Source organism: Rhineura floridana, chromosome 2 (assembly GCF_030035675.1).
Source record: "Rhineura floridana isolate rRhiFlo1 chromosome 2, rRhiFlo1.hap2, whole genome shotgun sequence".
Lineage (NCBI taxonomy): Eukaryota > Metazoa > Chordata > Lepidosauria > Squamata > Rhineuridae > Rhineura > Rhineura floridana.
In genome coordinates this window covers 239,283,800-239,427,177 of record NC_084481.1, presented here as the reverse complement: position 1 = coordinate 239,427,177, position 143,378 = coordinate 239,283,800, and the positions used below count along the sequence as shown (strand labels likewise).

General features: G+C 48.3%; 1 protein-coding gene across 4 annotated transcripts; it reads left to right on the top strand.

Moving 5' to 3' along the window:
- Positions 1 to 31,795: 31,795 nt before the first annotated feature.
- On the top strand, positions 31,796 to 132,770 carry LRFN5 (leucine rich repeat and fibronectin type III domain containing 5). Of its 4 annotated transcripts, none has more exons than XM_061612664.1 (4): positions 31,796 to 32,552; positions 117,356 to 118,763; positions 123,748 to 124,493; positions 132,320 to 132,770. In XM_061612664.1, the coding sequence occupies exons 2-4, from the start codon at positions 117,376 to 117,378 to the stop codon at positions 132,439 to 132,441; spliced, it is 2,256 nt and encodes a 751-aa protein (XP_061468648.1). In that variant the 5' UTR covers positions 31,796 to 32,552; positions 117,356 to 117,375; the 3' UTR covers positions 132,442 to 132,770. The 4 variants fall into 4 exon arrangements, with proteins under 4 accessions (XP_061468648.1, XP_061468649.1, XP_061468647.1 ...); XM_061612665.1 differs by having other exon boundaries at positions 123,748 to 124,021; positions 132,320 to 132,419; XM_061612663.1 differs by having other exon boundaries at positions 123,748 to 124,734; positions 132,320 to 132,407.
- The last annotated feature ends 10,608 nt before the right edge of the window (positions 132,771 to 143,378 follow it).

Sequence of the window (143,378 nt, the reverse complement as noted above, 5' to 3'; positions counted from 1 at the left end):
TAGAGTTTCTTGGTTTGATCAACTTTGTCTCTGACGAAGTTAGGAATGTATGAATGGACCTGGAGCCTCCTTCATGCAAACAGGTGCTCTGCCCACTGAGCTGCAAATCTTCCCCTTGAGTTCCCAGCGCAGTGTGTCCATAAGTTCTTAAATTAAATGGTTTTGAAATAAATATTGTTTTAAAAAATAATGTCTTGATTTGTAGCTTTAACAAAAAATTTTATGCCATGTATACAGTAAATGGCATAGCAGGAGCCAACATTGGCTTGTGGATTTTTTCACTGCTGCATTTAGAAGATCGTGTTTTATCACTTAGGGTGTGTTTGACGTTTGTCGGGTCCACACTTGGCAGCAAGCACCATCGAAATCAATAGGGCAAATCAGTCAGCCACTAAAAGTATTTGGTGTCCTGTTATATTGTAACCCTCTCACAGAGCAGCCTTATTTTTCCATGAATGTACAGCATCTAGTACTTATTAGGTACCTCACTTCATGAATAAAAGTTACTGCTAGTGGAGATTATCACTGAGGTCACACACTGTCTTCTAAGGTCCTCGGACAAGGGCTACCTGCCACAACAGGAGTCCAAGGGGGCATGCATGTCCAAAGGAGGCCTGTCTCTGGGTGCCGGGGTCTGTTGAGAAAGTGCAGGGCCAGGAATCTCTCTCTCGCGATCCTGCTTGCAAACTTTCCTGGGGCACTCAGCTGCTGCTGCCGCCTCCTCCTCATGCTCTCAGCAGACAGGAGGCTGAGAGACGGGCCAAGGGGGGGTTTCCTGGTTTGTTTCTAGGCTTCATCCATGTTGTTGTTGTTATGTGCCTTCAAGTCGATTATGACTTATGGCGACCCTCTGAATCAGCGACCTCCAAGAGCATCTGTCGTGAACCACCCTGTTCAGCTCTTGTAAGTTCAGGTCTGTGGCTTCCTTGATGGAATCAATCCATCTCTTGTTTGGCCTTCCTCTTTTTCTACTCCCTTCTGTTTTTCCCAGCATCATTGTCTTTTCTAGTGAATCATGTCTTCTCGTGATGTCCAAAGTATGAACCTCAGTTTCATCATTTTAGCTTCTAGTCTGGTTTAATTTGTTCTAACACCCAATTATTTGTCATTTTTGTGGTCCATGGTGTGCGCAAAGCTCTCCTCCACCACCACATTTCAATTGAGTTGATTTTTCTCTTATCCGCCTTTTTCACTGTCCAACTTTCACATCCATACATAGAGACTGAGAATACCATGGTCTGAATGATACTGACTTTGGTGTTCAGTGATACATATTTGCATTTGAGGACCTTTTCTAGTTCTCTCACAGCTACCCTACCCAGTCCTAGTCTTCTTCTGATTTCTTGACTAACAAACAATTCCTGTCACCTCTGCATACCCGGGACAACTTGAATTTGGCTTTGCTCTGAGTTGACTGGATGCAAAAAGTCTGATTGCGGTTCACATTCCGATGACATTTCATTAATGAAAACAGCAACCCACATCAAATGAAAAGAGAATTTAATATTTTCAATAACATTTTCAGGTTATATTTGCACAAATAGGAGGATAGGCCTCTGGTTTGATGCTGCCTGAGCTACATCTCCTGCTCAGGATCCTTCACCTGTATAGTTTTTGAAACAGCTCACTCAGGTGGGCTTCCCCAGGAAATTTTTCTCAAAGTCCTTCTGCCTTGAGGTTTTGCCCCTTGAACCTTGATTTGTCCACAGCCGCCTTCTTGTGTTCACCTGCAAGGACTGAAAGGGCTTATTTCTTTCCCTGCCCCCGTGCCAGAACGTCTGCTTCAGAGTGGTGGAGGGGAGGGGGCATCTGAAAGAAAACCTGCAGGGCACATGTGCAAAGTCAGTGTCTGTGGGATCCCAAGTCAAGTAATGGGGCTTCAGAAATGCCACTTCTGGCATAAGGATAAATGGGATCTGGATTTGCTAAGGTTGGGGGAGGGGATGGGGAGCTTGAGTTCGTCCTCAGTGCAGATGTCGTGGGCTAAGTAGGGCAGAAGAAGAGAAGGACCTGAGCGGTGGCTTGAAAGATGAGCTGCACAGGGAGACAGAGCCTGATGGGCTCTGCATGCCCCCATGCAAGACAATGGCCAGAGCAGGAGGGCTGCTCCCTGCTCCCCCTGCCCTGCCCCCTTTGGGGAAGCTGCTGTTTGCCTCTGGTTGCGTGGGTGAGCCCCTTTGGTTGCTGTCTTCTGCGCAAGCGAGCAGGATGACACGACAACCCCCAGCAGCTTAAGAGATATAGCTGCATAGCAATAACAACATAGAATCATAGAGTTGGAAGGGGCCTGTAAGGCCATCAAGTCCAACCCCCTGCTCAATGCAGGAATCCAAATCAAGGCATTCCCTATAGATGGCTGTCCAGCTGCCTCTTGTATGCCTCCAGTGTCAGAGAGCCCACTGCCTCTCTAGGTCATTGGCTCCATTGTCGTATGGCTCTAACAGTTAGGAAGTTTTTCCTGATGTCCAGTCGAAATCCGGCTTCCTGCAACTTGAGCCCGTTATTCTGTGTCCTGCACTCTGAGACGATCAAGAAGAGATCCCGGCCCTCTGTGTGACAACCTTTCATGTACTTGAAGAGTGCTATCATATCTCCCCTCAGTCTTCTCTTCTCCAGGCTATACATGCCCAATTCTTTCAGTCTCTCCTCATTTATTTATTTATTTATTTAGTTTCATTTATAAACCGCCCATAACCAATGGCTCCCTGGGCGGTGTACAACATACAATAGTACAATAATACAATAAATCAGCAAAATCACTCGATATAAAATACAGATGCACTAAACAATATTAAAAACAACAAGAGCAATTACCACATTGAAATACATAAAAATATATTAAATATATTTAAAATGTATTTAAAATGCATTTAAAATGCCTGGGAGAATAGGAAGGTTTTAGCCTGGCGCCGAAAGGATAACAATGTAGGCGCCAGGCGTACCTCCTCGGGGAGACTGTTCCACAATTCGGGGGCCACCACAGAGAAGGCCCTGGATCTTGTCATTACCCTCCGAGCTTCTCGATTACTTGGTACTCGGAGGAGGGCCTTAGATGTCGAACGAAGTGCACGGGTAGGTTCATAGCGGGAGAGGCGTTCCATCAGGTATTGCGGGCCCACACCGTGTAGGGCTTTGTAGGTCAATACCAGCACCTTGAATCTGGCCCGGAAACAAATTGGCAACCAGTGCAAACGGGCCAGAACAGGTGTAATATGTGAGGACCGACTGGTCCTTGTCAATAATCTGGCTGCTGCGTTTTGCACTAGCTGTAGCTTTAGAACCGTCTTCAAGGGCAGCCCCACGTAGAGTGCATTACAGTAGTCCAATCTAGAGGTCACTAGAGCACGAACAACTGAGGCGAGGTCGTCACCGCCAAGATAGGGGCGTAGTTGGGCTACCAAACGAAGATGGTAGAACGTATTCCGAGCCACCGAGGCTACCTGAGCCTCGAGTGACAAGGAAGGATCGAAAAAACCCCCAAACTACGAACCTGTTCCTTCAGGGGGAGTGTAACCCCATCCAGAACAGGATGAACATCCTCCATCTATTTCTATTGATGGCTCAGGTGGGCGCCCAGACCCTTCCTGTACAGGACATTACACTGAGCAGAAAGGTTTTCACAGGTGTTTCCGCATCTCTGTAGCCAGTTGGGCTGAAGCTGTTTGTGTGAGTCTGGCAGACCCCTCCAAGCCTCTTCCTAGCCCCCACCAGGGCTGGGCAGCCCACTTTACATGGCTTCATCAGCTGAGGATGAGGCAGGGCTGGAAGTGGAAGTTTCCACGTAAGAACATCCAAAAAGTCCTGCAGGTGTATCAGGCCCAAGGGGGCCCATCTAGTCCAGCATCCTTGTCTCATGGTGGCAACCAGATGCCCTGACAGGAACAGGACCTGAGGGCAACAACACCTCTCCTCAGCTGCTTCCCAGGGATGGAGAATCCCCCCAGTGCCTTCTAACGCCGTCCAATGGTGGAATCCCACAGGAGGACAGTCATGGCTGTCACCAAGGCATGTAACCCTCAAAATTACTAAAGAGAGTGGTGGGAAAATGGCCACCTGGTGCCTCATGGATATTTTGATCCCCTATTTCCCTACACAGCATTTTCAGATTCAAGAGTTGTCAGGGTCACCTGCGCGTGACATTTCTTTTTCTGTGCGCTGGAGTCACCCAAAGCTTCTAACTGCCACATTCATGGCAGGTCCATTCCTCGATCCAGACCAGGATTCCAGAATGCTCAGGCAGGCAAGTGTAAGGCAAGGGAGGGAGGAAGGAACGGCAAAAGAAACCTCTTCATCTAATCAGCACAGTCTGAATTCAGGTTCTCACTGCTCAGAGTCTCTGGTTTTGGAAGACATTCCCTTTCTCATCTTATATGGTGTGTGTTAAAGCATCTTTGTCATTACCATTTGCCCCCAAACACAAGTTGCTGTTGTTTTGAAACAAATGGTGCAAAATACAGTGGCTTTTTTTCTGACAGGATGAGATCTTTGCTCTTTACTGCTTGCATTTTAACAAGAACTCTTCCTTAGAGAGTCCTTCTTCGTGCCTTTTCCCAGCTATAAAACCCTTGTCCTTTGAGAGTCACCAAATCGGCATTCTGGGGACTGACTCATATGACCAAACAGCCATAATTAAGATCACAGATTTCTCACAGCATCAAAGACACCGCACTCCAGCAGCTTCCTGAATGGAACAATTGGATGGTGGCCAGAAGGTGACAATGCAGCAGCTGAGGGTATATTTCAATGCGTTTTAAATATCATCTTAAATTGTCTAAATATGCCAAGTATTTCTGTATTATGCTTCCTTTTGTTTTTTACAGGGTTTTTCTTTTGTGGGTTATAAACCGAGCATAAAACCAAAACCAATAAATAATGCAAGGAACTGATCTCTCTTGCTGAAGGTCCAGTGCCATCATTCCCTGAACTTTTAATCAAAATCTCTTCTTTTTCTAACACACACCACCAACCACCACCACCACAAACGAAGCTACCCTGGAGGGTATTTATATAAGAAGAGCCTAGGCTGGGATGATGCTTTAAGAATAAGGTTCATCCTCCTTGGCACTGGGCATGGAGATGGCCATGCAGCGCATTTTCTACCAGAGATGCCACCCCCCCCATCCCTTCCCTGCATTCCTCCCCCTGCTCAGATGACCCCCTGCAACTGCAATTCAAGCTCCACTCAATTCAAACTCTGGAATTTCCTTAACTCATTATACTCCGGTTCAGTTTTCAGACCACGGTGCCTAGTTTTATAAGCAAGGTGTCTTTCATCAAAGGCTTGGCTGCCATTCACTCATGCCAGCTTGCCACCACTCACTGATGCCAAAATTGCAATGAAAACAGCTTACACATCTGGCAAGTCTAAGTGGACAGACAGAGGACAGGTCAGTGGAAGGAGCAGCTGCCCTCATGTGGTGTGTTTCATTGTCCCAAGGGGGCTTGTGGAAAGAGGGTAAAGGCACCCTCCCTGTTCTGCCGCTTCCAGGGCACCTCCACCTCTCTCTTCTGAAAACGGGGGCACATGACACTAATCAACCACTCTCCTTTTTCCTGTAAAACCTGGTGGGAGCCCCGGAGTGCATTTTTTAAGCATTCTGCTTCAAAAAGATTTTGCAACAGATTGGCAAATCAACCTGCTGCCCCTCCAGGTGTGGCCAATGGAAGCTCTTTGCTGTAGGCGACTGGCATGCTCACAGCCTGAGTCAGCCAAGGGAGGGTTATTTCTTATGAAAAGTGTCTCATTTCATTCATGGGCCTCTCCAGCTGGACTTGCAAACAGTGACTCATTTCTCTGTGGAGTGTCTCTCTGGAAGCTTGACAGTACTAAAAAAGAAAAGCATTGCCTTTCAGGACTGCCAAAGAGCCAGAAAACATGCAAAGGATGGAGCCTGGCTGAATTTCATTGGGGAGCTTTGCAGTAGGAACAACAGCAGCAGGCCCCCCAGGGCCATCTTGACCATCGCCTCCTTGGTGCTCTCCATGCAGCAAGAGGATTTGTCATCTCAGGTGCTGAACCCTATTTCCAGTGCAGACACACTGCCTTCCCGTCAAGGATGCTCAGTTGTCTGCAATTGGTGCAGAGAGGAAAGTAATTTTCTGGTGGTTTATAAAACTGTCAGTTTGCACACAGAAACAGGCAGGAGTGTGCAGCATTCATCACAAAAATAGGCATGTGCAGGACACAGTGGGTAGTCATGCAAAAAGATGTCCCTGTGGGTATGGTGAAAGAGGCCAAATTTGTGTAAAGTCTGGAGAATGGTCTGGAGAGGTGACAAGCAGAAGAATGTAGTGCAACAATGAAGAGAGTGAGTTGAAGTGCAAACAGATCAAGGTGCTGGTGTAATCCCTTGCAGGTTCTTACGGGCCAAAAATGAAATGAATTTGCAAAGATTCCATGAATAACTTGTGAACTTTTTTTTTCATAAAGAAAACATAACATTAAATATAACACAGTTTTATATGGTTCTCAGCTTCCAAATACTTAAAAGATCCTTGTCCATGTGTCCTTTCTCTTTTTTTGGCAAAATATCTTTGCAATCAACTGAAAATTTCTTTTTCTTAATCTTCAGGAGATGAATTGCTTTATCCTACTGCGTGAACCACTGCAGCTTCAGCCAGGCCCGGAAAGTCCACAGATTCAGCAAGAGCCTATGATTAAAGAATACATATACAAATGACCAAGAGAGCCAGTGTGGTGTAGTGGTTAAGGTGTTGTACTACGACCTGGGAGTCCAGGGTTCGAATCCCCACACAGCCATGAAGCGCACTGGGTGACCTTGAGCCAGTCACTGCCTCTCAGCCTCATGAAAACCCTATTCAGAGGGTCGCCATAAGTCGGAATCGGCTTGAAGGCAGTACATTTATATTTACATACAAATAACCACCGTTCAAATATATATATACTCCTCATACTCTTCCCTACTTCTGTACAATACAGATATACATATGTACCTTAATCAAGGGGTTAAAGACCAGCTAAATATTAGCTTCCCTAGCAGCCACACCCAGGAGCAACTTTTCTGCTCCACACTAGCTTTCTTCTTCAAACAGGGTTTTTCTGCTATGAAGCCCCACCCACCAGACTGAACCAACTAAAACAAGGTTGTGGGGGTTACATTGGTGAAGGAGAACAATGGCTGGGATGCCAGGAGTTGCAAAATCTCTGCCCAAACACTCCTGAAGGGCCACCCTGTAAAGGAGGTCCTGTGTTCAGAGGCTGACATAGTCGGGCATCCACCCCTGGCTTCTCCATTTGGGTTGATTTGCCCATCAGTTGCAAAATCTCTTTGATGCTTAATTTAAAAAAACACCTATACTTGAGGTGCTCCCATCAGGTTTTACAGTAAAAAGGGGCGGGGCCTCGTATTGGGTGCCCTCGTTTTCAGAAGAGAGAGGTGGAGACGCCCTGGAACCGGTGGAACAGGGAGGGGTCTCTTCCCAGTGATTGGCCCAGTGCTTTGCTGTGGGCGGTCGTGGATTTCCGGAAGTCCTCAGTGGGGAAGGGAGGTGAGTCCAGCCGAGGGCAGAGTCGCTTCAGAATGCAGCCAGAAAAGCCATTCTCACTGCTTCTGGAGCGGCTAGAGTGCCCACAGCCCTCATCTGGGCAGAAGGAAGTTTTTACGAGGACGGAATTGAAGTCTTGGTAATATGCATGCTCTATTGGTAGATGTTTGGTTGATTATGCTCATTTCTTTTAGTTAATTAATCATGTGCAAATTGCTGTTATCTTTGTATCCCAAATGTATCTCCTTATCTTGTCTCACAGATTAATCTTCTGTTGTTTCTGTATTTACAGCTTCTTCTTTTCTTTTTCCAGTGAATCATTGCATGCATCTCAAGCTGTTCTTCTCCAGCTGTCTTATCTTTCGTTTTTTGCTGAGTGTGCATGTTTTCATCATTTGCCTACTGTGATTTAAATACACCTTCCCTAATTATTTTTCCTTTTAGACTGATTCTTAGTTCTTTCTGATCCCTGACACCAGGAGCTCACTGGGCAAAAGCTTCACAGAGCTAAAAATAGACTTGCTTCCATCAACCACCGGGGATCCCAGGGCAGCAGGCAGTATAAAAATTGGATATGATAATAAAGTCTAAAAACGCATACAAATAAAAACAATAATAAGGAATACTAGCAAGAGAGAGAGAGAAATCCCCAGAAGCAGGCACCCCCCCATCACCCCACTGCTTGAATGGTCAAAGCCCAAAGATGACAGAATCACTCGTGCAAGGAGGAATGAAAGCACCTCCCACTTGGCTGCTGCATGACCTCGAGGTAGGTGTTCAAGGTGGTGACCTCGGGTATGGAGAGCTTATCAGAGACAGGGAGCCACCACTGAGAAGCCACCCCCAGTGGCCACCTGCCATACCTCAGAAGGAGAGGGCATAAAAACATAAGAGCATTTATTTCATTTATTTATTACATTTATATCTCACCTTTCCTCCAGGGAGCTCAAGGTGGTGTACATGGTTCTCCTCCCTCTCCATTTTATCCCCACAACAACCTTGTGAGGTAGGTTAGGGTGAGAGGCAGTGACTGGCCCAAGGTCACCCAGTGAGCTCCACAGCTCTGTGGGGATTTGAATCCTGGTCTCTCAGGCCCTAGTCCAACACTCTGACCACTACACCACATTGCTGGATCAGGCCAGTAGCCCTTCTAGTCCAGTATCCTGTTCTCACAGTGGCCAACCAGATGCCCATGGGAAGCCCACAAGCAGGACCTGAGCGCAAGAGCACCACTCTCCCCTCCGGTGGTTTCCAGCAACTGGTATTCAGAAGCACACTGCCTCTGACTAGGGTGGCAGACCACAGCCATCATGGCTAGCAGCCCTTGATAGCCTTTTCCTCCATGAATTTGTCTAATCCCCCTTTAAAGCCATCCAGGTTGGTGGCTATCACTGCCTTCCCCTTGTGGGAGTGAATTCCATGTGCTGTGTGAAGAAGGACTTTCTTTTGCCAGTCCTGAACCTTCTAACATACAGTTTCATTGAATGTCCACAACTTCTAATGTTACAAGAGAGGGAGAAAACTTTTTTCTGTCCGCTTTCTCCACAACCTGCAAATTTTATACACTTCTATCATGCCACCTCTGACTTGCCTTTTCTCTAAACTAAAAATCCCCCAATGCTTCAACCTTTCCTCATAGGGAAGACGCTCCATCCCCCTGTTCATTCTGGTTGCTCTTTTCTGAACCTTTTCCAGCTCTGCAATATCCTCATTGAGGTGAAATGACCAGAACTGTACACAGTAATCCAAATGCAGCCGCATCATAGATTTATACAATGGCATTATGATATCAGCAGTTTTATTTTCAGTTTCTAATGATCCCTAGCATGGAATTTGCCTTTTTTGTAGCTGCCACACACTGGGTTGACATCTTCATCGAGCTATCCACTACGACCCCAAGGACTCATTCCAGGGCAGTCACCACCAGTGCAGACCCCATGAGCATATATGTGAAATTAAGATTTTTTTTCTCCAATATGCATAACTTTACACTTGTTTACATTTAATTTCATTTGCCATTTTATGGCCCATTCACTCAGTTTAGAGAGGTCCTTTTGGAGCTCTTCACATTCCCTTTTTGTTTGAACGATCCTGGACAGTTTAGTATCATCAACAAACTTGGCCACCTCACAGTGCTCACCCCTAACTCTAGATTGTTTATGAACAAGTTCAAAAGCACAGGTCCCAATCCTGATCCTTGGAGGACTCCACTTCCTACATTCTTTCATTGGGAGAACTGTCCATTTGTTCCTACTCTCTATTTACTGCTGCTAAATGAATTCTTGATCCACATGAGGAACTCTCCTCTTATTCCATGACTGTGAAGCTTACTCAAGTCTTTGGTGAAGTACCTTGTCAAAAACTATTTGAAAGTCTAAGTACACAATGTCCACTGGACCATCTCTACCTATATGTTAGTTGACACTCTCAAAGAATTCTAATGGGTTAATGATGCAGGAGTTTCCCTTGCAGAAGCCATGCTGGCTCTGCTTCAGCAAGACTTGTTTTTCTATATGTTTGATTATTTTTTGTCTTTAATAATACTTTCTAGCAGTTTTCCTGGGACAGATGTTAAGCTAATTGACCTATAATTTCTGGGATCTCCCCTGGATCCCTTTTTAAAGATTGTCGTTATATTGGCCACATATGGTGGCAGATGTTAGGAACAAGTTACACATTTTTGTTAGAAGATCAACAGTCTCACATGTGAGTTCTTGGAGAACTCTTGGGTGCATGCCACCCAGACCTGGCGATTTGTCAGTTTTTATTTTGTCTACTAAGCCTAGGACTTCATCTCTCATCACCACTATTTGTCTCAGTTCCTCAGACTCCTTTCCTGCGAACGGTAGTTCAGGTTCAGAGATCTGCCCTATATCCTTCACTATGAAGACAAATGCAAATAATTCATTTGGCTTCTCTGAAGTCTCTTTATCCTGCTTTAGCACACATTTGACTCCCTTGTCATCTAAGGGTCCAACCACCTCCCTAGATGGTCTCCTGCTTTGAAGGTATTTAAATAATTTGTTGGTTTTTATGTTTTAGGCATTGTGTTCCTCCAATTCCTTTTTAGTGTCCCTTATTGCATTTCTTTTGCCAGAGTTTGTGTTCCTTTTTATTCTCATTAGGACAAGACTTCAAGTTTTTGAAGGAAGCCTTCTTGACTCTAATAGCATCTTTGACTCTGCTCATTAACCACGCTGGCATCCTCTTGGCCCTGGTGGTACCTTTCCTGATCTGCTGTATAAACGCCAATTGAACTTCTATTATGTTTTTAAACAACTCCCAAGCATTTCGGAGTGATTTGACCTTCTGAACTTGCTTTCAACTTCCTTTTACCAATCCTCTAATTTGGGGGAAGTTTCCTGTTTTGAAGTCAAATGTGACCCTGTTGGATTTTCTTGGCAATTGGCCATTTATATGTATGCTTAATTTGGTCACTGCTCCCAATCGGTTCAACAACACTTAGGGTAGGGATCCACTTACTGTTGTGCCGGTTCCAGTACATCTCCACCTCTGTTTTCTGAAAACCGGGGGCATACAACGCTAGTCAGACTCCACCCCTTTTTTTCTCTGAAACATGGTCAGTTCAGATCAAGTGCTTTTAAAAAAAATTAGCTTGAGACAGATTTTGCAACTGATTGGTAGATCATCCCGTTGCTTCTCCAGGTGTGGCCAATGGAAACGTTTTGCTGCAGGCTCATGAAGGCAGCAGTGGGGAAGGGAGGTGTGGGCAGCCGAGGGCAGAGGCGCTTCAAAACAGACCCGAAAAACCATTCTTGCTGCTTTTGAAGTGGCTAGTGTGCCCACAGCACCAGGTCCTTGGCGCCACTTAAATTAGATCCAGGCTTACCACCCCTCTGGTTGGCTCCATGACCAACTGTCCTTGGGCACAGTGATTTAGGGTATTTAGAAATTTTACCTCTTTGTTGTGACGGGGACATACGTAGCCAGTCTACGTCACGAAATCACCCATTACTACAGCATTTCCTAGTTTGGATCCTTCCTGAATTTCATTTCTCATCCCAAGATCTCCCACAGCATTTGGGTCGGGGACGACAGCGTCCCCAGTACTAAATTATTCTTGGGGCCCAGTATCGCCACCCACAATGATTCTAGGGAGGAGTCTGCCTCTTTTGGGGTTTCTAGCTTGCTGGATTCAGTGCCCTCTTTCATGTAAAGAGCGACAGCACCCCCAATATCTCCTTCCAATATAATTTGTATATCCAGGGGTAACCGTGTCCCGCTGGTTTTCTCTGGTCTGCCATGCTTCCGTTATGTTCACTGTATCACTGCTGTCCTCAGACCAAGCACTCCATCTCGCCCATCTGGGCTCGGAGGCTTCTAGGCTTAGCGTATAAATGCTTACATACAGTGCCTCTCTGCAAGCGTCTTTGCCATGTTTGCTTTGGCCTGTGGTAGTTTTGCCTTTCTGAATTGCTATCCTGTGCCCTGCACTGTCAGTGCCTAGTTCAAAGTCTACCCCATATAAATTGCCATCATTTTTTTGGGTCTTTATCCCAGAGGGGAGATTTATTCCGAACTGGACCCTCCGGCTCCTGCCAGTGTTGCTCCCTCACCTACTTGGTGGAACGGTCCAGGAGAAGGTGGTCCAACAAATATCTGGCTCAGTCTGACATGCAGAGTGCAATGTTACTTTAAGTAAATAGCAGCCACAGGGCTCCCAGCCTAGATTGGGAGGGACCAGGACTTGGGGGTGGTGGTGGAGGATTTAATCCCTGCCCCCATCTCATAGCCCCAGTTTACTTCAAGGGTCCAGAAGCCACCCTTTCATCCAGTGGGAAGCTGCCATTGGTGTTGCCCTCGTACTCCACTTGTGGGGGTCCCAGAAGAGGCATCTGACTGGCCACACGTGGGGAACAGGACACTGACCCGGATGGGCCTCCTTGGTCCCAATCCGCAACAGGGGCAGCTGCAGTGGGGTTGTCCTGAGGTCCTTCTGGTGCCATCAGGAGCTTTCCTCCCACGGGGCTGCCGGGTGCCGAAGGGGCGTGTGTGTCTCAGTCCGGATCAGGGTCACAGCAGGAAGGGGCAAAGGGTCATTTCCCCTCCACACAGCTTGCTCTTCACCTAGATCCAGACTGCCCCCCCCAGGATGACTATCTGTTTATTTTTCAAATGACACACTTACTAATTGTGTGAATAACATCTGGTTTGACCCTTTGATAAATTAATGTTCCTTCTGATCCCAGCATGAGCTACTCTGACTGGCAGCAGCTCTTGGGGTGTGTGGGATCCCTGTAGCTGCGAGGTGGGAGGCTGCAGCTGGGGTCTTCTGCTTGCAAATGAGCGGCTCAGCTGTTGAAAGCCAGCTCCTCAGAGACCCCCACTGCATTGTCAAAACAACTTGTTGAGGGCAGGGAGGGCAGCTGAGGAAAACAGTGGCGGGGTTGGAAACCTCCCTGTGCTGCTTGGCGCTTCCCCCCTTGCCAGATTCCTCCATCTTGTCTGAGCGCAAGGAGCATTTATTCACAGATCTTGCACTTTCCTTTTTTATTGATGCCATCTCTTTGTCACACTCGGTCTCTGGAAAGGAAACAGCGAAGGGGCAGAAGTGGCTGAGATGTGAGGCTGGCTCCTCTGAAGAGTCTCGCGCGGTCAGAGAGGATCAGGTTTTGGCCCAGTCACGAGGGGCTAATGGGATGAGAGTGTCCGTGACTCTTTCAGCATTCGACAACAAAAGGTTAAACAGTTGCAATAACCCCTCCTTAATTATTCAAAATTCAGATAATTATGTGAGTCATTTACATGAAATTAACCCAAAAGATGTGCCACCATTCTCATTAATTGCTGAATATCTCCATTTTCCCTAATTAATGACTGTTACTCCTAGAACATCACAACCTAATCTCGTAAGAGAGATCTCTATTTTTAAAATAAATCCAATTCAGTGTTAATCTCTTGGGGAGGCAAGAAGGCATTCTTCAGAGGAGGAGTCAGTGAAAGAGGCTTGCAGTGCCTGATGCAGAACAAGAACAAAACCCTGAGGAGCGGAGACGCAGATACGTCTGTTTGTAATATCCCAATTTATATCCCACCCTTCATCACATGTGACCTCAGGGTGGGTCACAACAAATACTATAAGCCAGCCCTTCCCAACCAGTGGGCCTCCAGATGTTGTTGGACCACAACTCCCATCTTTCCTGGCCATTGGCAACGCTGCCTGATGCTGATGGGAGTTGTGGTCCAACAACACCTGGTGGCCCGCTAGTTGGGAAAGGCTGGTATAAGCAGATAAAACAAACACAGTTTACAACCAAAATCCATAAAATGTCATGGCCACTCGCTTCTACAGTGAAGGCTCTAACTAAAAGTCCTGGGAATGGTTCAGCTGTTTATGAACTATTCCTCCCAAAGTCCACAAGCAAGAACCATCATGGGGCGATGCAAGGGGCAAACGTTGGCAACTCTGCAGGTGCTTGAACCACTTGGCCTTTCTGAACTACAGGAAATGTCCTGATTTGCACCCCATTTGCAAATGTGTGGCTCGGAGTTTAGCAATCCAACTGATTTGGCACTTCACTCTGCCTCTTGGCTGGGCCAGTCCTGGATCCTGTGGTGATGTTACGCCAGACTTGGCTTGAATCAGTTTTAGGGTCTGATCTTGACATTGCGCACTTCTACAGTTGCTTTGCCTGAGCAGACAAACGTCAGGCGAAGCTTGGCTCGCTTGCCAGTTCACCATCTGAAATCATAGAATAGTATAGGGTTTTTACCTAAAAGACAATTACGTGACAACGTCAGGAATGTCTTGAATGTTTTGGAATATTTAGAACAATGAAATGATAAATAAGCAGCTTTGATTTTTTTAGATGCTGAAAAAGCATTTGATAATTTGAATTGGAAATTTATGTTTCAGGTTTTGGAGCAAATGGATTTTGGAGACAATTTTATAAAATGGATTAGATCGATTTATACATCTCAGAAGGCTCAGATAATTGTTAACGGAGATTTAACGGATTCATGTGAAATACAAAAGGGTACAAGACAGGGATGTCCTTTATCTCCCCCTTTTATTTATTCTGGTCTTAGAAGTGCTGCTTAGAGATATAAGGCAAGATAAAAGAATTTCGGGATTAAAGATAAAAAAAGAAGAATATAAATTGAGAGCATTAGCTGATGATTTGATAATTGTACTAGAAAATCCTTTGGAAGGAATTAATGTATTGATGGACAAATTAAAAGAATTTGGACCGTTAGCAGGATTTAAGATTAACAATCAAAAAACAAAGATGTTGGTGAAAAATTTAACTTTAAGGGAACAGAAAGTGTTAATGGACAAGACAGATTTTACAATAGAGAAAAAGTTGAAATATTTAGGTATCATTATGACAAATAAAAATTCAAAGTTGTTTCATAATAATTATGAAAAATTATGGACAGAGATTAAGAAAGACTTGCTAAGATGGGATAAACTACAACTGTCATTAATGGGTAGAATATCTGTGATAAAAATGAATGTATTACCGAGAATGATGTTTTTGTTTCAAACAATACCTGTAATATCCTCTGATTTACCTTTTAAACAATGGCAAAAAGATCTCTAAATTTGTATGGCAAGGAAAAAAACCAAGAGTTAAATTTAAACTACTACAAGATGCCAAAGAAAGAGGAGGACTGGGAATACCAAATCTGAGACTTTATTTTGCTGCCTGCTGTCTAGTCTGGATAAAGGAATGGATCTTATTGAGGAATAAAAGACTATTGGATTTGGAGGGTCATAATTTGAAGTGGGGATGGCATGGATATCTATGGTATGACAAAGTAAAAGTAAATGTAGACTTTAACAATCATTTTATAAGACGTCCTCTGTTGAAAATATGGAATAGATATAAACCAAGGTTTTATTCGAAAATACCATTATGTGTCTCAAGCCAAGAAACGTTTTATAGAAGAGAAATGGCTGGAAAAGAGAAATGGTTAACTTATCAAGAACTATTAGAAAATGTACATGGAGAATATATAATGAAAGAGAGAGAACAACTGACAAAGGAAGGATATAGTTTTCAATGGTTCGCTTATTTACAATTGTTAGAAAGATATAAAATGGACAAGAAAATGTATGGGTTTGAAATAAGTAAATCTGATTTTGAAATAGGATTGTGTACAAATGATGAAAATATAATTGCGAAAATGTATAAACTCTTATTGAAAATGGATATGGAGGAAGAACAAGTAAAAGAGTGTATGGTAAAGTGGGCAAAAAATTTTGGTTATAACATACAAATGGATCAATGGGAAAATATGTGGAAAAAAGGTTTGAAATTTACACTATGTTATAATCTTAAAGAAATTTTTTATAAAATGATGTACCGTTGGTACATGACTCCAGAAAAGTTGTCAAAAATGTATAGTAATGTTTCTAATGTTTGTTGGAAATGTAAACAACAAGAAGGATCATTTTATCATATGTGGTGGTTGTGTAAAAAGGCAAAATCATTTTGGGCACAGATAGGTAGGAAGATGCAAAAAATTCTAAAGATAAATATTCAGTCAAAACCAGAATTTTTTTTATTGGGTTTTATGGATAAACAAATAGAAAAGAAATATGGAAGAATAATATTGTATATGATTACGGCAGCAAGATTATTATATGCACAAAAGTGGAAAATGGAATCAACACCAACAATGGAAGAATGGCTATTGAAATTAATGGACTTAGTAGAAATGGATAAATTGACATGTTTACTTAGAGAAAAATCGACAGATACATTTCTTAAGGAATGGAAGCCTCTCTTAGACTTTTTGTTGAAAGATCAAAATAAAATGATGATACTGGGATGTGACGATTAATTAAGACAGCTTATGGAGAAAAGGGATTCTGTATGTATACATTAAGGGACAGGTTTGATGTATATTATATACTTATAGCTGATCTGCGACAAATCGGAAGTCAACTATTTTATTTTTATTTTTTGTTGTTGTATTGTTATGTCTTTTTGACTTTGTTTTGTTTGTTTTTGGAAAAATTTGAATAAAAATTATTAAAAAAAATGAAATCATAGAATAGTAGAGTTGGAAGGGGCCTCTAAGGCCATCCAGACCAACCCCATTCTAGGATTCTAAGGACCAGAGAAGTAGGCTTTGAAAGGGGTTTCCACTTGGGCTCATGCACAAACAGGTGCTGCAGATCCATCAAGCAGGAAGATCTGGGCAGATGCACCCCTTTGCTCCAGATGAAAAGGGGTACCAGGGCTCTGTTTCTCTTGAAGAGCAATGTCAGACTGCTCTGGTGAGTAGCACTTTAAAATGGTCATATGTATATATACATATGTAGGAACAAATGATACTGCCAAATGGAGCTATGAAGAAATTACATCAGACTATGAAGCTCTGGGAAGGAAACTCAAGGACTTTGGGGCCCAGATAGTTTTTTCATCCATCCTTCCAGTACTTAGAAGAGGAGTAGAAAGGGAAAGAAAAACACTCCGTGTGAATGAATGGCTACAAAGGGTGGTGCAGATGTGAGAGATTTGGATTCTGGAACCATGGGCTATGGTTCCTGGAAGATGGACTGCTGGCAAGTGATGGTTGCATTTCACAAGGACTGGGAAGAATGTGTTTGGCCACAGCATGGAAAAGTTCATCAGGAGAGCTTTAAATTGAATCCTAAAGGGGAGGGAGACGTAAACTTGGTGGTAACGACTGATGAAGGCTTATGCACAGTAGCGGGACCAGAGAGTTCGGCTCTAATAGGGCCCAGTAACAGTCCTCAGAAAAATGTAGTAAGGAAGCCAAGCCATAAATCACATGGTCTTCGATGTCTCTATACTAATGCGCAGAGCATGGGAAACAAGCAGGACCAACTTGAACTCTAAATACAGGAGGGCAATTATGACTTGATAGGTATAACTGAAGCTTGGTGGGACGACTCCCATGACTGGAATACAGCAATTGAAGGATATAACTTGTTCAAGAAGAACAGAAGGAATAAAAGGGGAGGTGGAGTTGCATTATATGTTAAAAATATATATCCCTGCACAGAAATACAGCGAGATGAGCTTGGTAGCTCCACCAAGAGTATCTGGATTAAAATTAATGGGGCAAGTAACAAAAGGAATGTGGTGCTTGGAGTCTACTACCAACCACCCAATCAAGGAGAAGATGAGAATGTAACTTTTGAAAAGCAAATTGCCAATGTTTTGAGAAGGCATGATGCAGTAAAATGGGGGACTTCAATTATCCCGATATCTGTTGGGAGACAAATTCTGCCAAACACGGCACCTCCAAGAAATTTCTGACGTGTTGGAGATAACTTTCTCCTACAGAAGGTGGAGGAAGCAACCAGAGGATCAGCTATCCTGGATTTGATTCTAACCAATAGAGATGATTTGGTGGATGAAGTGGCAGTTATGGGAACTCTGGGGGAAAGTGACCACACCATACTTGAATTCTTGATTTTAACAGAAGCAAAAGCTGAGAGTAGCCATATGCGCACCCTGAACTTCAGGAAAGCTGATTTCAATAAACTCAGAACAATTGTAAGTATGGTTCCATGGCAAGCGACCCTAGAACATAAGAACATAAGAAGAGCCTGCTGGATCAGGCCAGTGGCCCATCTAGTCCAGCATCCTGTTCTCACAGTGGCCAACCAGGTGCCTGGGGGAAGCCCGCAAGCAGGACCCGAGTGCAAGAACACTCTCCCCTCCTGAGGCTTCCGGCAACTGGTTTTCAGAAGCATGCTGCCTCTGACTAGGGTGGCACAGCACAGCCATCATGGCTAGTAGCCATTGATAGCCCTGTCCTCCATGAATTTGTCTAATCTTCTTTTAAAGCCATCCAAGCTGGTGGCCATTACTGCATCTTGTGGGAGCAAATTCCATAGTTTAACTATGCGCTGAGTAAAGAAGTACTTCCTTTTGTCTGTCCTGAATCTTCCAACAAAGGTCTACATTTCGGAAAAAGAAATCGAATGCAGAGTTATAAGATGGGGGATACTTGGCTCAGCAATATGACATCTTGGAATTGTCATTGATCACAAGCTAAATATGAGCCAACAGTGTGATGTGGCTGCAAAAAAGGCAAATGCTATATTAGACTGCATTAACAGAAGTATAGTTTCCAAATTGCGTGAAGTATTAGTTCCCCTCTATTCAGCACTGGTTAGGCCTCATCTTGAATACTGCATCCAGTTCTGGTCTCCACACATCAAGAAGGATGCAGACAAACTGGAACAAGTTCAGAGGAGGGCAGCAAGGTTGATCAGGGGACTGGAAACCAATCCCTATGAGGAGAGACTGAAAGAACTGGGCCTGTTTAGCCTGGAGAAGAGAAGACTGGGGGGAGATATGATGGCACTCTTCAAGTACATGAAAGGTTGTCATACAGAGGAGGGCTGGGATCTCTTCTCGATCGTCGCAGAGTGTAGGACATGAAATAATGGGCTTAATTTGCAGGAAGCCAGATTTCAACTGGACATCAGGAAAAACTTCCTGTTAGAGCCATATGACAATGGAGCCAATTACCTAGAGAGGTCGTGGGCTCCCTGTCACTGGAGGCATGCAAGAGGCAGCTGGACACCATCTGTCGGAAATGCTTTGATTTGGATTGAGCAGGGGGTTGGACTTGATGGCCTTATAGGCCCCTTCCAACTCTACTATTCTATGATTCTATGATACCTGTATGGCCAGCCACAGGATGTTATTGCATCAGAGACAAAAAGAAGTCTTGTTTGAAAATGCAGGAACATCAGTTGGGCCGTGTTGCCAGCATCCTTCTTCCCGAGGTCAGTCAGATGCCTCTAGGAAGCTCACAAGCCGGACCTGAGTGCCCCAGGGCTCTCCCCACTCACAGTGCCCAGCAACTAGTATGGAAAGAGTTGCTGCCTCTGGGAGTGGAGGCAGAACATCAGGAGAGCCTGCTGGATCAGGCCAATAGCCCATCTCAGCCAGCATCCTGTCCTCGCAGTGGTCAACCACATGCCCCAAAGGGAAGCCCACCAGCGGGATCTGAGGGCAAAGACCAACCTGCGGTTTCCAGCTACTGGTACTCAGAAGCAGACCACTTTCGACTGTCGAGGCAGAGCACAGCCATCATGGCTAGTAGCCACTGATAGCCTTTTCCTCCATGAATCTAATTCTCTTTTAAAGCCATCCAAGTTGGTGGCCATGAGTGCCTCTTGTGGCAGCGAATTCCATAGTTCACACTGTGCCTTTCCTGAATCTTCAGGCATTCAGCTTCATTGAATGTCCACAGGTTCTAGTGTTATGAGAGAGGGAGGAAAGCATTTACCCACTTTCTCAATGCCATGCACAATTTTATACACTTCTATCATGTCGCCTCTGGCTCTCCTTTCCTCTAAACTAAAAAGCCCCAAATTCTGCAACCTTTCCTCATAGGGGAGTCGCTCCATCCCCTTGATCATTCTGGCTGCCCCTTTCTGAACCTTTTTTGAGGAGAGGTGACCAGAACTGTCCATGGTATTCCAAATGTGGCTGCACCATAGACTGGTATAACGGCATTATGGTATCAGCAATTTTATTTTTAATACCTTTCTTAATAATCACCTAGCATGGGTGATTCATGGATTTTGCCTTTTTCACAGCTTCCATTCACTGGGTTGACATCTTCATGGAGTGTCCACAGTGACCCCAAGGCAGGGCCAGCTCCAAAGGGTGGCCAGGTGGGGCCCTGGGCAAGGGCCCCTGGGACTACAGGGGCCCCTCCACTCCCCTTCCATGATTTGCAGCAGGATCACTGCTGCGTATCGCAGGGCGGGAGCTTTGGAGCCCCCACCATTGCCTTGCTCAACCTACCTTTCTTGGCTGTGTTGTGTGGCTGCATGCGCAGCACATGCAGTGCTCCCCTTAACCAAGATGGCATGCGCCATCAGCCAAGACAGCGGCAGAGGCTTCAGCCCCTTAGGGAAACCTTGGTTGCCGTCTTGGTTAAGGGTGTCCCTGCGTGCGCAGCCGCATAACTCAGCCGAGACAGTTAGGTTGAGCGAGGCAATGGCGGGGGCTCCAAACCTCCCGCCCTGCGATATGTGGCAGCGATCCTGCCACAAATCATGGAAGGGGAGCGCTGGGGCCCAGGGCAGGCTTGTGCCCAAGGGCCCTGGCATGCCTGGGGCAGCCCTGCCCCGAGGTCTCCTTCCTTGTCAGATACTGCCAGTTCTGACCCTATGAGCGTATATGTGAAATTAAGACATTTTGCTCCAACATGCATCTCTTTACTTTTGTTTCCATTCAGTTGCAGTTGAAGAACATAGCCGTTGTGGCTCGTAAGCACTGATAGCCTCATCCTCCAGGAAGTGGAGCAATCGGTTTTTGTGTGTCCTCATGCGAACGCAACACTGAAGACTTTGTAGGAAGAATCCTCAAAGTGCCTGGATGAGGCTGCTTTAGTCCAGGTGATGCCTGTTCCCACTCCAGCCCCCACCCTCTGCTACCTGCCCCATAACCCCACCTGAGAGAGGAGGCTGGTCCCGCTCCCGCTCCCATAGGATTAGACTCTCATTGGTGGGTAAAGAAAGATGGCCCTTGATTATGAATACCCCCATAGATAGCATGGATTATGTAGCTAAAATTGCACCCAAACCGACTCAAGCTTTACAGAAACATGCGCCTGCTTGCCAGGTGAGCGAAAGTGTTTGTGGGCCCTCAGCCTTTTCATCTCTGGAATGCAGGTGAGGGGCTGGCTTGCACCCCTGACCTCCAGGGGCAGCCAGAAGCCATGAGAAGTCTTCCTGCCCCTGGGTGCCTGCAAAGTTCAGCATGGCAAGACTACTGAGTTGGCTTCCTTCAATCCACTTTGGCTACCAGCGCTCCACATCCATTTGGCTGACTTGTGAACAATACAAACTTTGGGAGAAAATATCTACATCTTCCATAGTCAATATGTTCAGGCAGGGTTAGAGATTTGGATAGTCTCTGCCCCAAAATGCTTACAGTATAATCCAGCTACTGGGCTTCAGGGAGACTTGTTGTTATGTGCCTTCGACTGTGACTTATGGCAACCCTATGAATCAGCGACCTCCAAAAGCATCTGTCATGAACCACCCTGTTCAGATCTTGTAAGTTCAGGTCTGTGGCTTCCTTTATGGAATCAATCCATCTCTTGTTTGGCCTTCCTCTTTTTCTGCTCCCTACTGTTTTTCCCAGCATTATTGTCTTTTCTAGTGAATCATGTCTTCTCATGATGAGTCCAAAGTATGATAACCTCAGTTTCATCATTTTAGCTTCTAGTGATGGTTCTGGTTTAATTTGTTCTAACACCCAATTATTTGTCTTTTTTGCAGTCCATGGTATGCACAAAGCTCTCCTCCAACACATTTCAAATGAGTTGATTTTTCTCTTATCCGCCTTTTTCACTGTCCAACTTTCACATCCATACGTAGAGATTGGGAATACCATGGTCTGAATGATCCTGACTTTAGTGTTCAGTGATACATCTTTGCATTTGAGGACCTTTTCTAGTTCTCTCACAGCTGCCCTCCCCACTCCTAGCCTTCTTCCGATTTTTGTCTCCATTTTGGTTAATGACGGGGGGTTAACTCAGTTAAGGAGGACTGACCCTGAGCTGGGCTTGCAGATGCGTCTCCTATGAGCCGAACATAAGAACATAAGAAGAGCCTGCTGGATCAGGCCAGTGGCCCATCTAGTCCAGCATCCTGTTCTCACAGTGGCCAACCAGGTGCCTGGGGGAAGCCCGCAAGCAGGACCCGAGTGCAAGAACACTCTCCCCTCCTGAGGCTTCCGGCAACTGGTTTTCAGAAGAATGCTGCCTCTGACTAGGGTGGCAGAGCACAGCCATCATGACTAGTAGCCATTGATAGCCCTGTCCTCCATGAATTTGTCTAATCTTCTTTTAAAGCCGTCCAAGCTGGTGGCCATTACTGCATCTTGTGGGAGCAAATTCCATAGTTTAACTATGCGCTGAGTAAAGAAGTACTTCCTTTTGTCTGTCCTGAATCTTCCAACATTCAGCTTCTTTGAATGTCCACGAGTTCTAGTATTATGAGAGAGGGAGAAGAACTTTTCTCTATCCACTTTCTCAATGCCATGCATAATTTTATACACTTCTATCATGTCTCCTCTGACCCGCCTTTTATTTTTAATCTGTTTACACAATTACAAATACAATTCTGGCCATAACAAAACAGAATATGTCACAAACTTCCCATAAAGCTCACAACATTGGTACAATCAGAAATTCTAAATGCGCATCCAGCCCAAAGATATAAGGGATGACTTACTGTTGATCTGTTGAAAGGTCTGTTTCATTCCATACATCTCCCAGTATTTATAGGCCTACAAAGACCTGCAGTTTCCATGAGGCTCCGTACCCATATCTACATCATATGCACACAGAGAAGCATTCAGAACTTCTGTGGTGAATAAAGGATGGCACAGTTCACCTTGGACCAGGCCAGTCTCCCACTTCCCAAGGCCCTAACCTATGATGTGCGACACACTAGTATGTTCAGATGCCTCTAGGCGCTGGTACATTCCAGTAAAGTATAATGCAGCAGCACCAGTTCTGAGTGGTGCAACAAGAAGAGATCATATAACATTGATCCCACACAAACTGGGCTGTTCATTTGTTACCAGGCCTAATTCCCAAGGTGTTGACTAACATATAAACCCCAAAATGACTTAGGGTCCAACTACTTGCTGAAGCAGAGCCAGCATGGCTTCTGCAAGGGAAAGTCCTGTCTCAGTAACCTATTAGAATTCTTTGAGAGTGTCAACAAGCATATAGATAGAGGTGATCCAGTGGACATAGTGTACTTAGACTTTCAAAAAGCGTTTGACAAGGTACCTCACCAAAGACTTCTGAGGAAGCTTAGCAGTCATGGAATAAGAGGAGAGGTCCTCTTGTGGATAAGGAATTGGTTAAGAAGCAGAAAGCAGAGAGTAGGAATAAATGGACAGTTCTCCCAATGGAGGGCTGTAGAAAGTGGAGTCCCTTAAGGATCAGTATTGGGACCTGTACTTTTCAACTTGTTCATTAATGGCCTAGAATTGGGAGTAAGCAGTGAAGTGGCCAAGTTTGCTGATGACACTAAATTGTTCAGGGTTGTTAAAATAAAAAGGGATTGTGAAGAGCTCCAAAAGGACCTCTCCAAACTGAGTGAATGGGCAGAAAAATGGCAAATGCAATTCAATATAAACAAGTGTAAAATTATGCATATTGGAGCAAAAAATCTTAATTTCACATATACGCTCATGGGGTCTGAACTGGCGGTGACCGACCAGGAGAGAGACCTCGGGGTTGTAGTGGACAGCACGATGAAAATGTCAACCCAGTGTGCGGCAGCTGTGAAAAAGGCAAATTCCATGCTAGCGATAATTAGGAAAGGTATTGAAAATAAAACAGCCGCTATAATGCCGTTGTATAAATCTATGGTGCTGCCACATTTGGAATACTGTGCACAGTTCTGGTCGCTTCATCTCAAAAAGGATATTATAGAGTTGGAGAAGGTTCAGAGGAGGGCAACCAGAATGATCAAGGGGATGGAGCGACTCCCTTATGAGGAAAGGTTGCAGCATTTGGGGCTCTTTAGTTTAGAGAAAAGGCGGGTCAGAGGAGACATGATAGAAGTGTATAAAATTATGCATGGCATTGAGAAAGTGGATAGAGAAAAGTTTTTCTCCCTTTTCTCATAATACTAGAACTTGTGGACATTCAAAGAAGCTGAATGTTGGAAGATTCAGGACAGACAAAAGGAAGTACTTCTTTACTCAGCGCATAGTTAAACTATGGAATTTGCTCCCACAAGATGCAGTAATTGCCACCAGCTTGGATGGCTTTAAAAGAAGATTAGACAAATTCATGGAGGACAGGGCTATCAGTGGCTACTAGCCATGATGGCTGTGCTCTGCCACCCTAGTCAGAGGCAGCATGCTTCTGAAAACCAGTTGCCGGAAGCCTCAGGAGGGGAGAGTGTTCTTGCACTCAGGTCCTGCTTGCGGGCTTCCCCCAGGCACCTGGTTGGCCACTGTGAGAACAGGATGCTGGACTAGATGGGCCACTGGCCTGATCCAGCCGGGTCTTCTTATGTTCTTATGTTCTTATGTTCTTTTCTCTAAACTAAAAAGCCCCAAATGCTGCAACCTTTCCTCGTAAGGGAGTCGCTCCATCCCCATGATCATTCTGGTTGCCCTCTTCTGAACCTTTTCCAACCCTAGAATATCCTTTTTGAGATGAGGCGACCAGAACTGTACACAGTATTCCAAATGCGGCCGCACCATAGATTTATACAACGGCATTATGATATCGGCTGTTTTATTTTCAATACCTTTCCTAATTATTGCTAGCATGGAATTTGCCTTTTTCACAGCTGCCGCACACTGGGTCGACATTTTCATCGTGCTGTCCACTACAACCCCAAGGTCTCTCTCCTGGTCGGTCACCGCCAGTTCAGACCCCATGAGCGTATATGTGAAATTCAGATTTTTTGCTCCAATATGCATAATTTTACACTTGTTTATATTGAATTGCATTTGCCATTTTTTGCTCCAATATGCATAATTTTACACTTGTTTATATTGAATTGGATTTGCCATTTTTCCGCCCATTCACTCAGTTTGGAGAGATCTTTTTGGAGCTCTTCACAATCCCTTTTTGTTTTAACAACCCTGAACAATTTAGTATCGTCAGCAAACTTGGCCACTTCACTGCTCACTCCTAATTCTAGGTCATTAATGAACAAGTTGAAAAGTACAGGTTGCTGAGGGCAAGCACACCTTGCCAACACAACACTTTTCTCAGAGCTGGCCTGAATACCACATGGCTGCTTGAGGGGTGGGCAGGGGAGAGGGAGAACATTTCAAATCACTGCCCACAGGATGGATGCTCACTGTCATCACAGGGGGCTGCTAGCATGTTCACCGCACAGATCTGTTGATCTTCTTTGTGCTCCCTCCATTCATCTATGTCTGCGGTGATGTGAAGGAAACTGTTTTGCGTGATGAGTCATGCTGTACATGACAGGAACAGCTCACCACAGAGAGGCAGGCAGCTGCCATCGGGCGCATTATGAGCCTTGGAAGATGCCTTTATAGGGAGTCAGACCTTTGGTTCATTTAACTCAGTAGTGTGGCTGCCCAGGATTTCAGGTGGGAGGGATCATTCCCACCCCTACCTGGGACCTTATGCATGAAAGCAGGTGCTATAGCATCAAGCAGGGAGTTTGGTACTGAAACAATTCTGCTCACCTTGTTGAATGACCTAATCCAGGGGAAGTGTGGAGACGTGGCCGTTAATTCTCTTGGATGCTTTCAATACTGGAGATCATGGCATCTGTCAGGACAGGCTGCCTGGGATGGAATGGGGTCAGAGGCGCTGTGTTGCTGTGGATCCACACCTGCCCATTTCCAGAAGGGGGTGCTTGCTGGGGGGCAATTGTCCTGGCCCATTGCAATTAACATTCTGGGCTCCTGCAAGCTCCCATTCTGTCCTCTGGCTGTTCCCACATCTGCATGGAATGGGCATTCTGGGATTTGGGGTGTGTGCTGATGAAACCCAAGTCCACCTTTTTTCATTTCATTTAATTCAGATGGAGTACTGAATTTAAGTCTAGAATCAGTATATGACTGGATGGAGGCCAGACGTTCAATCATGGTAAGGCTGAGTTATTGCCGCTTGGGCTGTTTGTCTGACCCGGGAAGTGGTGCTCAGCTCATTTTGGAAGAAGGATCAATTTCACAATCAATTTGGTGTTGCTGTTTGATGCCAAAGTGCCCTTTGTGACACACAGCACCTTCTTCGAGCAGTCGAGGTTGCTGAGTTACCCGTCACACCCCACCACCTCCCAGACAGAGGCAGGTTGGCTAGAGTTCATAGAATCATAGAACAGTAGAGTTGGAAGGGGCCTATAAGGCCATCGAGTCCAACCCCCTCAAGTCCAACTCCCTGCCCAATGCAGGAATCCATCCAAGGTAACCTCCAGATTAGATGGACATCATGTGTCATATGTGGGTCTGCCTTTGGAGACCACTTGGAGAGTACAGTAGGTTCAAAATATAGTGGCTAGACTATTTTCTTTCTCACGTTAAAACAACTTCCAGTCCATGTACAAACACAACTCCCAATGCTGGCTTTACCTTTAAAACCCTGAGCAGTTTGGGACCATGATACTAGGAGGGCTGCTATTCTCTCCCCCATCAACCTAGTCCTGAGAGGACCTCTTCAAGGTCATTTCTCCTCCCCCAGCCATCAGAGGTGAGACGAGTGCTCACCAGGGACAAGGACCTTCTGGTTGTGATGTGCTTGCTCTGGAACTCCGGCCCCCAATAGGCTGGCCAGGTGCCCACACTGCCTGGCTTCTTTGGTGACTGAGACAGATGCCCAGGCCTTTCAAAGGTGGGATAGCACCTGCTCTGCTTTTTCAGTTTTAAAAATGGCTTATATATTTTATAAGCCACTTTGGGAACCCTTTTGGACTGAAGAGCGGCATAGCAGTACAAGAATGAACTAACGAGGTGTGTCAACACACGATACTGGAAACGCAGTGGCTTTTGATACCATTGACTGTGCGGTTCTTCCGGGCGAGCTCTGTGGGGTGGGCACTGGTGGCTCTGTTCACACCTGCAGGGTCACATCCAGAGAGTACTCCTCTGCCCCCTGGTGTTTACATTGTGGAGCGCCACAGAGTACTATCTTGTCCCCAGTACTTTTCAGCATCTATATGAAGCCACTGGGAGAGGTCATTTGGAGCAAGGTGCCATCAGTCCACTGATGATACCCAGGTCTGTTTCTCCATTTCAGCTGAGTCAGGAGAGGCCTTGCAAGCCTTGGACCGGTGCCTGGATGCAGCGGTGGACTGGATGAGGGTCAATAAGCTGAGCTTGAATCCTGGAAAGACTCAGGCCTTGTAGATGGGTGGTTCCTGTGTCTGGGAGACAGATCAACTGCCTTCAATGGATGGGGTTGTGCTCCCTCTGAAGAAGCAGGTATGAAGTTTGGGGGTACTCGTTGACCCAACTCTGTGCTCAGAGGCCCAAGTGAGCTCTGGGTGCAGGAGTGCTTTCTGCCAGCTTTGGCTGGTATACCAACTGTGACCGTTCCTGGACTATGATACCTGACCACTGTGGTATCATGTTCCAGGAATGGTGCATTGGTAACCTCAAGATGTGATTACTGTAACACACTTTATGTGGGACTGCCCTTGCATCCGGCCTGGAAGCTGCAACTAGTGCAGAATGCAGCAGCCAGACTGCTCACAGGAGCAGGTCACTGGCAACCTGTTACCCCGCTGCTGGAAGAGCTGCACTGGCAGCCAATTTGCTACCGGGCCAGGATCAAGGTACTTTTGTTAACTCACAAAGCCCTAAACAACTTGGCCCCAAAGTGCCTTCAGGATCGCCTGATGTTCCATCTCGATCACTGAGATCTTCCGATGGGACACGCTTGGTGGTCCCCCACATGGCCCCTGAGGTTCAGTTGGCCTCCACCAAGGACTGAGCCTTTGGTGTGGCAGGCCCTGCCCTGTGGAACTCCCTACCACTAGAGGTTTGGCAGGAACCATCCCTTCTCTCTTTCAGGCATCTATTTCTATTGTTTTTAATTTTTTATGCCTTTGTATGTTGTAAGTCGTCTTGATATGCTCTATGAAAAGTGTGGCCTATAAATACTTTAATAAATAAATAATAAAAACAGGGAAATTCCTCCAGCCTTTTGATCATGTTTGGTTGCTCTCCATTTCCAGCTCTACTTTGTATTTAGACAGGGCAGCCAGGACCACACCACAATTGTCCAAAGGCGTTACAGTATTGGCAGGTTCACTTTCCTAACAATCCCTAGCACCAAGTCTGCCTTTTCCTGGCTGCTGCAGACTGGGATGACAGTTTCATTGAGCTATCAGCCATGACCCCAACCTCCATGCCAGTTCAGACTGCAGCGGTGCATTTGTGAAGACAGGCTCAGCTCTGGTCAGGCAAGGAGAACCTATCAATTACTATTACTCATCAATGGTTAAATGATGCCTCCAGGCACAACTAATGTGGTGAATGAAAAGGCTGCAATTCCGTGGCTCAGACCATCTCCCAGTTTATTTGTCAACACTGCAGCAGTATTGCTTATAAATGATGGGTCCATCTCATTCATTCATTGGCGATCGGACCGAGTAAGATTGTCTTCCAAGATAAGGTCTTTAACAGTGGGTCCATAAGTGACTGTGGAGGCCAATTCTGGATCCACACAGGTCTCACTGTGAGGACATAGGTTTCCAGATGGATTTGGTTGGAAGACGCCTGTGCGTGAATTTGTTTTATGTGGGGAGATCGGTGCACGATGATCAACACACAATCTTGACAGAAAAAAGGCTTTGATCCAATGGCATGGATACCACGACGATTGGAAGTCTTTTATCTGCTGCAGCCTTCATCTGCCTTCACAGCCGTTGATTGTTATCCTCCGCCTGTTCTGCCATTGAGGACATTCTTGGATTGTTCTTTGTCTGGTTCCTCTCCCTTGACTTTACTGCTATGGGTGACCCTGCTGAGAGTACATGACTCCCAACAGCATCGCTCACAGGGTTCACTGGAACACACAAGCCCACTCACCACTACAAGCTGACGATCTAAATCAGGTGTGGGAAACCTTTGCTCCCTGCACCTACACCTGGTGCTGCTGAACTACAACAGACATCTTTCTGGGCCTTTCCCACACTTGCTGGAGCTGATGGGAGGTGTAGTTGAGCAACACCTGGAAGGCCAAAGGTTCCTCACCCCTGACCTAAATGTTTTGGGTCATTTCACAGCAGCTTCAAGGTGTTAAGCTCAACAAACATCTGTGCCTGTCTCAAACGTGCCACTGGGCTTGGGCACCTGCTGTGCTTAGTGCTGACAGTCATTTAGCATTCTGAGCTGAAGAAGAACTTCTAGGTCTTGTGGGACGGCTTGCACTCAGCTCAGAATACAGACAAGCATCAAGAGTGGACAGACGCAGAGTCCAAGCCAAGTTCAAGGTTCTAGTTCTGGTGTACAAAGCCCTATACAGCTCAGGACCAGCACACCTGAAAGACCTTCTTACCCCTTAGATACCCAGTCGATCACTGTGCTCTGCAGGTGAGGGCCTCCTGCAGATGCCATCTTATCAGGAGGTTCGTTCTGCACAATATAGGAAACGGACCTTTAGTGTGGCAGCCCCTTCCCTGTGGAATTCCCTCCCTTTGAATATTAGGCAGGCGCCATCTCTGCTATCTTTTCGGCGCCTTTTAAGACCTTCCTCTTCCAACAAGCCTTTTAGGTTGAGACCTATCCCAGTCTGCGCGTCTGTGTTAGAATTGCTTTTAATATGTTTTTAAATCTATTTTTAAAAAGATGCTTTGTTTTAATGTGTTTTAGAGTGTTTTTGTTTGCTGCCCTGAGCTCCTTCTAGGAGGAAGTGTGGGATTTAAAATCTCCTCCAGGTGAGGCTCGTCTGCCACCATCCAGGCCTTGCTGGGTCTGCTGCTCTGGCCAGCACCAGCTAGCCGGGCGATGGCAAGGGGTGACAAGAGTTGGGGTCCAGCAAGATTGGGAGGGCTACAGGTGAGTCACCCCATCTACTGCCCCAGATGTGACTATGCAAATCGATGCTGATACACTCCCCCCCCCTGTGTGTTTGTCTCCACATCTCTTGAAGAAGCAGCCCCCTCTCACTCTCACTGCAGCCCTTCATTCCACCCACACCATTCTGGGAACCGTAGTTTGTTAAGGGTGCTACCTGCTGTTCTGCAAAGGGAAAACTACAGTTCCCAGGAGTCTTTGTGCCTTCAAATTCCCTACCACTTAACCTCTTCCCATTCAGCCATCACAGGCAGCCCAACCGCTGAGCCTCCCTCCCCCCTAGCTGGGCACTGCAGGTGGATTGAGTCAGGGAGTGCCAAGGGCAAGTCCTGTCAGACAAGTGGCCCCAGGCCAGGGGGAAATGTCTGGGCCTCGGGGAGGCCTGCCGTGGCCGGCCGCTGCCCCTTGCAGGGCTGGGTGGCCCCTTGAGTCGCAGGCCACTGCGCTGCCCGCGCGGGCTGTCAGCCTTGGCACCGCCCGGACTACAGCGTCGTCCGTGGCCAGGCCCGGAGATCCCGCACATAAGATGCCGGGCGCGGAGACACCGCCACCGCGGAAGCAGAAGGACCCGCCTGGCCCGGCCGCTCCTCGGAAGAGTGGCTGGCAGGCAGGCGGCCTCGACCTTTCCCTCTGGCTCGATTTCTTCACTGCATTTACCGGCCACCTTTGGCTCACGGAAGGGCCCAAGGCACCCGACGAAGTGAAGCCACAGGGCATGAAAGGAGTGCAGCGGGAGGGGCCTTCGGGTGCAGAGCGGGCTTTGCCAGAACTTTCCACCCTTCTCGGAGGCAACACCTCAGTGTTCCTCACAGCTCCCCTGTAAGGTCGGCCTGTGAGGCAAAAGGGAAGCTGGGCTTGAGCAAGAGGAGCAGCCTCGCCCCTTAAGGCCACCAGGTCGCTTCAGGATCCGGCCTGGCCCTATCCTCCGGCCCGACACTGCCGGCGAAGAGGCTGGACCCCCGACCCCCTCCCTTTCCTTGTGCAGGATGCCGCAGCTCCCTCCATTCTGCCCGCCAGAGAGGAGGAGGCGCCACCCACTGGCCGCTCTTCGCCCGAGCGGAGATTCTTCTCAGCCGCCCAGCTCGGCCCTCCGTGCCCCGTAGTGAAGAAACGTAGACCTCCAGTGAAGAAACGCCGGCCTGAGCTGCAGAGCCCCAAATAAGCGAGCTAGCGCGCGCACGGCAGGGGGACGGGGGAGCGAAGAACTGTAGCCGTCTGGGCGGACGGAGGGGCTGCTCTCTTCCCCGCGCCACTTCCAAGGGGCTTCGAAGAGGGGCGGGGAGCAGTCCCTGAAGCCTCCATCCGCCAGCCCGACCCTGTGGCAAGGCGCGCTCTCCCGGATAGGCGGCTGCCCAGAGTCCACCACTTTCGACGGGGCGTCCAGCCGAGCTTCCCTGCTTCAGGCATCGATCCGGGGCCTCTGGAGCAACGCTGCCGCCCTCCTCGCCGCCCGAGAGCGCACCAGAAGTGACCCGCAGCCTCCCTCCCTCCCTCTTTAGGGGAGGGGAAGCGTCCCCCGTCGCGGCTACCCATGGAACAGCGCCGAGCCGCCCCGAGGATGGGTGGTGCCGGGCGACCCCTTCCCCATGCCTCATGAGCCGCGAAGCTCCTTCGGCGCGTCCCGCCACGGCAGCGGCCGCCGAGTGGAGGCGCGTCTGGTCGGTGGGCGCCTTTATTTGAGGCCGACCGCGGAGCGAAGGACTGCCCAACCGGGCGGGCGCTTCTCCGCTCGCCCGCCTGCCCCGCCCCCCCCCGCTCCCTCCGCCCCCGGCGCTGGACGCTTCCAGTCTCCGCCACTCGGGCGCGCTTCTGACTGCGGAGGAGACGCCGGCGCCGCGAAAGGCTTCATGCGGCAGCGAGGCGAGCGGGGCTCGGCCGGGCGGCAGCCACCGCCTCCTGCAGCTGCTGCGCCTTCGCCTTCCGCGGCAGTAGGCGCGCCGGGCATGGAGCTGGCCGCGGCGGCGGCGGCGGGCTGCGGGGCTTGCCGGCGCGCGGTCGGAGGAGCCCGGAAAGAGGCGGGCGGCGCCGGCGCTGGTCTGCGTCTCTGCTGCTCCGCCCGCCGCTCGCACTGAGTCGGTGCCTGGCGTGGCCGCTCCATCGCGCCGGCTCCACCGCTCTCGGCGGGGATGTGAACGGCGGCGGCGGCGGCGGCGGCGCGGGAGGAGCTCCGGACGGCGGCCCGGCGGCGACCGGGAGCGGCGGACGCCGCGCGCACGGTGGGATTCCCGCAGCCGGGCAGAGGGAGCGTTGGAGCCGCCGAGGGATTGGGAGGCTGGCAAGCGCTGGGCAAGGTCACGCGCGGCCGGACTCGCCTCCCGCCGCCCCCGCGCTGCCCATGGGGCGAGCGGCGCGGCTCGAGCGCGCCCCCCGAGCCGGGCGCTCCGGCGCCGAGCCGAGCCGCGTCGGCCGCCGCCTCTCGCCTCTAGGATGCGGCTGTGGCCGTTGCTGCTGAGCGGGGCACCGGGACGAGGAGGGCGGCCGCGGGAGAAGGAGCGCCCCGGGCGGTCGGTCGGATTCCCCGGGAGGCAGCAGGTAAGCGCCGCGGCTCGCTCCTCCGCTCTGCATTGCAGCACCCGCACCGCTGCCGGAGGGCGGGCTGGGTCGGGTCGGGAGGCGAAGGGAAGGGAACGCCAAGCGCGAGAGGCGGGGAGAGAAGAGAGCTCCGAATGGGGCCCGGGGGCCGTGCGCTCGCGCCCTCCCCGTCCGGGGGGGAGTCCCGCTGGGCACTGCCCGGTCCGGCGGCTGCGCCCTTCTTCCCCCGGCGCGAGGCCGGGATCCGGGGCGCTGGTGTGACGTTTCCCCACGGTTTCCTGGGTCTATCCAGAAGGACGCCCCCCCCCGCCGTTTAGGGCGCAGAGGAGGCTCCTGCCAGCGGCACCCCGCCTTTCCCGCCCCCCTTCCTCCGGGCTCCGGATGCAGCTCTGTGTGCCGCCTGCCGATGCGGCTCTGGCAGGCTGGGGGAGCTCCAGCGCCGGTTTTGGAGGGAGCCCTCGCCGAAGCAGGAGGGGGTCTCTCCGGCCGCCGTCCCCCCGCACGCAGAAGCGGAAGAAGGGCGGGGGTGTTGGGGTTCCTGGGGATGGGGGAGTCAGTGTTTGGGTCGCCGAATGCGGGCTCTGCCTCCTGCGACCCCCAGGCCCGCTCCGAGAAGGCTCCAGCCTGGAGCGGAGCCCTCCCTCCTCGGGGGCACCCGCTTTTCTGGCCTGCGCAGATTTTTCTCCGCAGCGGGTGGCGCCGGGGGGTCGCACGAAGAACGGTCCTTGTGCTGCGCTTCTCTAGTCCTGCGTCTTGGATCTCCCCCCCCCCCATGCCAATGCCCCAAAGAGGTGCAGGGCGCCTCCTGGAAAGACAGCACCGATGGAGCACGAGGGGGCAGGCAGGGCGTGAGGCTGTAGTCTGCCAGTTTGGGTGGGGGATGGCAGCCTGGGGGTGGGAGGAGGGGCAGGGCAGAGGCTGTGGGGCAAGGGGATCTCTGCCAGCGTGTCTGGCCCCCAGTGGATGAACCTGAGGATGGCAGACTCCCTGAAGGAGGAGGGGCAGGGGTGGAGGAGTACAGGATGGGTGAGGGGGGTCTGACTCTGAAGGGGGGAGTCCCAGTTTGTTTGGGGGCTGGCACCTGAGAAGAGAGGCTTGCATTGGTCCTGTGCCCTGTTCCGCTATTTCTTCACCTGTCTTGGCCTCAACTCCTCCAAATGTCTCCACTGGCCTCTGGGTGCTGTTTCTTTTGGCCCCCTGGGCCCCTCCTGAGAGATGCCCCTTGTGGGTGACGGCGGCCCCTGGGCCCTTCTCTGGGTGCAGCTGGGCAATGGACAGGGGGCCCTTCATGGCGAATGGGTTGGGGCTTCCTCCTCCCCTCCTGAGGCGTGCTGCCCTGTCAATGAGTTAGGAGGCTGAGGAGAAGTGGGAGGTGGAGGGCGCTCAGTGGGTCTGGGCGTTGCAGCTGGTGGATGTCAGTGCTCTTCCCTCTTGGGGGGCTGCTCCATCCTGCTATTCTTCCAGAGACTGAGCAATGGGAACTCAGACTTGTCTCATGCAGGCTCTTCTGTAAGATATGGAACTCATTCTGTCTACGCACAGACACAATTCCTTTTCATTTATTTATTTATTTATTTATTTATGTATGTATGTATGTATGTATGTATGTATGTATGTATGTATGTATTTATAATCTGCACTTTCATAAGTCTGTTTCAAGGCGGAATACAAAGTATAAAAATAAAACCAGTAAAAACCCATAAGACATCATCAAGTCATCAATCAAACATCAATAAACACAGATTGGTTAAAAAAGAAAAACAGCAAGGGTCTTTCTAAACAATACAGCTTTCACAAGACGTCTGAAAGGAATGAGTCCTGCCAAACCTCTATTGGCAGGGAGTTCCACAGGGAGGGCTCCCATTGTTTAGGAACTTGGCAATCAGGGCAGCTCTTCCAGCAGCGGGGCGACATGTTGCCTGTAGTGTGCTCCTAGGAGCAGTCTGGCCGCTGCATCCCGCACTAGGTGAAGCTCCTCAAGGGCAGCCCCACATAAAGCATGTTCCAGCCATCGAGGCTCGCGGCTACCAATGCATGGGCCACGGTGACGAGCCAGTCAGTGTCTGGGAATGGTGGCAGCTGGGGTATCAGCTGGAGCTGTTGAAAAGCACAACTGCAGCCAGAGCTCACTTGGGCCTCTGAGCACAGAGATGGGTCAGCACGTACCCCCAAACTTCATACCTGCTTCTTCAGAGGGAGAGGAACCCCATCCATGAAAGGCAGTTGATCTGTCTCCCAGACACGGGAGCTACTCACCTACAAGGCCTGAGTCTTTCCAGGATTCAAGCTCAGCTTCTTGCCCTCATCCAGTCCACCACTGCATCCAGGCACCGGTCCAGGGCTTGCACAGCCTCTCCTGACTCAGCTGAAATGGAGAAACAGACCTGGGTATCATCAGTGAACTGATGACACCTTGCTCCAAAGCTCCTGATGACCTCTCCCAGTGGCTTCATGTAGATGTTGAATAGCATCTCTCCTTTGGACCCATTTATTAACATCAGCACTCGAGGGCCAATGTACAGAATGGGTAATTCTGGAGAGCTCTTCTTGAGGAGAAAGGCCATAGCTCAGTGGCAGAACATCTGCATTGCATGAAGAAGGTCCTGAGTTCAATCTCAGTGCCTCTAGGTAGGTTTGAAACCCCGGAGAAGACACTGCCAGTCAGGGTAAACAGTACTGAGCTGGATGGATCTCTGGTCAGATTTCAGGATAAGGTAGCTTCCAGAGTAGCATCTGGGCAAAGAGTCAGTGAAGTCCCCTGTCCAAATGTTATCTCAGCCATAACCTCACATGGTGGCCTTAGGTAAGCCACTGTTGCCTTAGACCCTAGCCTCAATATGGGTGTGACCACCCCTGCAGGTCTTTTGTAAGACCTTTGCCTCAGATAATGGATGAAAAGCAACAAAAGTGAAGTGCTTAGTTATAGGGCCTAGAAAAGGCCCCTCTGTTCAGCCCCCCACTGTAAGAACATATGAAGAGTCCTGCAGCTGGATGAGTCCAAAGGGACCCATCTAGTCCAGCCTTAATCTTGGAGCTTCCAACCAGAGGCCCACAAGCAGGACCTGAGCGCAGTATCAGTGCTCTTCCCAGCACTTCTCAGCAACTGGTATTCAGAGGCATTTACTGCCTCCAACAGTGGAGGCAGAGAGTGGCCCGTAGTGGGTTGGCACCCAGACGCTGGCCCTGATCAGCCCCCCATGTTCTGAGCCACCCTGGTCCTAGGAGCCTCAGCAATGCTTGTGGAGGAGGAGGACCTTCCCAAAGCCAGGAGTTCAGCCTTGCATCTTGCATCAGATGTGGAAGCCTCTGCAGCTGTAACCGCACTCTCTCCCCAGGGGATCAATACTACTTCTGCTTGAGGGCTTGATAACTGGGCTGGTTTTATAGGAAAATCTTTGGGATGTGATCAGAGCAAACATTCTGCTTGGAAAATCATTAGAAAAGCTTTGTTGTTAGCAGGCCAAACTGAGCCTCAGGTTTGCTGAGGAGCGGAGCAGGCCTCAGTGCGGCACATGGGAGGTCCTCCGTGTCCTTTGCATGTGTGTTGCTTTGATCAGGCAGGGCAGAGCTGAACAGTTGGCGTTGATCCAGATCTTTCAAGGCAGTGTGCTCCTTTGAGGAATCGGAAGGGGCAGATTGCCAGGCACTGCTGAGGAGCCCCCCAGCGCACACACGCACACTCCCCTCAGACTCATACCTTTCCTGTGTCCAAGCCATTTCTTTGAGCCGGGGGATGTCGGCTGCCTTTGGATGATAAAACAGGGCCTTGAATGAGTTGCCTGTTCCTGCTGAAATGTCTAAGTGGTCAGGTAATGAGGCCGCAGGTGTGCTCAAGTCTGTGTGAATGTCCCGATGTGACCATCTCGGGGCTTGCCCCTGTCTTAACTCCAGCTAGGGCGAAGAAGCCGGCAGACAGTGGTGCCGTTGGAGTGGCTGGTTTCTCCGCTGTGCGTCGTCTCCTGTGCCCTTGAGCCTGAAATAGATGCTGCTTTAAGACAAAACAAACCTTGCAGGACTGCGCTTCTCTCGTAGCTGTGCTTGTGCTGTTGTAAGAGGAAAGGGGACTGTCAAACACAACAGGGAGACAGGCAGGGTGTTGGCAAAAAGAGGTATGTGTGTGTGTGAAAGAGAGAGAGAGAATAAATGGTGGGCTGTTCTCTCATTTTCCAAGGCCATTTTCTAAGGAGGCACTAAATGCTTCTGAGCCAATTCCTTCATGTGGGTCACATGTGAGTGGTTTTGACACACACTTGGATCAAACGAGGGAGAGAAATGAAACGTCAGTTCTTGCCAGAGTAGATCTTGATTTTGTCTTGCAGACCAGTTTGGCAGGCAAGCTGGTTTCAGCATCACACTCAAAAGTAGTCTGTAAAGGACCCCCATGCTGCACTGTTGTCCCCCCCTTTGTGTGTTGATGAAGGAGTTCTGGCCCATGGCTGGGGGGTGAAGAGGGACCTGGGGTCTTTGGTATTTCTGTGGCCCCAGCAGGCTGCATTCTCCAGTAGGGTGCAGCAGAGTCTGGCCTTTGGAAATACAAGTTGCCATTTCAAAATTCTGTTCGGCTGATGAGGCCATGGGCAAGTTGCTCCTAAAGCTCAGTGAAGAATTGCAAGGATCAAATGAGTTAAAGACCCTCCGTGAGCTTTGGGGATGGCTGATGGATCCATTTCTGTGACTCCACCCACTGCCTGAAATGTTTCGGGGTGGGGTGTGCCTGTTCTGGACAGAACGGTGTTACCGGGGCAGGGATATACCAGACTCTAGAGCTTTGATGTTGTCTGCCCCCCAGTCCTTGGTCTGGAGGCAGACTCATCTGCAAGAGTTGCAGAACATCAGTGGGGGTTGGAGTGGGAGGGTTGGAGGGGGTACAGGAGGTGCTTGAGGCAACCCTTCTGCATCCCTGGGTAACAGGCTTGTCCTTGTGAACCTCCCGGGCAACTTGGAGAGCTGTTCAAGCCTGGAGTTGTGGAAGGAAGCTTGTACTAATACTGAAATTAAAAAAGGTTAAATCTGCCAAATATCCCGGGATGTACCCTCTGTGTGGGCTGGAAAATAAGTCATTGGTGACATGCACTAGTACTGTACAGGGTTGCCTTTAAGGCAGGGTTGGTTGGGGGACTTGTCATCCTCCAAATGTTGCTCCACTTTGCATCATTGCTGACTAATGGCCACACTGGCGGGGTGGGCTTGAGGGGCGTTGGAGTCCTCCACCTGAAGGCCTCCTGGCTCCTCATCCAGACTGTACAAAGCTAGACCTGGCAGAATACCTGGCATCATGCTATTAGCTGGACAGCCATCTTTTGGGAATGTTTTGATTTGGATTCCTGCATGGAGGAGGGGGTTGGACTTGATGACCTTATAGATCCCTTCCACCTCAAAGGTTCTATGATTCTATGATTTTGTTTTGAGAGAGAGATCTTGAAGCATAAATTAGAATGAACCTATGAGATGAGAGCAGGTGCCCCTTTTAATTGGGTATCCTAGTTGTTGATGGTTATCTAAAGACTACAGAGTTATAAGGCATTTATTCTAGGATCAAAAAAAACCCTTTCATTGAAAGTTACAGCTCCTACAAATTCATTCGTGCTTCCCAAAGCATGGGAACTGTAAGAACCATGCTAGCGGTAAAGATCTATAGACCCAGTTTGCACATCATGCTACTCTCAAGTATGGCTTAGCCTGAACGTGTGAGTAGATGGTGGCTGCTCTGGTGCCCTGGCCTTCCTGCTGCCGTGAGTTAAGCCATGGTCACAGTGGGTATAGATGAGACTTTTCCAGTGCCTGGCCAAAGAATCGTAAGGTTTCCTTGTCCCAGCCGGATAGTCATCAGCCGCAACGTGTGAGTAGTTCTTGCACCAGCACTTGACTACATTGGCCCTTCTCTTCAGGGCAATTTTGGGAGGGCGATGAGGTGAAAATAAATGTTCCTTGGTGTAAGGGCAGTGCTGTAAAGGCTCCACAACTCTAAAAACGAATTGAAATAACTCCTGAGTTTTGTTCCCAGAAAATGTATTGTTCACAGTATTCTCCTTTTACTCTGAAAAAACTAAAGCCCATGAAACATGGAGAATCTCCTCTCTTACCTGGAAATATTGTGTCAGATGGCTGATCTGCAGAATTGCTGGTTATTTTTCACCTACTGTTATAATAGTAATCCTGCTTTTCTGAATTCCTTCCCTGGGTAGATTTCAGTAATAAACTCTTAATAGCTGAAAAGTAAAAACATATTTCTACTTATTTTGTGTTTGGCTAGTTTTTTTTTTTTTAACCCTGCAATTCCTGCATTTCCTAGCAAGGTTATCAGGCTCTGATGATTTCTTTTGTTCATCAGGATAATATCCAGGCAGGCATCACCAGCTGCTTCACCTGTGATCATTTTTGGAAGTGATTTCACCCCAGTTCTGCAGTCAAGCCGGAGTGTGTGTGTGTTTATGTTAGTGCTGGATTCAGCAATGCTTGGCGCATTTGAGCTCCTGGTGGCCCAGGCCTGAACCAAACAACTGAGGGGCCTGAGCAAACCTGCACATCCTTGGATTACACACTCCAATTCTCCCACTGACTTCTTGAGACTCCTGCTGTGTTCTAGGGTTAACTTGTGGCCTCAGGCTTACAGTGGGACAAAATAATTGCCTTGCTGGATGCTCAGGTCAATGTTCCATCTAGCCTTGAATTCTGTGTGCTAGCTGTGGCTGCAGAGAAATGTTGGGGAGGGTCTGTGGGGAGGTGTGACAGCCACCTCTCAATGGTCTCTCTACTGAGCAAACCGATGGGCTCCCGCCCACCACAGAGGGCACCGTGGGCCTCTTCGGTCCTTCCCCAGTTTGACTGTGGCTGTTCTGCACTGAGAGCAGCCATGGTTTGGGTTACTGGGTCACCTGAACCCAGGCTTATGGTTTAGCTTTCTCCAGGCAAACCACGAGCTCCCACCCAGGATGATGATGATTGATGATGATGATTGTTGTTGTTGTTGTTATTATTAATAATAATATTGTTATTATTGTTATGTTGTTGTTGTTGTTATTATTATTATTAGACTTTCCTCTTTCAACAAGCCTTTTAGGTTGAGACCTATCCCAGTCTGCATCTGTGTTAGAATTGCTTAATATGTTTTTTAATAATGTTTTTAACCCTTTTTTAAAAAGTTGTTTTTTAAAATGTTTTTAACTCCGTTTTGTTTTAATGTATTTTAAGGTCTGTTTTTATGATGTTTTAAAGTATTTTTAGCGCTTTGTTTGCCGCCCTGGGCTCCTGCTGGGAGGAAGGGCGGGATTCAAATTATTATTATTATTATTATTATTATTATTATTATTATTATTATTATTATTATTAGATTTATATCCTGCCCTCCCTCCCAGCAGGAGCTCAGGGCAGTTTAGGAGCAATCCCTTTTAAAGCATGTGTTCTGTCTGGAGAGAGGAAAACCACAAACCCAGGTTGGGATGACATACCATTAGCTCAGTGCTGCTGTCCTGCCGGAACCCAAAGAACTCAGACTCAGACACATCTGTAGTTTTTTCTTGTATTGAAGTAATAGAAAATTTCTGTTCAGAGCGCTTCAAGGACCTACCTACGGCTTACTCAGAACTCAGCATCCCTCACTAGCTGACTAGGCACAACTTGGCGGCAAGAAGACGTTGACTGAGCAGCTAACCCTTCCCCCTCGCCCAGGTGAAATAGGGCTGGGCGGGCTCGCTGCTTGCGTGCATTCCAAGTCACTGTTGGGTGTACACGCATAAGCGCAGACTCCTCCTGAGCTGGGATTGTTGAATCTCTTGCTGCATTTGCCTCCTGGACCGGAGCAAAGGTGGGGCCTCAGTCTCTGTCCCGTCCTCTCTCTCTGCACGAGGAGGGCTGTCTGGCGGTGCCGTGGGTGCTGGGAGAGGTGCCTCAATGAGCAGAGGGTGGCAGCTGGGTCTAGGGGTCTCTCCAGGGGGTGCCTGGGGCTGCTGGAGGTGCCCCATCAACATCTGGAGCAGAGGGCTGTTCATCATCCCTCCCCTTGCTGCAGTGGACTCCACAGAAGCCCCACACATTTGGCTTGGTGCTATTATTATTAATAATAAATTATTATCTATTCAATTTCTGTCCTGCCCTTTCTCCTGAAGGAGCCTAGGGCAGCAAACACCTTGATGATGAAACTCTTTACCACTCTGAAAGCCAGTTAAGGCCGTGTTTAATTTGTTTTACTTCCATTATTTATAGATGCTTTTTCACCATAGATGGTCACAAAGTGGTTTACGGAATAATTAATAAAACAATGCCTCAATCAAATAATAGGGTATTTAAAACAATCAAAACCGCAGGTAGACGCTGGAATAGATGTAATGCAGATGTGATGTTGCCAAAGGTTACGGTTGCCTAGTTTATTTTACAAGATTCTTATGCCTTCAAAGTGAGTGGCATCTCCCCCTCCCCCCAACCACAAAGAATTCTTGCTGGATGCTTCTGTGCATGAACTTCCTCTTACCTGTAGAAGGGTGTGTGTGTGTGTGTGTGTGTGATTCAAACAATTATTACAAATTGAATTTATTTTTTTAATTTTTACTTCTTTTGGTAACAAATGGATCTACAAGATCCTGAACTGTAAGGAACGTCTTTTGTTTTGCCAGTTTATGAGGAGCAGGCAAAAAAACAATTAAAAAACAACAACAGAAGGAACCATCAACATTAATAACAAAGAAAATTATTTACGTCTCTGCTAGTCCTCCACAGTGTCAAGCAGACATAAAGCATCCATCCCCATAAAAAGAACTGAGAAAAAGGGGGAGACCAAGATTCAATGAAACAGTTTATTCATCATGCTAAAATAAAACATTCCATAATCCATTCTTTCTTCATTTTTTTCATTTTTTCCAATTTTCCAGAAAAACAAAAACAAAAAAGGCTTCGGGGAAAAAACGGAAAAACCCCTTCCCCCCCCCCCCGAATTTCTCCATTTTTTTTCTGGGCCCTCACATCTCTAGTGGAGGCAGCACATAGCCATTGTGGCTATCATTGTCCTTGCCTTTGTGGCTGATGATCTGCCTGAATTAGGGTCTGGGCTGGTTCGTGGGAAAGCAGTGGGGGGGGGGGAGAGGGGGCTTTTCACAGCCTCCAGTAAGCTTGAGCCTGTGGCTGAATTCTGAGGTGGACACGCAAGCCGTAGGCTGCCATGGACTTGCCCAGGTTTTAGTTAAATACACCTCCCACTACTCCAGGTACATATCCTTTTGCTTCCTTTTATTGCCTGTCTTTCCTCCCAGAAGCTCAAGGAGGCATATGCTGTTTGGCCCTCTTGTTATCTTCAGAACAACCCTGTGAGGTGGGTCAGGCAGAAAGAGTCTGACTTTCAGATCACCCGCAGAGCTTCATGGTTGAGTTGTGATTTGGATCTGGCTGTCCCTGGTCCTAACCTGACCCTAAGCCCTGCGGTGTGGCAGCAGTAAAAGTCAATGTTGAAATTCTTCACTTTTGCTGGACATGTTATTTCTGCTGCTGCAAAGTTGGTTATAATTCTCAGAATCTGGAATTACTGCAGAGAAACTGTGAGGGTTTTTGCCCTCCATTCTGGCTGTTGTGGAGGATGAGGAGGCTGCCCTGTTTTGATTCTGCTTTGTCTGTCAGTTTGCTTCATAAGGGAAAGTGGGCGGAGTGTAAAACCTTCTCTGCCCCACATTCTCTGTGGGAAGTGAGTGCTTCTTCCCCTTGGGAAACAACAACAGTTGAACAAATGGATGTGTGTTGCATTGGCATGCTGGCTTCCAGTGGCTGGGAGCACGCTTGAACCCAGCTCCTGTTGTGAGCAATACGGTGCTGTGCCCCCCACACTCAGATGCCACCTCAGCCTCCGCTCCTTTGCTTCTCCACTGACCTTGACAAAGAAGTGGCACATCCAGATTTCTACTCCCCTCCCCCTCCCTTCCTGCAGAGCTCAAGACCACTTTTTGGGCCCAGTACCGACGTGCAAGGCGCCCCCCCCCCCCCGCCACACACATGTGCCACTGTCCCATCCCATACATCATGAGACATGAAGGAGAAGTTCCTGTTGTCATTCTCCAGTTGCATCTTCCGTGCTTCTGGAATTGTAGCACGCCCTTCATGGGGGGCTCTTCTGCCTCCACCACCCTTCTCTCTTTTTGCTTTTCGTTTCGTTTTGTAGCCTTGGATTGGGGCCTAATAATGGCATTGGCCTGTTGATGCTTTTATTTGTTATTCTAGTAGATCAATGCAGCTACAAACGTAGATTAATTCACTTTTAAAAGCTTAATTTTTTCTGACCTCTTTCATCATAAAATCATGTGATGAAAAATTATCTCCCCAGAGTCAATTTTGCATTCAATAGACCAAGTGGCTTAACTATGTTTTCAGCTTTGGAGTTTTGGAAGGCTACAGGTAAATTAATAACACTGCTATCTATTTGCCATAGCTTGCAGTTTGTTAATTACAGATACATAACTATTCTTTTCCCATAGAAAGTCCTTCTTCACACAGTTCATAGTTAAACTATCCAGTTCACTCCCACAAGAGGCAGTAATGGGCACAAACTGGGATGGCTTTTAAAAGAGGATTAGACAATTTTTTGGATAATAAGGCTATCTGATGGCAGTGCTATGATGGTGGGGGGCAGCCTGCCTCTGAATGCCAGTCGCTGGGAATCATAAGTGGGGAGTCCTGCTTGCGGGCTTCCCATTGGGGCGTCGGTTGGCCACTGTGACAACAGGATGCTACACTAGATGGGCCACTCTGCTGATCCAGCAGGCTCATCTTACGATGGAGCTCCTTGGTGTGTGCCCCGTTCCACACAAGCTAATATCCTGGGCTAGAGATGTCAGTCATATCAGGGATAGCCTGACCTCTGTAGTCTGCTCTGCTTGGGGCTGCCCGTGGCCTGGTGTGGAAGCTCAGTTGGTGCAAACTGTAGTCGCCAGACTGCTGATGGGGGCATGTGGCCGACAGCATGTGACACCACTCTTAACACATCTGCACTGGCTGCCCATCCGCTGCTGAGCCAGGTTCAAGGTCTTTGTGTTAATTCACAGAGCCCTGAACAACTGAGGCCCAGCGTATCTTAGGGACCGCCTGGACCCTTCTTGTATCCCAGCTCAATCATTGAGGTCATCTGCAGGAGTGGATCTGGTCGTCCCCCGAGTTGTTGAGGCTCATTTAACATCGACACGAAATCGAGCCTTCCGTGTCATCGGCCCAGTTCTCTGGGATGCTCTGCCCAGAGAGACTCAGCGGGCGCCTCCGGCTTTAACTTCTAAGCGCCTGCTGAAAACTTCTCTTCCACCAGGCTTATGCAGGCAATGAAGAAGATGCTGTTTTTGCAACAGCTGGCCTTTGTTTTTACTGTATTTTTCATGTTTTTGTTGTATGGTGGTTGTTTTTTAACTTCTTGTAAACCGCTTTGATGTTTTTAACGAAATAGCAGTATACAAATATATTTATAAATAAATAAATATCAGCATGTACCGGCAGGGGGTGATGGGAGTTGTAGTCCAAAACATCTGGGCAGGCCCAGGTTGTTGAAGGCTGGACTATGTTTGTGGGCAGCTGCCTTCCCTGGACAAACAGCTTTCTCTGAAAGGCAAACTGAAGCACATCTCCCTCTGTCTTGCTCTCATGCTGACTTTTGGGGTCCACTTTGACCCTCGGTGCGCTTTCGAATGTGTAGTTTACATGGAAGTAGACCTACAGGGACGGCCTCCTGTGACATTGTCCCAAATTTTAATCTTTACACTGTCTCTAAATTTCAGGTACTCACCACTTATCATTTCCCTTCTGAAAACAAAAAAGCCTACTGGGGTGCAAAAATACCTCCGAAATTATGTTCTTTACTCAGTATGCATGGGGGAGGGGTCAGCGTATACTGCTCAGAAGAAAAAAAAAACTCTCCAAGTGTTTCTTGGCTCAAGATGCTTTGGTAGTGACCAAAATAGAAATAAAAATATGGTCTCTGGGGTAAAAAGTGAACCTATCCTTCCATGGGAAATCTCACTGGAGTACAAATATACCCCAGAGACGGCCTGTGTGATTTTTCTTTTGCCTGGTCTGCATGAGGGATTAATTAATTAGCCCATGAAATGAGCAGGCAGGATTCTACCTAATTGGCTAATGAGTGCAAAGGGACAGAGGTGACTGACAAGCACCTGCTATTCCATTGTATCCAGTTTTTTATATTAAAATGATTTTAATTAACTTTTTTTGCTGCATTATGTGCCTTCAGGCCATGCTCCCTCTAGGGCTGCTGATGTCTGCGCAGGGGAGCCTTTCGTCTGCAGGTTAAACGTTGGGTTTGATTCCGTTCTGGGCAGCCATTGCAGCGAATTAATGAATGAACAATCCCATTTCTTAACAGCCATTTCCCACTTATGTGTAGTGTGGTTATTTTTTAATCTGGATTCTCTCCATGTCCTGCAAAAGAGTGGGGTTTGCAGATTGCCATAATGGCAAGAAAAGTTGCCCTCTGATCCTAGAAGGTACAAGCCTTTCCTGATGGACAGGCAGCCTCTCCGGCTGAGCAAAGAAAACAGGCCAGAAGCTGCCTGTCCCTTTGGGACCCTCCAGACTGGTGCCCCTCCTTCTTCAATGTGTCATTGTTGCAGTAATATAGTGCATTAGTGATTGTTTCATGCTGGACTATCAGCAATCATCATTCTTTATTAGTTGTTCTGTAATGTTATTTATTATTTATTTATTTATTAATTAGATTTTTATACCGCCCCATAGCTGAAGCTCTCTGGGCGGTTCACAACATGTAAACATCCAAACAATTAAAACATTATTAAACAACTAAAAATGCAGAAAAATTATACCAAAAACCCAAACATAATTAAACACATAGACGAGTACAAAACTCAATACTAAAACATTAACTGTTAAAAAAGTATTAAACTGGTTAAGATGTTAAATATTAAAATAATTATATATTAAATGTTAAAATGTTAAATGTTGAAATGCTTAAAATGCCTGGGAGAAGAGGAAGGTTTTTACCTGACACCGAAAAGATAGTAACGTTGGCGCCAGGCGTACCTCATCAGGGAGAGAATTCCATAGTTCGGGGGCCACCACTGAAAAGGCCCTTTTCAAATGTTACTGCATTATTGCTGTCTGGATGGGTGCTCTTGCTTTATAGCACAACAAAAGCAGGACAACCCCCTCCACAAAAGTTAACAGGATTTCAGCAGGAAGCTATGGGATGCACATGGTTTGGAAACGAGGCACTATGTCTGCCCCAAAACATTTGCAGGTGCAACCATATCAAAAACTTGCTTATGCATGGCATGAAGAAAGTGGGTAGAGAAAAGCTTTTCTCCCTCTCTCTTATCACCAGAACCCGTGGACATGCAATGAGGCTGAATGTTGGACAATTCAGGAGAGACAAGAGAAAGTCCTTCATGCAGCACAAACTATGGAATTGGCTCCCGCAAGAGGCATTATGGCCACCAACGTGGACGTCCTTAAGAGGACTAGACAGATTCATGGAGGAGGAGAAGGCTGTCAGTGGCTACTAGCCATCATTGCTATGCACTGCCTGAGCAGTCAAAGGCTGTATTATGCCTCTGAATGCCAGTTGTTGGAAACAACAGGCTTGCGGGCTTCCCCCAGGCACCTGGTTGGCCACTGTGGGAACAGGGTGCTGGACTAGATGGGCCACTGGCCTGATCCAGCAGGCTCTTCTTATGTTCTAAAAATGAGATTGCACATAACTGCCCTGATATGTTCATGAGCACAAATCAGAAATCAAATCAAATCAAATCAAATTAGAGAGGCCCTTTATCTTTTCCCTTTCCTTTCCTTGTGTTTTCAATTTAAGATTTTTCTCCCACCAACCTTGACATTAGATCTCCTTCTTTTGCCTCCTTTCCCTGCAAATTCATATGTTAGGATTTCATCAATTACGATAACTTTAAGGCCTGCAAAGCCTCCTGGAAGGAACTTTTGCTTTAACCCAGCAAGTTAGGATCTTGTCTGGCTCAATGCAGCCATGAAAATACCAACCCCAGCCAGCTTGTTTTCCACTTAAGTCAGTGAAGGGAAGCCTCTAGATCTGGTGGCGGCAGCAGAAGCCAAATCTCCCCTTTGGTGTGCGTGCAAAGTTTTCCCATCCCGTTCAGCTGCTTGAAGTGGTGTTCATTTTCCTTCCTCCTTCTCCAGGCTGGAAAGTTTGGCACTGACCAGAGTTCAGCTCCAGCAAAGAAATCTGTTTTGCTCTGATAAAAAACAGATTACAGCGAAATGATAGCAGAGTACTTATGAAATGCCAGTCTCCACTGGGGCTTGCAGCATGTAATTAATTGCAAGTGCGATTTCCTCTGGGCATCCTGAGAGAATAGTCTCTTGGCAATTATCAGTTAACACACATTGGGGAGATAACGGAAGCAGAGATGAGTTAAGGCCAACGGGGCAGTGGTGATGTGTGTTTGCCTCTCACTCTTGTTCCTGGAGGTTGGTGGCAAAGCTGCCCTGTTTCAGAGCAGGACTTCGCACCTGGAGTCGGGGTTGGGAGATGGCTCAACTGCTGAAATCCCGCCACAGGTCTGTGTCATTCCTCAACTATCAATCCAGGTAGTTCCCTTCACTCTGGGGGGGGGGGAGAGCAGGGGTTACTGCCAGCAGTTAACGGGAAAGCCTGCCTTGGTGCTCCGTGGCCCCTAGTCTGGAAGACTTGCTCCACAGGTCGGGGTGCAGGCTGGAAGGTTTCCAAAGGCCAAATGCTGTCCACAAAGGCATGCCGGGGGTGGGGGTCCCAGAATACAAAGGCAAGGAGGGGGAAGGCAAGAAGAGTCTGCTGAGCACCTTTGCCCATTACCAGGTTCCTCAGACTGAGAGGGGCTGGCTTGGACATTGGGTCTGCAGGGCCTGGTGAGTCCCGACTGGCTTGTGGTGCCCAAGCGGTATGCAAGCGGTGAGCCAGCTGGTGGTGGCGGTGGAGGGGGCGAAGTGCTGGAGCCTCCTCTCTTCCCCATCCCCGCAGGATCTCACAGCATGCAGCCCTGCTCAGACGGCTGTCTCCGCCTGCATCAGTGCCCTCCCCCTCTACCCACACGCAGACACAGGAAGAATCTGGTTCTTTGTCTCAACCCACAACAGTTCGTTTCCTACACGATTTGCACATTCCATTTTCTGACACTGAAGCACACAGCCTGGAATTCTTTGTCCCAGGGAAAAAAAAGGGAAACCTACATGTCCATCATTGGATGTACTAACTGGGATGTTGCAATGAACTCTCCTTTTCTGGTGTCTGTACGCTCCATTTCTTTGCTTGCTTGTTTGTTTATTTAAGTTCTATCCTGCCCTTCCTCCCAGCAGAAGCCCAGGGCGGCAAACAAAAACACTAAAAGCATTTTAAAACTTCTTAAAAACAAAACACTTTAAAACATATTGAAACAAAACATGTATAAAAATATACAAAAACAAAACTTCTTAAAAATATCTTTTAAAAACAACATTAAAAACATCTTAGAAAGCAATTCCACCACAGATGCAGACTGGGGTAAGGTCTCTACCTAAAAGGCTTGTTGAAAGAGGAAGGTCGTCAATAGGCACTGAAAAGATAACAGAGACGGTGCCTGTCTAATATTTAACGGGAGGGAATTCCACAGGGTAGGAGGTGCCACCACACTAAAGGTCCACTTCCTATGTTGTGCAGAACGGACCTCCTGATAAGGTGGTATCTGCAGGAGGCCCTCACCTGCAGAGCGCAGTGATCGACTGGGTATGCATATTTATTTATTTATTTTTTGATTTATATCCCACCCTTCCTCCCACAGGAGGCCACAGTGGCAAACAGAAGCGCTAAAAACACATTACAACACCATAAAAGCAGACCCTAAAATACACCAAAATAAAACAACTTTAAAAACATTTGTTTTTTAAAAAAATATATTAAAAAGCAATTCCAACACAGACGCAGACTGGGATAGGTCTCAACTTAAAAGGCTTGTTGAAAGAGGAAAGTCTTCAAAAGGCGCCGAAAAGATAACAGAGATGGCACCTGTCTAATATTTAAGGGGAGGGAATTCCACAGGGTAGGTGCTGCCACGCTAAAGGTCCACTTCCCATGTTGTGCAGAACGGACCTCCTGATAAGATGGTATCTGCAGGAGGCCCTCACCTGCAGAGCGCAGTGACTGACTGGGTATATAAGGGGTAAGACGGTCTTTCAGGTATCCTGGTCCCAAGCTGTATAGGGCTTTGTACACCAAAACTAGAACCTTGAACTTGGCCCGATAGCAAATGGGCAGCCAGTGCAATTCTTTCAGCAGCGGGGTGACATGTTGGCGATACCCTGCCCCAGCGAGCAGTCTTGCCGCCGCATTTTGCACCAGCTGCAACTTCTGGACCAACCTCAAGGGCAGCCCCACATGGAGCGCATTACAGTAATCCAACCTGGAGGTTACCAGTGCGTGGACAACAGTGGTCAGGCTATCCTATATACCCTATATAAGGGGTAAGACATCCAGGCAGCATCAACTGAAACTCATCCCACTGGCAACCATAGTAGATGTGGACAGGGCACCAATATTGCTACAGAGGTGAGCAACTTTACCCTCAAAGTGCCTTGCAAACAATTCACAGTGGGCCTCCGAAGGGTCTAAAACTCCATTTCCTGGGGTTGATGCCAACAGATCCCTGACAATACGGAAAAGCTCCACCGATCCAATGGAGGTAGAGAAGTGGGCCTTCGTTGCTGCCCTCATCGCTCTGGTTATGATGTTTTACTCGTGCCTGATCAGCCTCACAGCATTACTTTCGCCACTTGCGCTCTAGCCGTCGTCCAGCCTGTTTCATTACCCTTAGCTCACTGGTGTACCAAGGTTCAAACCGGGCTCCACAATGCTGGAGAGGGCACTTGGGCAACCATGTCAAGAGCCTGACACGCCTCGCTGTTCCACAGCGTGGCAAGGGCTTCAACAGGGTCACCTGCTCTATCTACTGGGAACTCCCCCAGGGCATTCAGGAATCCTGTGGATTCCATTAGTCTTCAGGGTCGGACCATCTTAATCTGTCCACCACCCCTGCAGGGAACAATCGGAGCCATAAGTCTAAACTTCACCAGGAAGTGATCTGCCCATGACTAGAGTTGAATTTTACTCCTTCATGAACTGCACTTTGGGTGTGTGTCGCCTCAGGTGCCTTTGGACACGGAGGGTGATTCAGTGGAGGAAAATGGTCTTGCCCATGTGCAAATCTTCCTCTTGGCCTGAGCCCAGAGTCAAAATGACAGTGTTGTGATGAGCCAATGGCAGGACAGCATCTAAGCAAACAGCACCCGGGGTGCTGGGAGGCCCGTGGGAGGATGTGGAGCCACGGGTGTCCCTTGGTGTGTGCACTGTGAACAGCTGCTTGATGCCTGAGTTTATCCCTAGCCGAAGATGAGGGTTGTGCATGTTTCCTAGACAAATAAAGGAACTGGGCCACTTGCCTGGCCCGACCATCTGGCTGAGGGCTGGAGCCAGAAGAAGGAGCAGCCGTCTGGAGACTTGCCTTCCTCCTCCTCACTGTGGCTTTGGCAGTGGGGGGGGGGTGGCGTCAGGATGAAGTGCTGCCACTTATTTCAGGAAAATGGTCTGCCTTCAAGTTGATCTTGACTTATGGTGACCTATGAACAGGGTTTTCATGGTAAGCGGTATTCAGAGGTGGTTTTACCATTGCCTTCCTTTGAGGCTGAGGAGGCAGTGACTGGCCCAAGGTCACCCAGTGAGCTTCATGGCTGTGTGGGGATTCGAGCCCTGGTCTCCCAGGTCGTAGTCCAACACCTTAACCACTACACCACACTGGCTCTCACTTCTTTCATAGCAGGGACAAAGAAATCTCCTGGGGCACTGCTTGCTAATTCTCTGCAGGCCAGATAAATAAGCTTTTCTCATGAGAGAAGCCCACCAAATAAGTGCAAGTGGAGGGAATGAGGTGGGCTACATGAGCACCAGGGCTGAGGGTTCAGCTGTGCCAATTTTCTCTTGAAAAATGGCCATTTTCCCCAACCATGATGTCAGAAAATGATGAGTCATCACCAGAACTTCTCACCAGGCTGAAGGTCAACTGAAACAGGAGGCAGGCGATAAGAAAAGAGCTGGCATGGTGTGGAAGCCATGATGTCTGTGTTGGCCAAATGGTCATTTTCTGCTGAGGAGCGGGCAGGGCTGTGGGGTGGTGTCATGAAGAGGGGCACCATCACTTGGGATGTACCATTCCACCGCTGGGCCTTGGGAGGGTGGGCGGCAGAGCTCTCAAGAAGCTGGTTTTGGATCCTGCAAGCCCCCCCCCCCCGTAGTTGGAAGGAGGGATTCTGCCCTGAAGGCCTGGCTTGAGGATCACACCTCCGTCACCACAGCCACCTTAGCAGCACAGGCTGCCTGTTCTCCCTCGCCCTGATCCTGACGGGGCTCCTGGGAAGTGGCACCTTTTGTGTAGCATTATCCCTCCCTAGTCCAGCATCCTGTTCTCGCCGTGGGCAACCAGTTGCCCATGGGAACCCTGCAAGCTGTTCTCTGGGCCTGCTTTGCACAATGAAGGCTGTAGCTCAGTGGTAGAGCACCCGCTTTACACTGCAAGTCTGAAACACTGGAGAGTCTCTACCAGTCTGTACGATGCTGAGCTGGATGGACCAACGGTCTGACTCAGAAGAAGACCCCTTTCTCTGTTCTCACCAAGGCGGTCGGGGTCGTGGGCTTGTGCGCTGAACCTCAGCCTCTCTCCTTCAGGCTGGAGGAAAGGGCCTTGGGTGCAATGGGATAGTCGCCAAATTGCAAACTGGCTTCTGGGCGTGTCACAGACTCTTCCTTGGGCTGCTCTAAAAAGTGTGTGTGTGTACGCATGCAGCATGCACCTCCATCTCAATAATATCATAGAATTGTAGTTTGGGAGGGGTCTATGAGGCCATCAAGTCCAACCCCCTGCTCAGTGCAGGAATCCAACTCAAAGCATACCTGACAGGTGGCCGTCCAGCTGCCTCTTGAAGGCCTCCAGTGGTGGAGAGTCCTACACCACCCTTGGGAATTTTCCCATCTTATTTCCAGCGTAGCTGGTGGGTAGGGAAATCAGTTGGAGATCTGGCTAAGTCCCCCCAGAAGCTTCTCAATGGCTGTTGGGTGCTAATGGCAGCACCAGCAAAAATCCAGAGCTTGTGGTTGTGTAGGAAGGTGTTGCTGGCACGTCAGCCTTGTGCTTTTCCAGCGCTGTGCGAGATTGGTCCCTAAGACTGGATGTTCTCCTGTGGATCCCAGGGTACTTTCCCTCCTCAAACTGCTGGTGGCTTCAGCAAGGGTTGTGGGTGGATCTGGAATGGGCCCCAGCCTCCTCTCGGATCCTGTGGCTTGGGGGAGGAAACACACTTGTTTCACCTGGAGCTGGAGAGGTGTCCGGCACGAAGTGGTTGTGCGGCAGGTTTGTGTCCTGAGTCGCTGCGTCGACATCATCCTTGATCAATTTTTTATGGAGCAATTGAAATGGGGAGGACTTCTCTGTGCCAAAGCTATAAGTGTGTCTCTTATCTAAAAGGCTCAGACGCATCGAATGCTGAGTTAAGAACATTAGAACCAAGAGACCCATAAAAGCCGCCGCGGCTGCAGCGGAAGGAGGCCCGGGCACCCCCACCCCACGCCACGTCTACTCCGGCTCCTGCCTCAAGATGCAAATCCTGCATCGCTTCCTTCGTGCAGTGGGTGGGATGCGGTGGGGGGAGCCAAGAAGCCTCTTTGGAGTAATGCGTAACTTCCTGGGCCTTTGAACTCCAAAGGGAGGCTTTTGCAGCCCAGGAGAAAGAAGTCCCTCCCGCGGTTTTGCCTGACTCCTTAACAGGCCGCTTATTTGGAAAGCTCCGTTTTGTTTCACAGCTGAAATGTTTGATCTGCCTCTTTGAGAAAGGACAAGAGGAGAGAGTCCTTCGCGGTCCTGGGATTAATTAAAATGAAGCTAACAATAATTAAATCCAATTAAATTTGTGTCAAGTTCCGTGATTGCCGTCGCTCTTCCTAGGATCTCTGAGCAGAGTCTGGTCGTTCCTGAGCTGCTTTCTAGCGGCTTGTGTGCGAGGCTGGCGGGTGACGGATCTTCTTGCCCTGTGTTGGAGCGGGGACCCCCTTATTCTCAGAGCCCACCCTTGGTGTGAGTGTGCGTTGGGGGGCTTCCTCTTGGGCTGCAGAGGGAACTCCACCTCGAGGCAGACACAGCCTGGCTCTTCCTGGGGATGCAGAGCGCCACGCCTCGCGTGTGGAGGGTCCCTGCCTGGCAGCTGACGGGCAGTGGCGCTGCAGGGGTGTTGCTCGGGCGAAGGAGGGCTGGGACGCCGGGCAGCCCCACCTCCGTTCCTCCCCTGGAGGGACGCATGAGGCTGTGTTGTGCCAAGACTGGTGGCTCTGACTGGCAGCAGCTCTCCAGAGCCCTAGGCAGGGAGAGGGCCTTTCCAGCTCTGCCGCCGTCTGAGCTCTCTCTCACCGGAGATGCTGCCAGGGATGATCCCTGCAAGGTGTGCCTGGGCCACCGCCTTGCATGCTCTTCTGTGCTCTCCTTTCCTCCTTGCCTTGGAATGGGGTCTTCCTCCTCCTGGGGTTGGACACATTCCCTTCTCTTCCTCCCTAACAACCCTCTGCGTTCACCTGCCCTTCCTTGGTTATTCTTTCACCTTTAACCGAGTTTACATCTCCACCCCCCCTCCAAAAAAAAACACCACCTGTTTTGAAAATGTCTTGATTGCCTAGTCCGTTAGTGCTCCTGGCGGCTTGAATTGGTTTTTGCACACACATTGTCTGTTTTTGTCTAGTTTTGTTCCTTCCTCCCTCTCCAACCTTTTTTGTTTTGGTTTTTCCTCTGTTCTCTTGCCTTTGAGACTGCAAGCCTCTTCTGGGAGGGTCTCACACAGCTTCTCTCCATCATTCTGCAGCTTCATAGAGCTTTTGATGTGGCAAAAGGCACTTCGGAGGGAGGAGGGAGCAGTGGGCCCATTGTGCAATGACCTCCCATTTTGGCAGCTGTCACTCAGGCGTTCAAAGGCCTGTGGAAGGGGAGGGTTTCTTCCTCGACCCCTAAATGTTTGCCTGCTTTAGTGAAAGCCGCATATGGATGAGGGCTAGACAAGTGTAGACTTGGGCTGTGCTGAAAACTTCTGCATTTTCGAAAACTATTCTCCATCAATTAATGGAAAAAATAAATTGTGTTCATCGAAGGGGTGGGGGAGAAAATGCCAGTGACATCCTCATGAGTTGAAGCAGGGACTTTTTGTTGCACTTGCCTTCCTTCCAAATCCCCTCCTCTGTGCTCTGAAGCCTTCTGGTGTTTCTTGAAACCCCCAAGATGTCCCCAGGTGGGCTTCCCTGTGTGTGGGGGACGCTGAGGAGGAAGGAGGCTTCCTAAGGTGCATTTGGCAGCTGCTGTCTAATCAGTGTGGGAAGGTTTTTTTCAGAGGTACCAGAAGACCTTCCCTAAACAACGAAATCAGTGAGCAGGCCAGGTAGCCAGCGTTCTGGGCTCCAGTGGAAGTGCAGTGGAAAGCGCTGTCGGGTAACTCTGCCTGGGGGCTTTGTCAGATCAGGGTTAGGGTCAGGCAGCCGCAGAGGCTGCAGAAATACTTCCTGGAAAGAAAAACACGGCTACCCTACAACAACAGTCGGATCAGCTTAAGAGCTGCACCCATCAACATTAAAAAGAAATTCAGAAAAAAATCCAAATCACCCCAAAGAAGAGGGAGAAAAGTGGCCGTCTTTTTCACAAGGGGAGAAGACTTTTGAGAAGTGGGGAGAGCAGCTTTCAGCGCAGTGCTCCTGTAGACGTAGCTGGCCCCAGGTGTGCCCCAAGGGGCTTGGGAATGGGGTGCGCTGGCCCCAGGGACCGGTGGTGAGTTCACGTTGGAGCTTAACTGAGCTGATGCGTCTGGCTCACCCGTCATGGACTCTTGCAAGGCAGAGGTCGTTCCGTCCAGGAGCCACGGGTGGGGCGGATGTGGGAGAGGGGGCTGGAAGGAGAGGGGTCTCGGGTGGGCTTGTCCCCAGATAGCATGAGGGACCAAACGCACGGCAGCCCTTCTGCATGGAGAAAGTCCCAGGCAGGGCAGCTCTCCAGCAGTCATTGGAGTCCAGAAGTGCATGAGTGTGTGTGTGTGTATATGGAATCATAGAATCATAGAGTTGGAAGGGGCCTTGTAGGCCATCGAGTCCAACCCCCTGCTCACAGCAGGAAATCCACAGCTAGAGCATCTCCCGCAGATGCATCTCCAGCCTCTGCTTGAAGATGTCCAGCGAAGGGGATCCCACCACCTCCCTAGGCAGTCGGTTCCATTGCCGAATTGCCCTTACTGTCAAGAAGTTCCTTCTAATGTCCAATCTGAATCTACGCTCCTGCAACTTAAAACCATTAGAACTAGTCCTACCCTCTGGGGCAGCAGAGAACAAATCTGTACCCTCCTCTATGTGACAGCCCTTCAGGTACTTAAAGAGTGCAATCATGTCACCCCTCAGCCTTCTCTGCACCAGACTGAACATGCCAAGTTCCTTCAACCTTTCCTCATAAGACTTGTTCTCCATACCGGCTATCATCCTCGTTGCCCTCTTCTGAACCCTCTCTAACTTGTCTATATCTTTCTTAAAATGAGGCGCCCAGAACTGAACGCAGTATTCCAGATGAGGCCTGACCAATGCAGAATATAGTGGGACTATTACTTCCCTTGACCTGGAAACTATTGCTCTGTTTATGCAGCCCAAAACCGCGTTTGCCTTTTTTGCCGCAGCATCACACTGCTGGGTCATGTTCAACTTGCGATCCACTACAATTCCAAGGTCCTTCTCACACGCACTACTGCTAAGCTGGGTATTTCCCATCCTGTACCCGTGCATTTTGTTTTTGTGGCCTAAATGCAGAATCTTGCATTTGTCTTTATTGAATTTCATTTTATTAATTCCAGCCCAATTTTCTAGTCTATCCAGGTCCCTTTGGATTTTATTCCTGTCTTCCATTGTGTTAGCTATCCCTCCCAGTTTCGTATCATCCGCAAACATCATAAGGCTTCCCTTAGCCCACTAGTCGTGCCCTGCCCCCCCCCCCTGAGTAGGGCAGGCAATTGCCACTAGTCCTCATGGATTCTGTCCACAAAGTGGAAAATCCAGGTTCTCTGTCATGCAGGAAGCCTCCATGAGCAGAAGCAAGCTCCCTGGTTTACTATTTATTTATTTATTAAATTTGTACCCCACGCCTCCTCCCAGCAGGAGCCCAGGGCAGCAAACAAACCACTAAAACACTAAAAACATAATAAAAACAGATCTTAAAATACATTGAAACAAACCAGCATGAAAAACATTTTTAAAAAATCAACCTTAAAAAATGGTTAAAAAACTGGTTCAGACAGTTGCCCCCCCCCTTTGGCGGGGCAGGGATTTGGGAGGAGTGTGGAGTTAGGATGCTCATCTTCATCCCCCCGCCCAATGTTGTGTGCCAGAGATCTCAGAGAAGGGCTTGTGTCATATCTGTGTCCGGGAGACTGGCCAATAGTCTGTTCTGGATAGGGTTGCACTCACTCTGAAAGGACAGATTTGTAGTTTGGGGGTGCTCCTAAGTCCGTCTTTGTTGCTGGAGACTCAGGTAGCCTTGGTGGCTAGGTTGCCTTTTACCAGCTGTGGAGGGTCTGCTAACTATCACCATTCTTGGACAGGACGAGCCTGGTTGTGCTGATTCACACATTGGTAACCTCAAGGCTTGATTACTGCAGTGCCCTCTATGCGGGGATGCCCATCCAGGAGCTGCAGCAAGACTGTTGGTGGGCTCAGACCATCCTGAGCACAAACACTTGTAGCCAAAAATGTGTACTGGTTGCCCTTGTGCTTCCAGGCCCAGCTCAAGGGTTTTGTATCAATTTACAAGGCCCTGGTAAAACTTGGGTCCAGGATGCCTTCAGGGCCGCCTGATTCCTTATACAGTAGGGCCCCGGTTTTTGGCAGCCCACATTGCGGCATTCCGCTAATACGGCGGCTTTCAATTAGAGCACGGCCCCACTCATACGGCGCTTGTTCCGCTTTTATGGCGTTTTTTGGGCGTCGGGTGCCATTCTATTGAATGAGTTCCGCTTTTCAGCAGGTTTCACTTTTAGGCGGGGTCTGGAACGTAACCCACCATATGAGTGGGGCCCTCCTGTATCCCTGCCTGAGCACCGAGGTCCTTAGGCAAGTCACTGTTCATAGCTCCCCATGGCTTGGCACATGGCTTGCATCTGCCAGGAGTGTACATTAATTATTGCTTGCCCAATTCTGTGGAACTTCCTCCTCGCTGACATCAGGCAGACCCCCTCCCTGTTGAACTTCCAGCTGCCTAGTGAAAACCTTTTCATTTCAGCTGGCATTTAACCATAAAATCAGAAATCTTACTTAATTTTTAACTGATCTTGTCTTTATTGTGTCTTAGCACCATGTAAATTGTTGAAATAAGAAATACATAGTAACTAATAATCCAATGATGGGACCTGAATTTCAGACATGCAAAAAAACCACACTCCTTCATACAGAGAATAAATGAGTTACGGAATTCACAGCCGTGAGATGTGGCATTTGATGCTGCCCTGGGCTCCTACTGGGAGGAAGGGTGGGATCTAAATCTAATACTGTTGATTGATTGATTGATTGATTGATTGATTGATATCCTGCCCTTCCTCCTGACAGGAGCCCAGGGCAGCAAACAAAAGCACTAAAAACTTTAAAACATCATAAAAACAAACTTTAAAACACATTAAAACAAAACATCTTTAAAAACATTTCTTAAAAAAAGCTTTAAAAACATCATCTAAGATAAAAAACATTTTAAAAAGCAGTTCCAACGCAGACTAAATAAATACTAAATAATAATAAATAAAATGTTGTGAGGGATGAAATGAACTCATGGAGGAGGACCAGGAGGAGTTGTCTTTCAAAAGGCATGAGCTAGGACAGCTAAGGAGAGCTTCCACATATAGTAGCAGTATACCTTTGAGGTCTCTCCTGTTACAAGCCCTGCTTGTAAGCTCTGCAGAGGCCTGTGGCTGGCAGTTGCTGTTAGAAACAGTTCTGGGGGGTGGGTGGGGGCTTGGTGCATCCTCAGCCTGATCCAGTTCAGCAGTTCTTCTCTGCAATACAAGCTGGCTGCCGAACAGACCCAAGCAAGATGGTACCGTGGCTTAATTGCCATCCCGTACCACATGCTGGCCATCACAGGACGGACCGGCGCTCTGCTTATATTGATGGTGGGTGTGAGATGCCCCGGGATGAGTTTATTAAAACTCTTCTGTGTTTGCTTGATTAATTTTTCATGTCTCCAGGATGAATTGAACATATCCCAAAAATAAAATAAGTGCACATAAATCATTTACCATTCTTGGCTCCTGGAAAAATCATTTCCATTGCAGCGCTTGTCCTTTTTACAAGACTTTGTTACCTCCATCTTTTGCTGTGAACATCCCTTAAAATGATAAGAACATTGTCTCCAAGAGATCCAAATCACTTTTTTCTTGAAGATGGTCGGCTGAAATACTCCGCCGCTCGGCACCATCCCAGAGTGTGAAGAATTAGCTTTATCTCACTTTCAGGATTATGGATGGAACATTCTTTAGTGAAAACTGCTGCAAATAAATCTCTTTCCTTAAAGAACTGAAAGGGGCATGTTTATTTCTTGCACAATAAGACAAACACAAACCCCAAAGTGTGTCTTCTGAGCCACAACGAGTGTCAGAGGCAGTTGTAGGAACCCTAATCTATTCTCCCCTGTTCTTGCATCTTTAGTCTTTGGGTGCATGTTTTCGGATGAATGTGCATTAACAAAGAGGAAAGGAACACCAAAGCCTGAACAGCCTGCCAAAATGAAAAGGTCCTACAAATATGTAGAAGGGTGGGGGGAGGAAGCTTCTGGTTGCCATGTCCCTCCATCAAGGCTGGATCACGACCAAGGAGCCCCGTGAAGGTGGGAGGTGATGGAGACGCCCAGAGGTGGTCCAATCATTGACCTTTCATGCCACCTCCAGCTTATTCTGAACTGGCTGATGCTGAGATGGGAAAGGTGGAAAGGGGCCAAAAACTACCACAAACATTATGTGTGTTAAAATATTTCTGTACTGCTATTTTTAAAAAGCATATTCCACACCAGTTGACAGAATTGAAACAAAACCAACAAAATAATAATGTAAATAATACAGCCACAAAAGTGGCTCCCGACTTGATATCAACTGAGAAGCCCTGAGGTTGTCATCGCCGCTTGAAGAGGAACAATTTTAATGTTGGCTGTTGTTGATCGTGTGTGGATTAGTGTAGTGTGAATGATTTGTATGATTGCTGGTGTGTGTGAATTTGTGTATTTTTAACATGTGCCTGGGAGCAAAGATTCCATCCTTCAGGGGGGGGATTTTCGGGGCCCCCAATTAACATAGTGACGGGTAATGGGAGGTATGGTGTTAGGAGGAGAACAGGCCAGGTAAGGGGAACTCGTCCCAGACAAGTCGTGTCTGTGCCTTGTTCTGGTTCTCCTCCTATCCACAGGATTGCTGGTTGTCCTATCAGCCAGCTCTCAGATCTCCAAGTGCTGCTTTTGAATGCCAGGTCGGTTTATAATAAGACCTCCCTTGTCCATGATTTAATTCTGGAGGAGGGCGCTGACCTGACATGCATAACCGAGACCTGGGTGGGTGATCAGGGAGGAGTTGCTCTTTCCCAGCTTTGCCCACCCGGGTATATGGTTCAGCACTGTGGTAGATCTGAGGGCCGGGGAGGGGGGGTTGCTGTGGTCTATAGGAGTTCCTCTTACCAGGCACCCTGTCCAGGTGGCGACTGGTCTGGAGTGTCTCCACCTTGTGTTGGGCCAGGGAGACAGATTAGGAATACTGTTGGTGTACCGTCCACCTTGCTGCCCAACAGCTTCCCTAGCTGAGCTGACAGAGATAGTCTCAGAGGTGCTGTTGAGATCCCCTAGACTTTTGGTACTGGGGGATTTCAGTGTCCACGCCAAGGCTGTCTTATCTGGGGCGGCTCAGGACTTCATTGCCTCCATGACAACAATGGGGCTGTGTCAATTTTCTACTGGCCCAGCGCATGTGTCGGGACATACTCTTGATTTGATCTTCGCCACTGGTCATGGAGATGGTGATCTGGCGGTGGGGTGTTTTTCATCTACCCCATTGTCATGGACAGATCACCGCTTGCTGAGATTTAGACTTACAGTAACTCTTTCCCTCTGCAAAGGTGGAGGACCTGTTAAGTTGGTCTGCTCCCGGAGTATGATGGATCCTGTTGGTCTTCAGAGGGCCCTGGGAGATTTTCCGGCTGATAAGACTGGTGCTCCTGTCGAGGCCCTGGTCGCACTGTGGAATACGGAGATGACCCGGGCTATTGACACGATCGCTCCCGTGCGCCCTCTCCGGTGTAGAGCTCATACGGCTCCGTGGTATACCCCGGAGCTGAGAGCGATGAAACAAGAGAGGAGGAGGCTGGAGTGCAGATGGAGGCGAACTCCCAACGGATGCAATTATGCTTTGGTAAGTGCCACCAATAAGCTGTATATACAAGCGGTTAGGACAGCAAAAAAGCTTTATTTTGCTGCCTCCATTAGGTCATCCTTATGCCGCCCAGCGGAGCTTTTTAAAGTTGTGCGTGGGCTTTTACACTCTGGCCCTCATGGTACTATAGAAACATCTGAAGCCCGCTGCAACGAAATTGCTGGGCACTTTCAAAATAAGATCGCTTGCATCCGCAGGGACCTGGACTCTGATGTTAAGACATATGATTCCATCGAAGTGTCTGGAGCATGGCCTTGTCCTTCATTATTGGATGAGTTTCAGTTGGTGCAGCTCGAGGAAGTGGACAAGGTGCTTGGAATGGTTCGGGCGACCACGTCTGTTCTGGATCCTTGCCCATCTTAGTTAGTGAAAGCTACCAGGGCTCGAACCACTGGCTGGGCCAAGGAAGTGATTAATGCCTCCTTGAGAGAGCGATTAGTCCCTAGTAGTCTCAAGGAGGCAGTAGTGAGACCTCTTTTAAAGAAACCTTCCTTGGACCCAGATAATTTGAACAACTATAGACCGGTGGCGAATGTCCCCTTTTTGGGCAAGGTTCTGGAGCGGGTGGTCGCCGGTCAACTCCAGGTGCTCTTGGATGAGACCAATTATCTGGATCCGTTTCAATCCGGTTTTAGGCCTGATTTTGGCACTGAAACAGCCTTGGTCGCCCTGTATGATGACCTCTGTCAGGAGCGAGACAGGGGGAGTGTGACTCTGTTGATTCTCCTTGATCTCTCAGCGGCGTTTGATACCATCGACCATGGTATCCTTCTGGGGAGACTCGCGGAGCTGGGAGTTGGGGGTACTGCATGGCAGTGGTTCCGCTCTTACTTTGTGGATTGTCGCCAGAAGGTAGTGCTTGGGGAACATCACTCGATGCCCTGGACTCTCCATTGTGGAGTCCCTCAGAGTTCGGTTTTGTCCCCCATGCTTTTTAACATCTATATGAAGCCTCTGGGTGAGGTCATAAGGAGTTTTGGAGTGCATTGCCATCAATATGCTGATGACACGCAGCTCTATTTCTCCTTTTCATCTTCTTCAGGTGAGTCTGTTGACGTGCTGAACCGTTGCCTGATCGCGATAATGGACTGGATGAGAGCTAATAAACTGAGACTCAATCCAGACAAGACCGAGACACTGTTGGTGACCGCCTTCCCTGCTCAGATGGTGGATGTTTACCCTGTTCTAGATGGGGTTACACTCCCCCTGAAAGAACAGGTTCGTAGTCTTGGGGTTCTTTTTGACCCTTCCTTGTCTCTCGAGGCTCAAGTGGCCTCGGTGGCACGGAATGCGTTTTACCATCTCCGTTTGGTAGCCCAACTACGCCCCTATCTAGATGGTGACGACCTCGCCTCAGTTGTTCATGCTCTGGTAACTTCGAGATTGGATTACTGTAATGCACTCTACGTAGGGCTGCCCTTGAAAACAGTCCGGAAGCTTCAGCTAGTGCAGAACGCGGCGCTAGACTATTGACGAGGACCAGTCGGTCTTCGCACATAACTCCTGTTCTGGCTCGTCTGCACTGGCTACCTATCTGTTTCCGGGCGAGATTCAAGGTGCTGGTTTTGACCTATAAAGCCTTACACAGCGCAGGACCGCAATACCTTGTGGAACGCCTCTCTTGCTATGAACCTACCCGCTCACTTCGTTCTGCATCTAAGGCCCTCCTCTGGGTACCAACTCATCATGAAGCCCGGAGGCTGGTTACTAGATCTAGGGCCTTTTCTGTGGTGGCCCCCGAGCTGTGGAATAGCCTCCCTGAAGAGGTACGGCTGGCGCCTACATTACTATCTTTTCGGCGCCAGGTAAAGACCTTTTTATGCTCCCAGGCATTTTAACTATTTCAATTCTATAATTTTCAATCTTTTTAATGTATTTTGTCTTTAGTTTAGTGATGTTTTGTTTTCCTATTTGTGTCTAGTATATGTTTTTGTGATTTTATCATTATGATGTACTGTATTTTACTCTTGTTGTTCACCGCCCTGAGAGCTATTTTGCTATGGGCGGTATATAAATTGAAATAAATAAATAAATAAATACTGCAGCCAGTAAGGGGTTTTTTTTCACATTCTGCAGTGTTAAATGGAAAATACCCCCATGCCATTCTGATGCTTCCCATAAGCTCATTTCAAAACAAAACCTTACAAAACTTATAGTTTTGAACTCAGAAATGCTTGCTTAACAACCCTCTACATTTTCACGATGATAGACAAAACAGTCAGAGAGAATAGACAGTTCAAAGTCTAAAAAGAGAGGAAAAAACCCCAGAGCCCTTTTGGACTTTTTTCTGTCAGAGTTCTCATGATCTGTTGAAATTCATTAAAAATCAGCCATGTTCACAGAATACCTGTAATCCCAATACTGACCTTGCCCCATACTCTGACCTTCATCTTCTGCAATTTAAAAGTTTAAAAAATGCCTGGCTGATTTTTAATTAATTTAAGAAATTTTGGCTTGAACCCAAGGATAGTGTCAGGCATGCTCAGTAAGAACCACCTGTCAGAGTTCTAAAAGCCAGATTCACAGCTGCTTGGCTTGGCTAATCGGGGCCACACCCACACCAGACCATTATTTCACATGAGACAGTCATGGCTTCCCTCATAGAATCCTGGGAAGTGTAGTTTGTGAAGGGTGCTGAGAGGAGACTCCTATTCCACTAACAGAGTTCCAGTGGCCAGACTGGTTTAACAGTCAGACACTCTGACTGAAGGTCTGTGAGGGGAACAGGGCGTCTCCTAGCAACTGTCAGCACCTTCACTAACTACACTTTCCAGGATTCTTTGAGAGAAGCCATGACTGCCCAAAGTGAAATAAAGGCCTGGTGTGGATGTGGCCAGGGAAAGCTTTGGTTTAAATGTTGGTGAGAGGCTACAGGTGCCTGCTGTAGAATAAAAAGGTGGGGGAAAGGCTGAAAAGCAATGAAACTGTTAACGTTTTCTTTTTGGAAAGGAAAGGGGCTTCCCCTCTGCCCAGTGCCCACCCACCCAATCACCTCCCCTCCCTCATCCTCCTCACTGTCCCTCCCCAGGTCAGTTTCACCTATCCTAAGCATGATTGTATGGGAGTAAATCCCATTGAACTCAATAAGCATGCAGATGATCAGACCTGCCTTTCCTCTCCCCCTCTCTCCTCTCCCTTCCCTCTCTTTCCGGCCCCTCCCCCTCCCCTCCTTTCCCTCTTCTCTCCCTCCTTCCTTCCTCCCCCCTCCCCTCTTCCTCCTTCCTGCTCCCCTGCCCACTCCAGCCCTCCCTCCCTCCTCCCCTCCCCTTCCCCTGTGGTCAGTTTCTCCTCTCCTAAGCAGGATTGCAGAGGAGTAAATCCCACCCAACCCAACAAGCATGCAAATGATCAATCCATTCTCAGCTAACTTGCACAGCATCCCTTTTCTTACCTCCTGGATTAAGAGAAATTCACTAACCGGCAAAAAACCTTGCAGTTTAAGAACGTACCTATAGCCCACAGATATTTCTATCAAACTTTAAAAAGCAGGGAAATTGGGCAGCTATAGTGAATGCACCAGGGGAGCAGGACACCTGACCTCCTCTCTGATATATTGGACTGCCCTACAAATTGGTCAAAATGCAAACACAATTTGGGTTGGTCTTTCACAGTCCAATCCACTTCCTGGGAAGAATTTGGTAATATGTGCCTCTAACATAAAAGCGGCTAACATCAAAATTGATAAATATAGCAGTTGTTTTAAAAAAATAGCAAAAGGAATTGACAGTATCTTAATATAGAGAACAGTGCAATAAACGTTCTTCAGGCAATAACACATAAATATCAAGATATTAAAATCATTAAAAAGTCATTAACCAAATCATATGTAAACACAACTGAGTCAATCTCATCACCAATAAATGCTTCATCCTTAGCTCAGGAGGGGGGGCAGCAGCGGCAGCAGCCTCTGCCTTTGTAACTGGATTGGGCAGTGCCCCCTTCCCCCCTCCCTGGCCAGGTAGAAATGGACCAGGCAGAGAGGAAAGCAACCAAGGCCAGTCACAATTTGTGAATCCTCCCGCACAAATTAAGTTTCATAGAATCATAGAATAGTAGAGTTGGAAGGGGCCTATAAGGCCATCAAATCCAACCCCCTGCTCAGTGCAGGAATCCAAATCAAAGCATTCCTGACAGATGGCTGTCCATCTGCCTCTTACATGCCTCCAGTGCTGGAGAGCCCACTACCTCTCTAGATAATTGGTTCTATTGTCGTATGGCTCTAACAGTTAGGGAGTTTTTCCTGATGTCCAGTCGAAATCTGGCTTCCTGCAACTTGAGCCCATTTGGGACGATCTAGAAGAGATCCTGGCCCTTTTCTGTGTGACAACCTTTCATGTACTTGAAGAGTGCTATATCTACCCTCAGTCTTCTCTTCTCCAGGCTAAACATGCCCAATTCTTTCAGTCTCTCCTCATAGGACTTTGTTTCCAGTCCCCTGATCATCCTTGTTGCTCTCCTCTGAACCTGTTCCAGTTTGTCAGCATCCTTCTTGAAGTGCGGAGTCCAGAACTAGACGTAGTACTCAAGATGAGGCCTAACCAGTGCCGAACAGAGGGGAACTAATACTTCGCACAATTTGGAAACTATACTTCTGTCAATGGATTCTAAAATAGCATTTGCCTTTTTTGCAGCCACATTGCACTGTTAGCTCATATTCAGTTTGTGATGAATGACAATTGCAAGATCCTTCTCACATGTCATACTGCTGAGCCAAATATCTCCCATCTGATAACTGTGCATTTGGTTTCTTTTTCCTAAGTGTAGAACTTTGCACTTATCCTGTTGAATTTCATTCTGTTGTTTTCAGCCCAATGCTCCAGCCTATCAAGGTCCCTGTGAATTTCTTTCTGTCTTCCACGGTATTAGGTGTGCCCCCCAATTTTGTATCATCTGCAAATTTGATATTTTTATTTATTTATTTATTTATTGAATTTATTAGTCGCCCATCTGGCTGGCTGTCCAGCCACTCTGGGTGACGTACAACATAGGCATACAATATGTAGGCATTAAAAATCTAAAAACAATTTATTTATTTTATTACATTTTTAGACCGCCCTATAGCAATAAGCTCCCAGGGCGGTGTACAGCATAATAAAACAGGTTAAAATACAAAAACACAATAAAACATAATTAAAAATTTTCAATTTTAAATTCAAATTTTAAAATTTTTAAAATTTTTAAAATGCCTGGGCGAAGAGGTAGGTCTTTACCTGGCGCCGAAAAGATAGCAAAGAAGGCGCCAGGCGTATCTCATCAGGGAGGGCGTTCCATAGTTCGGGGGCCACCACTGAGAAGGCCCTAGCTCTAGTTATCGTTCTCCGTGCCTCCCTATGCGTTGGGACACGGAGAAGGGCCTTCGACGTCGAGCGCAGCGACCGGGTAGGTACATAGCGGGAGAGGCGTTCCGCCAGGTATTGCGGTCCGATGCCGTTAAGGGCTTTATAGGTAAGAACCAACACTTTGAACAATGAAGATAAAATCTAACTCACTCCCAAAGCCTGCCTGAAGAGCCAGGTCTTCAAGACCCGGCAGAAGCTCATCATTGAAGGGGCATGGCGGAGATAATTTTTATATTGATTTTCCCTCCCTCATCCATAGTACTAGAAGTTAGTGTCATTCTCTGGCAAAGGAGTTGCTGGACTCTGACTACCAGCAGCCCCAGTAGCCAGCATGTCTAATGGTCAGGGATTATGGGAGTTGTAGACTAACAGCATTTGGAAGGCCACCAGTTCCTCATCCCTGTCTTCTGGCAATAACTGGAAGTAGATTAGAGCAGGCAAAAGAAAGGGCGTCTTTGTACGATGCGAAGTGTGGGAGTCACTGACATAAGAAAGTTGAAGGGGGTTTGGCGGAAGCACTGATGCCTGCCATTCTCTTTTAGAAAGCCTGCCCAACCTGTTTGGCCTGACCAAGCTGTGTGTCCGCCCAGGAAGCGACTTTTCATAGTCAGGTGGATATTTCTGTTGTCTCTTCTGGAACCAAGAGGCCAAGGAGGTGATCTGGCTGGTAAAGAGATACTGATTAAGAATAATGTTATACTGCCACAAGATGCAGTGGTGATGGCGGTCTGGTTGAAAAAGGAGACCAGACGGTTTCATGGACGAAAGGGCAATTAGCAGCTAGTAATGATGGCTCCATAGCCCTTCCTTCAAGACAGAGGGCATCTGCCATTGAACTACAATTTGCCTGGGAGCAACGCAGAGGAGGGCTTTTGCTTTCCGGCTCTGCTTGTGGGCTTCCCTTAGGCATCTGGTTGCCCTGGGTGGGAAGCGGGATGATGGACGAGGTGCATGTCTGCCTTTAGGGATGGAATCCGTTGGCTAGTGCTGGTTCAAAAGCATTCCATTGACCTCATAGGCTGGCATCGATTTGAGTCTGTTCGGTATCCACTAGCCACTGCTTTTGCCAACCTGTGTTGTTTTCATTCAGAAAAAAAAGATATTAATATCGATATTTTTAAAAGAAATATCAATAATTTATCATTCTTATCACCAATGTTTCAGAGGTAGATTTTTTTTTAAAAAGTCCTTCTTCAAAAATAGCCGTGAAAATTTGCTGCATTAAAGTCCAATACTCAGTGATTGAGAATAAGCAAATTAATGGAGAATTGGATACCAAATCTGAATTGGGCAGAATTCTAACACATCCCTACTTGGCTTGTTCCAGCAAGATCGCTCTTCTGTCCCTCATGAAAAGGCAGATGGAGACAAATGCTTGTTCTCTGCAGGCTGGTTCTCCCAGGCGCTGCTGGTTGATTAGTGCCCAGTGATTATTCAGCCATGAGAGTGGTTGTATACTATAGCCAGCATGGATATTTTGCATTCTGCAATGTTCAATAGAAAATACCCCCCATGCCATTCCTCTGCTTCCCATAAGCTCATTTCAAAACAAAACCTTACAAAACTTATAGTCCTGAACTCAGAAACGCTTGCTTAACAACCCTCTAAATTTTCATGGCGATACACAAAACAGTCAGAGAGAACAGAGAGTTCAAATTGTAAAAAGAGAGAAAAAAACCCTTTTGGACTTTTTTGTGTCAGAGTTCTCATAATCTGTTGAAATTCATTAAAAATCAGCCATGTTCACAGAGTAGCTGTACTCCTGTTACTGACCTTGCCCCATACTCTGACCTTCATCTTCTGCAGTTTAAAAGTTTAAAGAATGCCTGGCTGATTTTTAATTAATTTAAGAAATTTAGCATTGAAGTCAATGATAAGGTTGGGCATGCTCAGTAAGAACCACCTGTCAGTGTTCTAAAAGCCAAACTCACAGCTGCTTGGCTTGGCTAATCAGGTGGCCACAACCACACCAGACCTTTATTCCACTTTAGACAGTCATGGCTTCTCCCAAAGAACCCTTCACTAACTACACTTCCCAGGATTCTTTGCAATTTTAGTGAAGTTTCCTACAGCATTTCATTTTCTTTTGCTTCTGTTTCTGTGAATATGTGAAGTACTTTGCAACACTAAACAAACTCCAAAAACAATTGTGGAATAATGCACTGACTGTTCTGCAGAATAGTTCCAATGGATATGAGTGTCTCACTTTGCACAAGATAAAACAGTGGGAGGTGAAATATATTCTAGCAAAATTCTAGATGTGCTCTATGTTTTTAATTGACCATGCCCACCTTTCCTTAAGTGGAGTAGTTTAAGCATAGCAGGTTGAAAACATACATCTTGGGCAGGCCAAGCATCTTGGGCAGGCAACATATTGTAATCCGTCTGATTTTACATCAAACTGCAGTTTCAGATTCAACTGTTAATATACCCAAAATAGACATAGATCATAACCTCCAGTTTGAAACAGAAAAGTCTGTCTCAACCATTATATGACATTGACCAATAAAAAGGCTTTGAAATTAATAAAAATAAATTTGACACAGCTAGGATGAATAATGAGGGAAATAAAAGTTTCTAGGTTAGATTCTCTGTAGAAACATTAGTAACACAGGAAAGAAGCAAAGTAAGGACACCAACAAACATACAAAAATGTAATTCTCCATCTTTGGAGATGGCAGGTATTACTACTATTCATTATATTCTCAGAGGCATGTTACTAAATTCTTCCAAGCTACACAGGAAGTGGATTGGACTGTGAAAGACCAGCCCAAATGGTGTTTGCATTTTGATAAATTTGTAGGGCACTACAATATCTTAGAGAGGAGGTCAGGTCTCCTGCTCCCCTGGTGCATTCACTATAGCTGCCCAATTTCCCTGCTTTTTAAATTTTGATAGAAATATCTGTTGGCTATAGGGATGTTCTTAAACCACATGTTTTTGTTTGCCTATTAGTGAATACAGATTTAAGATTAGGAAGAATGTCTTTTGTTACAAAGCAGTTCAGTGATAGGACCAGAGAAGCTGTCCTGCATGTGCGCCGCTCCAGTGCCTGGTTTAAAATGATGGATAGGGAGGGGTGCATATCTGAAGCTTATTTGTGGATGATGGTTGAACTGGAAGTTCCACAGAGGTTCTTTCCCCTCAGTGGTGTGAGGTGGAATATATATCACATATACACCTGTATGTCTACGCATGTACACTTATATCTATATATATTTAGGAGAGAGGATTTTCCACGTTCAGGACTGCATAGTTAGTAACACTAAATGAATACAACACAAGCCACATTGGCCAACTAGAATGGATACAAAACTAGCCAAATTTAAAATCCAAGTTGTCATTAACATTTTTAGGCGACTGTCCTCAGCAAGCTCAAATATTTCTGCATGCACCGTCTCTCCAGCTCTGCCAAAATCAGCACATTACCTGATTTCAGGGGCTTCCATTTCCCTCCTGAGAATCTTAATTATGGAAGAGGAATGTATGTTGTTGAATAGTCGCATCTTAAAAATATTTACAAATATTGCAGAAAAATAATTTCTAAGGAAAGATGTGAATTTGTTTGAATATATTTAAACTATACTAAGTGCACTTTTTTGAATATTTCAGTTCAACTCCTTTTGGCTGTTGGAAAAAGCTCTTCAGATACCTATATAATATGTAAAATTATCATGGCACACTTTTTCAGTTTTGCTTACTAAATGTAAGTCAAATAAATCTGGTCTCCCATCTATTTAGGGCAGTAGAGAATTTTTCTGCGCTCAATTTCCTGGAAAATCCAAATCTCTGCTTCTACCTCTCTTGGCATGTCTGGCATTTGTGGTCTGAAACATCTGCACCCTTGTAAAAACTCCAGCTGTGTCTATCTTCCATATTTGAGGGATGTCTATTACCAGATATTCTTGTCCAACAAACCTGCATCATCTTATGGAACAACCAAAACTTCAGTTATGGATATTCCCCTCCATCCTCTCAAAAACCATTTTTATGCATAGCAAAGGGTGGTCCGCAAGTCCTTTTGGCTTGTCGCTTGAGGTCACTGCGTGCACTTCATTTCTCAGTCATAGTGGATGTCATGTGCAGGTACCACTGTGCTCCTTGCACAGGGTGACAACTAACCACAAGTTAGTATGAGCATCATTTTGCCGAAAGGACAGTCACGTGTGTGCTGTTGGTGGTGGCACCTGCCCATAACCAGCTCATTGTGGGCAGAGATCCAACACGCATAGTGACTTCAAGTAGCCAGCTGGTGCCCATATGGTTGTGTGAATCAGCTTTGCTGTCAGCAGCCGAGGCGAAGAATATTTGGTAAACCAATTCAGTTCTGCTTGAGTTCTACCCAGTTCAGTCTCCTCTCCTCTGCTTGGTAGCATGTTTGGCTTATGGATGTTAATTAAAACCAAAGAAGGCTCAATGAATAAAAGTGAAAATTAATGAGTCAAATGTTTTTATTGTAATCTTTGAGCCAGAAGCCTAATTAGTGGGAAACACATCCTCCAGAAAGCTCATTCAAATTCTGCTTGCAGCTGGCGGATGAGGTCGTTCTGACTTAGCTGGGCTTGGAGCTCGGTAGCAGGACACCTTCTGCTCTGACTTTTAAATGCCTCCTGAAGACCCTTCTATGTCACCAGGCCTATGCAGGCAATTCAGAAGGCATCTTTCTGCAATAGTTGATGATTTCTGGTTTTGTCGTGAATTTATATATGTTGCAAACCACTTTAACATATTTGTAATGACTGGTGGTATATAAATATGTTTATAAAATAAATAAATAAATATGTAGCAACCCAAAGCAAGCTGCCGTATACTGAGTCAGAGCTATTGGTCCATCTAGCTCACCACTGTCTACCCTGACTGGCAGCAATGGCTCTCCAGGGTATCAGGCAGGGGACATGCCCAGCCCTACCCAGAGATGCCTTCGGGATTGAACCTGGGGCCTTCGCTTGTGGAGCAGCTGTTCTTACTACTGAGCTATGGCCCTTCCCCTTGTATTCTCAACATGAAGTGCTGCTGCCTTCAGTGCAGTTTCTTTCCAAGTGTATATGTGTCATCATGGAAGGTCATAGGACACACCAGTCAGGAAGCTAGTCAAGAACTTTATAGTCTCTTAAACCAAGACAGAACAGCAACATGAAGCTCCTGACTCCATCCAGTTGCAAGTAAGTCCAGTGCCACCTAGTGAATAAACTATATAATGGCGCTATCCACCCAGTTTGCAAAGAACTGAACCCTTAATTTGGCACAGATGCCTTCAGTTTTGGAATCTTGATGGTGGTGGTTGTTTGGGGGCAGAAAACAGCAACCAAAATGATTAAAGGGCTGGCGCAAGTCTTCTATGAGAAAATGTCACAACATTTAGGACTCGACTCAAGAGAAAAGGCAAGCAAGGGTGTGTGTGATGGAGATGTATAAAATCATGCATGGTGTAGGGAAAGTTGACAGATCTTTGTCTCTCTCTCTCTGTATACTAGAATTCAGGGTCTTCTAATGAAGTTGAATGATGGAAGATTCAGGGCAGACAAAAGGAAGTACTTCTTTACACAGGTCACAGTTAAACTATGGAATTCAGTCCCACAAGATATAGTTATGGTTACCACCTTGGATGGCTTTAAAAGAGGATTGGATACATTCATGGAGGATAAGGCTATCAGTAGCTACTAGCCATGATGACTGTGTACTGGAGGTGATATGCCTTCAAATGCCAGATGGTGGAGGTCAAGGAGAGTGCTCTGGTCTTACTGGCAGGGTTCCTATTGGGGCATCTGGCTGACCACTGTGAGGAACGGGATGCTGGACTAGATGACCCCAGTCAGGCTCTTCTGATGTCCCCATGGTGGTCATTTTATCATGCCTGGTGATCTTTAAATTTATGCCGCCATAAGTTCTGGCTGTTAATTTTTTTAAAAAAATCACTATGCACTTCATTAAGTACTTTCTGTGGTTTTCCATCAAGGGTTCCTTCACACCCTTGTATACTCACAGAACTGCAACATTAGGGCCCTCCTGGTCTATTTATTGCATTCTGATATTATTTTTTAAATCCTCTGGAGCTTGCAATACATTTTGTTTACTCCAGAGGAGAGCAGTTATAATCATAGGAGAGCATTCTGGAATAATGAGGTTGTGGATTTGTGTGTGGTGTGGATATGGGGGGCTTGAACAGAGCAATAGTCCAGCTTGTGGGGGCACTTCTCAGCTATCTTCTTACCTTCCTTCATAGCTACAAGGCTGCATAATTTGAGACTGTGTAATGAACCTGATTTGCATGTTATTTTTGTGAGGCAGTGAGGTGCCCAAATGCAGTCGCTAATGCTGCCTGCCTTTGACCAACTGCAGTGTTCTTACTCAGAAATTCTTCATGCCCAAATCTGAAAAAACCTGAGGCATTTCTTGGGAAATGGTGATTATGTGGACTTTAGAAACTATTACCTTTGCAAACAAAATGGTTCATTTCTTATTTTCCCTTCTCATAAGCTACAGACTGTAACTCGAAGGAATAGATGCTTGAAAATCTCAGGACTGAATTTCAGAATTTATTTACTTAAGGTTGTTTATGAACTGCTTTATAGGAAGACCTCATAAAGTACATGAAATTATTACTGTAAGCATCAATACAGTTTTATTTTTGACAGTGAAAGAGAAAAGATTACTGTTTTGAAGAAGCTGCGCCTGGTCCTGTTTTCCTGCTCTCTGGGCAAGATAGTTCTTCAGAAAGCCCTTCCAGCTGGTGACCCTTGGGAGAGGATGGGGACAGCTGATTGATCATTTACTTAAGCATTTGTATATTGAGATCGTGATTCAGATTCTCAAATAACAAATGGAGTTTCTACAGAATTTCACGTCTGCTCTGTGATGATGGGTTCTGTAACGTGCTTTGCATGCACAAGGCCCGGTGTCTGCAGTTCAGGTCAGGTGGTGGCTGGAAGGTCCTCCTCTGCTGGTTCACCAAGCCTTTTGTGCAGTATTTAAAGGCATGCCAAAACAACAACAACAACAACAATAATACATAGTGTAAATGTGAGCCAGGGAGCCTCTGACAGCCGGGGGTGGGGACACTTAAAAACTATTTGTTTTCAGGCACACAGAGAGTGGTGTAGTGGTTAAGGTGTTGGACTACGACCTGGGAGACTAGGGTTCGAATCCCCACACAGCCATGAAGCGCACTGGGTGACCTTGAGCCAGTCACTGCCTCTCAGCCTCATGAAAACCCTATTCACAGGGTCGCCATAAGTCGGAATCGACTTGAAGGCAGTACATTTAGCTCCATCTCTGCTATCTTTTTGGTGCCTTTTGAAGACTTTTCTTTTTCAACAAGCCTTTTAAGCTGAGAGCTATCCCAGTCTGTGTCTGTGTCAGAATTGCTTAATATGTTTTTTAGTAATGTTTTTAACCCTTTTTAAAAGTTTTTTTTAAATGTTCTTAACGCTGTTTTGTCTTAATGTATTTTAAGATTTGTTGTTATGATGTTTTGAAGTGTTTTGAGTGCCTTGTTTGCCACCCTGGGCTCCTGCTGGGAGGAAGGGCGGGACACACATTAAATAATAACAATAATAATAATTTACATTTTACATTGTCTTTGAAAGCTACAAGGTGTGTGTGAGTCAACCTGAGCCATGGGGCAGAGGGAGGCATTTTTGGTGTCCCAAGAAGAGCCTGGATGCCAAAGGGGGCATCTAGCACAGCGTCCTGTTCCTCAAAGTGGGCAACTAGTTGCCCCAACGGGAAGCCCACCAGTGAGGCCTGAGGGCCGCAGCAACTCTCCCCTCCCTCCTGAGGCTTCCATTCCAGCAAGGGGCGTTCACGACAGTTCAGCCTCTGGCAGTGGAGGTAGAACAACAGCCACTGACAGCCTTGCCCTCTCCCACGAATCTGTGCCATCGTCCACTTAAAGCCATTCAAGTTGGCTAGCCGGGTGCTGGTGCAGGAGTGCTTCCTTTTTGCCTGTCGTGAATCTTCCAGTGTTTGGCTTCTGAGTCCTAGTGCTACGAGAGAGGGAGAAACGCAGCTCCCTGGCCAGTGCCTCTGCGCTTTACGTGGACTCTCGCACCCCTGTCTCTCCACTGCTTCCCCTTTTTCTAAACTAAAGAGCCCCAGATGTTGCAACCTTTCCTCCCAGGGGAGCCGCCCCAGCCCCTGGATTGTGCTGCCTTACTCCTTTTTGCTTGAGTTGTCAGTTTTGTATGTTGTATGTTGTTAAATTTGTTTTGTTTTGTATGTTTTTAAAATGTGCTCGTAAGTCGCCTAGAGACCACTGGGTATGAGGCATCTAACAAATTAAATCAATCAGTTGTCGTCATGATTTCAGTTGCCCTTTTCTGAACCTTTTCCAGCTCTTCAATATCCTTTTTGAGGTGCGGTGGTCAGAACTATTCACAGTATTCCAAATGTGGCCGCACCGTAGATCTATACAACAGCATTATGACATCGGCAGTTTTCTTTTCAGTTCCTTTGCTAATGATGCCTAGCGTATAATTTGCCTTTTTTCACAGCTGCCGCACACTGGGTCAATGGTTCCTAGCCTTGTCCTAGTGTGAAGTTCCTTGAAATTTCCCCTCTTTTTTGGGGGAGGACACCTTGAATAATTTGGTGCCATCTGCACAGTTGACCATCTCATTCCAGATGTACTTGAGACTTTGTACTTCTGCTGCAATCCGAAGATGACTCTCCGTCTGGAGTGGGACAGGTGTAGAGCTGTGCTGTTTGTAAGAGGGCTCTTTATCTGGAGTCAATTTTAGTTAATTTGCGGAAGCTCTCTTGAATCTCCTAGTGAGTGGATGCAGGGTTAGGGAGGATTCTGTGGTGTTGATATGGACTGTAAATGATCCAGAGCAATCCTGCTTGATGGTTTGGGCTTCCGTTTGTCTTGGCTGAATGGAAGAGCCCTCGTAGATCAGAGCAAGCACTCCCGTGAGGCCAGAGTCCTGTGTCCTTTCCAGTAGTGGCCAGTTAGATCTCCCGGTGGCAACTGCAAGGTCTGTCTTCAGTTTTCTTAATTTCACCAAAGGGATAACATTGCTTGCATTCTGTTTCCCTTTACCACAGCAGTAAACTCTTCAGCATTTCATAGCTTTGCTTCAGTTTTTGCATATGGTTAACAGGAAAGAGTCGTTGCATCACTCACTAGCCACTTCCCACCAACTCTAGGAGTTGACACCTTTGGGTGTTTCTTCATTTGGGTGAGTTGGAGATGATGGAGGTGGAATGAGGTGCGTTGGCAGTTAAGCAAATCCGCCTTCGTGGCTTGGAGAAGGAAGCAGCTGTTGCTGGGGTGTGGTTGCTATGGCAATTGTGTGGGAACAACATTTGGGGGGTGGGGTTTGTGGTGAGTTGTTTCCATGCCATGGAAGCAGGGAGGTGACTTGTACATCTCCATAGGAACACCAATGTCGACCTTCTGCTGAGTATGTCAGTTGCTCCACCTATCCAGGCGTTGGTCTATTCTCTCTGTCAGGATCTTCACCATCACCAACTCTCTGATCCTCTTTTGACCCTGGAGATGCCAGGCATTGAACTTGGAACATAAGAAGAGCCTGGCTGCTTGATCAGACTACAGGGAGACCATCTAGTCCAGACCATCTAGTCCTGTTCTCATAGTGGCCAACCAGATACCCCAATGGGAAGAGGCCCACAAGCAGGACCTGAGCGCAACAGCAGCTCTCCCCTCATGCAGCTTCTGGCAACTGGTATAGAATCATAGAATCAAAGAGTTGGAAGGGGCCTATAAGGCCATCAATCCAACCCCCTGCCCCATGCAATAATCCAAATTAAAGCATACCCAACAGGTGGCTGTCCAGCTGCCTCTTGAATTCTTCCAGTGTTGGAGAGCCCACCACCTCCCTAGGTAATTGGTTCCATTGTCGTATGCCTCTAACAGTTAGGAAGTTTTTCCTGATGTCCAGTCGAAATCTGGCTTCCTGCAACTTGAGCCCATTATTCCGTGTCCTGCACTCTGGGACGATCGAGAAGAGATCCCAGCCCTCCTCTGTGTGACAACCTTTCATGTACTTGAAGAGTGCTATCCTATCTCCCCTCAGTCTTCTCTTCTCCAGGCTAAACATGCCCAGTTCTTTCAGTCTCTCCTCATAGGGCTTGGTTTCCAGTCCCCTGATCATCCTTGTTGCTCTCCTCTGAACACGTTCCAGTTTGTCTGCATCCTTCTTGAAGTGTGGTATTTAGAAGCATCTTGCCTCCTACTGTGGAGACAGAGCATAGCCAGTGTGGCTAATAACCATTGATAGCGTTTTCCTCCTCCATGAATGTGTCCAATTCTCTTTTCAAGCTATCCAAGCTTCAACTTGAGACGTGCTGTTCTGCTACCGAACTGCGAGTCCTTCCTGCCTCTTCTCCAGTCCTGCCGCTGTTGAGTGGCCTGGTCTGGCCCTTGGGAACCATCTGATCACTGCTTCTCCCCCTTTGATGTGAGAAAATGTCCTTCCCAAGCTGACATTATTCTTTTTAAAGGAAGTTCTGCACCGTCCCCTTCCTCGTAGCTGACTTATTTCAGATGTTGTTGATGATAATAATGTCATTTAAAAAGGAGCCCAGGGAAGCAAACACACAACAGATAAATCAATTAAAACATTATTTATTTATTTATTTATTTATTACATTTCTATCCCACCCTTTCTCCCAATAGGAGCCCAGGGCAGCAAACAAAAACACTAAAAACGCTGTAAAACATCATAAAAACAAATATTAAAATATATTAAAACATCTTGAAAAACAGCTTAAAAAGCAATTCCAACACAGACATAGACTGGAATAAGGTCTACACTTAAAAGCCCTGTTGAAAGAGAAAGGTCTTAAGTAAGCACCAAAAAGATAACGGAGATAGCCCCTGACTAATATTTAGGGGGAGGAAATTCCAAAGGGTAGGTGCTGCCACACTAAAGGTCCCTTTCCTATATTGTGCAGAATGAACCTCCTGATAGGAGGCCCTCACCTGCAGAGCGCAGTGACTGACTGGGTATATAAGGGGTAAGATGGTCTTTCAGGTATCCTGGTCCTGAGCTGTAGAGGGCTTTGTACACCAAAACTAGAACCTTGAACTTGGCCTGGTAGCAAATGGGCAGCCAGTGCAATTCTTTCAGCAGCGGGGTGACATGTTGACGATACCCTGCCCCAGTGAGCAGTCTCGCCGCCGCATTTTGCACCACCTGCAGCTTCCGGACCAACCTCAAGAGTAGCCCCACATAGAGCACATTACAGTAATCCAGCCTGGAGGTTACCAGTGCATGGACAACAGTGGTCAGGCTATCCTGATCCAGAAACGACCGCAGCTGACTTACCATCTGAAGCTGGTAAAAGGGTCTCCTAGCTACGGAGGTCACCTGGGCCTCTAGTGACGAAGATGGACTCAGGGGCACCCCCAGACTACGGACCTGCTCTTTCAGAGTGAGTACGACCCCATCCAAAGCATGTAAAAACAATTCCAATACAGATGGCCAAGGCCTAGGAAGGGGATATTAAAATGATCAAGGCAGGCAGAGTTATCCGTTGTGAGGTCCCGTCTGCCCCACTAGCTCTCTATCATGGCCGCATTATAGTTTGATGAGGTGCTGAGACTGCATGGAACTCTAATTCCCAAGCTGCTATTTGGCCTGGGAGGGACCCCTTCTGTTGGTGCTAAGTGGAGCCTTCCGGCAGTGCCAAATAGTAGACTGCAGGGGAAGGGGGTGGGGTTCTTGGAATGAAGGTGCAGGAGGCAGAAAGGGTTAAGCGCCCCCTCCCTAATGCCTGCGATAATATGCATGCAATGGTACACCATATGCTTAACATCATGTGTCATTTGGCCCCTGAAATGATTGTGCTCCAGTTTAGTTCAGTGGAGGTTGCAGTAGAGACCTTTCTGTTGTTTGTGACCTTGACTTGTAACTAGTATGTTGGCTCATGTTTGTGTATTACATGCCCCCGTCATGCTGTCATCCTCCTCCTTTGTAAGTGGTGGCAGGAGAGAGCAGAGAAGAGCAGCCTTCAGCCTCCTAAAATGTCTGTTAGATGTGGAGCAAACAGATGCCAGAGGCACAAAGGGAAGAAGGATTTTCTGCACTGACTGTGCAAATGGGCCAGGGTTGCCATGGTGGGCATTGGCGTAGGTGGCTTTAAAAGGATTGTACACATTCCTACAATGCGTGCCTCTTGATAGTCATTTGCTCTGCAAAGCAGAAGCAGGGCCTCTTTGTTAAAGCGGAGCGATCCTTTTGATGCCTCCTTGGTGTGAGCTGTATGTGTGTGTGTGTGCATGTGAGACAGAGGGAGGAATCTTGCCATCCTGATTTGCTCATGAATCCACTCCTGGCCGCGGTGGAGGTGTAAGTATGTGGGGGCATCTGGCAAGCCATTGTAGGGAGCCTACTGAGCAAGATGGATTGTTGGTTCCACCCAGCATGGCAAGTCCCGAGTTGTTAGTAGTGCGGTGCCGGTTGGAGACACTGCATCATCACCGTTTCAAGGGCTGGTGTGCTCTCCTCCTCCTCCTCCAGACCCTACAGCAGAATTCCTGCCTCTCACCCTCTCCTTTCTACAAGAACAGAAAGGGAGGCAACCCCCCCCCCGCCCGGGCCTGTTGCAGATTGCGTGGCACACCCCGGCAGTGCTAGGGATGGGGGAGAAATTCTGTTTAGTTCACATTTAAAGGCAAATCTTTCAAATTCCCACATTCCAAAACAATAAGAGAACTGAAACGCAGCCATCTTTCGAAATTCACATCCAGTTTTCCGATGCAATTCTCCAACCAGAAAGTGTTTACAATAATGCATATTAGGGGAAAGTGTGCATAAAAATGAATGTATTCATGAAAATAACATGCAAAAGTGCATTCTGTTAGGGGAAATGGCTTGCAAAAATGTGTGCGTTAGAGTCAAAGCCGCCTACAAAAATGTGTTCGTTATGAGAAATTTGCACTAAAATGGAGAATTTTCATCAGTCACAAATTGCTGCAGAAATGTGGAGACCTGAATTTAATGTGAGAAACTGAGAGAAGCTCCCACCCCTGCCAGACACGGCTTGGATATTGCAGAATGTCCTTCAAGAAATAAAGACATAAAAGTGTTTTTCTCCCCCCCCCCCCCATAGCTCACAGTAAGGATTTTTCTGATAAGATCTATCAGACGGTCTCTCTGCCACCCCGTTACTGGAGCCCCTTTCCTCACTTGTAATACCATACCTTGGCATTTGCACCTCTGATACAGGCTCCTGGCTGTTCCTTGTTCACCCTCAACAGTCTCCCTGAGCCTAGGCTGTGTGCTCCGAATGGCTTGGTGTTTGGAATTGAAAGCTGGCTTTGCCCAGATACGGCCTGGTTCAGAACTGAGCGAAGCCCCCTCCCGCACAGCCAAGAGATGTATGAATAAACCAAATACTTCCAAACGGTGCTTTCTTGGTTTTCAACATGTCACTGTCAGTTGTGGTGGGCCAGCTTAAATTCTCACATCAATTGGTTCTTTTCAGTCAGGGTTTGCTTCTGTGCCAAGCTGCACACCCCAGGTTTGCTTCAGCTTCTGACTTGTCCGTGCACTCATGGGATTAAATTTAGAGAAGATATGAGGAAAGCCCAGCAGCTGGGTCTGGGCAAAGGGCCATCGAGTCCAACCTCCGGTTTTCAGGGTGGCCAGCCTGTGGGAAGCTCGTAAGCAGGACTTGAGTGCAATGGTAGCGCTCGCCCCACCCGTGACCCCCGAGGTCCAGAGTCTGCTGCCCCCAGTAGTGGAGGCAGAAGGTTGGGACTAGTAGCCACTGATGGCTTTATCCTCCATGAATTTGTGTGATCCCCTTTTGAAGACATCCAAACTGGTGGCCATCAATGCCTCTTGTGGGAGCAAATTCCATAGTTCAACTATGTGCTGCGTGAAGGACTTCCTTTTGTCTGTCCTGAATCTTCCAACATTCAGCTTCGCTGGATGTCCATGAGTTCCAGTGTTGTGAGAGAGGGAGAAAAGCTTTTCTCTATGTACTTTCTCCATGCGATTCATAATTTCATGCACTTCTATCATGTCTCCTCTTAACTCTCCTTTTTTCTAAATTAAGAGGTCCTAATTTCATCTTGCTGTCCCTGGTGGCTTCTTATGATGTGATCAATACTTCCTCTGCTAAATCTTAATACCTGTTGTAGTTGTTTTACTGTTCTGTACACCGCTTAGAGATCTTTTTATATATTAAGCGGTATAGAAATAGTGTAAATAAATAAATAAATAAGTGCTGCAAATCTCCCTTGCAGGGGGGTCGCTCCATCCCCCTGATCATTCTGGCTGCCCTTTTCTGAACCTTTTTTGAGGTGAGGCAACCAGAACTGTGTGCAACCTTCATTTATAGGAACAGATGACACTTCCTTAACATTGGTCCATCTAGCTCAGTATTGTCCACACTGACCTGAAGGACTCTCTTCCCGTCCCTGCCTGGAGATGCTGCCACTGGGGACTGAACCTGGGACCTTCTGTGTGCACAGCAGATGCTCTGCCCTGAGCTGCAGCCTAGCCCTGCATGTGTGAAGGAAAGGGCTGCTGGCCACGCCCTGGGTGGGTGGACCGGGCTCCCCTTGGTTTCATCCGGGGGCAAGTGGTGGTTGCACCGCCAGGGATGTTGCAGAGCAGCAGGCTGGCCCGCCAGAAAGGGAGACTTGGAAGGAGCTCCTCTGCGGTGCTTGGGGCAGGGCCAACCAAGATGACGGCAAAGGCTTCAGTCCCTTACGGAAACCTCGGCCGCCATCTTTATTGATGGCAACCCTGCGCGAACAGCAGAGAAAGGTAGGTGAAGCGCTGGGGATGGCGGGCGGTTCTGAAGCTCGTCTTGCGATCCACGGGATTGCAGAAGGGAAGCAGAGGGGCCCGGGGCAGGCTAATGCCCAAGGGCCCCCGCATTCCTGGAGCTGGCCCTGGTGGCGAATACCCTCTGCAAAAACAAAGAAAAAACATCACTGACTTTGTAAAACAAGCATATCTTGCTTATTTTGGAGTGAAGCTTGAAGATCAAGATAAGTCTTGGGCTCCCCATAAGGTTTGCAAAACCTGTGTAGAGTGCCTACAACAGTGGAAAAATGGAGAAAGGAAATGTTTAAACTTTGGTGTGCCTATGGTGTGGAGAGAGCCGTAAAACCATCACGATGATTGTTATTTTTGTGTTGTGAAGGTGAAAGGCTTCAATCGCTACAAGAAACATAAGTGGGAGTATCCTGATTTGGACTCAGCAAGGCGACCTATGCCACACAGCGAAGACATTCCCATACCAATGTTTACCTCACTGCCTGACCTTCCATTGTCAGATGTTGAAGAAATGCTGGACGTGGAGTGTTGCACAGGTGGTAGCCCTGGAAGTGGATATGAAGAAAGCTTTTCAACACCTGAGCAGTTCTCCCCAAAAGAACTCAATGATCTGATATGAGACCTCAGTCTGTCAAAGCAAGCATCTGAACTTTTAGCATCCAGGCTAATGGAAAAGAACTGTCTACAGCCGGAAGCTAACATAACAGCTTATCGGACAAGAGAGGAGGGACTTCTTCCATACTTCAGCCAAGATGAAGAACTTGTATACTGCAATAACATTCCTGGACTTCTCCAAACGGGACTACCGGAAGATTGGCGGCTTTTTATAGACAGCTCCACCGGAAGCTTGAAATGTGTTTTATTGCACAATGGTAACCGCTATGCATCTCTTCCAATTGCTCACTCAAAACTTAAAGAAGAATATGAAAATATCAAAATGGTCTTGCAGTGGTCTATTTGTGTTGATCTAAAGATGGTGAACTTCTTGCTTGGGCAGCAAAGTGGATACATGAAGTACCCTTGTTTCATCTGCTTGTGGGATAGTAGGGCAAAGCGAGATCATTGGAAAAAAGTGACATGGCCTTCAAGGGAACACATGACTGTAGGTGCAGCGAACATCATTAACAAGCCATTGGTTGTCAGAGAAAAAATCATTCTCCCACCACTCCATAGCAAGCTTGGACTGATGAAGCAATTTGTTAAGGCCTTGGACAAAGATGGTGATTGCTTCAAATACATTTGTAGATCGTTCCTTGGACTGACTATGGAAAAACTAAAAGCAGGAATCTTTGATGGTCCTAAAATTCGTAAACTCATCAATGATTTGAATTTCACTAAATTTATGAATGATGTTGAAGCTTCTGCCTGGTGCAGTTATGTCTCAGTTGTCAAGAACTTCTTGGGTAACCACAAAGCAAACAATTATGAGGAATTGGTGCAAAACATGCTCACTAACTTTAAACATTTGGGTACTAATATGAGCATAAAGGTACACTATCTCCAAAGCCACTTAGACAGATTTCCGGATAATCTTGGTGATTTTAGTGAGGAACAAGGGGAGAGGTTCCATCAGGATATAAAGGTGATGGAGGAAAGGTATCAAGGCAGATGGGCAGACACATGATGGCAGACTACTGCTGGAGCCTGCAACGTGATTGTCCTGATGCCCCACATAAAAAAAAATCGTACACACAGCATTTTTCTATGCATTAATTGTGATTATCTGAACCAGCTTACTTTGTTTTAATGTTATTGTACTGAATACAATGCCATTAGGTATTTCATGTGTTTACTTTTGTATGATTTGAGACAGTTCCATGTCATTTGTGGGTAGGCTATGCCTGACCATTACATTTTTTGAATTTGTTATGTTTTTCAATGGGGGCATCCATTATCTCAAAAATTAGAGCCAATCTAGCAAAACCGATGTCATATTCGGAATCAGCGACACAAAGTTACCCTAAAATCGATCAAACATCATTGGCAATAAAATTAGCGTTGACCAGTGATACCTCGGCACAGTCATTAACCAAAATGGAGACCATAGTCAAGAACAGAGCTTGGAAGTAATTCATTACAAGTAACGAATTACTTGTAATTCGTTACTTTTTTGAGGAACAAGTGGGTAATTCCTTTACATTTTGATTGTAATAGAACTAGGAGTAATTTTATTACTTTTGTGGAGTAATTATAATGTTTTCAGCATTACTTTTGGGCATTACTTGGGGTGGAAGCAGGGGAAGTCTTCTGCTCCTTTGATTTGTGGATGAAAATCATGTGCCTCAAACTGGGCTTCTGTGCAGCGTCGCTCTTCCTTCATGTTGATTGGGTGGGTAGGAAGCGAGAAGGGAGGAGGCAGAGAGTGAGATGGGGTGGAGTGGAGAAAACAATTGTTTAAAAAATGGATAGTGGTGGTGAAGAATGGAGTGGAGGGGAAAAGGAGCAGGAGGGCAAGAACATGGATAAAGGAGGAGAAGGAGGCAGCAGCAGAATGGAGATAAAGAACTGTGGAGGTGAAAGATGACAATGTGTGTGTGTGTGTGTGTGTGTGTGTGTGTGTGAATACTGTGTTTGCACTTGGCACACAAAGTGGCCTCCACCACCCTCTCTGGCTACTGTGCTGCATTTGCAGTATTTTAACTTTTTTGCATCTCAGGGGAAAATGTTTGCTTGAGTGAGTGTCCCTTAGTTGGTGGCAGGGCAGGGTCCGGGAGGTGGTTGAGTGAGAGAGATTATGCTGGCTGGGTGAGTGGGGGGGTTGCACTTGGTTTGACGTGCAAAGCTCTAAGTATTGACCTCTGCCTCCCTCCCCATCTCCCTTACCAGCGGAGAGACCACCATTGCTATCTTATGGATAGAAAGAATTATTCTACTAGCTCTGTATGTGTGTGTGTTTATTTTTAATGTTGTTTTAGGCAACTTAGATATGCAGCAGCCAAGGCCAGCACCTTGTAGGCGTTTTTTAAAAAAATGTAACTGGAATGTAATTGTAGTGATTACTTTTAAGAAAAAGTAAAGTAATCAGTCACTTTCAGAGCAATTGTAACGGTAATTATTACTTTTTTGGGCCATGTGATTGCAACTGTAATTTATTACTTTTAAAAAGTAATCTTCCAAGATCTGGTCAAGAAATTACGACTGATTCATAGGATCACCATAAGTCGCAATCAACTTGAAAGCACATAACAACAACAACAACAACAAGAACAACCACCCTGTCAAGAGAGCGAGCCCCCCGTAAGTCCATTCAGGCCAGAGTAATCAACTGCCGAACTGTGAGGATATGACAGAAATGCTGTGAGTGCTGGCTGCCCCGGGATTGTGTTCTCTCTCTCTCTCTCTCTCTCTCTCTCTCTCTCTCTCTCTGTGTGTGTGTGTGTGTGTGTGTGTGGATGTATATGTGTGCTTGCATACACACACAGAAATCCGCCACTTTAGGATTTAGGACTCCCATGGATAATGTAGCCGGAAGCAGGGTGGGGTGCTTTTCCTTTTTTGAAAATGGATGATAGTAATGCTCTCTGTCAGCCAGTCAGTCAATTCCCTGCCTTGTTACTTTTAGAAAATATACTTACAGATATGCAAAATGAGCAATCAAAAAGCACGGAGAGCAGCAACCCCCTTCTCTTACAGCCAGCCCACAGAAGCCACGAAAACATCGCCAAGCTGAAGATCATGGAAAGGTCTCAGCACTTCCCTGCGCAAACGAGGCAGGCGCTTCTTCACCGGAAGGTGCCTGAAGGACCGTGAAAGAGGTGCCAGGACAATTGGGCACCGTCAAAAAACCCAGACTTTTCTCCAGTGGCCCCTGGCTACCTTCAGAAGGTGGCGGCACACAGAACAGGAGCTAGGCAGTCTCTGGAGCCATCCTTTACTGGGGAGCAGCTTTTGGTGGCCGGAGGCCCCTTCAGGGATTGAAAGGTTGTGTGTCCCCCCCCCCCCGGCTGCTTCTCCTGATGAATAACAGCATGGAGATTTTAGGGTGTTTTTAGAATTTTGTATCTCTCCTGGATCATAATCATAGAGAGTGAGCCTCATCCTTTTCAAAGAGCCATCGGGAAGCCAGCAGCAGCGATTGCATCGCTTGTGGCACACAAATTTGGGTTGTGCTTGCTACAAAGTGCCTCTCTTGACATTAACGTATGGGAAGGTGAGAGAGACGGACGGAAATAAAACCAGGGCCAAAATACGTGTATTCTAGTGTTTCAGGGTTGTTGTTTTTCAGATGTCATGAGGAAGTCATGTTCATCATTGTTCACCTTAAACTGGTTGCCAGCATGTTAGAGGTAAATTTAAAGGTATTGTTCGGTTCCCCCCACTTCTCTGGGAGGGGAGATGTCCCGGGGTCTCAGTGTTGCCGCTGCAAGCTTATGGCACTTTTGAAACTGGTGGTGTTTGTTTGCAAATAGGCAGGTTGGTGGAGGGCGGCACAGCTTATGTGCTCCAATAGACAGCCAAATCCTCCAGAGATAGGCGTGCTTACAGAACCCAAACTCTCCTCTCATTTCCTCTTTCTCTGGGTCAACCTGTACTCTGCCCCCTTTTTTATTTCCTTTCACAGATCTCCAGCACCCATCCTGGCTCCACTCAGCCCCTTCTGCCCTGCCCTGCCTTCCCCACCCCACCTCTTCCCCCCTTACAACAGGATGCTCAATGCACCCTGCAGACGTCTAGGCAAACAGCCGGAGGTTATTTCTGATTTAGCCCTGAGGCAATTGCTCTGTTGTTGCATGTTCGTAATAGCCCCAGATCAAATTGCAAAGTGATACAGAAATGGGGGCAAAGTGAACTTAAGTAATGGAAATCCATCAATTTCTTGACTCCACCCCCCTTGCCTCCAGTTCTGTACAAAGTGCTGTATTGCAGGACACACGTGGTCCAGCAGAATTAAATCTTTGGATTACGATGCTGGGCAGCCTAGCAAGCACAGCTTGAGCTGGGACTACATGGTGCAGCCAAGTCGGCCTTGGCCTGGTTGGTGCCCAGCTGGGAGACTAGAGGCCTGGCAGTTTAATCGTGTGTCAATACGTTTTGATGTGTTCAGGAAGCAACTAATATTGCAGTCTTGTATCACACGCATGAGATGCACACAATGGAAAACGTAGATTAAATCTGTATTTTCTGCTGGCTGATTTTAATCAATTGACCCTGTAGGATTTTGTTGCTTTCTCTGGAGCTTTTCCAAGCTCTTGGTGCCTCTTTTTTCTGTTGGCTTGTTCTGCACCCCCCCCATTTAAAAGTTCTCTCTCTCTCTCTCCCTCCGACACACACACACACACACAGAGATTCATTGCTCATTATGAACAGGTGCTCTTATCAGGAGTTCAGCCTGCAGTGGGTCCGTCCACCAAGAGTGATTGCCTGCCTGACTCCCTCCTCAGTTTCCTGGCTCTAATGTTTAACAAACTGCAGCTGCATGATTCATCCATTTCCGCCTCCTTTAATGGATTTCTAAGCCTGGCTCTTTGTTTGCACTCAAGGAAACTCTTCATCTGGTTTCATCAAAATGGATGTTGGGAGAAAATTTGTAGGAGAGCCAAGAACAGGAATTGCATCTCTCAGGCCAGAGATCAAGAGGAGCCGCCTTGGCCAATGCTTTAGTTCTGCACTCCCTTCTTCTCGCTCAGCCCTATGGTCCATCTATCCCAGGATGGTTTCCTCTCACCGCTGGCAGCAGCAGCAGAGCAGCGCCCCCCCTTGAAGGTCTTTGATCCCTGGAGTTGCCCTTGGGGGTTGGCTTCATGCAAAGCCCACTGTTGTGTGCCCCTTTCCCCAAAGGGGTGATGGAAATAGGTGGACCCCCCTGCTCCCCTTTCTCTTCCGGGATGATGCAGGGTCCATGAGCTTAGCCCACGGAAAAGAGGGCTGGCCTTGTGTGTCCCCCTCTTTTCCTTTGCATCTGTTTCCCAGGCAGCAGTCAGGACAACTGCAAATAAATTCTCTAGTTCTTTATAAGGAAGAAGAAGCCAGAGTCCTCCTCCTCCTCCTCTCTGCACACGAATGCACTCCCTCTGGCCCAGCTGCAGGTTGAGCTGTGCAAGCAAGGGGTGGGGGTGGGGGCTCCCAGTTGCTTCCTGTCTTGCGCCAGTTGATGTGACTAATGCATATTAACTGGTGTATTCTGTGGTCCCTCCAAGCTGAAACGAGGTGTTAAACCCTTGTCTCCAGAAGGAGGGGACCTGACATCCCCAAAATGCTCCCCTTTGCCATGCGCCCCACATGTACACCTACTCAAGCTGTGGACAGTCATCAAGGGCAGCCCCAGAGCCCTACCCCCTGCCAGGCCCTCCTCCCTTTCCACCCATGCAGGGCCTCTCCTCTGCCAGGCACGCTTGGCATCTAGCAGCCACACCCCCATGCAAAAATAGAGCCCCTTTGCAGTCCGGGATCCCCATAGCTCATTTGCTTAATGATTACCCTTAAATGAAATGTCTCAATTGGTTTTAAAGGGGCTAAATGGCTGGAAACAATCAAGCCTGCAAAGGGAAGGGCTGAGCTTGTGCTTCCATGACAAATCATCAGTGGAGAGGCTGCTTGTGCCTTCGCGAGGGGAGGGCGGCTGCCTCCCTGTCCTGTCCTGCCCCTGCCAGGCATTCCCCAAGCAGCCCCCTGAGCAGGGGGGGGGCTCTCTGGAAGTGGGAATGAGGCAGCCCCTGGCGCTGTGGGTATACATGTTGGGGGTGAGGCGGGAACGTTCTGAGCCGGAGTACCTGCTTCCCATGCAGAAGGTCCCAGGCTCAGTCTCTCGCATCTCCAGGTGGGAGCCGCTGCTGGCCAGTGCAGACACAATGCGGAGCTGGAAGGACCAGGGTGCTGCCAGGGTCCCAAATGCCCTGTGCCTTTAGGGCTGGCCTCCTCCTGCTCCTTTGCACCAGGGTGGCCCTCTGTTCTCCACCTCTCATGGTGGTGAAGGACCTGCTTGGGGGCCGGCCGTGGTTCTTGCTGGGTTATTCGAGGACCACGCCTGGGACCCTGAGCCAGACCTTGAGCCAGACTATTGGCCCACCTAGCTCAGCACTGCCTTCGCTGACTGGCAGTACGCGGAGAGACGCCTGCTGCAACTGCAGGAGGCCTGTGGCGGTGGCGCTGGGTTGCCCCCATCCTGGGAGTGGTTGGTTGGGGGCTGCAGCTTCCCCTCTTCTCTCCCCGGGATGCTCAGGGCTGCTGTGGGTTTTGTTGCTAAGCTTGTTATGGTGCCGTTTAGGGCACCCCCCCACTCCTTCCTCTAGTTAATGCGTGTGCCTCTTTTTCTTGGCGGGCGAGGGAAGGTCTGCAGATCTCCTCTGGCTGGAGAGGAGGGGGCCGTCTCTGTGCCTGCCGCCCCCATGTGCATTATTCCTTCCATAAATTATTCACTTGCTGCTGCTGCTGCTGCTGCGGCGGCGGCGGCTCCAAGAAGACTCTGTCTCCATCCGTTAAAAGAGAAGAGAGATGTCAGGAACCTGAGCTTGTGGTACGTGGTAGTGATGGGTGGTGGTGCAGCTTCTGTTAAGTAGCTGGCCTGGCATCTCTCTCTCTCTCTCTTTCTCTCTCTCTCTGGCCAAGTTGCAAGGCTTGGGTTTCTGATCCTCTCCCCTAAGTAGGCAAGATTCTGCTACAGTGAACCCTCCCTTGCACTCCACTTTATGAGGCAGAGGTGGCAGGGGAGCGACTATGCTGGAAGCAGGTGGGCTGGTTGCCATCAGGACTTGGAGCTTTAAGAGCCTCATGAAAAGTCATCTGTGTGAGGTGAGAGCTTCAAGACATGCTGGTGCAGTACTAAAAAGACGGGTGTAAAGTGATCCCCACGTTCTAGCTTGCATAGGGATGGGCAAGAATGCTGCTGAATTCAGATTTAGCACCAGATTTTTCAGTGGTCCACATATTCTCCATCTTTGCAGAGCGATCCTGTTTGCTTCGACCTTCAGTGGCTTTCCCCCAAGCGCTGTTTCCCCCCCTTGAACATGCTGTCAAATATATTCTTTTACTCACAGTACATCAGTATAGTGCTCTCTCTCGCTCTCTCTCGCTCTCTCTCGCTCTCTCTCGCTCTCTGTGCCACCCAACCCCACTCCAGTAATCCAAACTCCAAGCGGGAGGAAAAAAGCCGAGTCTCACCCATGTTGACTTTAGGAGGAGGTGGGAGGGGCGATGAAAGCGTCTTTCCTCTTTTCCTTTCCAAAAGGAAAACTGCCGGTCTGATCCAAATGCTAACATGAAAACACCCTCAGTCACAGTGGGAAGGAGGACATAGGAAAACTGCTTTCCTTTATCAATATTTTCTTTCAAAATATCAATATTAATATCAATATTTTTGGAGAGAGGAAAAATCAGATTGGTAAAAGCAGCCGCACTTGACTCCATACTGCCTGTTTGGTTGACGGAATGCTTTCAAAGCTGCACCAGCAAATGGGTCTCTTCCCTAAGCTGGCACTCCAGGTCCTTGTGCAACCAGAGACACCGCTGGGAGTCCTGCTGGAGGAGTCTCAGGCGGTGCCTTGCGGCAGTTGCTCCCTTCTCCAGATCTGCTTAGAAAAGCTGCTTCTGAAGGTCCTGGTCCCCCACCTTCACACTACTGAAAAGAGATGTGTGTGGTGCATAAAAGCTCCCCAGCCCCACTACCACTCGTCATATCCCGGGGTGGGAGGCCTCGGGCACAGGAACCACATGCAGGCCTCCAGGCCTCTCCGCCTGGCCCCAAGGACTCTTCCCGGCCCACACCCCTCTCTGGCCCTGATTCACACCGTCCTTGAGTGGGGTGGCCTGGCTGGAGCGTGGCCTTGGGCTCCTGACAACGCCTCTTGCTCACCTGGGAGGGGAGAGAGTGGTGTGCGAGTGTGCAAGAGGGCATATGCAGAAACTATCCTACTTCACCCTGGCCCGGGACACCTGAGATACGTATGCCGAGGGCCCAGCCACGTTTGTGGTTTTAGATTGTGTTAATGCCATATTTTAACATTGTTGTAACCATCCCTGGTGAACCCTTCCTAAGTGTAGGGTGGGTAATAAATGTTGTTAATAATCATGTACAAAAGGTAAATTTAAATTTGTTGCCTTGCCCACTTTTCCCTTGTGTTAGGAAGTTTTTCCTGATGTCCAGTCGAAATCTGGCTTCCTGCAACTTGAGCCCATTATTCTGTGTCCTGCACTCTGGGATGATTGAGAAGCGATCCTGGCCCTCCTCTGTGTTCTTTAAAGGGGTTGTATTCTGGCCACAGTCTAGACCAGCCTTTCCCAACTAGTGGACCACCAGGTGTTGTTGGACCACAATTCCCATCTTTCCTGACCATTGGCAATGCTGGCTGAGGCTGATGGGAGTTGTAGTCCAACACCTGGTGGCCCACTAGTTGGGAAAGGCTGGAGATATTCCCCATCTCATGACAAATGTGTTTTCTCTTTGCAGAGCACTGGATCTGTTCTTTGTTCTTTTTCTTTTTTAAAAAATCATTTCCATTTTAATTAATGTTTTTCTGCAAAAGCCCAGTGATTCCTTTTGTTGCAAAGACCTCTGCAAGGCTGTCTTTGACCTTAAATCACCATGACTCATCAGATGTGGTGGTTTTAGTTGCAAAAATGGATTTGTTTACTTGGGAAGTAGGAGGGGGAGAAGGAGCCCCCCCCCATCAATGCAGGGAGCAGAGTGTGTGGGGTGATGGTGGTGGTGTTGAAAAGAGCCTTCTTTCTCTGGGATGAGAGCTTGGAAAAGTTACTTTTTTGAACTACAACTCCCATCAGCCCCATCCAGCACCATGCTGGCAGGGGCTGATGGGAGTTGTAGTTCAAAAAAGTAACTTTTCCAAGCTCTGCATGTGCCTGAAGCATTATTTCCCTGCTGGATTAATTCCAAGGAGCAGCTGCAATTTCATTATCTTTTTGTAGGACCTCAGTTTGTTGTTCCAGCTCAGGGGCACTTGTGTGGCTGCTGCCAGAGCTCCTTTCATCCAACCGAAAGCGAAGGCAGCTTTTAAACCCTGCTGCTGCCGCCAGAAGAAAAGCCGTGTGGTGGCCGGGGGTGCCTCCTTCCTTCACCCTGTGACGGTGGTGTTTCCTGGCCTCCCTCGGGGGGGGGGCTTGCCTTTGCTCCTGGAGGGCAGGCGTGTGCGCTTGCATTCAGCGGCACCGCGACTGCCGTCTCTTCAAGCAGCAGCAATGAGAGTAACTGGCTGCTTAACATTTTAATCATGCTGAAAAGGTTAGAATAAATTTTTAAAAAGGAAAGGGGAAAAATAGCATTTAGCAGTTAATTCAATTAGCACATCTTAGCTGTGCAGCGCTAACGAGGACAAGAGCTGGCCATTCAGTGTTCCTCATAACAGATATTTATTTATTTATTGTTTGATTTATATCTCACCCTTCCTCCCAGCAGGAGCCCAGCATGACAAACAAAAGACTAAAAACACTTTAAAACATCATAAAAACAGACTTTAAAAAATATTAAAACAAAACATTTTTAAAAACATTTTTTTAAAAAAGTTTAAGAACATATTAAAAAGCAATTCCAACACAGACGCAGACTGGGATAGGTCTCAACTTAAAAGGCTTGTTGATATTCAAGGGGAGGGAATTCCACAGGGTAGGTGCTGGCAGGTGCTTGAGATGGAAACGCAGGAACAGAACAATCTCTGTCCTAGAAGCAAATTCCCTTCCCATCCACCTTGTCTGTTCAGTGTTTCTGACCTATCTTGAGAAAACTGGATTCTCTCCCAGCCTTTTCTGTGAGAAAGGCCAAGCTCCTGAAGCCCTGTTCCCTGCTTACTCACCCCCTCCCCGGCCAGGATCTCCCTGCACATGTCCTAGAGTATGTTTTGTGGCATGGGCAGCTGGGGAGGTTGCCTAGTGGTGCAGGTGCTGGGAAAAGCAGTGATGAGCCAGGCCCATCTCCAGGAGGGTTTGGGCTCTTCTTGTGAATAAGGGATTGTTTCAGGAGCGGGGAGGGAGTGTAAGGGATCGTAGGCAGAGGCCGCCATCTTGCTCAGCCCATTGTCCATGGAGGATCTGCGATGGAGGAGGCAACGTCAGTGTTCCTGACAGGTGGCTGTTCATACTCTGCTCAGGAGACAGCATTGCCCGTTCTCGAGCGGCTCTCGCAGCACGTCTTGAAATCTGCTCCCCTGCACTTTCCAGTCCTGCCCTCTGGAGCAACAGCAGAGCAAGCCTGCCGCATCCTCTGCCCGCCTGGCACACCTGCAGGTGCTTCAAGGCAGCTCGCGTGTCTCCCCTGCATTCCCCCTTCTCCAGGTTGCTCCGACTGTTCCTCACAGGATTTGTTTGCCAGACCCATCTCCATTCTGGTCACTGTCCACTGGACGTGACCCGGTTGGTCAGAGTCCTCCTTAAAATTTGGTGCTCAGAACTGGGCAGAGCACTCCAGACCAGCCTGGCCGGCACGAATCAGAGTGGAGCAGTTGCTTCTGGCGAACTGGGCACTCTGCTCCTGTTCATGCGGCTCTACAATGGCATTTGCCCTTTTAGCAGCCTCCATCGCCCTGCTGGCTCACATCCTTGTGCTCAGCTGAGACCCAAGACCCTTTGCACATGTACTGCTTGCTGCCAGGCCAGGCCTTCTCCTGCCAATACTTCTGAGTCCTGGCTTAGCATTCAGCTCTGAAGCATTTCATCTTACTGGTTTGGGCCCATCGTTCCAGCCTGTCAAGATCATTTTGAATCTTGGTCAAATTTGTCAACGCTTGTACCTCCTTCCTGTCATCTGTTAACACGTCACCATTTTCCTCAGGCATCCAGCCTTCGCTTTGCTTGTTCCATGTGCCTTACTCTGAGCACAGCCGTAGAAACCCCTTTTGCTGTTTCTAGCATCTCTTGCAAGTTTCAGCTCTTTCTGGGGAGACTGTTCCTGTTGCACCCAGGTCCTGCTTGCGAGCTGCAGGCTGGAGCTTCCGGCTGGCTGCTGTGAGAGTGGAATGCTGGGCTGCGATGGGCCCCCTTTCCTCTGATCCAGCTGCTGCAGGACTCATTGGAACGGCTTGCTGTTGTGCCTTCATCATTTCACTTGGGGAAGGGCCATAGTGGCTCAGTGGCAGAACATCCACTTTGCATGCAGGAGGTTCCAAGTTAAGCCCCCAGTGGCATCTCCAGGTAGGGCTGAGAGAGACTCCTGCCTGAAATTCTGGAGAGCCTATGGATGCAGACAGTACTGAGCTAGGTGGACCAAAGGTAATAGAATCATAGAACTGTAGAGTTGGAAGGGGCCTGTAAGGCCATCTAGTCCAACCCCCTGCTCAATGCAGGAATCCAAATTAAAGTGTTCCTGACAGATGCTGACTTGATATGAGGCATCTTCCTAGGTTCACTTTTCAGAATCTCCCGTCCTTCATGTATTCTTGTCCCAGGATGCCCAGCAATGGCATCCTACCCAGTCTTTCTCTGAGCTCATTGAAATTGGCTTTCGTAATCTCCAGGGTTCCCCTCCCCTGGCATGGTTCTCATTGCGCTCACTTCATCAGCCAGTTCCCTGTTGGCCAGGATTAAGTCCAGGGTAGCAGATCCCCCACAGCTGGTATAGCACAGCGGGGAGGAGAGCCTGGCGGGGAGTCCAGAGTCTGTGAGTTCAAATCCCCGCTCGTGTCTCGTGGGTGTAAAGGGCCAGCTAAAGATCACCCCACAGTGAGTGGCTCAGGGGTTACAAAAATAAAACTCCCAGTGTCATACAGCTGGTATAGCACAGTGGGGAAGAGAGCCTGGCTGGGAGTCCAGAGTCTGTGAGTTCAAATCCCCGCTTGTGGCTCCTGGGCATCAAGGGCCAGCTAAAGATCACCCCACAGGGAGTGGCTCAGGGGTTACATGCCCTGCCACCTGTGCAGCCGTGGGCAAGCTGCAGAGTCCCAAGGAGCCCAGTTGCCCCCCAGCTGGCAGTTGGGGACAAGGAAGGGGCTGGCTTGTGCAGCTGTGGCAAGCTGAGCAGGCCCTAGCCAGCTGGGGAGAACTAGCCTCAGAGGGAGGTAATGGGAAACCCCCTCTGAATACTGCTTACCACGAAATCCCTATTCATACAGTAGCCATAAGTCGGGATCGACTTGAAGGCAGTCCATTTCCATTTTCAGCAGATCCCCATGTTTTTTCCTTTCTCTGCCTTCTGAGAGATGAAGTGGTCAGCAAGGCATGCATTCAGTAAATAAATAAATAAATGAGGCCACAATCCTAACCCCCTTTACCTGGAAGCAAGTTCCCTTGAATTCAGAAGGACAAAACCTCTGAGTAGACAGGGTTCTCTTACCTGGGTGTGGGGTACCTGTCTCTCACTCTGGTGTCCCCCAAAGCCTTCCCTCCATCCCCACAATTCGGAGAAATGGGCTCCTTCCAGAGAGCCTTCCATTCCTGCACCTTTCCTTTGATCTGTCTAGTTCTGTCGGCCACTTCCCTCCCCCCCCCGCTCCTACTCATGCTAGTAATAGGCTCTGAGGGATGCAAAGTTCCCCACGTGCCTTTCCTTAGTCAGAGTGGGCTCCGCCAGTCTCTTGTGAGCTACCTTTATTGCTTGGCAGCCCATCCTGTTAATAAACAGCAAAACTGGCCAGAGCAAAGGGAGCTCAGCTGGGGAGAGACTCTGTAGGCATCTCTGTTGCTTGCTGCGTGATCTGTGGATCAAAAGCTCCCTCAGCGAGAGAAGCCACCGGGATGCTGCAGCAGGTGAGTGGGTGGTTTCTTTGGCTGCCAGGCGAGTGATGCTGGCGACCCTGCCTAGGCACAGCTGCACTCTGCCGGTGCATGGGTGGGACTCTTTAGCACAGGAGGAGAATGCAGGCTTAAATGTTAGGCCTCCGCTTGGTCCTCGTGACAGTCAGTATTGGACCCTTTTGTATCCCAAGTAAAGAGCAGGCTTGAGTCACCTAATTCTCACCTAAGAGGTGGGAACTCCTGCCTGGAACGATAGCAACGACCGTGCATATATATCTCCGTATCGAGTGGTTTAGTGGTGAATTATGAACTGCAGGTCTCAACATAATAGCCTCCCCCCCCCCAAGTCATGACTGCAATTTTGAATCCAGTTGCCTGGGATTAAGCTCCTTTGAATGTAGCGGTGCTTACTCCTGACTACAGAGGGTCCATTTGTAAAACGCATTGAACTGTAAATGTAAATGTACTGCCTTCAAGTCGATTCCAACTTATGGCATCCCTATGAATAGGGTTTTCATGAGGCTGAGAGGCAGTGACTGGCCCAAGGTCACCCAGTGAGCTTCATGGCTGTGTGGGGATTCGAACCCTGGTCTCCCAGGTCGTAGTCCAACACCTTAACCACTACGCCACACGGGCTCTCTTACATTGAACTGTAAGCAGATATATTCAGTCAGCTGGAATGGACCCTTTCAGCTGCAGCCATTCCTGGACAGGGACGGCTTGGCCACAGTTGTCCACATCTTGGTGACCTCAGGACTCGATTACTGCAGTGGGCTTTATGTGAGGCGGCCCTTTAGGCTGGTCTGGAAGCTGCAGGTGGTGCTGAGCGCAGAGGCTAGACTGCCGGCAGACTAGCCTGCTGCTAGCATGAGACGTCTTTGCTGCCTCTACGGCACTGCACCAAGCTGAAGGTTTTGGTGGTGGTGTATAAAGCCTTCCACAACCGGAAAGACTCCTTTGCCCCCCGTGTGGCTGTCTGGTCACTGCGCTCCTTGGCAGAGACTCTCCTGGTGGTGCCTGAGGTCCCTGGTGTCTGCTCTGTGATGACTCAGGCAGGCAATGCCGAATTCTCGACGCCCATTGAAGACTCTCCTTATTAGGGAAGCCTCCCCAGATCCAAGCAAGGCCCATTATCAGATTTCTTCCACTTTACTGTTGTGCTTTACCTTGTTGTGTTTGTTGTTGTCTTAAGGATTTTCCCCCTTTGCTTTGACATTTCTCATACAAAACAATTAATAAATTATGCAGATAAATGAATAAAACAATTAAACCTTTTAGCTTTTAATTAGGAATGTAAACAATCTTGCAAAGAAGTTAAGTGTCCCCATGAAGTAGGAATCCCATCAAAGGAAAAAAGTATCCAGTGCATGCTAGGGATTTTTCCTAATTCTCTGCCTTCCTCTGTGTTAATGTGTCATAAACAAGACTTGACAGCTTCGTTAACACCTTATTTCTTGGCAGGGCAGGGAGGGTCCATCAGTTACCCTGATGTTCAGACAGGTGACCACCCCTTTCCTGCTCTGGAGCTGTGCTCCCGTCCTCCCCCCTCCCCACCAGCCCAGCTGTACATCTTCCTAGCAATATTAGCCTCGTCACTGGGGGAGGCCTGTAACTCAGTGGCAGAGAGCATGTGCCTTGCATGCAGAAGGTCCCGGGCTTAACCCCAGACGCCTCTAGGGGGGCTGAGAGAGACTCCTGCCTGAAACCCGGGAGAGCCATTGCTGCCAGTCAGTGCAGGCAGTACAGAGAGCAATGGGCTTATCATAGAATAGTAGAGTTGGAAGGGGCCTATAAGGCCATCAAGTTCAACCCCCTGCTCAATGTAGGGATCCAGTGCAGGCCTGACTCAGTATAAGGAGGGTCCTCTGTTCCTATGACATTTAGACGCAGCTTCATGTGTTAACTAAATTATTTCCTACATAGAAGACATTTCCATCTAAGAATTAATGTGCTACACTTGCATAATGTGTTAGTTGTGATGAGCCTACACTCTTTCAATCGCACGCACAGCCGGCCGTGGCCACACTTGTTGGCTTCTGAGATACATGTTTTCAGAACACACTCTGTTCTTCTGATTGAAATGTGTTTTAATTCTTTTTAATATTGTGTATTAGATTTTGTAACCTGCCCTGGGATCTATTGGGAAGAGCGGGCAATTTCTTTTTTGGTTATTAGTAATAGTAATAGAGGCTAATGATCACCCATGTGCTAAAATGAGGAAGATGCGGGGGTGGGGAAGGAAGAGAAGGGTGCTGCAGAAATGCTCAAGCAAGAGAACAGCTAAAATCTGCTTGCAAGTGTTACATGTCTAAAAACCTTCATCCCATGTTATGAGGTCCATTTGAACCCAAGGTGGACTTTTCATTGTGTACTTTACACATAAGTAGACCTACAGGGGTGACCTTTTAGGACACTGTCACAAATTTTAACCAGCACAATGTCCCCAAATTCAGCCATTTGCCACTTACTCCTTTCTTTCTGAAAACAAAAAAACACCTGGGGCCAAAATATACCCCAGCAAAAAGCCCTGGGGGCAAATTCCTGCCTTTTATTGCATATTATACACATGAGTAGACCTGTAGGGTTGTCCTTCGAGGATAATGTCATGAAGTGGCCCCCTTCAACATCCCCAAATTTCAGCCAGTTACCACTTCCTGTTTCCCTTCTGAAAACAAAAAAGCCTACTGGGGTGCAAAAATACCCCAGAAATTGTCTTCTTTACTCACTATGCATGGGGAAGAGGCCAGCGTATACTGCTCAGAAAAATTTCCCCCACGCTGAGTAAGTGTTTTTTAGCGAAAGATGCTTTGGTAGTTCAATCACACTTTGGTGACTAGAAGAAGAAAAGAAAAGAAAAAAGGTCTCTGGGGTACAAAGTGACCCCATCCTTCCATCAGGAATCTCATTGTGGTCCAAATATACCCCCAAGTTGGCCAGTGTGGGTTTTTTTTAACAGTCTGGATGAAGATCAGCTTCTTTCTGTGCCTCTGTTTGGCCTAAAAGGTCCTCAAGATGAGTTGCTAAGATTAGCAGATATATAAAAATCAAGGAATAAAATGAAATCTGAAGCACAATCCCAACACCAACTTTTTAAAAAGAAACCTCATATCCGGTCCACCCATTGGTGTTCTTGCAACACTGTAATGGGAAAAACCACAAGGTGGAATTCTCCCTTCCCCCTGCACAACTTTTAAAGATACGGAAGACCTCTTGGTTGCCAGGCCCGGCCTCCAAGAGGATCTTCAAAAGTTGTGCAGGGGGAAGGGAGAATTCTACCTTGTGGTTTTTCCCATTACAGTGTTGCAAGAACACCTGCACTTGGCTGACTTTCTCTTCTCCTTAAGATATCAGGCCCTGAACCTGGCAACCCAAGGCAGAGGCCAGTCGCCACCCTCGCCCAAAATGTCAGAGAGAGCAGCGTAAAGGTCTCCAGTGGCCCCCTCCTCCCTGGCCACAGCACCTCCTTATAATGGTCTCTGGAAGGGGGATGAGCAGGGCAAACAGAAATGCCCCGTGATTGTCCAAACACCTTTGCCGTGGGCAAATAATAATCGCTGGTTCAGAAAAGGGCAGCCAAAATGATCGGCGGTGGAACTTTGGGGCTTTTTCAACTAGAGAAAAGGCGAGTCAGAGGTGACATGTAAGAAGGGAATAAAGGTTATGCATGGCATGGAGAAAGGTTTTTTTCTCCCTCATGGACATCCAATGAAGCTGAATGTTGAAAGATTGAGGACAGACAAAAGAAAGTGCGTAGTTAAACTGTGGAATTTGCTCCCACAAGATGAGTGCTAGTCACCAACTCAGATGGCTTTAAGAGAGGGTTAGACTGTCAGTGGCTACTAGCCATGATGGCTTTGATCTGACTACATGGCTGGAGGCAGCATGATTCTAAATGCCAACTGCTGGAAACCGCGGGGGGGGGGTGCTCTTGCGCTCAAGTCCTGCTTGCGGTCTTCCCGTTGGGGCATCTGGTTGGCCACTGTGAGAACAGGGTGCTGGCCTAGATGGGCCACTGGCCTGATCCAGCAAGCTGTCCTTATGCTGCTATGTTCATCACAGAGCCTGCAAACTCTTGAGGCTAACTAATGAAAAGTGTGCATACTCAAGGCAGCTTTTTCGGCTGCCTTGGATGTCACATGCTTCCTTCTGTGGCTGGAATTCATCCTTCAGCACACACAGGCGGAAGAGATTGAACTGTGCATGGAGAGGAACCCTTTTCCTCATCATTTGTATTTAATTCCTGTGGCCTGTTAAGCTGCAGTTGCAGGCCCCAAGTGCAGGAAGCTCTTCCTCTGCAGCCACTGTCAATCATGGGATGGCTGGAAGAAAACGTTTACTATTTATTTAAAGGAAATGCGTTCTTAGAATAGTGCCTGCCTTCCTCCCTTAATTTGGATAGCAGTTGCATAAGAACTGTGCTGAGGTGTCTCCTTGGTTTTCAAGCATGATAGAACTGGCCGAGCTCCTGAACCACGTGAAGCTGCCATGACGTTTTAGCTTGTGAGGCAGAAGGCCCAGTTACAAATCCCAAGTGCCCTTTATCTCTGCAGAAGGCACCTGCTTCAATAATTTCAGGAACAGTTTAGAAAGGAGCCCTCTTTATTTGTGGTTCCCATAGTGATCCTGTTGGAGAATGATGAGAGATTTGGACTCTGTTTCCCCAGCTGTGAACGGTAGACTTGAAGGCCGCAGGTCTGTCCTGCAAGCAAATCTCTTGTATTTTCTTAAAGTGCTAACTGTGCACTTCATTCTTCCAGGAGGGGAGCTGGGCAAAGGCCACAGGTGGAGAACAGAGCACAGGTGTTGCATGCACAACATCCCCAGGATCCCATCTCTGCTTGGGGGCTGTGGACCATTTCTGCCCCTCAGAACAGACAATGCTGCCCTCAGACTTGGTGGGATGACTCCCATGCCTGGAACACAGCAATTTTATTTATTTATTTTTTATTTATTTGTTTCATTTTTAAACCGCCCATAGCGAGTGGCTCTCTGGGCGGTGTACAAAAGATTAAAATACAGAATATCACAATAAAATCAACCTACCAACAGTAAACATAAACAGCAAACAAAAAAAGATTTAAAATTATAACATTAAACGCATTAAAATGCCTGGGAGCATAGCCAGGTCTTAACCTGGCGCCGAAAAGATAGAAGCGTAGGCGCCAGGCGTATTTCTTCGGGGAGGCTATTCCACAATTCAGGGGCCACTACAGAAAAGGCCCTAGATCGAGTAACTGTCCTCCGGGCTTCCCGATGGGTTGGTACCCGGAGGAGGGCCTTAGACGCTGAGCGAAGTGACCGGGTCGGTTCATAGCGGGAGAGGCGTTCCACAAGATACTGTGGTCCCACGCCGTGTAAGGCTTTATAGGTCAAAACCAGCACCTTGAATCTGGCTCGGAAACAAATGGGTAGCCGGTGCAAGTGGGCCAGAACAGGTGTTATATGCGCTGACCGGCTGGTCCTCGTCAGCAGTCTGGCTGCTGCGTTTTGCACTAGCTGAAGCTTCCGAACTGTCTTCAAGGGCAGCCCTACGTAGAGCGCATTACAGTAATCCAACCTAGAAGTTACCAGAGCATGAACAACTGAGGTGAGGTCATCCCTGTCCAGATAGGGGCGTAGCTGGGCTACCAACCGAAGGTGGTAGAACGCATTCCTTGCCACCGAGGCCACTTGCACCTCAAGAGACAAGGAAGGATCGAAAAGAACCCCAAGACTACGAACCTGTTCCTTCAAGGGGAGTGTAACCCCATCTAAAACAGGGTAAACATCCACCATCTGGGCAGGGAAGGCATTCACCAACAGTGTCTCAGTCTTGTCTGGATTGAGTCTCAGTTTATTAGCTCTCATCCAGTCCATTATCGCGGTCAGGCAGTGATTCAGCACATCCACAGACTCACCTGTAGAAGATGAAAAGGAGAAATAGAGCTGCGTGTCATCAGCGTACTGGTGGCAACGCACTCCAAAACTCCTGATGACGGCACCCAGAGGCTGCATGTAGATGTTAAAAAGCATGGGGGACAAAACCGAACTCTGAGGGACTCCACAATGGAGAGTCCAAGGTGTCGAGCAATGTTCCCCAAGTACTACCTTCTGGCGACGATCCGCCAAGTAGGAGCGGAACCACTGCCAAGCAGTGCCTCCAACTCCCAACTCCGCGAGTCTCCCCAGAAGGATACCATGGTCGATGGTATCAAACGCCGCTGAGAGATCAAGGAGAATCAACAGAGTCACACTCCCTCTGTCCCTCTCCCGACAGAGGTCATCATACAGGGCGACCAAGGCTGTTTCAGTGCCAAAACCGGGCCTAAAACTGGATTGAAACGGATCCAGATAATCGGTCTCATCCAAGAGCACCTGGAGTTGACCGGCGACCACCCGCTCCAGAACCTTGCCCAAAAAGGGGACATTCGCCACCAGTCTATAATTGTTCAAGTTATCTGGGTCTAAGGAAGGTTTCTTTAAAAGAGGTCTCACTACTGCCTCCTTGAGGCTACTAGGGACTACTCCCTCACTCAAGGAGGCATTTATCACTTCCTTGGCCCAGCCGGTGGTAGTAGTCCCGCTAGCCTTCACTAGCCAAGATGGACAAGGATCTAGAGCAGACGTGGTCGCCCGCACCAATCCAAGCACCTTGTCCACTTCCTCAAGCTGCAGCAACTGAAACTCATCCAATAATGAAAGACAAGACCGTGTTCTGGACACTTCAATGGATTCATCTGTCATAACATCGGAGTCTAGGTCCCTATGGATGCATGCGATTTTATTTTGGAAGTGCCCTGCGATGTCGTTACAGCGAGCTTCAGATGTTTCAATGGTATCTCGAAGGATATAACCTGTTGAAAAAGAACAGAAGGAATAGAAAGGGAGGGGAGCCACGCTATATGTTAAAAAATATATCTCCCTGCACAGAAATACAGGAGGATGAGCTTGGTAGCTCCACTGAGATTATCTGGATTAAAATAAATAGGGCAAGGAATAAAAGGAACATGGTGGTTGGAGTCTAGTGGTTGGAGGAAGACAGCAGAAGAAGCCAATGTGGCTTCACAGAAAGCTTAGAAATGAAAACATAAAAGGACATACAATAAGTAGAAGGAAGGCCAGGCCACAAAGGGAGAGTACAGAAAAGGCAGAAGTGCTCAATTCCTACTTTGGCTCTTTCTTCTCCCCAAAGAGGGTCTATGACCCTCCTGGGAAACATGAAGTTGAAGGGGGAGGATTGGAGCTTGAGATTGATGGACAAATGGTCAAGGAATACCTAATCACTTTGAACAAGTTCAAATCTGTAGGGCCCAAAGAACTGCATCCTAGAGTATCGAAGGAACTGGCTGAAGAAATCTCAGAATTGCTGTCTATTATCTTTGCTAAATCATGGAGGACTGATGAAGTGCTGGATGACTGGAGGAGGGCTAATGTTGTCCCTATCTTCAAAAAGGTCAAAAAGGAGGAACCAGGGAACTACGGACCAGTCAGCCTGACATTGATCCCTGGAAAATTATGGAGCTGATTATAAAGTGGTCGGTCCATAAGTACCTTCAAAATGGAGCAGTGATTACTAGGAGCCAACAGGGATTATCAAGAACAAATCCTGCCAAGATATTCTGATTAGCAAGCTAGCTAAATGTGGGCTGGATGGAACTACTATCAGGTGGATCCACAATTGGCTCCAGAATCGTACTCAAAGAATGGTTCCTTCTCAAACAGGGGGGACGTAATGAGTGGGGTACCACAGGGCTCGGTCCTTGGCCCAGTGCTCTTCAACATTTTCATTAATGACTTGGATGTGGAGGTGCAGGGAATGCTTGTCAAATTTGCAGATAATACAAAATTAGGAGGGATAGCTAATATCTTGGAAGATAGAAACAATTCAAAGGGTTCTTGATAGGCTGGAGCATTGGGCTGAAAACAACAGACACATTTAACAGGGATAAGTGCAAAATTCTACACCTAGGAAAAAGAAACCAAGTGCACAGTTATCAGATGCGGGATACTTGGCTCAGCAGTATGACATGTGAGAATAATCTTGGGATTGTTGTTGATCACAAGCTGAACATGAGCCAACAGTGCAATGTGGCTGCAATAAAAGGCAAATGCTATTTTCGGCTGCATTAACAGAAGTATAGTTTCCAAATCACGTGAAGTATTAGTTCCCCTCTATCCGGCTCTGGTTAGGCCTCACCTTGAGTACTGCGTCCAGTTCTGGACACCAGACTTTAAGAAGTGTGCAGACAAACTGGAACGGGTTCAGAGGAGGGCAACAAGGATGATCAGGGGACTGGAAACAAAGCCCTATGAGGAGAGACTGAAAGAACTGGGCATGTTTAGCCTTGAGAAGAGAAGACTGAGGGAAGATATGAGAGCACTCTTCAAGTACTTGAAAGGTTGTCACAGAGGATGGGCAGGATCTCTTCTCAATCATCCCAGAGTGCAAGACACAGAATAATGGGTTCAAGTTGTAGGAAGCCAGATTTCGACTGAATATTAGTTAAAACGTCCTACCTGCTAGAGTGGTATGACAGTGAAACCAATACCTTAGGGAGATGGTGGGCTCTCCAACACTGCAGGCCTTCAAGAGGCAGCTGGACAGCCACCTGTTGAAGATGCTTTAATTTGGATTCCTGCCTCGAGCAGGGGTTGGACTCCATGGCCTTATAGGCCCCTTCCACCTCTCCGATCCTATGATTCTAATGGACAAATGACCTGTCCATCCTGCTCTTCAGGCTGGCAGAGCCCTTGGGGTTGTGTGCATCTGTTGGCTTTTGTGACCCATGCTCCCAGGCAGAGCTGGGAGATGTTTTTCAGTCCAGGGGCCACCTTCCATTCTGGTCAGTCTTCCAGGGGCCATGTGCCAGTGGTGGGTCGGACCAGAGGGGGAAAGAGGGCAGAGCAGTGGATGCAGGAGGAGAATTCCTGCCATTCTGAAGTCAGAGAGTTCTCCCCTCCTGTGTGTGCACAAACATTTCTCTGTCCTCCAGGCAGGCAAAAGCGTCCGAGGAGGAAGGGTGGGTGGAGCATGGCGGGTGAGTGGTGTGCCCTGCGAGAGTCCCAAGGGCCAGGTAGAGAGAGGCTGCATTTCCCCCCCCCCCAGATCTGAGGCTGCCCAACTCTGCTCTAAGGGAACAAAGAGTTTTTGGGTGCCTTTTGTGGCTGTGCTCTGAAGAGATCCTCATCTGCATGTGTCTTTCTAGAGAATTAAAAAGTGGCACGCTGTCACAAGGAGATGGATGTCTTGCATACTCCTGGGCTGTCTTGAATTGCTCAGACATAAGTGATTGCACCACCTGTGCACCTCCCAGCCTTTCGGACCCACCTGGCTAAATCTTCAGACAGTTCCATCGGGGGTGAAGATAGCAGGGAGATGCACGAAAGTGTCCTGCTTAAGAAAAGAAAAATTCTGAGGAGTTTGGCCAGGCTGTCAGGGTTAGGTAAATGGCCTCATCCACTGTGGGGTTGGCTTGAGCTGCCAGACCCCAGAGCTGGCCTGGTTTTGTGGGACCTTCCAGAGTACAGAGCGTATGAAGTTAGCCCAGTCAGGCTTTTATCTAATAGTTAAAAAAGCAGATAAGAGAAAAATCAACTCATTGGTAGCTTTGCGCATACCATGGACTGCGAAAAAGACAAATAATTGGGTGTTAGAACAAATTATCCAGAACTGTCACTAGAAGCTGAAATTATGAAACTGAGGTTATCCTACTTTGGACACATCATGAGAAGACATGATTCACTAGAAAAGACCAAAATGCTGGGGAAAACAGAAGGGAGTAGAAAAAGAGGAAGGCCAAACAAGAGACGGATTGATTCCATGAAGGAAGCCACAGACCTGAATTTACAAGATCTGAACAGGGTGGTTCACGACAGATGCTGTTGGAGGTCGCTGATTCATAGGGTCGCCATAAGTCGTAATCGACTTGGAGGCACATAACAACAACAACAATACTTTTCCAGACATTAAGTTGTCCATTGCTGGACACAAGAGTGGGGTGCTCTAGGTTCAGTTTGCTGAGGGAGGGTGAGGAGTTTTTCCACAGCTGGTGGCTGGAGTCTGCTTCAGGCAACCCCAGCCTTGCCGGCTCTCTGGAGCACATTGCTGTCATAGAAGGTAGGGACCATCAAGAATGTGATTAAACGTTGCCCTTGAAGTTTGCTTCTTGTCAGAATTAATGCATGAATTATTCTCAGTGGAGAGGTGAGAATGGTTTTATTCTAAAAATGTGCAGTTCCAGGGACAATCTTCCTCCCTCTAGTTCAGGACTACTGGGAAGGCAAACAAGTTTAATGGGTCCATTTGTAGTCCAGGGCTCTGTCCTCCTCTCCATGAAGGAGCCCCGTGGCTCTCAAGGTTTTCACTAAACGTGTAAACTGAAACCATATACTGGATTCCACAGAGAAGAGATTGCCCTCTCAGCTGCCTGTAAGGATGTGCTTGTTCTTATAAGCCGTTCCCCTTCATCCAGTGGCCACTTGTTCTCCTTGAGCACCTGTGATGGTGGTTCGCCTGTGGGCTCTGAGATGAGTGGCTGGAATCCTTTGGGAGGGGTGCATGTGTGTGTTCATCGGGGAGGTGAAATAGGGAGGGCAGGATGTTCTTCACATGCAAAGCAATGTTGTCCAAGCAGGGGGAGCGGGCAGAGAGCCCTCTCTGGACTGGGGGGGGGGCACTGACGGCAGCTGGAAGATGCTAAATAACATTTCACAAACCTCAGAGAACATTTAAAAGTGTTTTATACCCTGCCTTTCCCCAAGATAGTTTGCAAGGCGGCTAATGTTAAGCACATGAAACACTGTGAGATAAAAATAATTAAACGGAGGCAGCAGAAAGCCAGCAATAAAGCAGCAGCCCAGGCATCTTCAGCTGCCTAAAAACCTCTTTCCAATAAAACAGTTTTAACTTGGAATGAAAGAAAGCAGGAGCCGAGCAAGTAGGATCAGCAGTTGAGCATCCTGGACACTCCTCCCCCAGAGAAGGGTCTTTTATTCTAGGGTCTCGTTGGGGGGTTCCCTTCCACAGAGAGGCAGGCTCAGAGAGGACAAGGCAGGCCTGGCCACCGCGGCTTCCAGTGCAGAACCTCTTTGGTTTGGGGCTCCAAGGGAGTTCTGCCTTCTAACCAGGATCTGAATCCAGAACCGTGTGTTATAGCTTCGTGGGGAAGATCCTCAAGTTGATTTCAAGGCTTCACCTCAACTCCCCATTGGTTCCAAACTAGTGCCGTTTAAAATCTTTGAACAATCAGGAGTTTGTGGCTGGGGAGGGGGGGGGCAGTGAGCTTGCTGATGACTCCAAATTGTTTCAGAGGAGCTCCAGATGCGTCTCTCCAAAATGGATAAGTGGGCACTAAAATGACAAATGTATCAGCAACTATAAAGTGATGCATGCCGAGGCAAAAAAATAATAAAATTCCTCGTATATGCACTGAGATGGTCCGAGGTGCTGGTGACTGGCCAGGAAAGAGATTTTGGGTTTGTGATCCTTTGAAGGAAGGCATGGAGAGGCCACTCCACCCTGCCCAGGGAGAAGCAGCTGTAAGAAAAGAAAAATTCCATGATGGGGATCTTTGGAAAAGGAATCAAAAATAAAACTCCCAGTGTCATACAGCTGGTATAGCACAGTGGGGAGGAGAGCCTGGCAGGGAGTCCAGAGTCTGCAAGTTCAAATCCCCACTTGTGTCTCCTGGGTGTCTAGCGCTAGCTAAAGATCACCCCCACAGGCAGTGGCTCAGGGGTTACGTGCCCTGCCACCTGTGCAGCCGTGGGCAAGCTGCACAGTCCCCAGCAGCCCAGTTGCCCCCCAGCTGGCAGTTGCGGACAAGGAAGGGGCTGGCTTGTGCAGCTGTGGCAAGCTGAGCAGGCCCTAGCCCGCCGGGGAGGACTAGCCTCAGAGGGAGGCAATGGGAAACCCCCTCTGAATACTGCTTACCATGAACACCCTATTCATAGGGTCGCCATAAGCCGGGATCGACTTGAAGACAGTCGATTTCCATTTTTCATCATAATATTTATTTATTTATTTTATTCGATTTATTAATCGCCCATCTGGCTGGATTTACCAGCCACTCTGAGCGATGTACATAACAAAACATATAAAACAACAGAATATCAGAAAGCAAACAATAAAAACTGTAACAATAAATGATAACTAAACAACAAGGTAGAGGCAACTCTCAGTTTCACTAATAGGCTTCTCGCCTGTATGGTCCGAGGTGTAGCTAGAGATAGGAGTTCCTGGTGTAAGTCTTCCCACCCTGGCATAAAACCAGTGTGGGAGATAGTCCATTTACAAGATCAAAACCAGGCATCTCCCCAACCCCAGCATCCAGCAGTTCCAGCGAGGAGAGGGGCGGAACAACCAGCCTCTCAAAAATGAAACTAACAGCAGTTAGATATTATAGAGTTGGAAAAGGTTCAGAAGAGGGCAACCAGAATGATCAAGGGGATGGAGCGACTCCCTTACGAGGAAAGGTTGCAGCATTTGGGGCTTTTTAGTTTAGAGAAAAGGCGGGTCAGAGGAGACATGATAGAAGTGTATAAAATTATGCATGGCATTGAGAAAGTGGATAGAGAAAAGTTCTTCTCCCTCTCTCATAATACTAGAACTCGTGGACATTCAAAGAAGCTGAATGTTGGAAGATTCAGGACAGACAAAAGGAAGTACTTCTTTACTCAGCGCATAGTTAAACTATGGAATTTGCTCCCACAAGATGCGGTAATGGCCACCAGCTTGGACGGCTTTAAAAGAAGATTAGACAAATTCATGGAGGACAGTGCTATCAATGGCTACTAGCCATGATGGCTGTGCTCTGCCACCCTAGTCAGAGGCAGCATGCTTCTGAAAACCAGTTGCCGGAAGCCTCAGGAGGGGAGAGTGTTCTTGCACTCGGGTCCTGCTTGCGGGCTTCCCCCAGGCACCTGGTTGGCCACTGTGAGAACAGGATGCTGGACTAGATGGGCCACTGGCCTGATCCAGCAGGCTCTTCTTATGTTCTTAGAGAAGCCTTTGGCGAAGCGGCCAGAGTATAAACGCCACCAATATCAGGCAACTGGATGAAGGTTGTATGGAAGGGTGGCGGCCGCTGCAGGGGCGCTTCCCGGGCCTCCAAACCGCCTCCGAAAATGCCAAAAGATCATCACAGGAACTGACGTCCTCCAGCATAGGCCCCAACAACGGGCCCGCCGAGAGGCCGCAGTTCCTCCCGGGCTCCGGCTCCAGCTGGCCCGGCGCTTTCCACCACAAGAGGCGGTGGTGGCGGCGGCCTGATGTACGTAGGTCCCTGGGTCACATGGATAACTGGCATCCAAGTCCCAGTCAAACAACAAGGAAGGCAGCATAATAAAAAGGAGGGGGTTCCCCTGTGTTTTCTGTGCATTCCCATGCTTTGTCACCATCAACCAAGGGAAGATTATTACCCTATAAAAGCCATCGGCGGTGGGGCTCCATCGGCTGTCGCTGTTGCCTCTACCGCTTTACAACTATTAAAGATCATTTGCTATTAATATCATTATACAAATCTATGGTGCAGCCCCCTATGGAATATTGCATACCGTTCTGGTCACCTCACCTCAAAAAGGATATTGTAGAGCAGGAAAAGGTTCAGAAAAGGGCATCCAGAATGATCAGTGAGTTGGAGCAGCTCCCCTGTGAGGAAATGCCAGAACGTTTGGGGCATTTTTAGGGCATCCTTCTGTAGGCATCCTTTTTATTGTGCGTTCATCGTGACTTGTGCTGACGGTGATACCGGCAGTTACGCTGGACCCATTGTCAACACCATTTGGGCCTGCAAGAGTTTCAGGGCAGTTTTACTGCTTCAGCTCCAAACTGTGCATCCTGTTGTTGTTCCCTGCTAAACTCCGATAACTTTGTACACTGCAAACATTCCAGTTCCTTACTCCTGCTCTTAAGGAGATATAGCACAAAAGCCCCTTGGCAAATTGCTGCAATATATCCACCTCTTTGTAATGCCGTCCTCCCCACATACTTCCTGATGATCCCGGATATTGGCTTTCCTGCTGGGGTTTTGAGTGTGGAAATGCATGGTGTTTTAGCCTAGCAATCACAACCTGAACGTAAAACGCTTGAAAAGAGCGAAAGTGAAAGTATGGTGGCATAGCACCATGTGACAACTAACATGCACCCAAGGAAAAAAGTGGGGGGGATTTGAGATGGTGGGAACACAGACACTGGACTGGGCAGAGGTATTATTGTGGCTGTCATCATCTGGCAACACGGGAAGCTTTGCAGACCTACTCAGAAAGTGGATGCTGCAGTATGAATCTGCTTCAGATGGGCTGTTAACGTGCACTCCTGCAATGAATCTGCAGCTGTCCGGATGGCCCCTCATAGTTTTAAAAGGATAAAAGGGGGGTGCAATGGAGGCTTTATAGCATTATGGATGGCAAGAAAAAAGTGTACAGGGAGAGATTTTATCCCTCTTAATATTGGAACTTGGGATTCACCTAATGAAATACAGAAAAGAAGTATAGTTTCATGTAAGGCCTAGTTAATTTGCAGAATCCGCTGCCATACTGAGAGCTGCTACTTTAGATATCTTTTCAAAACAGGTAGGCTGCACTCCTGAAGAAGTTGTCTATTGGTGGCTGTTAGCTGCAGTAGCTGAACTGAACCTCCATTTTCAGAAGCAGTCGACCTTTGAAAACATTGGTTGCTTTGGGGTTGGGGCGGCTGTTGGCTTGATGTCTTCCTTGTGGGCCTCCCAGAGGCATTTGGCTCCCCACTGGCTGGACCGGCTTTGGGCTGATCCCTCAGGGCTCTTTGTGTGCCTTTTTGCCCCCTCACCTAATCATCCAGGCCCCCAGCCGCCCCCCAAAGGTGGTTCTTGCTTACCTCGGTGTGGTCACATTCCTTTGTGAGCCTGACTCTTCCCTCCCTGAGCATGTGCAAAGTATCCACTGCCTTGCTAGGCATGCAGGTAGCTCTAGTCACCCTGGGCCCTTCACTGGCTTCTGTGGGGACCTCAGGAGTTGCCAGCATTGGCCTGTGGTCTCCTGGGCCTTCGCTTGTGGCCACTGGTCTGTGCATGAGTCCCACGAGACCGTTCCTCTGTGGCCCCTGGCACAATTTTGCCTGTGATGCATATCTCCATGGCTGGACTCCGCAACAGCGGCAGAGTCCCTGCCCCATGCCCAGGCAAGCGCCCCTCCCTCCTCCCGGCAGTGCCCAGGAGGGAGCCCCATCTCGCCTGCATCTCTCCCCCAAATTCTGTGCAGTTCAGAAAGAACTGGGGAGGGGGCATCTTTGTGTGCCTCTCAGCAGCCTGGCAACAGCAGGGCTGCTTCCCCCTGTGACCAGATGTGGGGCCCCACTGCACTACACCGTTAAAGCAATATCATGCCATGTTCTGTTGGAATATGTGGTTCAACTCGAGCTGGTGGGTCGAGGCTGCATGGGGTTAAAAAGGGTAGCCAGAGAGGAGACCTCCTGATTGCTAGGCTAATACCTGTCCTTTGACCTCCTGCTGACTCTCCCTTCCTGCTAGACCAGCCTTTCCCAACTAGTGGGCCACCAGATGTTGTTGGACCACAATTCCCATCTTTCCTGACCATTGGCAATGCTGGCTGAGGCTGATGGGAGTTGTGGTCCAACAACACCTGGTGGCCCTCTAGTTGGGAAAGGCTGTGCTAGACTGATATTCTCAGGACGTTGACCACATCTCCTTCCTTCTTCCTTCTCTTGAGAGGGAGAGCAGACATCTCCTCTTTGTCTCTCCCTCTCCTCCAAGCATGAGGGCAAACACTAGGCTTAGGGTTTGCATCCCCAACTTAGCTAGTTAGCTAGATGTAGAACTCTTTCCTATCAAGTATGTATTTCCAGAATAAAGTAGTTCTTATTTTGAAGCTTAAAGTCTCTGTCTGCCTAATTCGCAGGAAAGGTGTAATCTTTAGCAAAGATTCAAACACATAAAGGCTCACTCAGTCTCTCCATTCCCAAGTTCGCCACTCTGTGACACGTTCAACAGTTGTGGTTTCCCCTCAAAGAATCCTGGGAACTGTAGTTTGTTAGGAGCCCCTCTTCCCTTCACAAAGCTACAATTCCCAGAGTTCCCTGGGAAGAGGGATGGATTGTTAAACCACTCTGGAAATTGCAGCTCTGTGAGGGAAATAAGGGTCTCCTAACAGCATTTTGCTTCCTTCACAAACTGCAGTTCCCAGGATTCTTGGCAGGGAGGAGGTGAAGCCAGGACTATTTAAAATGGTATGATTCTGCTTTCAATGTAGTGCAGATGGGGCCTCAGGTTGCAGTCCACCTGGTAGAGCTGTCAGGAGAGAGCCAAACTGACATATCAAACTTTGAAGTCCAGTCTCTTTACCCTCTGCCCTTTGACACTTGAGATATGCTATATGTTAAGACCCACCCCATCCTCTTCCCTGCAATTTGCCTTCATTGGTTTTAATACTATGTTTTGGAATTGTTGCAACCCATCCTATGACTTCATGGAGAAGGGTGGGTAATACGATTATCAATATTTTGTGCACACTTCAGATTGGTGGAATGCAAAAACAAAATGCATGGGTACAGGATGGGAAATACCCGGCTTAGCAGTAGTGCGTGTGAGAAGGACCTTGGAATTGTAGTGGATCTCAAGTTGAACATGACCCAGCAGTGTGATGCTGCAGCAAAAAAGGCAAACGCGGTTTTGGGCTGCATAAACAGAGCTATAGTTTCCAGGTCGAGGGAAGTAATAGTCCCACTATATTCTGCATTGGTCAGGCCTCATCTGGAATACTGCGTTCAGTTCTGGGCGCCTCATTTTAAGAAAGATATAGACAAGTTGGAGCGGGTTCAGAGGAGGGCGACAAGGATGATAGCCGGTATGGAGAACAAGTCTTATGAGGAAAGGTTGAAGGAACTTGGCATGTTCAGTCTGGTGAAGAGAAGGCTGAGGGGCGACATGGTTGCACTCTTTAAGTACCTGAAGGGCTGTCACATAGAGGAGGGTACAGATTTCTTCACTGCTGCCCCAGAGGGTAGGACTAGGTCTAATGGTTTTAAGTTGCAGGAGCGTAGATTCAGATTGGACATTAGAAGGAACTTCTTGACAGTAAGGGCAGTTCTGCAATGGAACTGACTGCCTAGGGAGGTGGTGGGATCCCCTTCGCTGGATGTCTTCAAGCAGAGGCTGGACAGCTATCTGCAGGAGATGCTCTAGCTGTGGACTTCCTGCTGTAAGCAGGGGTTTGGACTCGATGGCCTACAAGGCCCCTTCCAACTCTATGATTCTATGATTCTATGAATTTGCACTTTTACCTAAAAGCAGAACATAACATTTATTTATTTATTTTTTTAAAAATCTTTTGTACGAATATTTGCCATTTAGGCTTAAGTTGAAGGGTTTGGTTTGATGTATGCCAGATCGGTACATAATTAGACCACACTCATCCATGATTTGATTGTGGATGAAGGTGCCAATTTGGTGTGCATTACTGAGACCTGGGTAGGTGAGCTGAGAGGAGCTGATCTGACACAGCTTTGCCCACCTGGATACTCAGTGCAACACCAGCACAGGCTGCAGGGATGGGAGGGAGGGGTTGCTGTGGTCTACAGAACTTCCGTCTGTGTCACCAGGAAACCCCTCTGTCTTGAAGCTGGCTGTGAGGGCTTGCACCTGGTGTTGGTTTGAGGAAACAGTAAACTAGGGTTGCTGCTGGTATACCATCCGCTCTGCTGCCCAGCAGCTTCTCTCACCAAGCTGGCAGAGGCTGTCTCAGGGCTCATCCAGACGACTGCAAAATGTGTGACATGACCGCTTTGTGTTCTCATTATTTTTTGGTCGTCCTGATGACGCCGAGTGCAAAAGTGCGTTTTCGCGCGGTTAAATCCGCTTTCGCACAACTGCGGAAAATGCAATACACTTTTTAAAAGCGTGAATCATCCGCGGTTCCTTCGGCCGCTTGGACGCAATACTGCGGATTTAAGAGATGACACTGTTGCATGGGCGGTCCTGGGGCGGTTCCCCAATCCCCCTCCTCTTTTCCAGCCAATCCCGTCCTTTGCACGTTTGCGCTTGTGTGGAAACGTCACCCGGGGAAACGTGGCCAATCAGTGCTGTTGGATATACTGCGCAGGTGCAGAAATGCAGGTTTGCGCAGAAGCAGGAAGTCATGGTGGAAAAGCTGTTTAACCGTTTTGGATTAACGTGATTGCAGAAATGCAAGAAAGCATATTTGTGAAAGCAGCAGAAGGAAGGGGAAACTGGAAGGGGAAACACAAATCACTTTTGCGCCCAAATTATGATGTACTTGCAGGGGCTTATAAATGGCTGCAATAGGGAGTGTTTGGCAAGCCGAAAAGGGAAATATCCAAGAAGCCGCTTGCTAAATGGAGTAACTTTTCTGCTTTACCACGAATGCGCATTTCTGCAAGACTTGCCAAGCAGATATGCTGCTATAGGTGCTCTGTCACAGAGCTATAGCCTTTCGCCCATAGCAACGGAATTAGCTGCGATCCTGACTTATGGCTAACTGTAACCAGAGGGAGTGTTTGGCAAGCTGAAACGGGAAATATCCAAGAACTCGCTTGCCAAATGGAATAACTATTCTGGTTTACCACGAATGCGCAGTTCTGCAAGACTTGCCAAGCAGACATGGTGTTGTAAAGTGGGGGACACCATAACCATAGGTGTTGTTTGTGTGCGATGAGAAGCTGGGTGGGCTGTGGCGTCTTTTTCTCCTTTGTAGCCGTGCAGCCTCGTAAGCCGCTTCCCGCTCTTGGGGCACCCCCCATCCCCAGATGAGTGGCTGGACAGCTTCCCCTCTCTCTGCTCATCAGCTGTGAATCGGGTTTGTGTGAGGCACTTTGGCGGGAGGTTTGAATCCCCTGAGTGAATTCCTTGTGCTGCCCGATCCCGGCTCATCAGCTGTGAAGCAGGCGTGCTCATGGCTTTTAGGGGGGAGGTGCGAATCCCCTGCCTGAGTGGGTTCTTTGTGCTGCCCGCCGCCCTTTCATCAGCCACCTATGATTTTGCCCAGGGCCCCACAGGCTACGGGAGGACTTGTGGCCCCCTCCTCCAAATTCGGTTTGGGCCATGACCTCCATTGCGCCCACAGGAAATTCAAACTTTCGCGCTTCCGCGTTCAAGCACGCATGTGCAGAACTGATGGCAGTGGAAGGGGAGAGGGGAGCAGACGTCATATTTTCCCAACGAATCGGGACATAGTGGGATGTGTCGGGGGCATGGACAGGAAAAAAGCGAGAAGATGCCGCATGTTCAGGCTGCGTGTGCGGCCAGTAAAAAAGCGTGTTTTTAATATCAGCAAAAAGCGGGAAAGGAGCGGGAAAAGGGGCAAGTGAGGACTCTCAGCTGACAGAGCGGGTATGGAAAACTTGGATTATCCCGCTCCGTCTGGATGAGCCCTCAGTTGTGGCATTGCAGGAGTCCAGAACAATAATCCTGGGTGATTTCTGTGTCCATGCTGAAGCTGCCTCTAGTGTTCTGGTTCAGGACTTCATGACCTCCATGACATCCATGGGGTTGTCTCAAGTTGTCACTGGCCCAATGCATACAGCAAGGCACACCCTCGACTAGGTTTTTGCTCCAGATGGATCAAGGGGTGTTCTGGAGATAGGGGGGTGGATGTCACCCCATTGTCATGGTCAGACTTTCTGGTGAAGTTTAGATTTATGGCTCCAATCCTCTCCTGCAGGGATGGTGGACAGATTAAAATGGTCCACCCCAGAGACTAATGGAATCCACTGGATTCCTGAATGAATACCCTGGGGAGTTCCCAGTAGACAGAGCAGGTGACCCTGTTGAAGCCCTTGTCACACTGTGGAACAGTGAGGCGCATCAGGCTCTTGACACGGTTGCCCCTGGGTGCCCTCTCTGGCATTGCGGAGCCCAGTTTGAACCTTGGTACACCAGTGAGCTAAGGGCAATGAAATAGGCAGCACGATGGCTAGAGCACAAGCAGCGAAAGGTGTGCTGTGAGGCTCACCAGGCACAAGTAAAACATCATAACTGTGCCAACTGTGTGGTGGTGAGGGCAGTGAGGAAGGCCCACTTCTCTACCTCCATTGGATCCTCAAGTAGCCATCCAGTGGAGCTTTTCCGTATTGTCAGGGGTCTGTTGACATCAACTTCAGGAAATGGAGTTTTAGCCCCTTCGGAGGCCCACTGTGAATTGTTTGCTGGGCACTTTGAGGGTAAAGTTGCTCGCCTCCGTAGCAGTCTTGATGCCCCATCCACATCTACTGTAGCCCCCAATGAGGTGTCCAGTGCAACATCTGCTGCAACTTCTTGGGAACACTTTCAGTTGATGTGGCCTGCTAGACAAGGTGCTTGCGAAGATGTGGCCAGCAATGTGTCCTCTTGACCCTTGCCCTTCTTGGCTAATTAAAGCTTGCCAAGGGGGGTCTGACCGAGTGGATCCAGGGGGTGGTCAACACGTTGTTGTGGGAGTGGTTCTAGCTGCCCTGAAAGTTTTCCCATGTGGGTGTTTGTTGTGTGGGTGTCTCTGCTTCTTTAGGTTACTTTTGGTTTATGTCAGATTAGAGAAAGTGAATAATGAGTGGCCTGAAGGACCTTCATTTTAAACTCCTGACCCTTTCCCTTCTTGACCCTTGCTTGCTAAAGGGGCATGACCGAGTGGATCCAGGGTGTGGTTAATAAGTCTTTGCAGGAGGGAGTGGTCCCAGCCGCCATGAAAGAGGTGGTGATCCGACCTCTCCTGAAAAAGCCCACCCTGGATCCATTGGCTTGTGGCAACTACTGCCCGGTCAGCAATACCCCCTTTTTAGGGAAGGTGATTGAGAGGGTTGTGGCACAGCAATTGCAAGTACACTTGGATGAGACAGATTATCTTGACCCATCCCAGTCTGAGTTCAGGCCTGGTTATGGGACTGAATCAGCCTTGATTGCCCTGATGAATGACCTTTATCAGGAGAAAGACAGGGGAAATGTGACCCTGTTACTCTTACTTGATCTCTCAGCAGCTTTTGATATCATTGATAATGGTATCCTTCTGGGCTGACAGTGAGATGGGTACTGGAGGCACAGTTTTACAGTGGTTCTGATCCTATCTCCAGAGCTGATTTCACAGAATAGCATTGGATCTTTTGCCCCCCTGGCAGTTGTGCTGTGGGGTGCTGCAGGGTACCATCTTGTCCCCCATTCTGTTTAACATCTATATGAAGCCCTTGGGAGCAGTCATCAGGATATTTGGGGCGAGGTGTCAGCAGTATGCTGATGATACCCAGCTCTATTTCTCCATAACATCTGAATCGGGAGAGGCCGTGCAAGCCCTGGACCGCTGCCTGGACTCTCTGGTGGGCTGGATGAGGGCAATAAACTGAGTCTGAATCCTAGCAAGATGGAAGAGCTGTAGGTTGGTGGTTCCCGAGTTCGGATAATTGGTCAGTTGCCTTCTTTGGATGGGGTTGTACTCCCTCTGAAAGAGCAGGTATGTAGTCTGGATCCATCTTTATCGCTAGAGGCCCAGGTGGCCTCCATGGCTACGAGTGCCTTTTACCAGCTTCGGCTGATCATAGAATGATAGAATAGTAGAGTTGGAAGGGGCCTATAAGACCATCAAGTCCAACCCCCTGCGCAATGCAGGAATCCAAATCAAAGCATTCCTGACAGATGGCTGTCCAGCTGTCTCTTGAATGCCTCCAGTGTCAGAGAGCCCACTACCTCTCTAGGTAATTGATTCCAATTCTGATAAGACAGCTGCTGCCATTTCTGAACCGGGATACCCTGTTGCCCATGCACTGGTAACCTCCAGGCCAGATTACTGTAATGCGCTGTATGTGGGGCTGCCCTTGAGGTTGGTCCGGAAGCTGCAGCTGGTGCAAAATGCAGCGGCAAAACTCCTCACTGGGGCAGGGTATCGCCAACATGTCACCCCGCTGCTGAAAGAATTGCACTGGCTGCCCATTTGCTACAAGTCCAAGTTCAAGATTCTAGTGTTTCTGTACAAAGCCCTATGCAGCTCGGGACCAGGATACCTGAAAGACCGTCTTGTCCCTTAGATACCCAGTCGATCACTGCGCTCTGCAGGTGAGGGCCTCCTGCAGATGCCATCTTATCAGGAGGTTCGTTCTGTACAATATAGGAAACGGACCTTTAGTGTGGCAGCCCCTTCCCTGTGGAATTCCCTCCCTTTGAATATTAGGCAGGCACCATCTCTGCTATCTTTTTGGCGCCTTTTAAGACCTTCCTCTTCCAACAAGCCTTTTAAGCCAAGTTCTTATCCCAATCTCTGTCTGTGTTGGAATTGCTTTTTAAGATGTTTTTAAAGCTTTTTAAAGATATTTTTAAAGATGTTTTGTTTTAATATGGTTTAAAGGATGTTTTTGTTTTAATATATATTAAAGTCTGTATTTATGATAGTTTAAAGTGTTTTTAGTGCTTTTGTTTGCCACCCTGGGCTCCTACTGGGAGGAAGGGCGGGATACAAATGTATAAATAAATAATAATGTGGGGGACTTCATTTGGGTTCTTGGCTTTGTGAGAAACATTAAAGAGAATGTTGAAAGCTTTTTGAAGTCAGTGGGTCTGCTCTGCAACTTCGTTGGATATCACTCCCCCCTTCCCAAAAAACCTCTCTCAAGATTCAGGGCAGATGAAAGAAAGTCCTTCTTCACACACTGCATAGTTAAACTACGGAATTCACTCCCACTCAAGGTAGTGACAGCTACTCATGTGGCTACCCCTGGAAAAATTCCAAAACACTCATCTGGAATCCAGCCAGATTATGACTTGTGAAGCCAAGTTCTGATTTGGAAACTACAGTAATGCCTCAGTTAAGAAAGCTGTGTTCCTGGACATTACTTCTTTAAGAAAACGTTTCTTACATGGAAAACATACAGATAGGTTCCTACACCCACTCATAGATGGTGGGGGCAGCTTCAACAGAGGCTTTAAAGGGTGCCTACCCAGCACCCACCCACCCTCTCCCTCCCCTCCCCTCCCCTGAATCGGATTGAATCCTTCCCTCAGCAGCGCTGGGAGAAAACATGAGATCTTTTTAGGGCAAAGCAAGGGTGCAGGCCGGTCAGTTTCACCTGAAAGCAAAGGCACAGGCTTGGATGTTTATCCATAGCCAAGCAAAGCTGCTCAGTTTCGCCTTTTAAAAAGCCTTCCATAAATGGAGTTTCCTTCCTGGAGGATTCCTTAACTGAGGTATTACTGTTTTCAGGGAATACAGACCTGCTAGGTCTGGGGTAGAATCCAGTGAAGCAGATTCTGTTGCTGTTCATAGTTTTAACCTTTAAGGCTCAAAATGGATCTGGGGACCCTATTTACACATGACGTGGTTTTCTTTCAGCCTTAGACAAAATGACCCACTTTGTTCTGTCCAGCGGTATGAAGGACCCTGCCGTGCTCAGACCAGGCATAGAATAATGGAATAGTAGAGTTGGAAGGGGCCTGTAAGGCCATCAAGTCCAACCCCCTGCTCAATGCAGGAATCCAAATCAAAGCATACCCGGCAGGAGTCTGTCCAGCTGACTCTTGAAGGCCTCCGGTGTCGGAGAGCCCACCACCTCTCAAGGTAAACTAGGCAGGACATGAACAGCAGCCTCTCTCATCAGTGTTCCATGGTTCTCATAGTGTTGTGTCGGGAATTTCACCCACAGTTCCTGGGTAACCCTCTGCTCTCTCCTCTCTTCCAGAATCCTGACCCCGCTCTACAATGGAAAAACTGCTTTTATATCTGGTGTTCATTGGCTTAGCGGTGAAGGCCCAGATCTGTCCGAAGCGCTGTGTGTGCCAGATCTTATCTCCCAATCTCGCAACACTTTGTGCAAAGAAAGGGCTGTTATTTGTCCCCCCCAACATCGACAGGAGGACCGTCGAACTGCGGCTGGCCGACAATTTCGTCACAAGCATCAAACGGAAAGATTTTGCTAACATGACCAGCCTGGTGGACTTGACACTCTCTAGGAATACAATTAGTTTTATCACCCCTCATGCGTTCGCAGACCTGCGCAACCTGAGGGCTTTGCACTTGAACAGCAACCGATTGACTAAAATCACGCAGGACATGCTGAGCGGGCTTTTAAATCTGCACCATTTGATACTCAACAACAACCAGCTGACTTTGATCTTCTCCGCTGCATTTGACGATGTCTTGGCCCTCGAGGAGCTGGATCTGTCGTACAACAACCTGGAGACGATTCCCTGGGATGCTGTGGAGAAGATGGTCAGCTTGCACACCCTCAGCTTGGACCACAACATGATTGACAGCATCCCCAAGGGGACCTTCTCCCACCTTCACAAGATGACCCGGCTGGATGTCACGTCCAATAAGCTGCATAAACTGCCCCCGGACCCTCTCTTCCAGAGGGCTCAAGTCCTGGCCACCTCAGGAATCATCAGCCCATCCACTTTTGCGCTGAGCTTTGGGGGGAACCCTTTGCATTGCAACTGCGAACTCCTGTGGCTCAGGCGCCTGTCCAGGGAGGATGACCTGGAGACGTGTGCATCTCCCCCTCTCCTGTCAGGCCGCTATTTCTGGTCAGTCCCGGAGGAGGAGTTCCTGTGTGAGCCCCCCCTCATCACTAGGCACACCCATGAGCTAAGGGTCCTGGAAGGGCAAAGAGCCACCCTGAGATGCAAAGCCCGTGGTGACCCGGAGCCTGCTATTCACTGGATTTCCCCGGAAGGCAAGCTGATTTCCAATGCAACACGGTCCTTGGTGTACGACAATGGCACTCTTGACATCCACATCACGACCATGAAGGATACAGGCTCTTTTACGTGCATTGCTTCCAACCCGGCAGGGGAAGCCACGCAGTCTGTGGACCTCCACATAATCAAACTGCCTCACATAGTGAACAGCACAAGCCACATCCAGGAGCCGGACCCTGGATCCTCGGACATCTCCACCTCCACTAAGTCTGGTTCTAACACAAGCAGCAGCAATGGGGAGACAAAAATCAGCCAGGACAAGAAGGTGGTGGCGGCGGAAGCCACGTCGTCCACTGCCCTGCTGAAATTTAACTTCCAAAGGAATATACCGGGGATACGTATGTTCCAAATTCAGTACAATGGGACGTATGATGACTCGCTTGTTTACAGGTAAGGGCCTCCACTTCACCCTTCCACCAACAGCTCTGCTCCCTTCAATGAGGGGCCCTTTTCCATTGGCCTCCTCCTGACTCCGGGGGTCTGGCCGACTTGGGGGCACTGGGGACCGACCCAATTTGCTCAGGTCTTGCTTCAGTTACAAAACTGTGAGGTACTCTGGCATAGGGCCAGCCCTGTCATTAGACAAAAGTGAGGCAGCCGATTTGGCATGTCAGGAAATGGCAGCAAATTGAGAATTGGTAGTATTGAGTTTTTACTGTCAGTGGGTAAGGGAGGGGAGGGGCTACTGAGATGTTCTGCCTCAAGTGCCAAAATAACTTGGCTAGTACTTCCTTGGCTACTGCATCTGACTTCAGGCGGGGCGGGGGAGGTTGGGGTGCCATTTTCTGCCCTGCTCAGGCAAGGGCTGAGAAGCACCTGGGACAGGTAGGTGGTGAGCCTTTGACTGGGTGAGAGGGAGTTGGGTGTGTGTGTGACACAACGTTTGAGTTTAGGTGTGGTCCCTTCTCCTGCCCAGCCTTCAGATCCTCATCTGTGAGAAGGGAAAAGCCACCAAGCTCTGCTTAAGCCCACCAGGTGCAGCGGGCCCTGTGTGCCAACTGAGGGGCCACTGAATGGCCCTGGGCAAGCTGCAGCAGTGGACAGTTGTGAGCAATGGCCACACGGAGGATCTAAAGCGAAGGGCAGATTTGCAGATACTTGAATGCCTTTTCATCATGTGCATTGGCCAAGGAATCTCAGCACTGATCCTGCCTTTGTTGCACGGGACACCAGGGAGAGATGTGTGTCTACTGATGCATTCATGCTTTTATGTCTTGCAATGGAACTGTGAACACAAAGAGGAAGATGGGTAACGTGACAAGAACATGTGCATGCTCCCAATGTTTGTTAAAGTTGTCATAGGTCATTGTTGTAACAGAAAATAAAAAATAGTTTTTGGTTTGGTTTGGTTTTTAAAAAATGCTCAGATGCACTGCCAAGTGCCACAGAAAATTGCAAATGATACTCTTTTGTAGCAGAGCAGACTGAGCACTCAAGGAAAGGCATTACTGGGCTTGGATGCAGGAGATCCAGCTGGCTGTCCAACAGTTTTAGGAAGTGCTGTAGAAATTACGAGTAGCAACAACGACAGCAAATGTGACCACCTCTTGGTAGTAGCCCACTTGGAGACCTGACCCCACAAACTCTGGCTGGCTGCCAGGCTGGAAGAAGGCAAATGCAATTTTCAGCTATGAAGTTTGATCTGTGTTTTATTTTTGGATAATCTCTGCTGACCTTTAATTCCTCAAGGTAATCTGATCAGCACAAGGACTGGAAAGTTAGCCAAGCTAAGAAGACATGAACACCCTCTGTTTTGAGAGGGAAGAACAGGGGAAGGGATGTCCATAAATTACCTCTCAGCCAAATCCCATCCAACCTGACTTTTTGGGGGTGAGAAAGAGAGCGTGTGGGCAAGGTGTTGGATTTGCTAAGTGGATTTGCTTTGAAGCCTGCTAGTGGAGCAGTTACACCCTTCAAAACCCGTTTGTCATCAATTATCCCCCCCCATTTTTTTTAAAAAAAGCCATGTCCTTGTGTGGGGAGCTGGTCTTGCAGATCAAAGCAATCAGTGAGCCCACCCAGTCTACCCAAATGACGCTTGGTTTCCTGTTGCAGCTTGTCCATCATATGTTGATCATATGGGAATTATGTGTGAGGGAACAATTGGGATTAGGAAAGCGACTGACTCCCCTTCGTGGCTCATGGGATGTGTGTGTGTGTGTGTAGCTGTGGGCCTGGAAGCCTGATGGAAAGGATTCACCAGAAGGAGCCCATCCCAAGAGAGGGTCCTGGGCCGAGGAGAAAACCTCAGGTGGTGTCTCTGGCTCCTAAGAACATCCATTGTGGTGGCCTAGCAGATTGGGCCAACTTAGTTATGGCGGCGTCTGGCTGAATTGCCTCTCCTCGTTGGGAGGGAGGGTGAATCCATCTGTTCTGCTTTCGCTCCATTTCTTGGTTTTCCAGTCTTCAGTTCTGCCCATTTCCACACCAGTTTGCACTTTTAAAAAAACTTTCATGAAAATTCATCAGCGTTATAGTGCAAATTTCTCCTAATGTACACATTTGTATGCAATTCTGCCTGATACAGATTTTTTTTGCAAAGCAATTTTCCGTAATAGAATGCATTTTTGCTACTTTAACTAATGTATGCATTTGTATGCGCACATTTACATGTATGCATACATTTTTGTACACATTGTTTGGCTGGAGAACTGAGCTGCAAAACTCAGAGAAGTGCACATTTTAAAGGATGGCTGTGTTTCCATTTGCATATTGTTTCAGAAAGTGCGAATTAGGTAGATTCACTTTTAAATGTGAACTGAATCAAATTTCTCCCCAGTCGCTGCCTAGGAGAAGTGAGCTTCTCGTTCTCTCTGGGCAAACCTTCCCAGTTCCCCAAACTTAGAGTGGGGATGTCTCACCAAGTTACTTTTCATAATAAACACAAGACTTTATTGCAACCATCTGACGTCCAGCTTTCCCATGTTATAGACAACCCAAAGAAGGAAATTTGGTTGCTCACCTTCAGATAGCGATAGATAGATCTGTGAAATCATAGAATCACAGAATAGTAGAATTCGAAGGGGCCTATGAAGCCATCCAATCCAGCCCACTGCTCAACACAGCAATCCAAATTGCAGCACACCCAGCAGGTGGCTGTCCAGCTGCCTCTTGAATGCTTCTAGTGTTGGAGAAATGAAGAAGATGGAAAACGTAAAGCCAGAAGAAGTGAAATTAAAAGAGTGTCCCACTGGCTGGGGCCAATTCCCTCCCCGTCCAGAACTATACATGGGGGTCAGGTTTCCTTGCCCGTTCCTCTGCAGAAGGGCACCTGGCTTGATGGCATGGGGGTGCGTCAAAGCCTAGGGCAATACCTGGCCCTTTCCTCTGCAGAAGGGCACCTGGCTTGATGGCATGGGGTGCATCAAAGCCTAGGGCAATACCTGGCCCGTTCCTCTGCAGCAGGGCACCTGGCTTGATGGCATGGGGGTGCATCAAAGCCTAGGGCAATACCTGGCCCGTTCCTCTGCAGCAGGGCACCTGGCTTGATGGCATGGGGGTGCATCAAAGCCTAGGGCAATACCTGGCCCGTTCCTCTGCAGCAGGGCACCTGGCTTGATGGCATGGGGTGCATCAAAGCCTAGGGCAATACCTGGCCCGTTCCTCTGCAGCAGGGCACCTGGCTTGATGGCATGGGGGTGCATCAAAGCCTAGGGCAATACCTGGCCCTTTCCTCTGCAGCAGGGCACCTGGCTTGATGGCATGGGGTGCATCAAAGCCTAGGGCAATACCTGGCCCGTTCCTCTGCAGCAGGGCACCTGGCTTGATGGCATGGGGGTGCATCAAAGCCTAGGGCAATACCTGGCCCGTTCCTCTGCAGCAGGGCACCTGGCTTGATGGCATGGGGTGCATCAAAGCCTAGGGCAATACCTGGCCCTTTCCTCTGCAGAAGGGCACCTGGCTTGATGGCATGGGGTGCATCAAAGCCTAGGGCAATACCTGGCCCGTTCCTCTGCAGCAGGGCACCTGGCTTGATGGCATGGGGGTGCATCAAAGCCTAGGGCAATACCTGGCCCGTTCCTCTGCAGCAGGGCACCTGGCTTGATGGCATGGGGTGCATCAAAGCCTAGGGCAATACCTGGCCCGTTCCTCTGCAGCAAGGCACCTGGCTTGATGGCATGGGGTGCATCAAAGCCTAGGGCAATACCTGGCCCGTTCCTCTGCAGCAGGGCACCTGGCTTGATGGCATGGGGTGCATCAAAGCCTAGGGCAATACCTGGCCCGTTCCTCTGCAGCAGGCCACCTGGCTTGATGGCATGGGGTGCATCAAAGCCTAGGGCAATACCTGGCCCATTCCTCTGCAGCAGGGCACCTGGCTTGATGGCATGGGGGTGCATCAAAGCCTAGGGCAATACCTGGCCCTTTCCTCTGCAGCAGGGCACCTGGCTTGATGGCATGGGGTGCATCAAAGCCTAGGGCAATACCTGGCCCGTTCCTCTGCAGCAGGGCACCTGGCTTGATGGCATGGGGGTGCATCAAAGCCTAGGGCAATACCTGGCCCGTTCCTCTGCAGCAGGGCACCTGGCTTGATGGCATGGGGTGCATCAAAGCCTAGGGCAATACCTTGCTTCTGAGCTATTGAGACGCAGGAGATGATTGCTAAACCTCCATTTCTCCTGCGCAGGTGCTCTCCAGGTCTTCCTTCCCAACCTGTTGACGAAGGGAGAAAGAACTTGGTTTCTCTGTTTTGGGGGATTTACATCCTGCTGCAGGGGCCAGCAGAGCCTCCAAGTTGGTTTACAGCATCACCTAAATACTCAAAATGTTTAGTACAGTGGCATAGCCTTGTAAGGATTTGTCTGTAGGCTGAAGGCTTATCTTTTTAAAAAAGGACAAGTTCCACATTCTGCAGGGTGGAAAATTCTAATGAGAGTAGCAAATGCTTGTTATTCTGGCCATCTCCCAGCTTCAGCCTTTTGGCAAGATCTTCTGTTCCTTGACTTTGGTAGTTCCCATCTTGTTTAGAACCTTCCCACATCATCCGGAGCCATCTCAGAGTCGTGGTCATCAGTTCTTTGGCTCACCTTGAAGTGGCAGGAAGACCTTGTTTCTGTCTTAAGGGTGGTCTGTATTGGGATGCCCCCGCTCTCCCTGCAGCACCCTTCAACCCTTCCTGGATCCATGCCTTGATGACCACGGGCAGGAGATGTAAATGGCGGAAGGGATGTGAGGACATTGGAGTGTGTGTTTGTATCTGTGTGTGTGTAGGGATTCTGCCTGCTGCTCCAACAGTGGCCATAGATTCAGTTTCCCTCCCCCCAAGTTCCCATCCACGACTTAAGTTAGAACGAATCTTGTTTCGGGTGGGGATTTGCATCTTGGGGAGAGCAAGGGAGCCCTGCTCATGTTTGCTTTTTTCTCTGTTAACCCCTAGAATGATCCCTCCCACGAGCAAAACCTTTCTGGTCAACAACTTGGCTGCTGGGACGATGTACGACTTGTGTGTCTTGGCGATCTACGATGATGGCATCACCTCCTTAACGGCCACCCGCGTCGTGGGCTGCATCCAGTTCACGACAGAGCAGGATTATGTGCGTTGCCATTTCATGCAGTCCCAGTTCCTGGGCGGGACCATGATCATCATCATTGGCGGGATCATCGTGGCCTCGGTGCTGGTCTTCATCATCATCCTCATGATCCGTTATAAGGTGTGTAACAATGGCGGCCACCACAAGGTGACCAAGGTCAGCAACGTTTACTCCCAGACCAACGGGGCGCAGGCCCAGCCACAGCAGCAGCAGCAGCAGGGGTGCAGCGGAGCCGCCGTGCCCCAGCCTGGGTCCAAGCAGGCCGTGGGGCACGAGGAGAGTCTGCAATGCTGCAGAGTCAGCAACGACAGTGCAGCGCAGTCGTCGGACGCCTGCCCCAGCCAGGACTCCTCCAGTGCTACCTCTGCTTTGCCTCACACGTGGACTGCGGGCCCTTCCGCTTCCCAAAAGCTGAAGCGTAAACCCACGCCACAGCCCAGCAGTGACCCACCGCCGCCAAGCGAAGGTGCCGCTACCAGTCTAGAGTCCCAGAACACTAACCGCAACAACTCCACTGCCCTGCAGGTGGCTAGCCGGGCCCCGGACTATGCCAAGGGGGCTCCCATGTACAAAAGAGCACAAGCCAAGCCAAGTAAGTTCCTCACTTTGCCAGCCGACCCGTCCCGGGCAAAGCGCAGGTACTCCCTGAGTGGAGAATTAACGGAATGCCATTGTTATATTAACTCCCCGAATCCAAGTGGATTTTGGTCTAAGAGGAGCCTGTCTGTGAACGGGATGCTAATGCAGAGAGACTGTTCTGATGTGGATAGTGGCAAAGCAACTTTCTCAAGTTCTGAGTGGATATTGGAAAGCACTGTGTGATCAGCTGTGGGGTGTGTGTTTTTTCTTAAATTAAAAGAATGCAGAGAACCCCACCCACCAAAGGTTATCTGAGAACTCGCATCCGATTGGTCAGTTGGCATTTTCCACCCCTCTCACGTCGGTGCAGAGCTGTGCACGAACCGCTGCGGCACTTCCGTGTTTTCTCTTTGGGGTTTATGTTATTTAATAGAAAAACCGAAGGCATATAATTTAAAAGAGAAGGGAAAAAGCATGAAACAACACCAGTGCCTTCCCCTCCTCTAGGATTGGTGCCCTGGTTCCACAATAGCAGATCAAGCACAAAGGAGAGCATTGGCAGGAAAAAAAGAGAGCCTTTTGGGGAAGGGAATTGCTTTCCTCCATGCTGATGAAAAGCCACTTAATGGATCAATCAGTATACCTGAGAGAAAGAGAGAGAGAGAGAGAGAGAGAATTTTTAAAGCGACCCGAGTGTCTTCCTGCCTTCCCCTTTTCCCAGTGACAATGGTCTTGCCTTCATTTCCAGGCAAATGCTGTACAAAACCAACAACTCTGTGTTGTTATCTTGTGTAAAATAAAAGATTCCATAAATACATTCAGCTGGTGTTGCAAGGGGCATTATCATCCCTGGCTCAGGTCTTCTGGGAAGCTCTGCAGTTGGCCCACCTGGGTGATGTTTGGGGGAGGGGGAGGTCCCCCTCCCCCTCCTGTGGGTGCTCCTGGCCTCTCCAGGTGCACTTGGCTTCTGCATGTTGCCAGCCCAGGTCAGAGAGCTTTCAGTCTTTAACCAGCAATGAGCTGGCTCCGTGTCCTAAGCTTCTGAGGGATCGGAAGAGTGCTGTACACTCTGATTGCTCAAACTTGCTTTTGTTCGATCCTTTCGGGGGCCGGGGGAGTTCCCTGGGCTGAAGCAATGGCTTTCCTATTTGTGTTGATATTTCTTTTCTTTTTTAACAAGGCTGTGAGTCAGCTTCCCAGGCATAAAAACCTCGCCCAGCCCAACACAAAAAAAAACTAAAAAACAGTTAAAAGACACTCAAACAGAACAGTCATTAACCTTTGCAATGCTTGTCCAGGAGACTTCTAGAGACACATACACATTTCGCCCTGGTTGTGGAGCTCTGAGTTGCCTTATCTTGTTTCTGGAATAGCACTGTTGTCCCATCATCTCTTGGATGGATTCTAGATATTGTTTGCAGTTTGACTGTGCGCTTTTTCTCCCAGGCTGCTGATGCATCCCAGTGAAAAATATGCCATCTATGAAATCATGTTGCAAGGAGGAATCTTATGCAGTTGCATAATTGCATCAAGATTCCTTTTTTTGTTCCATGATAGAATGAATGTACATAATGAATGTACTCTCTTTGCTGGTGCACTTTGATAAGTTGCAAGGAATTTCACACACACACACACACAAACTGAAACTCAAAACTGTGGCAAACCGCATATGCACCAGTTCAAAGTTCCATGTTAGATATTCTCAAAGTCAGGTGCAGAATGGAGCAGAATGTGGGGCCAAGCAAACCCTTGGAGCAATGATGGAATGGAGGCCGTCTGCTTTTGCCTAGAAGCCGCCTTGCTTGCAAACTCCCCTCCTTCTTCCCAGATAGCCGTGTTGCCTCAGAGGGGCACCTCCCCTCTTGCCGGGCTTACAGTTTTGGCCCAGAAGTGCTCAAGCCTTGCTGCCCAAGGAGGCGTTTGAAGAGGAATGTCCAGCCCTCCCCCTGCCACACCCTAAGCTCCTTTTGGCCAGCTGGGTCATGTGAGCCTCTAGCAGCACTGCAGCGCAGACGGTCTTAGCATCGCAGGAGGGCCTCTCCTCTCTCTCTCCTGGTGGTTTCCTGTTGCGTTCCTTCCTTCAGTGGCACACCCTTCATCTCCTCTGTTTTGGGGGGCTTTTTCTTCAGGGCTGTATTGGGGCCCCTTTCTGCACTGTGCTTTCTGCTTAGGGTTAATCCGGCTTTGGTGTAAGACGATGCTCCATTGCAGTTTTGCTCTCTCCAGAGTTTGCAACCACCAGCACCCCGTCCAGATCTCTTTCCACAGTGACTGTTATTTACAATATTTATTTTAAACTCAATTCATTTAAGAGTAGTTTTAAGCCACTTTTGGGGGGCAAGCACATCCAAAACTGCTTGCAACATGTCATCCCCCCACATGGATGAACAATAAACAGACTACCAAGAAGCAAGCCAGTTAAAAAGCAAACACATAAGTAGAATGTCGCCAAAGAAACAATTTTTGAATGGCAGATCTGAGGCAAATGCTCTTTTGGAGAGAAAATGTTTAGCATTTCAAACATACTCGCACCCCAGTTCTGTGCATTGCTCTTTGGCACGCAGCTGTGGGTGGGCTGTGGTTTGTGGCGAGGGGGCTGTGCCCTGTTCCATTAAGAGATGCTTCCATCTCCCCTCCTTGCCATGGCTATAAGTAGTCCATCAGCACCACCAGCCAATGCTGTTGCCTTGCATAAGGGATGGAGAGTTTCCAGTGTATTTCTTACTGGTTAGTTCTGCTTCATCAACTGCATTGATGAAATCTGGGTCTCTGAATCCTCCAGAGTGTTTTTGTTTCTGGAGCAATTGCAGTAGCTTCTGTTGACTGGCACCTCTGTGTTACTCTAGTGCTAAATTCAGATTCTTTGATCCCTTTTAATTTCACCCCCCCCCCGTGTTCCCTTGTGACAGTGAGAGAAACAACAATGCTTTATTAATTAATTATGGATATTAATTTAGGTCCTTCCCTCGAGAAAGAGCAAGTCTCAGTACTTGTCCATGACTATATTCTGTGCCTAAATGGACTATCGGTTGTAGAATAATCACTATTTAGTAATATTTTAACATTTGCCAAGAACTTTACCAAAAGTAATAAGAAAAGAAAACAGGAGCAGGTCCCTGCCTGAATGTGTTGCAGTCTAGACCAGAGGAGGGGACTCATTTTCACCCTCAGAGCTGCATTCCCTTCAGGACAACCTTCTGGGGGCCACATGCCAGTGGTGACTGGAGCCAGAGGCAAAAGTTGGTGGAGCAACAGATGTGCACCTTGCAGTCGGCTATCTTCCGCCTGTGCAAAAATGCCTCTGGCTTTTCTTGGAGGCTTCTTAGGGCCAGTTCTAAAGGGCAGCCAGGTGGGGCACTGGCCAAAGGCCCCTGGAGCTACAGGGGCCCCCTCAGTGGCCCCTCCACTCCCCTTCCGCGATCCGTGGCAGCAGCCGTGGATTGAAGGGCAGGAGCTTCTGCCTGCCCACCATTCCCTTGCCCCACCTACCTGCCTCCTGCCTTTTAGCATTGCCCTTAATGAAGATGGCGGCCGCAGTTTCCCTAAGGTACTGAAGCCCCTGCCGCCATCTTAGTTGATGGCAGAGAAGCACGCATGTAGCACACACGTGTGCCATCAACAAAGATGGCGGCGGAGACTTCATCCCCTTAGGTAAACTGCAGCCGCCATCTTGGTTAATGACAATGGTAAAATACAGGAGACAGGTAGGTGGTGGGGCGTGAGGGGGACTGTGCGCAAGGGCCCCGGCATGCCTGGAGCTGGCCCTGCTCTGACACACACACCCCTCCGCACACACACATGCACACACTTGTCCGTGGAAGCAAGCACAGGCTGGACTGGTGAGGAGTATGGCCTGGGAAGAGGCCCAAGGGCCACACACGGATGGCTGGAGGGCCACTTGCACCCCCTGTGTGTCTAGTCATGATGCATTTGCAAGCCAAATGTTGCTGTCCAGGCTGTTTGGCTTTTTGAGTTTTGGGGGGCCCGTCGCTCATTCGCAATCTGTCCTGCGGTTTCTTTGGCGGTTCACAGCTTCAGGCTGCAATACTTGAGCCACTTACCTGGGAGTTAGCCCATTTAACGGAATGTGACTTACTTCTGAGTAGACACATGTCAGGTTTTACTATATTAAATGCTAAGTTGAATACGTGACATTACTGTTTACATAAAGCAGCAAAGGGAAAATGTTTTTATTTTATTTAACAAAATTTGTATACTGCTTAATGATAAATAAAACCACTAAACAGTTTACAAATAATTTAATGTATATTTAAAAGTGTCAGTAAAAATCAACAATAAAATAAACGTATACACTCTAAGCTAAAATTACAGATTAAAAATATACATCAGCTTTACACAGTACACAAAACATTTTTTAGGTTAAGGTTTATATATATGAGATAGTAAATCATATATATTTTGTAGGGCTTCCTCCCACCCCAATTACTCACCCCACCCCGCTCTCAGGTGTTGAAATTAGGGAAGCATTTTGTTGACTTCCCATGGGGATGATTTTCCTTTTTCACTTTGCTATTTGCCACATCTTGCTCCAACAGCAGAGCTTCTGCCCTGGATGAATGATTCTGGGTCATGACGCCAAGGAATTTTGTGCAAGCTTTAAGTTGGGGGGGGCAGAATGGCAGCCTCCAATGAGGCAAGGGGGGGTCGCTTCTGAGATGAGCTCTGCCAGAGGCGGCAGCAGAAAGCTGGTTAAAGAAACGCTCGTCTCTCCCTCCTCCAACTGGTAGCTGCACTGGAGCACTTTGGGGAAAGTGGTGGCCTCTTGTAGCCCTTGTACACACACACACATGCGCGCATACTCCAGTTTGGCCTGAAAGCTTCTCGGCCACAAATTTGTGCCCGTGGTGACTTTCCAGGCACTGCCCCCCCCCGTCACTGTCTCTCTTCCTCCCCTAGATCCATCCCATGACAGTAATTTAGTAGGACAAAGCTCGGTCTGCAGCCCAGGAGATGCCTGCCTGCCTGCAAGTCACTGCTTTATGGGCCAGGGCCATTGTCTCTCAGCAGCAGAGCTGCCTTGCATGCAGAAGGTCCCAAATCCAGTCCCTGCTGGGAGGGAATCCCTGGCTGAAACTCTGGAGAATGGCTACTGGTAGGCACTGCTGTACTAGCCGGACTCACGTGAGCTTCCCGTGTCCCTAACTTTGTATCTGACTGCTCCGGGGTTTGCTCAGTTCTGGCTGAAGGACACTCCCTGCTTATGAAAATAAAGTGCTCTGCTCAGCAAGTTCCATCGTGGCATTCTGGAACATTCCATGCTGTTGGTTGCCTGTAGAAAAAACATAGGCATAGGGTGGGGTGCAGTGAGGAAATTTCCCCCCAGTCTTTGACATCAAAACTTTCACAACAGAAATCAAGTTAAGCAGTTCGTGGTGTTTGCTTGACAGCATCAATATCCATGTTGTTGTTATGTGCCTCCAAGTCGACTATTGTGGCAACCCTATGAATTGGCCACAATAACCCTTACCCTGTTGGCCCTGTGTTGAAGTAATATTAAGCCATAGATTAGCATGATATGAATAAGCCTGTTTAAGCCTTGGACCCAAATGCTTCTGCCTCCCCCCACCCACCCAATTTTTCTCCTCTGGCACATCCGTGAGGAGGATATTGAATTATCTGCCTTTAAATTAACCAGAGTTTGTCATTTGGCCTGAACTGAGAACTCTGGCTAGTTGCTAGTTTAAGCTGTACAGTAGGGCCCCGCTTTACAGTGCTTCGCTTTACAGCGTTCCGCAAATACAGCAGTTTTCGCTTTACAGCAGGGGTCCAGAACGTAACCCGCTGTATGAGTGGGGCCCTACTGTAGTTTGTTTTAGAAGGCAGGATTAGAAATGATGGTTTGTTTCTGGTTTGTTTCAGAAAACTATGGTTTAAACAGTACAGTTTGTCCTTTTCAGATGTACCTGTAAACCATGGTTAGTTTAAAACAAGAAGTGGATGCTCCTTGTTTCATGCTTGTGGCAGAGGAGAGGGTGGGGGAAGGAAAGTGTGCAGACATGAAGCTGGTTCATTCGCATTCTGTTAACTATGGTTTAATGTTACGTCTAAAGGGGATTATTGTGTCAATGCTGGACCTCATTTGATATTTGTTACCCTGTCTTTCACCATAAAAAAACCTCAAGGCAACTCACAATAATAAAATACAGCAAGGCAATAAATCCAGTTCTAGCCAGCATGATAAAACAGTACAACCAGCGGATGAAAAGATAGAAAACACAAAAACAGACTGCAATGGAGAAATGTTTAAAAACCAACAGCAAACCACATAAAACAGTAGCAGTAGATTGTTTTTTAAAGAGTCCAGTTATAGAACTCTATATCTTAAAAAAGAGATGGGTTGATTCCCTAAAGGAAGCCACAGACCTGAACTTACAAGATCTGACCAGGGCGGTTCACGGCAGATGCTCTTGGAGGTCGCTCATTCAGAGGGTCGCCATAAGTCGCAGTCGACTTGGAGGGATATAAAAACAACAACAAATATCTTTAAAAAGACCAGCTGTGTGTATGCAGCATTTTCATTAGAAGTGGGAGGACTTCAGTCTGTGCCAGGACAGTCTCCCCGGAGAAGGAATTCCAGAGTCAGGGCACCATCACTGAAAAGTCCCCGTTCCCCCCACTCTGGTCTCTCTTTAGATGACAGAGGGGCCTATGACAAAACCCCAGCATGTCAAAATCTTAAAACCTTGAGGACCACCACCTGGCATGCCAACCTGCCAACATGCTGAGTTACTTTGACAAAATCAGGTTTTATGTTAAAAGAGGCATTTCATTTAACCTAATATATATATAAAAAACCCAGCTCAAACCAAACCATATATACTCAAAAGTAAATCCTATTGCATTGAATCTGGCCTGCTCCCAGGTGATGGTGTGAGGACGTACGGCCAAGGCTGGGCTCCAAGAAGCACAGACCCGCCTGCTCACTGGCATGATTCTGTTCCCAGTGGAACTCCCTGATGGCTGGTGGCCATTGTTCTGTGTTTGGCACAAACAGCAGCTCTAAAAAAAAGACTCAAAACAAAACTCTGAGAGAGAAGAATAACAGCTCCAGACCTGGAAGGCAAAGAGTGATTCTAAAGCTATATTTTTAATCACTCTGCACGAAACCCCTAAATCCTTTGGCTCCTCAGGTAAAAGGAGGGAGATGCATGTTCACCAAGCCATGACATTCTGGTAACTACATTTGGAGCCCTCTGTTGCTGAGCTGAATGACTCCTCCTCGTTGTGTATTCTGTTCTGTTTGAGAGTGAAGACACAAGGGCATAGGTTTCCACCCCTGAAATCCCTTCTAACTCTTGGCTTCAACACGCTGACATATTGAGAATGTCAGGAGAGGAGAGCTTTTGAGTTCTTGAAGGCTGCACTTGTCTCCCCCCAACAAGTAGACTTCAGTGGCCTCTAAGCCCCAAAGTCCTTGCTAGATAGACCCTCTCCTTCCCACCCTCCCTCCCAAGCCATTTTTATGGAAGTCCCCTAAGCTGGTGGCCGTCGTCACTCCCACTTCTTGTGGCAGCAGGGCCCATAACCGAACAGTGTCTTGTGTGTCAAGAAGGTCCCGTTTTGAGTCCATCCTGCATCTTATTTGCTGAGAGAGGCTGGAGGGGGAGCGATTCCCCATCTACCTCCTTTTGCCTTCCAAGCTGCTAGAGGTACAGCATGTGGGAGGTCTGGCCCGAACTTTTCTGCCTGAACTGCAGCTGGCAGGACGATTGGGGGGGTTCTCCTCTTTCAGGCTTGCAAGGTTGGGTGGCTGAGCTGAGTCCGGCGTTTTAACTCCTTATAGTTCTCTCTCTTTCTGTTTCTCTTTCTACCACACAGAAACTGGCAGTAGCCTGAAGAGTCCTTGCCATCCTCCTCCTCCTCCTCTGCCTCCTGAAAACGTGGCCACTAACGTTTGCACACGACAAAAATCCATTCGATTTCAACTCACCGAAGACTGATAGGGCCAAATTCTGCTCCACCAGCAGGAACTTCACACCCGGTGCCTCAGGCCTGCGTTGAGAACCCACAGGGACCAGACATGCTGGAGGGAGGGGTGGCCTCCCCATTTCCTTTGTGGAACGCCCCCTCCTCCTCTGTCCCCCCCGCCCCCCAGGCATTGCAAGTGTCTTTTTCTGGCCTCTGGGAGTTTTCTTTTTTGGTACAGCACAGAATAACCAGGAGAGGAGGCCTGGCCCAGCTCTGGCCTCTGGCCTTCCTGTTTGACAATGCTGACGAGGGTTGAGTTCACAGACTGTACAATGCTCCTTTGTGTCAGATCACCTCTTGAAATAAATGTTTTAATATCAGAGTTTTCACAGTGGTTCATTTCTAAAAGGAACAGCGCTAGACAAAAGGTGGTGTCAGTGGAGTCTGGGGCTCCTCCTTTGTGCCCAGGGGGTGGGTCATGGAGGCCCACCCTGCAGCCTTGTGAGGTCCACCTTCAGACAAGAAGCTTCCAGGGGGCTTGGGGTAGCGCTCCGAGGCCAGAACTGAATAGAATGAATCTTGTGTGGCCTTCTGGCTTCATCTCTTTCCAACAATTTAAGCGATGCCCTTGTGAAATCAAGACCTGTTTGCCCAAGGGTGGGGGCAGTGTGGCCCTCCAGAAAGATGTTTCTGGCTCTAGCTGCCATCAGCCCTGGCCAGGATGGCCAGCAGTCTCAGGGGGTGATGGGAGTCCAGCAGCATCTGGTGGGCTGCAGGGTCTTCATCCCTGACTTAGTTATTTAAAGATTGTACTGTGTAGTCACATGACCTTGCTGTAAAGAGTCTCGTGACCTTGAGGTTGCATGACCCTTTCCAGAAAGACCATGCAAGTAAATACACCGATTTTGGGAAAGAACATGGTTTGGATAAGTGAAATGGCCTTCACACCCTTAGAGCAGTGACAAATTTAACCCCAAGCCAAGGTCTGAGATTCCAGTAGAACTCAGGGTGACGCTGTCAGTTGTAACTGCTAAAACAAGGATGTGTCCAGATTATAGCCCTGGTCCAGCACAGAGGGGGTCATATTTAAGCAGCCCAATGGAACGAAAGTGCTTAAGTATGCCCACCTCTTGTGTTGGGTCATGACCAGTGAGTTCCATTTTGGCATATACAGCAATAGAAATTAGCCTTGCTAAGCCGAAGGGGATCCTTCTGTGGAACGACTTCAGGGAGCCTGGTGCGGGCACCTGTTGTGGGACGCTTTTCCTGTGCTGCCTCAGGTCCCTTTCTGGCTGCCTGAGCGCAGTGACTAACCATTGAATGTAATCAGGACCTAGGAAGAGCCTTGCACCTGGATCAGGCCGGGGGGGGGGCATATAGTCTAGCATCCTGTTCTCTCAGATGCCCAGAGGGACGCCTGCAAGCAGGACGCAAGTAGAACACCAACACTGTCTCCGCTTGCAATTCCCAGCAACTGTGCACCACTCAGTGTTTTGTGAGAGGGGTGGGATGTAAATACTTTCCCAGTGAAACTGGCATTCAGAGGCAGAACATAGCCATAACCCATGTGTCCCTCAGGGACAAAGCCAAAAGCTCCCCACAGGCAGAGACACATCAACTTTCTAGAGCAGCCTCAGGTCACATGACTTGCCAGGTGCTTTGGGGACTCCAATCTGAAGCTTACCCTCCTCTTTTTGTTCAGAAAGGAGCCATCCCATTTGCTGGGCCACAGAATCATAGAAGCAAAGAGGTGGAAGGGGCCTGTAAGGTCATCGACTCCAACCCCGTACTCAATGCAGGAATCCAACTTCATGTCTTTTCAGTTACTTGCCAAGGCTCAGGGGAGGTGATGGCAGTCACTTGGGAATAAAAGCACTGATGTCTGTTTAAAATGCAGGTTCAAAATCCAGCTAAGCTTCCATTACCTCCACCGTGTCAACTGGACATCAGGTATAAGTTGGACTTGAATGACCTGAACACTTGCTAATTTGCTTTGTGACAATCCCAGCCCATGAAGCCTTTCCTCTCCGTAGAAGTCTAGGACCTGCCCTTAAGTCCCCAGAGGTGGGCACACGTCTGGCTTTAGGAATCTGCTTTGGGGTTTTTAACAGAGCCAAGTGCACAAGAACAACTCGGGGGCTGACATGGTTAAGGTTCAGCACATCTGGACGCATGTGATCCCTTTCGCACAAAAATCCACCTCTTGTTTCCCCAGCCCCACAGCAACTTCATGCCAGCAGCTTCAGTGGGGGTGGCAGGAGAAAGGAAAGAAGCAGACTTTTTTGTTGCTGGGGGAGGGCATCTATCTAGATTTCAGCAAAGCGTTTGACAAAGTCCCCCACGACCTTTTGATTAGCAAACTCGTCAAATGCGGACTACATGGAAATACTGTCAGGTGAATTCACAACTGGTTGGAAAACCGTACCCAAAGAGTGGTCGTTGGTGGCTCTGCTTCAGACTGGAAGGAGATCTCGAGTGGAGTGCCACAGGGTTCTGTCCTGGGGCCAATACTCTTCAACATTTTTATCAATGACTTAGATGATGGGGTGGAGGGAAGCCTTATGAAGTTTGCGGATGATACGAAACTGGGAGGGATAGCTAACACAATGAAAATCCAAAGGGACCTGGATAGACTAGAAAATTGGGCTGAAATTAATAAAATGACATTCAATAAAGACAAATGCAGGATTCTGCATTTAGGCCACAAAAACAAAATGCACGGGTACAGGATGGGAAATACCCGGCTTAGCAGTAGTGCGTGTGAGAAGGACCTTGGAATTGTAGTGGATCGCAAGTTGAACATGACCCAGCAGTGTGATGCTGCGGCAAAAAAGGCAAACGCGGTTTTGGGCTGCATAAACAGAGCTATAGTTTCCAGGTCGAGGGAAGTAATAGTCCCACTATATTCTGCATTAGTCAGGCCTCATCTGGAATACTGCGTTCAGTTCTGGGCGCCTCATTTTAAGAAAGATATAGACAAGTTAGAGCGGGTTCAGAAGAGGGCAACGAGGATGATAGCCGGTATGGAGAACAAGTCTTATGAGGAAAGGTTGAAGGAACTTGGCATGTTCAGTCTGGTGAAGAGAAGGCTGAGGGGCGACATGGTTGCACTCTTTAAGTACCTGAAGGGCTGTCACATAGAGGAGGGTACAGATTTGTTCTCTGCTGCCCCAGAGGGTAGGACTAGGTCTAATGGTTTTAAGTTGCAGGAGCGTAGATTCAGATTGGACATTAGAAGGAACCTCTTGACAGTAAGGGCAATTTGGCAATGGAACCGATTGCCTAGGGAGGTGGTGGGATCCCCTTCGCTGGATGTCTTGAAGCAGAGGCTGGACAGCTATCTGCAGGAGATGCTCTAGCTGTGGATTTCCTGCTGTGAGCAGGGGGTTGGACTTGATGGCCTACAAGGCCTCTTCCAACTCTATGATTCTATGATTCTACTGCTAAACAATTGAGAGTCAGAAATCCTTGTGGGTCTACTGCAGATCACCCAGAGATCTACCACTAAGTCCAGATCAACCTGTCTCTGTGGCAGAGCCCCTGGTTGGCATGCAGAAGCTCCAGCTCCAATCCCCAACGGCATCTCCAGGCAGGGCTTCTCAATGGGGGGCCCCATTTGTGGAATGCTCTCCCCGGGGAGGTTCTCCTGGCACCATCACCATCTTTAAGCATCTTTTCTCTCAGGCTTTTGGGTCTTCACTTTGGAGGGCTTCTGTTGAGTAGCCTTCCTAAAGGTTGCTCCACTGCCTTATCTACTGTTTTGTTTTTACTGGGGAGGGCAGCTGTGAGAGAACTAGAAAAGGTCCTAAATGGAAAGATGTATCGCTGAACACCAAAGTCAGGATCATTCAGACCATGGTATTTCCCATCTCTATGTATGGATGTGAAAGTTGGACAGTGAAAAAAGTGGATAAGAGAAAAATCAACTCATTTGAAATGTGGTGTTAGAGGAGAGCTTTGTGGATACCATGGACTGCAAAAAAGACCAATAATTGGGTGTTAGAACAAATTAAACCAGAACTATTGCTAGAAGCTAAAATGATGAAACTGAGGTTATCATACTTTGGGCACATAATGAGAAGACATGATTCATTAGAAAAGATAATAATGCTGGGAAAAACCAAAGGGAGTAGAAAAAGAGGAAGGCCAAACAAGAGATGGATTGATTCCATAAAGGAAGCCACAGACCTGAACTTCCAAGATCTGAACAGGGAGGTTCATGACAGATGCTCTTGGAGGTTGCTGATTCATAGGGTTACCATAAGTCGTAGAATCATAGAATCATAGAATAGTAGAGTTGGAAGGGGCCTATAAGGCCATCAAGTCCAACCCCCTGCTCAATGCAGGAATCCAAATCCAAATTGTAGTCTTGAAGGCACATAACAACAACAATATTTTTCAGTCTTTTGCTTTTTAATTTTTTAACCAAGTCCCTGTGAGTGCACATATTTGTGTAGACAAGCAACTAACAAATTGAATTAATAAATATACATTAAATTAAATAAATACCCCCACTGTGGCTTCCTGGCAGCAAGCCTTTTGAGGAAGTACCCGGCTCAGTGGCAGAGCGACTGCCTGGCATGCGGGAGGTCTCAAATTCCGTCCCTGGCAGCATCTGGTAAGTTTGGGAGAGCCCCTTGCCTGAAGCCCTGAAGAGCCACTGCCTGCCAGTGGACCGAGTTCAATGGAATAATGGTCTGACGCAGTGTAGAGTCTTTTGTCTCTTCCTGTGTTTGGTTTCCTCAGGCAGGGTGTGTTCACTTGTGGTAATCAGCATTGTCAGCTGGACTCGCTCATCGGTTGCCTCTTTCTAGAGCATGTCCAGTCGGGTCTTGGACAGCCAGTGGATGAGGGGAGCTCCAGTTTTCTCTCTGAGAAGGAGGAGTTCTCCCTCTCTCGATTCACTCCTGGCGCTCCCTGCGGGGTCTTTCTGAGCTGCTCATGCTGCCAAGAGAAACCTGGATGCCAGCCATGCCAATCACGTGGCCACTACAAATTGCTTTGGTGGGAACTTCTGTTGTCTTCAACACCACTAAATTATTAAACGTTGATGCTTAGAATTTTGCATCTTAATATGGCAGCCTTTTGCTGCAGAGGCTGGCAGTGCCTTCACTGCAGTACACGGAGCGGGCAAAGAGACGAGCCGGCCTGCAGCCCATGCCCTTGGCCGTGGGGGGGGGAATGGCCAGGGGAGGGGGGGCTCTTCCACAGCTTTTCATGGGTGATGGCAGGGCAGAGAGTGGTCCAGACACAGCCAGCATTTGGGACAGCCCTTCCTCCTAGGTGGTAAAGCAAAGAGGACACAGCACTAGAGGAAAGCACTTGCGCTTCCACCAAGGGGCACAGGAGGAGTATGTGCACATGGTGCGTTGGGGCACAGCAAAGAGAAGACCTGGGGTGTGGGTTTCTCGACCACAGATGAATGAGCTGCTGGGGCCATTTGCTCCAGGGAGGCTTCATCACACAGAGATGGGAGGTGCCTTTGAGGAGAGGGGCGGCTAAAGGCAGCCACGTCACTCTCCAAGGGCCCCTTTCCCGGCCTCTAGGGAGTGATGGCTGCTGGAAAACGCCACGCCCTGCCTGTGAGCTACACCCGTGGCCTGGTTGCATGCGTCCAGCAGTCAAGCGGCTTCATTTTTATTGTGACATGGCCAGGATGTCACCCCCAAGGGGCTGTTCTAGGACAGGGATACTAGTCAGGCCAACGGTCCATCTAGCTCTGGCTGGCAGCAACGGCTCTCCCGGGTTTCAGGCAGGGGGCACTCCGAGCCCCACCTGAAGATGCCACTGGGACTGAGCCTGGGACCTTCTGCAGGCCAGGCAGGAGCTCTGCCCAGAGAGGGGGCCTTTCTCTTTCAGCTGACCCTGCATGATGCAGTGAAAAGAGCAACACTCAAACCGGAGACCTCTGTCTGGGGGTCACCAGAGAGCTCGTGTGGCATCTTCCTACCAGAAAAGTTCTGTCTGTTCAGAAAACAATGTAGACAGCTTAATCAGAAAAGGGTATATGATAATAAAATTATCACTAGGATGAGTAAAATGTCTGAAAGCAAAGATGACTAAATGATATGTCTTGGAAGGCTTGCTGAAATAAAGTTGCCTAACCTCAATCGGTAGTAACAACATTTGGGCCTTTTGGTTGTTTTTCTAATGTGCCTTCAAGTTGATTACGACTTATGGTGACCCTATGAATCAGCGACCTCCAAGAGCATCTGTCGTGAACTACCCTGTTCAGATCTTGTAAGTTCAGGTCTGTGGCTTCCTTTATGGAATCAACCCATCTCTTGTTTGGCCTTCCTCTTTTTCTATTCCCTTCTGTTTTCCCCAGCATTATTATCTTTTCTAGTGAGTCATGTCTTCTCATTATGTTTCCAAAGTATGATAACCTCAGCTGGGGCTTTTTAGTGTAGGCAAAATGTGAAAGTTGTGCTTGGTGTGGAGAGAGTGCTGAGGGAGAATGTTTTATATTTACAGTGGGAAGCCCATAAACAGGATCAGAGCACAAAAGTGCTCTCCGCAGTTGTGGTTCACAGCGACTGGCATTCAAGACCACACCTCCTCTGACAGTGGACCTAGAGCTGAGCCGCTGCGACTAGTAGCCATGGGTAGCCTTATCCTCCATGAGGTTGTCTAATCTCCTTCCAAAACCATGAAAGTTGGTGGACATACATGTGTCCCTTGTCAAGAGTGGATCTTGCTCTACTAGTGGGCATTTATAAACCGTTTCCACTGAATCACAGAATTCATGTTGTTAGTAGATACTGGGTGGCACTCACACGCCCGCATGCGCCCCCAGAAGCCTTCCCTGTGGACCCCTTTCCAAGTGAAATCAGGGTTGAAAGAAGCTTTATATTGTAGCCGATAGAACAGGTTACCCTGGGTGGTCGCCACAACAATTTGCTTTGCACATGTGCCCCTGGACTTGACAAGGTTGTCAACCTCTCCCTGCAATATATGTTTTGACTTAAATAGCTGTACTGCATCTGGGAGATTCTGTTGGCAAAGTTACTCCCCACCCCAGGTCCAAGACCTGATTGTTTTTTGGCAGGTTCAGGACCTGCCCCAGAAGAAGAAGAAAACCCGGCAATAAAGGCCTTTGGGCAGGGAGACAGAAGGCCCGTGTCATGGGTGCTAGCATGGTGCATAGGCCAGCGCTAGATGCGCATACCCTGGCCACATCCCAGTGGTCCTGCAACTTTCCAAGGGTCCCTTAGGTCATCCCAGTTGCAAGCTTTCCATCCTGGGATGCAGAGTGGAAACACACACATCCCTCCCTGCACCAAAGAGCCCCTCTGGCTTCCCTCTGTCACTCCAGACAGGCACATTCTCACTTCTGTGATCCACTTTGCAGCATGGTTTTTGTTGGCTCCCTGACAAACCTCCAGAGGTTGGAAATTATCCGTTCCATCCATTGCTGGGGAAGCTGGTGTGTTCTCTCCCTGCCCAAATTGGCCCTAAGTTCCCTCTCCAGAGAGTGTGTCTCTTTCATTCCTCAAACCCAGCGGAGGATTAAACTGGCCCATCCCTGATGCTGGTGACAAAACGCCCATACAAACTGCAGTCCTGAGGTTGCCATTTGCTCTCAAAGGTAGCCTTAATAGCATCCTTGGAAAAGGTCCCAAGGAGAGCAGCCTGCACCTTTGCTCTTGTCCCTGATTGAGAGCAATTGCCCCTTTCCTCCTTAATTAAAAACACCTCCCACACTGGTGCTGAATGTCATTATTCTGGACTACTCATCCCAAAACAATTGCCTGACCTTGGAGCCATCAGACTCAATTAGACTCCTGCCCCTAAATTCCATCTAATTGGAGGTATCCAGATTGATTGTTGGCTGTCCAGGCAAATTGCTGGGTGTGGGGGGGTTCTTTTGTGGGGGGTGGGGGGAGGCAGGCTGCAGTCTCCACATCCAGACTACACAAGAGCTGCTGTGAGCTCACACTGCCACACATAGGGCCCCCTCCGCATGCAAGCATCTCTATTTGCCCTGGAGTGGGTGCGAGGGGGGGGAGGGAGGCATGCTCAGAGGCAGGTGTGGAGCCATGAAGAAGTTCAGGGGAGGCTGCCCCTGCTTTACTCTCTCTGCCCCATTGATGCCCTGTTTGAAACCCTCAAGGAATTGCAAGCACTTAAGGAGATCCTAGAGGACTTTTAATTTGCAAAGAAATTGTCCTGTATTCACCGAACCCAACAGCCCTGTGAGGAAGGTCACTCCCACTCCTATTTTATAAATGGGGAAAAGTGACTGTCCACTCCAGCTGCCCTTCCCAGCAAGGTCTGGCAGGGGGAGGACTTGGATTTGGGGGATTTGGGGTTCATGCTCTGTCGGAATTTCTCTATTGAGATGCGTAGCGCTGTGGAACAGAGAGTATTGAGCGAGCTTAGTGTGTGTGTGTGTGAATCTTTGCTAAGATTCTACCTTCCCTGCAAATTAGCCAGACAGAGACTTTAAGCTTTAAAATAGGAAACAACTACCTTATTCTGGAAGTACATGCTTGATAGGAAAGAGTTCTATAACTAGCTAACTAGCTATGCTAGAGGGACGAGCACTGGTCCCAGTACTCGCCCTCATCCTGGTTGAGAGGAGATAAAGGGAAGATGTCTGCTCCCCTCTCAAGAGAAAGAGAACACTGAGAAAGGCGGGAAGGAACTGGGATCAAACATCCTGTTGCTTATCAGTCTAGCAGGAAGGGAAGAGACGGCAGAAGATCAAAGGGATAGGGATAGCCTCAACCAGCAAGAGGTCTAGCTCCCTAGCTACCCTTATTAACCCCATGCAGCCTCAACCCACCAAGTTGGAGTTGAACCTCATACATTCCAACATGCTCAACTCAGGAGCCCACAGGCCCTCTCCTGAGCCTTCCCTAGCCCAGAATGACCAATGCCTCATCTCCTGCCCCATCAGAGTAACTTGGTAGGACCTCAACCCTGGAGGCAAAACGAAGCAGAGTTGGCTCCTTCCGGAACTCGAGCCAGCCAGGAGCCAGGTTGACAGCCTTTCCCCTGTTTAGCTTTGACTCTGCCTCTGGAGACGTTTCCCTCAAGGCAGCCGCTGCTCCTTCTGAACTCCTTCGCAGCCAAGATGGCTCTTTGCCCGCTGGATGGCCTGCCAAATCTGGCTCCCCCAAAGCCCTGGCCTGGCCAAGGACTCTGGTTTGCACCCTGGCTAGCCTGGAGGGCACAGAGGTTTCAAACAAGGAGGCCTCTTGAAGGACATTTCCTGACTTGCACACACTGGGGTTTTTTTTGGGGGGTGCTGTGGTTCCCATGTACTTTGGGAGAGGGGCCTTGTCCTAGTCAGAGCTGGCTCTACCATTAGGCAGAGGGAGGCAGCCACCTCAAGTAACTGATTTGGAGTGCCAGGAAAGGGTAGACAGTGCTTAGTCAATTAATTTTTTCATGTTCATTTTTATCAACATTTCTACCACCCCCCCATTCTGGAGCCCATGCGTTACTCAGAGGGGCTTAAAATAATTTAAAAGCACAATATATTAATAAAAAAATGAAATGCAAAGAATTTGTTGTTATATGCCTTCAAGTTGATTACGACTTATGGCAACCCTATGAATCAGCGACCTCCAAGAGCATCTGTCGTGAACTACCCTGTTCAGATCTTGTAAGTTCAGGTCTGTGGCTTCCTTTATGGAATCAATCCATCTCTTGTTTGGCCTTCCTCTTTTTCTATTCCCTTCTGTTTTCCCCAGCATTATTATCTTTTCTAGTGAGTCATGTCTTCTCATTATGTTTCCAAAGTATGATAACCTCAGCTGGGGCTTTTTAGTGTAGGCAAAATGTGAAAGTTGTGCTTGGTGTGGAGAGAGTGCTGAGGGAGAATGTTTTATATTTACAGTGGGAAGCCCATAAACAGGATCAGAGCACAAAAGTGCTCTCCGCAGTTGTGGTTCACAGCGACTGGCATTCAAGACCACACCTAATCTGACAGTGGACCTAGAGCTGAGCCGCTGCGACTAGTAGCCATGGGTAGCCTTATCCTCCATGAGGTTGTCTAATCTCCTTCCAAAACCATGAAAGTTGGTGGACATACATGTATCCCTTGTCAAGAGTGGATCTTGCTCTACTAGTGGGCATTTATAAACCGTTTCCACTGAATCACAGAATTCATGTTGTTAGTAGATACTGGGTGGCACTCACACGCCCGCATGCACCTCCAGAAGCCTTCCCTGTGGACCCCTTTCCAAGTGAAATCAGGGTTGAAAGAAGCTTTATATTGTAGCCGATAGAACAGGTTACCCTGGGTGGTCGCCACAACAATTTGCTTTGCACATGTGCCCCCTGGACTTGACAAGGTTGTCAACCTCTCCCTGCAATATATGTTTTGACTTAAATAGCTGTACTGCATCTGGGAGATTCTGTTGGCAAAGTTACTCCCCACCCCAGGTCCAAGACCTGATTGTTTTTTGGCAGGTTCAGGACCTGCCCCAGAAGAAGAAGAAAACCCGGCAATAAAGGCCTTTGGGCAGGGAGACAGAAGGCCCGTGTCATGGGTGCTAGCATGGTGCATAGGCCAGCGCTAGATGCGCATACCCTGGCCACATCCCAGTGGTCCTGCAACTTTCCAAGGGTCCCTTAGGTCATCCCAGTTGCAAGCTTTCCATCCTGGGATGCAGAGTGGAAACACACACATCCCTCCCTGCACCAAAGAGGGTGAATGAAATGCAAAGAATTTGTTGTTATATGCCTTCAAGTTGATTACGACTTATGGCACCCTATGAATCAGTGACCTCCAAGAGCATCTGTCATGAACCACCCTGTTCAGATCTGTGAAGTTCAGGTGTGTGGCTTCCTTTAAGGAATCAATCCATCTCTTGTTTGGCCTTCCTCTTTTTCTGCTCCCTTCCGTTTTTCCCAGCATTATTGCCTTTTCTGATGAATCATGTCTTCTCATTATGTTTCCAAAGTATGATAACCTCAGTTTCATCATTTTAGCTTCTAGTGACAGTTCTGGTTTAAT

What these genes read in the sequence shown, in the direction of transcription:
- LRFN5 (XM_061612663.1), top strand. Translation starts at nt 117,376, where the DNA reads ATGGAAAAACTGCTTTTATATCTGGTGTTCATTGGCTTAGCGGTGAAG. An exon ending in GATGACTCGCTTGTTTACAG is followed by an intron (nt 118,764 to 123,747) that starts GTAAGGGCCTCC and finishes GTTAACCCCTAG; the next exon opens with AATGATCCCTCCCACGAGCA.